This window comes from Chenopodium quinoa, unplaced genomic scaffold, assembly GCF_001683475.1.
Source record: "Chenopodium quinoa cultivar QQ74 unplaced genomic scaffold, ASM168347v1, whole genome shotgun sequence".
NCBI lineage: Eukaryota > Viridiplantae > Streptophyta > Magnoliopsida > Caryophyllales > Amaranthaceae > Chenopodium > Chenopodium quinoa.
The window spans coordinates 1171227-1310950 of record NW_018745684.1 but is presented as its reverse complement, the minus strand read 5'-3'; the positions used below and the strand labels follow the sequence as shown (position 1 = coordinate 1310950).

Genomic DNA, 139724 nt, shown 5'->3' with positions numbered 1-139724 from the left:
ACTCAGAGAAAAGAAGAACACACACTCTATTTTTAGCTTATTTGATTTTACATTTTTACTTTTACCAAGAGGTTGTGTAATCCAAATTTGCAATATCGGTAAAAAGCTGGAATAGTATGGTTAACTGGCAAAAGTGCAATTACATCTATCCCTCTTTTATAACATTACAACCCAATAAATATATAGGCAACAAATGAGTAGAGCAATAACAACAAGGAGAAGAAGGGGCCTTTTGGCTTTAGGCATCATCGATTCGCATCAAAAAGGCTGGCAAAAAATATTTTCTCTTGCTTGAAAGTTGAAACGAATGGCATCATTGTTCATCAGGGTGAAGCTGGATGCATATATTCAAATTCTCAACATTAGATGACAAAGAATGATATAAAAAGGACTGTTTTCAAAAAGCATAGGCGGAGAATTTAAAATTACGTATATTATGTACAGTATAATGTTATTTTATGTTTTCCCCCATCTATAATGACAACTACTCTTTCCGCCTCATTATTTTTCATGTTTCTCTAATTATCTTTTGGTAGTTGACATAAAGATTTAGTACTCCGATCCGTATAATGGATGGAGAGAGAGAACAAGTAAGAGAAAGCGAAGATTTGAATCGTTGAGTTAGAATAAGTAAAGTGAGCTTATACTCAAGAAAAGTAAATGATAAAATTCGTTATCAATATTAGTTGCACTTATATACAATATGTATAGAAAATCATTTGATTTGAATTTCCAAATAAAAAGGCGATAATATACATACTGTATTTGAAAAGAAAACATTTTTAAAAAAAAAAAAAATTAAAGACTACAAATAGATGATGAAAATTAGTCAAAATAGGTAGGAAAATGATTTTATTTTTTTTAAAAAAAAAAACAAAACTTAGGTTTTGCATCCATGCATAACAGATACTTCATTATTGACATGGACATATGGTCACATGGATATAACAAATGAATAAACTCCTACAGTATAGGATGGAGCAATTAACTTTAAGTGATCATGAATAAAACATGGAAATCTATGAATATGACCTACTTTTTATTCTTTTCTTCATCTTTTTTTTTTGAATTTTTTTTTTTATTTCTTATTTTTTGTCTAGGAGAGTATGTACTTCTTATTGCACCATTATAGGCTTGCTCGAACAAAGCTTCTACAAATTGTTGTAAAAAATGTACTCGTATAAGTATGGAGCATGCATGTAACTAATAACTAATAAGTTATAATAAAAATAGCTATATTTATTAAATTCTTTTTTTTTTTTTTTTTTTTTTTTTTTTTTTTTTTTTGGTTTGAAAATATATAGCCTATTATTTCTCTTAAGGAACGCAAACTATGTTTAATTTGTACGTGGACAATGAGTAAGAGAGAATTAATGTGTATATCTTTATTCCATATGATGGGGTATATATACATACAATATAATTAGGGTTTGCTTGGATAATAATAAATCCTAGATCTAGAATATTCAGGATGATACAAGAAGGATAATGGGCATCCACCCAATATTTCATAAGACTTCCCCTTGGATGTCCATTATTGAAGATTGTGCCTCGTTAAAACCTTAATAGAAAAAACCCTATGGGATAAAAACCTAATTAAGGAAAAAGAGTACAACATTCTTTGTACGTAATATGCTCAAGTTGCTGCTTCATTAAAAAGCTTACCAGGAAAAACCCAATGTGGGACAAAACCATGGTCAAGGGAAAAAGAGTATAGCGCGTATTTTCTCCCCCTTATGAATACATAACTTGAGATCTTCTAGTGTCGCATCAATGAATCCAATATGGTTGGATATCTTCTCATATGTAGTAAAATATCATTCATTGAACTTCGATCCTCCTAAATTGAATTTGCACCTTCAAGTCTCCAAGTCTTCACGTGAACATGTGAAGTGTCTTCATTTCATCATACATGTGTTTATCTCTAATATCATTAATTTCAAATCCCTGTTTAATAGTTGATTTAAAAGTTAAACTTGTGCGGTTACGCCTTCTTCTGGAGGTCGTGAATAATAGAAACTGATGATTATTATTAATAAAACATTCCTTAATAACTATATGGCAACATATGATATTATTAATGTTGCTCTTCAATCTCGTATGAATTAATAATATTACACGTAATTATATTCATTGATCATGGTTCTTCTAGACCATAATAAAACAGTTCACGTATAAGTATCCTGTTGATATTCTTTAGAATTTTCATAATTGACATGATAGCTCTCTTGCAAATACAAATAGTAAATCTCACTAACTGTCATATGCTCAAACTTTAGGTTGAGATGTCAATGATGTAGTCATATAGACTTTTCAAGAGTTTGATATATAATAATTGCAATATTCAATATATAAACTTTGTAGGGCTGGATATTTAAAAACATCAGATATAAGTTATTCAGGACTAACATGCCATTAAATCGGTTTCATCAATAATTTCATCACAATTATAAGCTCATCGGAATATAAATATCTCTTTCTAATTATCTATTAAAGTTGTAAATATGTCTTACTATACTTGAATGAACATTCAAATACACCACAATTATTGTATAGAAACTAATGCACGCAATATGAGATATAAACATATTAAAAAAAATATACAATGAGTAATGCATCTGACAACTTCTGACATATGCAATGAATAATCCATTAACCTATGAATCACATATGCATATGAACATACATAGGACTCAAAATAATGCAAGACACTGTACAGTGTGGATTTAAACATCCATATTTCGTTGGACTTTTGGTCCATGATAAACTTCTAATTATTATCATTATGTCGACATTAAAATGGACATATATATTTCAGACCCCTTATTCACTAGTCCATTCTATAATGCATATGCATATAATTTATCGGTTCCACGATATACCGGTATTATAAAATTCAGCAAGATTCAATTTCACATGCTAATTTACTATGATATCTGAATACATCTCCAATTAGTACCATTATAACCTTTTTCATATCATAGGCCATCTATTATAATTCTCAGATATCTATATATACCACTTCTATCTGCGGTATTTCATACATTATGGTATTAATATCAACTGCACTATTTTGCCATATATCACATATATTGGAACCGATCTTACAATCTACACTTCAGGTGTAGTGATTCAAAGAAAAATTGGCAATATCTTAATGTATGCACATAATATCATTATCATTATGAGCAAAATGTATCTCTCTATGCTTCTGGTTGGGTCATAACGGTATATAAATCAAATTATAAATGTGTAACATATCATGATATAAAAGTCGGCATGTAACTTTACAAAGTATCATTATAGGGATCAACTAATTATAAATTTATAATTTTGCTAACTTACTCCAATTCTACTCCCCCCGACTTGGTAAAATATCTCAAATATTGGGGCAATTCTTCACCAACTTAGAATATAATTTCATGTGCAACAAATTTCATCTCGTAAGATAATCATATTCAACAAATTTCATATCGCAAGAAAATAATCATTTTCAACAATTTTCACCTCTTTTGGAGAATAATGTAATTTCTATCTCTTCTGGAGATCAATCTTAATAGGGAGTCATGATTTGTGCAGTTGTCTATTTTCTTATTCTGTTTCTTATGTGCTGACATAAAATAACCCCAATCAAGAGATTAATTTACTATTAATTCATTTGTATGAAAAGCCACTGATCTTCTAATTCTCAAATACTTTAATAATGAATTTTTGGTTACTCAAAATCTCTACACATACAAGTTGTTTTAGTGAAGTTATGGCCACTTATTACTTGTTCACATGCAAAAGCATATAATAATCTCTTGAAATTTCTTCAAATTAAACTATTAAATCATAATCTAAATATAGTTCAATCTCAACGTTGTGTCTTGCCATTCAATTCATTTCATAATATCTAGTATGAGAGAGCGTTAGCACATTATTTTTTCATATCAAGTGAAAGTTAAAGTTTTCATGACGGGTAATTAATTATTAAACTCGGATGGCCTAATTTAATTATCACATCCAATCTCTTCTCTAAATTTGAACTGTGGTCAGTTTTTCAACTACTAGTGATCACTTTATTAAACTTACTTTATGCATGGCCATGAATATGATGTGATATTTGAACACCAACATGTATTTCTTTATACCATTGGCAAGACAATCAACTAATATTTTATCCAATAATTAATCATACTCTGCTGGAATTTTGACTATAATTTGTTGATAATTTAGAGTGTCGGAGTGGAGCGTTCGCTCTACTGAATCGCGCTCGCGCCAGATTGGCGCGACCCGCGACAAAACCGCGCATAAACTGCGACAAGTTTCTGGAAAATCTGGAAAAGTTTGGAGGCGCGCCCGCGTCATGGTATGGCGCGACCCGCGCCCAAACCGCGCTAACTTTATGGAAAAATCGAGTTCTTGGGCAAAGAAGGAGGCGCGCCCGCGCGGGCAGGTGGCGCGCCCGCGCCCCATGGTGGCGCGCCCGCGCTGCTGTGGTGGCGCGCCCGCGCTTCTTGCCGTTTTGCGGTTTTATACGACGGTTGATTCTATTTTAAATGGAATGAGTTTCTTTTTCGAAACAATACAGAACATTATTCTCTCATCTTCTCCCCAAGAATTCTCCATTTTTCTCTCAAAAAACTTGCAATCTTTTGTGAGAAATCTTCTTGATTTTAGTCTTTCTTGTGAATTATTCATCATCAATTTGTTTCTTAGTGCAAAGAACAATTGGGCTGACTTTTGTATCTCAAAGAGTATTTCCGGATCAAACCCAAGCACCATTGTGGGGGAAATTATACTCTTTAGGAATGTATTCATACGCCTAAGTCAGTGTGTCAAGGATTGAGACTCAAGTGGTCACCGGTTTTCTCATGTTCATGTTGGATGTAATAGCTTAGAGTAGAGGCAAGTAAAATATCTTTCACAACTAATGTTTTCATTGTGTTTTTCTGTATTACTTTGATAAATTGGTGTTTGGTTGTAATACATTGAATTGTATTTGGATTTTTGTATAATTCATTATCAATTATACATAGTTAGGTTTTGTTCCCACAATTGTTATAGTAGTTCTTGTTTTAGAATTACTTGAAAACCTAAAAATCTAAAGAGTATAAACTTAGAAGTAATCAAGCATGTCTAGTGTGAAAGAATTGACCACTAACTTTTTCAAACTCAAGAAGTTTGACGGTGTGGAGTTTCGGAGATGGAAGAAGAAGATGTACTTTCTTCTTACATCTTTGAAAGTAGCCTATGTTATTAGTACTCCAAGGCCTAGTGAACATGAGAAAGAATCCTTGGAAAATGTTCGGGAAATGTCAAAATGGGACAACGATGACTTTATTTGTCGTGGTCATATTTTGAATGGTATGGAAGATGATCTTTTTGATGTGTATCAAAATGTGGAGTCGGCTAAGGAGCTTTGGGAGTCCTTAGAAGGCAAATATATGGCTGAAGATGCATCAAGTAAGAAGTTTTTAGTAAGTAACTTTAATAATTTTAAGTTTGTTGATGGTCGGTCCATAATGGACCAATTTCATGAATTACAACGAATCTATGGGAACTTGAAACAACATGGTATTTCTATGGATGAATTGTTTGTTGTTTCAAGTATAATTGACAAGTTGTCTGCTAGTTGGAAAAGTGTTAAGCATGAGCTTAAACACAAGAAAGAGGACATGTCTTTGTCCGAGTTGGCCACCCATCTTCAAGTTGAAGAAGGGATAAGAGCCATGGAAAGTGCTAAGGATGGGAATCCTAGCTCATCTACCATTAATTTGGTAGAGGAAGGAAAAACTGGTGCTTCCACTAGTGGAAAGAGGAAGAATAATACCTCTTTCAAGGGAAAGTCCAAGAAGCAAGAAAACAATAACAAGTTTGCTTGTTGGGAATGCGGTAAAGTTGGTCACCGCAAGAAGGACTGTTTTTCTTACAAGAAAAGGATGGAGAAAGCCAAGGAGGGCCATTCTAGCACTAGCTAGGAACAACCCACCAAAGGTAATCCAATTCATGAGGTTGAATTTAATTCCGGTTTGGATTTAAATGCAACGGATCCTAACATTTTTATGGTGCATGATGATGACTCATGGTGGATTGATTCGGGGGCTTCAAGGCATGTATGCAAGATGAGGCATTGGTTCAAAACCTTTCACAAGGTTGGTGATGAAGAAGATCTCTTTATGGGGAACAATTCAACCATCAATTTTGACCCAGAGTTCGATATACTATTCAAAAACTTTTGTATATTCTTTCTCATGACACTGTGTTTATAAAATCACATTAGTATTGTGAAACTAGCAGAATTTCTAAGTCACATATGTATCTTCATATTATTTTTGAGGGTTTTTAAACCTTCATAACTTTAAAGAACTTCGGGTTCACATGTATGAGTATTTCATGTTCAACTTATTCATCATTCCTATAATCCAACTTAATGTAGGCATATAATATCATGTATAATTGAAATCAATCACACATCACTCAATAATTTCAACGTTGAAAGTGGCAGTATGTTTCATAATAGGTTCCACTTATAAGGTTACTGACAATATGACCATATATGGTACATACCAAGTTAATGTCAAATATAATGCATGTACATGAGATAATTCAAAGTACTAAAAGAACAATATTTGAAACTTCTAGTCCCAGAAATGGAGAGAGATATGTAATTATAGAGTATTAGGTTGCAAGTTACTAGTATGACACTATATGTTTGGATCGATCATTCCGTAAAAATCTTATATATCGCATGTAATAGTCATTAATTATTGTCATCACAAACTATTGTTCATCAATCAAATCCTTTCCCATCTAATTAACAAAATAAAAGAATTTCAACATTACATGTGGAAAAATAAGATAAATTGTGATTAACATAATTTGAGGTCAACTAGAAAAACAAAGAGTGTTGACATCTAGTCAAACATCATAGGCTTGTGAAAGGGAATCAGAATCATATATATTTAGTTGTAATGCATATACATTATTAAAGTTAGAATAATACAAACATGTAATTGTTGAACCCACAAATCACGATTTAAGCAAGTATATAGTATTATTTTAGTGACCATGCATAAATTAAGTTGATATTCATATAACATGTATATATAATTCACAAAAGTAATATGAAGTATGTTAATATTTGATACAAATTAATATGAAGTATGTTATGCAAATTAATAAGAGATAATTCTCTATAGTCTGTTATTGTTTCTTTGCATTTGATGCAGTATATATACAATGTCATCAAGTAAAACATTGGCCGCAAGACAAATAAGGACAACTAGGAAAATCAAACATTATAATTTCTAAGACGGAACTAGGGTCAATAAGATTTCTTTCAAAAACAATTGGTTCTTTACATTGCATGCTTACTAGTAGACTAGAGAGAAAGATCAACTATATGACACTTCAAGATCAGCATTAACTAACTCTCAAGGATAAGGATTAAAACACATTAACAAGATAAAGATTATGTCTTGAGTGTTAACATGCAACACAAGTACAAAGTACAATATATAACAATATAAACATAATAAACCAATAAAAGACAAACTAAACATATAATTAGCCCATAGGTGTATAGGATCATGGAAAGTCATGATAAATTTGATAATTTGATTTAACAAGTATAGTTGAATGCATTAAGTCGCGGCTGAACATAAAACATAGTAGAAAAAGTATAATAGATATATACATTGATAAAATAACTTAAAATTAATTAACATAAGTATATATAACTTATATGTAATCTAAAGATTAAAACACCCATCATCCAATAGTAATACTTATATCATGGTTTATCGTATTAAGGAAAGAAGATCATAAATCAAACAGAGTAATCATTAGATTAAAAAGCAATAAATTCAATAACATGCTCTAACGCTATACAAAATCGATCATTCGCCATATAAACAATTACGCAAAACATCATGTAATCAATAAATAGTAACAATAACATAATAGAGGAATAAAAAAATATCATTATAAAGTTTGTATAATTAAAGGGCCTATAAATTAACATGAAACAATTTATTACTGCATGTAAATCATAAAATAAGGCCAGATCTTTCTAAAACTCTTTAGAATATCAATTACGATAATTGCAAAATGAATTTCATACAAAATATGTACTAAAAATTCCCAATTCACTTTACTGAACTTTGCACTCAAAAAGTCGAAAACCCTCCAAGAGCGAAATAATTCAAAATATGAGTTACGACACATTAAAATTATGCTTTTAGCTATCTTTCAACCATTAATAATCTTCTTAAGTTTATTAAATCAACCAAAAAAAAAAAAAAACCGACAGATTATACTTTGCTAATAAATTAATAATAGCGCCATGGTATTATACCAATACAAAAGCAAATTTCAAATTAACACAGAATATTAGGTGAATAACAAACCATTGGGAGGAAAAACGTACCTTTTTTCGATCAAATTGACAAGATTATCAAGGTACAATCATGATCTTTAATATAATGTTCGGGTAGAGCCGTGGTGCTGATAACATGTTGTGAAATAGGGAGAAACATGAGAGATTGGGAGAGAATTAATGAATATAATTAGGGTTTGCTTGGATAACAATAAACCCTAGATCTAGAATATTTTGGATGATACAAGCACCCAATATTTCATAACAAGCTATACTTATTAATTTTTTTTTTTTTGGGTTGAAAATATATAGCCTATTATTTCTCTTAAGGAACGCAAACTATGTTTAATTTGTATGTGGACGATGAGGTAATATGTTTAAATTAAACCATTTTAAATGTAGGCTTGTTAGGCATAGCCTCTTAGTTTAATGGTTATATATATATGCTTATATCTTCTGTCACATGTTAGGATTCATTCATTTATATTCAAAAAGCAAAATTATAATTTGATGAAAAATTTACATTTTAGATAATTTATACTACCTCCGTTAAATATTAGTTGCAACTTTGAAATATTTTATATATCACAAATAATACCCTAAAATTGCAACTAATATTTGACGGAGGTAGTATTCCCCTTGTTTTGATAGGGCCCGGAAGAGAATGGCAATAGGTAGATAAAATATATGCTATGATTGCACATTTACACATTACCTTTATTCAAGGTAGTGAGATCTTAAAAAGCCTCATTTCTGAATAATATTGTATAGTAATGATAGCACAATCCCCACTGAAATCTTTGAAGTGGAGGGTGTAAAGGAAACTTGCTCTATTGATTTCAAATATATTAATTTCATTAATAATCAAAATTAGCGCAAGGTCAATATAAAGTGAAAACAGGAAGTATATGTACTTCGTATTATACTCCATAGTATGAGTATAGAGACAAGCAACTTTAATTTGATTTATATTATACAGTATTTCAGCCGTTATGAAGAAAGTTCTTCTCACCTTTACACCTCCCTCCCAAAGTGGCTTTATGGGAGTACAGTTTGAAAGAGATGTTGCTCAATAAAAATTGGCACTATTCCGGTCTTCCCTAAACATGGCAGTATGTAATATGTATGGCACTAGGCATATATAGTACGGATTATATATGGCACATGCCCGCTCGACTAGGCATGTTATGATAAATCTTCATTGTGTTAAGCACAAACCCATAATAGAGTGGCCACATACAACTGATAGATTATTCATTGCTTGACCTTTGTTTTTGGTTGGAAAATCATGACACGTCTTGACATGATATTCACTACGAAATAAATCGAAATTTCATTTACACATATGATGGGCACATACATGGGTGTGCCTGAATTACTCTTAGGCTCTTAGCCAACCCTTAACATGTTGGCTCAACACAAGGTACAATCATTACTGAATATTTATAATTAAGCCGGTTATATTTCTAAAACATTTAAAAACACAATTAAATTAATCTACACATGTAGAACGTTTTTTTTTTTTTTTTATTGAAGTATCTTATATGAAAAACAGTTGCAGTCCGTACATGATAACCCATATATATCAATTAGCAATATAGCATAGTAGCATGGTGGGTCAGAAGTGAATTTCACGAACCAACATTGCCTGCCACTACGCCATCCTTACAGCAAGCAATATTGGGATCTTCCTCTTAATCTGTCTCTTTGATGGGGCCATTTTCATCCTAATTATGAAATCTTTGTGTATCTAATTGAACACTTTAATAGTCATAAAACTTCGTGAAATCCAGTTTGTATTGCTAAGTGGGACATAATTACATAAATTGTTTTTATTTTATTTCCATGACAAATTAAGGTCCTGTTCTTTTAAGGTTTTGGCAGAGCAGGTGTCAACAGAGGAGAACAGCTAATTTATACTCAGCTGAGCAGGACCACAACAGCTCAAAAGAGCATGGCCTTATATAATTTGCAAGTACGGAGTATTCTATTTTTTTTATGAAACAATTAATTATAATATTATCTATAATTTAAACTCTCACACATCTTTTGTGTAACCCTAACAATTTTGATTTGTAACAAATTCTAATATTAAACACAACGCTACAATTATTAGGGATCCTTTCAATGTTTGACTAATGTTGTCACTTAAAAGATAATATCGATTTACATACCCTTGTTGATCAATGAACAAAGAGAGTAGAATGGGCCTGATATCGTCATTATTCCAGTACTTGAATCAATTACTTAAATCAATTGGAGATAGGAATTTTATCAACAAAAGGGGTTATGTGGTAATATTTGATCAATTTGAAGTCATTTTCAATTACATTAGGTGATATTTTTTCTTTTACTCACCACATTTATCAACATTGTTGACGAAAATATGAGGATAATAATCAAACATAAGAATGTTATCATCAGTTCATCACTTTGATAAGTACAATTTGTTATTCTAATATCTTACACGTACATTGTAGTTGGTAAAGCTTATGTCTTCTGGAGTACCAACTCCGTAACATACATTGGAGAATTACAGTGCAACTAGCCCAAAGTAGAAGCCAAAAAAAGCCCATGTTTTTTCATTAATCGATTTACCAAGGCCCATATTGATTATTATCCAATGCAGAGCCCAAATATATCTGATTGGACTGGATTTATCAGCTAAAATTCTAAGTAAATAAACGATCCTTGCTTAAGATAACTCAAGCGATTTGTAGGCTTGTAGAGACCTGAATCTTTAACTTTGAAGAGTATCAAGATTTAAGCAATTTTAAGTTTCTAATTTTCTACTTCGTATATAGTTACCGGACGTATTACAAGCAAGTATTATGTGAGTCTAGTTAATGTGACTTTAAGATCGTCTCATACATGAGCTTGTTGCCATTGTAAATTTGTAAACCAATTTACTACAAACAAGCAAATAAATATTCCATATTTACCAAATACTGTTATACAATCAATTTTAGCTTTTTATTTATTCACGTAGCGAGACCCATACCTAAATGATGCACTAAAGAGCAAATTTCGGTCATTTTCAAACAATAAACATTTCATAAAGATTTATTGCCAATTAGTTTATTAGTAATAACCTACGGAGCACTTAATAATTCTTGCAGTTGGGGTGTCTAGTGATACAACTTTACCTCCCATAACAAGTTTTAAAAAATGCCAACTAGAAAGAAAAAAAAAAATAGAAGGACCCCATTCACAAAATGTTGGAAGCATTACCATTGAAGAATGACCAATCAAAAACCTTAAAAACACTCATTCAACTCCAAGTCAACAAACACAAATCAACCATTAACAACGTCAAAACTCCAGAAACTTAACAAACTGAACAAACACCCAAAACCCAGAAAAATGAAATCAGAGACAATAACACTGGTGTTAGTAAACTTAGCAGGAATAATGGAAAGAGCAGATGAATCATTACTACCAGGAGTTTACAAAGAAGTTGGAGCAGCACTTCATACAGACCCAACTGGGCTGGGCTCACTAACCCTGTTCAGATCCATAGTTCAAACCTCATGTTATCCACTTGCTGGTTGTTGTGCGACAGCGGAAGCAAAGGTCGAAAACAAACAAGAAAACAATAAAGAAATTCAATGCAAACAATAAGAACAACACCAAGAATTTACGTGGTTCACTATCGATGTGATAGCTACGTCCACGGGCACCGAGATCGAATGATTTCACTATAAACTGCAAAGATTACAAAGATGATTCTTGTATTTCTCAAGAACGGCTCTCACTCTGTCTCTTTTAACCCTAATATTGATATTAGGGAGGTTTTATATTAATCCCTAATTAAAAGATACTTGGGCAAAAAGATAATAAAATAAGATAACCTAAAACCGCAAAATCCGCGTTCCGTATTTTTCCTTCTCCGCCCGGTCAGACCGGGCAAGGTCTGCCCGATCGGGCGCGAGAAGAAAACTCCATACGAATGCTTCAACGTATCCAACCCCCACCGCCCGGTCAGACCGGGCAAGGTCTGCCCGATCGGGCGAAGGCTCGCCCGGTCGGGCGAAGGCTCGCCCGGTCGGGCGAAGGCTCGCCCGGTCGGGCGCGAGAGCAGCTTCTTCAACGAATTTGCCAGGCACCTCTTCTTCTTCCGCCCGGTCAGACCGGGCAATGTCCGCCCGATCGGGCGGACAAAGCTACGAAGTACGAGTCACCTAATATACTTATCAACAATCTCCACCTTGACGAGAACTCGTAGTCAGCAAACGACCCCATCAAGACATAGTGAAAAAACATCTCAAGCCAAACCCGATGCAGGACTCATGCATAAGCCATACATCCCGATAAGTCTTCAACCAAGACCCATCACATACTCGTCTCCAAGTATAACAACTCATAATGCTCCACCTGCATCACAAGCCCCGGGCAAGCTCCACCTTAAGGCCAACACACCTACACCAGGAGCTCCCCAACTTCGCCCCTCAGGGCCTACTACATCACGTAGTAATCAATATTTAGCAAGTCTAAGCAATGTTTAAACTTGCTAAACGGAACAGGCTTAGTGAAGAAATCAGCCGGGTTGTCAGCAGTCCCAATCTTCTTCACCTTAATCCTCTTGTCAGTACGCAAGAAATGATACCTGACATCAATGTGCTTCGTCCGATCATGGTGTACTTGATCTTTAGCTAAGCAAATCGCACTTAGACTATCACAATACACTGTAGCAAAATCCTGTGCAATACCCAGTTCACCTACTAGGCCTTTGAGCCAAATAGACTCCTTAGCTGCAGAAGTTAAAGCCATATACTCAGCTTCAGTAGTTGACAACGTAACTGATGACTGCAATGTAGACTTCCAACTAACCACAGAACCACCCAAAGTGAACACATAACCAGTCACAGACCTCCTGGTATCCACATCAGCTGCATAATCAGAATCACTGTACCCAGTGACCAAGCATTCCCTACCATTCCCGTACACAAGACCAATATCAGTTGTCCCTCTCAGGTAGCGAAAAATCCTTTTCACCCCTTGCCAGTGTTCCCTCCCAGGTCGAGCCATAAACCTGCTTACAACACTAACAGCATGCGCAATATCCGGCCTAGTACAGACCATAGCATACATCAAACAACCAACCGCGTTTGCATATGGAACTCTAGACATATAAGACAACTCCTCCTCTGATTGAGGTGACATAGACAAAGACAACTTACAACTAACAGTAGTTGGCGTACTTATAGGCTTCGATTTTTCCATCCCAAAACGAGACAGAATCTTTTCAATGTAGCTTTTCTGAGTCAAGAAAAGCTTACCTCTAGCCCGATCCCTGTAGATCTCCATACCCAAAATCTTCCTAGCTGCACCCAAGTCTTTCATGTCAAACTCCGAGTTAAGCATCTCCTTTAATCTAGCAATATCAGATTTATTCTTTGTGGCAACCAACATGTCATCAACATATAACAAAAGATAAATCATGGAACCATTATCCAGCTTACTATGATACACACAGCAATCATATGAATTCCTGTCAAAACCTTGTGAAACCATAAAAGAATCAAACCTTTTGTACCACTGTCGGGGGGATTGCTTAAGTCCATACAATGACTTTAGCAATCTGCAGGCATAGTGTTCCTTTCCAGGAACTTCGAATCCTTCGGGCTGCTTCATCAGAATCTCCTCCTCCAAATCGCCATGAAGGAAGGCCGTTTTAACATCCAACTGCTCCAGCTCAAGATCAAAATGTGCTACAATTGACAATAACACACGGATAGAAGTATGTCGAACCACAGGTGAGAATATCTCAACAAAGTCAACCCCTTCTACCTGACTGAACCCCTTAGCAACTAGCCTAGCCTTAAAACGTATTTGCTCAGTTTCCGACAACCCTTCTTTCTTCTTGTAAATCCATTTACAACCCACAAGCTTCCTCCCTTCCGGTACCTTTACCAGTTCCCACACTCTGTTCTTGTAAAGGGACTGCATCTCTTCACCCATTGCGGCAAGCCATTGCGCAGACTCACTACAACTAATTGCTTGTTTATATGTGGCAGGTTCAAATGACTCTACATCATCAGCTACACTCAATGCATAACCTGTCATCGCATCAACACAGCAATTTCTTCCCTCCATCTCTTCAATCAATCTAACAGGCTTCTTGATAACTCGTTTAGGCATCTCAAGAATGGTGTCAGGTTGACTAGATGACCCCTGATTAGATTGCTCCACCTCATCCCCAGAGTTAGAATGAGTAGGAGTAATCTCAGGTTCAGGAGTACCCGGCACTGGAACATCAGCATCATCATCAATATATTGTACCCGAGGTAAATCAGCAATGGTAGACTGATGTACCTCAAGTACCCCATCTGTCTGTAATAAATTGTCTCCTTCCCTTCTCAAATCTGAAATCTCTGCATTTTTAATTGAATACATGGTGTTTTCATCGAAAGTAACATCCCTACTAAGAATGACCCGACCCTCCGAAGGTGAAAAAATTCTAAACCCCTTCACACCATCCCCGTACCCAACAAAACACCCCTTCTTGGCTCGTGGATCCAGCTTACCCTCAATAACATGATAATAAGCAACACAACCAAAAATCTTCAAATTCGAAAAATTAGGCAACTTACCACTCCAGATCTCAAACGGAATTTTGGAATCAATTCCAGAATGAGGACCCCTATTAATGACATAACAAGCTGTTAACACAGCTTCACTCCAGTACCTCCTCCCAAGCCCTGCATTAGAGAGCATGCATCGAACTCTCTCTAGCAGTGTCTGATTAACCCGTTCTGCTACAACCGTTCTGCTGTGGTGTCTTCCTGACAGTATGATGCCGACCTATACCCTCATCTGCACAGAACTGATTAAACTCGTCTTTGCAAAACTCTAGCCCATTGTCCGTTCGTAGCTTCTTGATCTTCCTTCCTTGTCGATTTTCCACCAAAGCTTTCCATTGCTTGAAAACTTTGAAGGCCTCATCCTTTGACTTAAGCAACCTAAGCCATGTGTATCGGGACTTGTCATCAACAAATGACACAAAATAGTGGTAACCTCCCATACCTTCAACTCTAGATGGACCCCAGCAATCTGAATGGATGTAATCGAGCACTGCATCAGTAATGTGAGCACCCTTGCTGAACTTTGACCTGTGTTTCTTACCAAACACACAATGCTCACAAAATTCAAGGTTGGCAACCTTGACCCCGGATAGAAGACCCCTCTTGGACAATAGCTGCATCCCCTTCTCCCCCATATGACCAAGCCTCATGTGCCAAATCTTAGTCATCTCCTGGTGAGATACAGATGCGCAAACCGCAGAACTAGGCAGTGTAACACCCTCAAAAACATAGAGGGTGTTCCTTTTGATACCCTTAAGTACCAACTCAGAACCTCTGAAAATACACAACTCCCCATCTGAAAACACACCATTGTACCCCAATTCATCCAGGGTACCCAATGAAATCAGATTCTTTCCTAAAGCAGGAACATGCCGTACATTAGTCAAAGTTAACCTCCGCCCATCAACAGTCCTCAACCTCATGGAACCAATACCTGTGACCTTACATGGAGCATTGTTACCGACTATAACCATACCCCCATTGCGAGGTTCATATGTATCAAACCAATCTCGACGTGGACACATATGGAACGAACACCCCGAATCTAGAACCCAGTTATCAGATAAATCATCAGACCTAGCAGAACTGACTAATGCTAAATCTTCCTCTGAATTATAGCTCTCATTCGGTTTCTCTTCAACTACAGCAGCCTGGGACTTGTTTTTCCTCACCGGACAATTATTCCTAAAGTGACCCGGTTCTTTACAGTAATAACATGTTTTAGTAGTAGTTTTACTAGATCCATCCTTGCCGTTTCCAGCACCCGACCCAGCATTGTTCCCCTTGTTAAACCCCTTATTCTTTTTAGACTTTCCGGACTTAACAAACAACCCACTACCATTATCCCCATTATCACTCGTAGCTTTCATTCTGAGTTCCCTAGTATGAAGTGCTGCCTTCACTTCTTCTAAGGTTATAGAATCCTTACCAACAACAAAAGACTCTACAAAATTCTCAAAGCTAGACGGTAGAGATACAAGTAAAATCAACGCAGCATCCTCATCATCAATTTTAACATCTAAATTACGTAAATCAAGCAAAATAGAGTTAAGTTTTTCTAGATGTTCCCGTAAGGAAGTACCTGACTGCATCCGGAGGCTAAACAACCGCTGTTTCAGTAATAATTTGTTGGTCAACGACTTAGTCATATACAATGACTCCAGCTTCAGCCACAATCCAGCCGCCGTTTCCTGATCAGCAACCTCCGTGATGATTTGATCATCAAGACTAAGTAATATGGTAGAGTGTGCCTTCTCTTCCATAACTTCTAACTGCGAGTCAGTCGGTCCGTCTCCTGACTCCGAAGTAGTACTCTTTGGAGCCAACGGACGCCATATCTGCTGTTGTTTTAACAGAGCCTTCATCTTAATTTGCCATAGCCCGAAACTATTTTTCCCGGTAAACTTCTCAATTCTTATTGTTGAATCTCCTGCCATTGTTATCTTCAAGAAACTCTCCAAGGATTGAACCTGAGCTCTTGATACCAATTGTTGTGCGACAGCGGAAGCAAAGGTCGAAAACAAACAAGAAAACAATAAAGAAATTCAATGCAAACAATAAGAACAACACCAAGAATTTACGTGGTTCACTATCGATGTGATAGCTACGTCCACGGGCACCGAGATCGAATGATTTCACTATAAACTGCAAAGATTACAAAGATGATTCTTGTATTTCTCAAGAACGGCTCTCACTCTGTCTCTTTTAACCCTAATATTGATATTAGGGAGGTTTTATATTAATCCCTAATTAAAAGATACTTGGGCAAAAAGATAATAAAATAAGATAACCTAAAACCGCAAAATCCGCGTTCCGTATTTTTCCTTCTCCGCCCGGTCAGACCGGGCAAGGTCTGCCCGATCGGGCGCGAGAAGAAAACTCCATACGAATGCTTCAACGTATCCAACCCCCACCGCCCGGTCAGACCGGGCAAGGTCTGCCCGATCGGGCGAAGGCTCGCCCGGTCGGGCGAAGGCTCGCCCGGTCGGGCGCGAGAGCAGCTTCTTCAACGAATTTGCCAGGCACCTCTTCTTCTTCCGCCCGGTCAGACCGGGCAATGTCCGCCCGATCGGGCGGACAAAGCTACGAAGTACGAGTCACCTAATATACTTATCAACACTGGTTATCTTGCTATCCGCCACAATCGGGCCCATGTTATTGCTCTCGGCCCTTTTCTTTGGTCTGCTGCTACTTTTCTCGTCGCTTTCTCCTCCACTTTTTTCCAGGTCTCTGTTTTTTTTTTTCCATCATCCTTTGACTTTTCTAATTTTTATTATGAATGATTCATATTTGCCTACATGATTGATCTACCTTAACCTTGCATTGACTTTTTTTTAATCCAACATTTCATGTTCAGAGCCTAATTCATGAATTTCGTTCTAATTAGAGATCAATTTATTTACTACCAAGTATATAAGTAGTGCATAATGTTAGTAGTGAATAGGGCCTAATGATGAGAATATACATCTATAAGAATTGTTTTTAAGATAAATTAAGCTGTATCAATTGAGGGCATTGTACCAGTAAAGTACTGAAAATCTAATTACCTGAACTTTTGCTATTTATGGACAGCTCCCATGCATAACCCAATTCCTGGATCACTTATTATGAATCTTCTGAGTTCTGATTAATGATCAGGTGGCAGTGTCGAGGGCATTAAATGGTATTGGACTTGCTATTGTTATACCTTCAATACAGTCCCTGGTTGCAGACTCCACTGATGACAGTAATCGTGGCACGGCATTTGGGTGGTTACATCTCACAAGTGGCCTAGGCTCAATCCTTGGAAACATCTGCTCGGTCTCGATAGCCTCTACAACATTCATGGGAATCCCTGGCTGGAGGGTCGCTTTTCATTTAGTCGGAATTGTAAGTGTTATTGTTGGCATTCTAGTGCGACTGTTTGCCAGTGATCCTCGCTTTGTAGATGAGAGTGAGAAGGCTAAAGAGGAGAATACACGAATGTCTTTTTGGGTAGAGATTAAGGAGGTGTTAGAGGTAGCAAAATCAGTAGTGCGAATTCCATCCTTCCAGATATTTGTTGCTCAGGGTGTTGCTGGTTCATTTCCATGGTCAGCATTGTCATTTGTACCAATGTGGTTGGAGCTTATTGGTTTTTCCCATAAGACTACCGCGCTCCTTATGACTATATTTGCTATTGCCGGTGCTATAGGGGGGTTTTTTGGAGGTAGAATGGGGGATATCCTTTCAAGACGTTTGCCAAATTCTGGACGAATCATTCTGTCTCAGATAAGCTCTGGTTCTGCCATTCCATTAGCAGCAATACTGTTGTTAGGATTACCAGATGATCCTTCCACTGCTTTTTGGCACGGTTTAGTTTTCTGTATTATGGGACTTATCATAACTTGGAATGCAGCAGCCACAAACAAGTATGTCATTTTCCTCATTTAGGCTTTTTTTATTCCTTTCAATTGCAAAACTATCATCTGAACTTGAACTTTTTGGCTTATACAGTAACTTATTAGTCCTTTTTATGTTAGTTTTTCTTCGAACTTTCTCATTTCATTGAGTGAAAAGAATAATGCAGGTCTTTTTTCATTTTTTTCTTTGAAGTCACATTACATATTTTTTGGTAGAAAGTATACTGTACTCAAGTTTCATGCTTCATTTTTACACAAGATTATTAAGCACACAACTGATGGTTATGGTTTATCAGCCCAATCTTTGCAGAAATAGTACCTGAGAAACATCGAACAAGCATATATGCATTGGACCGCTCTTTTGAGACTACACTAGCCTCATTTCCTCCCCCCATAGTTGGTATCCTAGCTCAACATCTTTATGGATATAAGCCAGCTGCAGTAGGATCATCAGATGCTGCAGCAATTGAAACAGACAGAGAAAACGGTGCATCACTTGCTAAGGCACTTTACACAGCGATTGGAATCCCATTTCCAATTTGCTGCTTCATTTACTCCTTCCTTTATTGCACATACCCTAGAGATAGAGAGCGAGCTAAGATGCAAGCTTTGATAGAGTCAGAGATGCAGTTAATGGAAGATGGTGTTTCTCCTACAATATCAGAACAGGCCCCACTTCAATTTTCAGAATCAGATGATCTGAGTTATAAAGGTAGATATGTGACAAGGACTGGGAATACTGGATACGAGGGAGGTGAAGGTCTTGAGTTTGATGAAAATGATCAAAAGACCCTGCTTTCACCCCAAGTACCTCTGTCAGATTCTAGAAAGCCAATGTGATACTTGTAAGGTCAACTTTTTCTTATGAAAGAACTTTTACAGTTTTACTACTCGAAAATGTATATTCATATCTTTGAGATTATTCATTACTCATATTACATGCTTCTCTACTCCTATCATTTTTGCAAGGGTGTTGGAAATTTTTCATACTAGAACTTTGTTCTTAAAAGCCTTCGATTCTGTCATTCCATTAGTAGCAATACTACAGTTAGGATGCAATTCAAACTCTGATAGATTCCGAGATAATCTAAGGATGATGCTTCTTCTGTATCCTTTATCATCTAAAGGCATCAGTTAATGCTTAATTAAGACGTGATTTATCCAATGGACATGTCTTCACCTAGATCGCACTTATATTATTTAGTATTTAGTTTTCTATTTGTGATACTTTTTTTTTTTTTCTTTTTTTGTCGTTTATGTGTAGCAAAGCCTTGAAAGATGAAACTTGTCTGCCAAATGCATGTAAGATCTGTTCAAAGCTACAGCTTTTAACTTGTTAGATAGCATAATTGAGCAAATATATAAATTAAAGCTTAATCTACTCTTAAGAAATAATTAACATTAACCTCTTAGACAAGCTTTGTGGAATATTTTCACATGCTAATGTTATCTTCCAGTAAAATACTGGAGTATAGTCCACGCATGAAACAAGCATTCAGTACTTATTTTTTCAATACTAACATATTATATGCACCACTAGTTCCTTAAATTAGTGCTTAAACTTGGTCATTTTACTAGAAAACTAAGAGTGAATGCCTTCATTTGAATGCTATTTCCATTCTCGATTTATTAAATGTCAACACACGCGAATTTTCTGTGTCTAGTGACCTGTTACTCCAGCTCTGGTATAAATTATTTTAGGCTCTCACCAAAGCCTAAAAGACAGTGAAAAGCCTGGAACTTAAAGTTATTATAGTATTTTTTCAAGTCACAACCCAGATTAATCCAAAATACTGGTATTATTCCCCAAAATGGGCCAAATCACTCCCTCCAAGTCCTATGGATTCCCAAATTACCATGCGATTGGCAGACCACATGTAAGTCCAACTTGTTGCTAACAATCGAACAAGAAATTATATTACTCCCATAATAAAGGCAAAAGAAAAAGTGTAGCAAAAATGAGCCCTGAGGCAGTAACACTGCTGCTGGCGAATATAGCAGGTATACTAGAGAGAGCAGACGAGTCATTACTCCCAGGTGTATACAAAGAAGTGGGAGCTGCCCTGAATATCGATCCTACCGGTCTCGGCTCCCTCACACTCTTCAGATGCATAGTGCAGTCTTCTTGCTATCCTCTTGCTGCTTACCTTGCTACACGCCATGATAGAACCTTTGTCATTGCTCTTGGTGCTTATCTTTGGGCTGCTGCTACCTTTCTTGTTGCCTTCTCCTCCACCTTCTTCCAGGTCTACCTCTTTTTCTTTTTCTTGCAATAAATTTTCAAGTTTTGTGGTTTTCTTGCTTGCGTTGACTTTTTTCTACTGCAATGATTTCTGCACTCTGACTGATGCTGGTGGTAAGTAGTAGAAATGATGAGTTTAAAATGATGTGAAATGAATTCAAATCATAGGGAACACAATTTTAATTGTTTTTTTTTTTTAGTTTCAATAATTCAATACTATTCAAATGTGAAATTGTGAATTGTACATTAGCCTTCAGATAAACAATAGAAAAAGCAGATTGTTTCTTCAGGGCATTTAGATGATAATAAAGGAGTAATAATCAGATGATCATGAATTTGATTGACTGTTTTACCTCTTTCAATAACAATTAAGACAATTCTCTAATGCTTTCTTCCTAGTATTAGTCCTTTTTTTTCCACGGCACAGGAGCAAATCAAAGGAAACAGACTGTTTGTTGCTTTAATATGCTGCAATTTCGCCATTCATTATCATGATTAGCCCCACAAATTGATAGCAGCCTGAGAGTATTAATTAAAACTTTCTAATTAAATAGGTGGCGATATCAAGAGCACTGAATGGTATAGGACTAGCCATTGTAATACCTGCAATTCAGTCCCTCGTAGCAGACTCCACAGAAGAGAGCACCCGCGGTATGGCCTTTGGATGGTTGCAACTAACAGGAAACATAGGAGCCATCCTAGGAAGTGTTTTCTCTGTAATGATAGCCTCTACATCTTTCATGGGAATTCCAGGATGGAGGCTAGCCTTCCATTTAGTTGGGATTATAAGCGTTGCAGTTGGCATATTAGTTCAAGTTTTTGCCACTGATCCGCGCTTTGCAAATAAAACTAGAAGTGACAGTACTTCAAACATGTCCTTCTCCACAGAACTTAAGGAGGTACTGTTGGAAGCAAAATCTGTTATCCGAATTCCATCTTTTCAGATAATTGTTGCTCAGGGTGTTGCTGGAACATTTCCTTGGTCAGGGTTATTCTCATTCGCTCCCATGTGGTTAGAACTCATTGGCTTCTCCCATGAAACAACCGCGTTCCTCATAACCCTGTATGTGATTGGTAATTCTCTTGGAGGTTTATTTGGTGGGAAAATGGGAGATATCTTATCTAAAAGACTGCCAAACTGTGGGAGAATTATTCTGTCTCAGATAAGTTCCGGGTCTGCAATTCCTTTGGCAGCAATTTTGTTCTTAGGAATACAAGATGATCCTGCTAGCTCTTTTAAGTACGGTTTAGTCTTGTTCGTCATGGGACTCACCACTTCATGGAACGCTCCAGCCACAAACAAGTATGTTTCTATTAGCCATTACTTGTTTTGAGTAAAAAAATATGTAACTTTGAACATAAAACTGAGTGTTTATTGCCTACTGTCAGTCCAATTTTTGCAGAAATAGTACCTGAGAAACATCGAACGAGCATTTATGCATTAGATTGTTCCTTTGAGTCGGTACTCAACTCGTTTGCTCCACCTCTAGTTGGTGTACTAGCTCAGCATGTATACGGCTACAAGCCTGTCCCAGAAGGATCATCAGAATCTGCAGTGAAAGAAACTGACAGGGAAAATGCTACCGCGCTTGCAAAGGCTCTTAACATCAATTTCAGTATTACAATGACAGTTTGTTGTGCTATCTATTCCTTCCTTTACTGCACTTATCCTAGAGACAGAGAACGGGCAAGGACGCAGAGTTTAATAGAATCCGAAACACAATTAATCGATGGCAGTCATTCTAACAAGCTTCAATTTTCAAGACTAGAAAAGCAAGATTATAATGATGATGATAGAGTTATGGCAGCTGAATATGAAGGTGAGAAAGTTCCAAGTTTTGATGAAAATGATGAAAAGACCCTTCTAGCAACCCAGGTACATGGATGAATATCACTATATCATGCAATGCAAAGTGCAAATACTATCACTATTTATTAAGCTAACTCATTAGTGTACTATTTTTAGTAATCTGATTGATTTTCACAAGTTTGAGGCCAAGTGTAAATATTTATTATTAAGCTATTCCGTTACACAAGGGTACAATCACGACTTATTTGATAAGCAGTAATTAATAAGCCCTTGCAACATAACTATCGTAATTAATCGAGTAAATAGGCCTGGCCTCGTCATATAATAGATGCCGTGTGTAAAGACAATCATTATATCAAGAAATGGAAATGTGAAAACGGTCTTCCTCCTTTCTTTCTTGATTCATGTGGTAGCTAAGCATATCTTTGAGTAGCTCCCTTCACTTGCTGTCATCATGTCACATACTCACATGTGTTTTCATTTAATGTACTACTGATTCTTTCTGTTATTATAACATGCATTATTTGTAATGAGATACACTGAATTATTTTTTTAATTAATTAAACGAACAAATCTGTGTTAGCTTAATTTAAAAGATGATAAGAGTAAAGTTTGGATTAAAAGCATTAAAAAAATAAGGTTTAGTCATCAATGTTAATAGCAAAGATTATGGAATTGATTAACTGAAGATCAATAGAGCAGAAGATACTAGGAAAGATCTGGCTAATCACTTATTGAGTCTAATAAGTGAGTAAAAAGTCAATAGATTGGACTATTATTAGTGTTTGTCCACACTCATCAGTCAACACCGTCATTACTTGACTGTCTGCGTCTACTCTTCATTGTCGCCACCAGACGCAGCATGCAACCGTGGAGTTTAAGTGTTTAACACTTTAAATAAATTGACCTAAGTTCTAACTCCCTTGGTACTTGAGTATGGAGTATTAAGGACTAACTTTACTTTTGACTAATCTATATAATTTACTAATGTTCCTGCTACTTAGCTTGCAAATCTAAGCTCATAAAAGTATAAAACTTCATTATGTAATACGGAGTAATAAAATTAAGAACATTGACATATCAAAATATATTTCTTCAAGTTCACAACGCAACTATATCATATAGATTACTCAATAGTTAATAGACAAATAGAATACAAATTAAAAATGATGCATTTAAAACCTCGAAAGATATACAGTATATGGATATTAAAAGAACTTATTATTCGCTAAAACAAATGAAACTAAGAAATACTCCGTAACAAATGACAATATAGGTTAATAACTACTCAAAATTTAGACAAATAAAATTAATATAAGTTCAGATAAATCAAAATAAATAAAAGCGTACTTAAATTGATTTCGACTTTACAACCCTAAATTTAGGTAATTGAGGGACATTCCCCTAAAAAAAAAAAAAAAAAAAAAAGTAATTGAGTGAGGACTTTACACAAGCACTTTAGCATAAGATTAGCCCACACTCCCCATAGAAGCGCGTATCTTTAGCTTATATCCCATGTGTGACCCCATCTCTGCCACTCTCTCTGCATTAAAATCTTTGCCGTCACTCCCTTCTTTCTCTCTCCTGATTCCCTACTTAGCTTAAATCCACCCATCTTTCATCCCTCATTCCTTCCTCTTCCTCTCTTTCTCACTCAAGATCTAAACTATCACTCTTAATTTTCTAGTACACTCTACTACTATTCATCAACATTTGATCCATCATTTCCTTGCATTTTTATAATTATGGCTCCACTTCCTCATTTCTTCAAAAATGTCTTCTTCTTTTACTTACTATTTATTTCATCTTCATTTCTAGTTTTTGCCACTTCTCAAAATCTACTTCTACCTCGAAGAGCTTTGTTAGATAAAACACTACTCCAAGATGATGAAGATGAAATTCCCAAAATCAAAATCAAGAAATCTTCCACTTCTTCTTCTACTAAAAACCAAACTAAACCAATCATCAAATCTCCTCCTTCTTCTTCCTCTAAAAACCTAGTCACTAATAATTCTTCCAAAAAAAACCAAACTAAACCCATTTTAACTACAACACAAAAAACCTCGTCTTCTTCCAAAAATAAAACCTCCTCCAAAAATGTCGGTGCTCCACCTACTCTCACTAAACTCAACCTTAAGTCCACCAAACCCAAACCCAAACCCGTAGATCTACCCAAACCTAAATCATCATCAACCCAAATTACCAAAACACCCTCATCCGATCCTTCCAAAAAAACCCAAAAACAAAAAACCCAGAAACCTCCATCAATGTTAAACAACAACGATGAAGAAGACGACTACGATTTCATGGCAGAATTCCGAGATTTCACAAACAAATTCCATAAAACATTCATCCCAGATTTACACAAATTCTCAACAACTTCGAAAATCTACTTAGCAAAAGCAAACAATGAGATCACAAACAATTACATCAAACCATATGTAGGTAAACAATATCATTCTTCAGCATCAACTGCTATTTCATTCGCTTTTATCATTCTTCCATTTTTACTGGTATCTCTACTTTTTAACCGCATTACTGCGTATTTCTCCCTCCAAAAACTCATCATTTTTATCCAGATTTACCTCTCAATTTACTTCTCAATCTTATGCTTCTCTAGTTTAGTTACTGGGTTAGAGCCGTTGAGGTTTTTTTACGCTACTTCGCAGTCAACCTATGTTTGGTTGCAAGTTTTGCAGACTCTTGGATATGTTATGTATTTGTTGATGTTGATGATGTATTTGATTCTTGTGTTTTCTACTGAGTCTGGGCTGGGCCAGAAGTTCTTGGGCTTGGCCCAGACTTTTGTGGGCTTTGCTGTTGGGTTTCATTATTATATGACGGTGTTTCATCGTGCGGTGTTGCATCAACCCCCTAAGACTAGTTGGAAAGTTCATGGGATCTATGCCACGTGTTTTCTTGTTATTTGTCTCTTTGCACGTGCTGATCGCACGAAGAAAGCTTACCTTGACGAAGAGGGTGTTGAAGAAGGCAAAATTAATTAAATTTACTATTACACTTTTTTTTTTCCTTTTTACTCATAATTTATAAAGTCAAATAGTTTTTTTTGGTATTTGTTTTTTTTTTTTTTTTTTTTGGGTCTCATAAAGTGAGGGGAAAAATTCGCTTTTCTCGCTTTCTTTGTTAGAATTTTAATTTTTAATAATTTACTATATATGGTCTATTGAGTAATATTATAAATTATTGTTGTAGCTTCTTAGTATTTAAGATCTTACAATTGTACTTATAGATCATACCTTTGCCAACTGTATTGTATAGTATTTTTAATATAAATGTCATGCATAAATGATTTTACTTCAATTCCTTTTTTGGCTAGTTCGTTTGTTTTAAGTTTACAAAAATTTATGGATGTGTACTATAGTCTACATTTATTATATTTGATCCACCTACTTAATCAATGAATAAAAAGAACGAAGCCTTAAAGAAAGTATATTTTAAGTGTTGTAACTAAAAAATGTAGTCGTGATTTTATAGAGGCTTCATAAATATGAACTACTTTTTATATTCTTTATACAAGCTCTTTATAGAGTACTTGTAGCAAAATAAGAAATAGCACTTAATAACCTATCAAGTAGTTTAAAAGTGCTGCTTAGATCCATCACTTTCATCTTGTCGATTTTGGAATTTGGATACATTTGATTGATTTATTAAGAGCACCTAATTATTTGTTTTATGTGCATTTTTTTTCTTTTTTGGAACTTGTCCACAGGTGATAAGTTAGTTACAAAAATTAATAATTAATTCTGAATGTTTTTTTGTAACGCTTAACAATATTATTAGTTCCAAATGATTGTAAACAACACAATTATATTATATATATTACGGAGTATAATTGATAGCTTGTTCTCTTCACCTAATCACCTTATAAAAATAAGTTCAGATAAGTTATAATAAGTTTAATAAGGTTTAATAAGTTTTATAAGTTTCAATAAGCTAACTAAGCTCTAATAAGTTTCAATAAGTTCTAATCAAGTCTAACAATAAGGTCTAATAAGTTTCAATAAGGTCCAATAAGTTTTAATAAGTTCAATCAGGTCTAATAAGTTCAATAAGATTTAATAAGTTTATTAAGGTCTAATAAGTTCAGTTCAGTTCGGATAAGTTTATATAAGTTCAGGTCCAATAAGGTGAAGAGAACACACCCTGAATGTAGATTTTCCAAAATTTAAATTGTTGAATTTTACAAGTATAAATCAATTTTAGAAGAAAGTTGGATATAACTTTTAAAAACTTTTACTTCCTCTGTTCTACTACTATTGCATCATGAGAAGATTTATAATATTATGAAAATACAAGTATATACCGAGACAAATATCATAAGACTCTATATGACTATATTTTTCTTTATGTACAACCCACAATATGTGGTTGAAAAAAAAATCATAAAATTGTAAATGGTGCAATAATCATAGAACAGAGGAAGTATTTTTGATTGTCAAGTTAGCTAGACATAAACTTTTCAAAAAAATTTAATTAAAAAAAATAAAAAAATTCAATTAGATAATTGTTTGTTTGTTTTTTTTTTTTTTTTTTTTTTTTTGTCTTTTCAATTTTTTTTAATCAATTAGATAATTTTTGTATTTTTGTGAACAAATCAATCAGATATTATCGCATTAATTCAAGCAAAAAAAAAAAAAAAGTGTATTATAACAATATAGCCCAAAATTAATGCCCCAATTCTTCATGCTTTAAATCGTGGCTTACATACTTCAAGATTGGTCTGTGTTGAGTAACGCTTCACCGATCCGATAATACTGATCTTTTGCGCATATTCTTAGATGCACCCTTGTGCATTTAAGCTGGCCGCACCACTCATCAAATACCCGCTTTTATACACCAAACACACACATATCCTATGTATTACTAGAGTACTGATATATATTAGTTCATCTCCTTCCTATAATCTTCTTCCTATTTTATTTCTTTTTTCCAAATTCTTTACTTAATTCTTAATTTTGGTTAAAATTTTCTCTCTCCACTGTGTTTGGCATTATTTTCTTCTTTTAAGATTTTCTCTCTCCTCCATATTTTGTATTTTCGTTGATTCGTGATAGATTTAATTGGAATTTTGAAGAGATTGTTGATATAAGTTAGTTTATGTTATTGATTTGTAATTTGGTTTAATTGGTTATATTTTCTGAATTTGTGATTGGTATTGCATATATAACTTTTGGGTAATTTGCCAATTTGTAATAGGTGATGAACACAAATTGACCGTAGTACTTCTCACTTCACTTTTCTTTCCTATAATAATTTTAATCAAAATGTTCATCAAAATTTCGATCACAATTTTCATCAAATTTTTATTCTCCTTTGTTTTTCCTCTTTCGTTCTTCATTTTCTCTCTCATGTGTTTTCGTTATTTTTCTCTTTTGTTTCACTTTTTTGATTGATTTTGTTGCTTACTATGGAATTAGTTGTTATTCCTTAAGTGATCATCAATGTAGATTAGTGTTTTATTTTGTTGATTGTAATTAGGTTTTTTTTAGGTTATATTCAATTGCAATTGCAATTTCTATCAATTTGATCTATGTATGAATTTTGATTTTTTTGTGGTGATTTTAATTTGTAATGAATTTTGACAAATTTGATTGGGTTTGTGAACATGCAATTCATATGAATTGAATTTACAGCCTTTAATTATGAACATAAGAAAAATGAAGAAATAGAAAACAAAATGATTATGAAACATACGCATTATAAGTATTAAAAATATGAACATATGCACTAAAAATATGAATATATGCATTTTAGAAAATAAACATACGCATTCAAAATATGAACATATGCATTGGTTCAATTTTTGAATACATATGAACATAATTAAGCATTTTAGAAGGTGAACATATACATAAAAAAATATGAACATATATATTTCAGAAAGTGAATATATGCATTTCAGAAAGTTTATATAAGCATTTCGGAAAGTTTACAAAAGGATTCAAAATATGAACATATTCATTTAAGAACGAAAGTGAACATATGCATTTCAGAAAGTGAACATAAGCATTCAAAATATGAACATAAGCATAAACAGACAAAACAGAAAAAATGAAAACATTTTATGAACATTAAGAATATTTATCATATGAACAACAAATAATAAAATTATGAACATTTCAAAACATTTTATGAACATAAGGTATCCGTTTGATTTCACTAAATTTTTTAACAATTCCAATAAAAATTTCGAACAATAGAGTATCGAACAATATTGAAACAAAATTAATTAAGTAATATTCATATAAATTCAAACAAAATTAAGTGAAATTTACATAAAATTACCTTTTTTGGGAGAATCCGTTTGATTTTCATCTCATCTCAAATATCCATGGTTGTTTTGGAGGAGAGAGAGTGAAATGTGTTTAATTGTAAGTGAGAGGAATCAACGAGAGAAGAAATAAATTTCAGAAATTTAAGTTTGAAAGTGACGATTTTTTTTAAATAAATCATATTAAAAAAAAAATAGCTGTTAAAAGTGACGGTTTTGTATAAATGACAATTAGTTGGACTGCATTTTAAAGATATATTCTGTTTTTTGGGTGGGCTCGTTTTGATTTGGGGTTTTTTAAATGGGACGCATTTAAAATTGGGCTTGTGGGCTGGTGTTGCAGCTAAAATAGTTGCATAATGGTGCAGCTTAGACCAATTGGGTCTCTTGACGTAGTGAATCCAGTGACGTACAGTATGTGCATATGTACTAGTGCACAAACCCAATATTAATAAGCTTTGGTCGCTTTTTTTATTCTTTGGGCTTAGCCCAATTTTGCATGCTATCAAACCAATTTATGTCTTTACACAATCTTTTTTGGACCTTTTTTTCAAGGTTTAATTATACGGAATAGTGTAGTGAGAAACTAATTAATCCCCAAGCGATGTTCGGCTTTTTGAACCAATGTATGATTTTTTTTTTTTTTTTTTTTTAATATGAAGGAGTGATTTTTAATATAAATTTTATTTTGAATGCAAAAAGTAGAAAATAGAACAAACCATCTGTATTCATCAAGTTTAAGGTAGGACAACTCAAAAATTTCCTTGAATATAGGGAAGGAGAAAGAAAAAAATGAAAAAAAATAAAAAATGAAAAAAATCCCAAAATTATAGTTAGAAATCTACAAGAAAAAAGAAATAATTTGGACTAGATTATAAGAAGTTATGGAGAGAAAAAATGAGGTAAGCGATTGTTATTTTAATATAGATATATAGATAAATTAAACAATCTGCAATTTAAACTAGTTACATATGTTCTCTTTAGTAAGTATAATGACTCTCAAACCCCCTAACAAAACTCCAATCCCCACCATCACTCTTGATGTCGTCCCTTGATGTTGTCGCAAGGAAGGAGTGTCGAATCCTTATAAGTAATGACTTTTTTACATATATAATTTGGAGATGAAACCGCCTGAAAATCTTGGTTTAGTTGTGGTGGAACTGCCCAATACCGCAATTCCATCACAACAAAACTGAGATTTTTATGCGGTTTAATGCAAAAAAGTTTATGTTTTATTAAAATAAATGGTCACTCAATCTTATTTATACAAATATATAATAACAAGATTCCACTTTACAAATGATCTCTATTTGTTGTAAGATACAAAGAATAATATACAACTATATAAGTATATAATAATTTGGTCACTCAATCCTATTTATCTTTGAAAAACATAGTAATTAACAAGATACATTACATGCATCCTTATTCCTATCTCAAGCAAGTTTTTAACTTTGTATGGCTCCTGTATAATCTTTATATCTCAATTCTTAAGTACTTGGGTGTGTTAGAGTGTGACCAGCTTAAGGATCGATGCTATAAAATTATAGAGCACCTCAACAATATAAATAATGAAAAATAGTTTACTTGGTGTAGCTTTTAATGAGCATTTTATAATAACACTCCAACATGGATAAGAAAAGTTTAAGAGCTAAAAGAAAATGGGAAAGTTACGGCTGCCTGTAGAAAGGGAGCCTAATCCAATTGACCCCCCCTAAAAGTATGCATTTTAGTAGTAAAATACTTTTTAATATTTTTCTAAGTTCTTTAATTGTTTTTTTGTTTTCATGCCTTAATTTAAATTTTTGTTGCATGCCTGGATGATTTTATTTACCTAAGTTTGTCAATGTTTGTCATCATCAAAAAGGGGGAATTTGTTGAGCCTTTTGGTTTTGATGGACAAATTGACAAACTCGACTAATGAATGTTTTGAGTCTTTGGTGAATAAAGGATTCAAGCAAAGTTCGTTCCGGAGTAGGAACTTGGATGCGGAGTAGCATTCTTTAAAAAGCCTCGTGCAAATCTCACGTTCTAGTTTTAATTGTGAGCACTCAATAATATAAAGTCGGAAAGGAACTCAATGACTTATGTTAAAGACTACTGGAATAAAAGTTAGTTTTAAAAGATAATTTCTTAAAGAAAAGATAATTTGTAAAAGTTTTAATAAAGATAATTATCGAAGATAATTATCTAGTTGTTTTAATAAATAATAAATTTATCTTTTCAAATAAAATCTTTTTAAACAAACTTTTGATAATCTTTTAAATAAATATTTGATAAAGTTAGCAAGTGGTTTTTCTGTGAGAAAATCTTTTATACGGCTAATGGTTATCAAGTTGTTAGGATAGTGGTTTAATTAGATAAGGCTAGGAAACCTCTTCATGATCACAATCTGTCAAGATAACTCCACAAGTTGTTAGTGGGTTGTTGACATGTGGACGTGATTATGGTGGAGGTTAATGACTAAGCCTTCTCTATAAATACTCATGCAAACTATCTCAGAAAAACATAACTCTTAAGCATAAAAATTCCAGTAGCCATCTAATAACATAAAGAGAGTTATTTTCCTTCATATATTCTTGAGTGCAATAGGTATTTGTAATCACAGATTGTATACAAGTACTTTGGGGTTGGGATTGTGAGTTTGTAAGGTGAGGTTAAGGAAGCTTCGTTGCTGAAGTCTTCTGTGAGAGTTGGGAACAAGTTCCTAATTTGGGGAACTTGTTAACGGGTTTGAATCTTCACTTGTACAGAGTTTGATTACATAGTGGAAATTTAGAAAAGCCTATATCTTCTCTCGTCATTATTTCATTTAGTTAAATTCCGCAAAAAGTTTTTAGATTTCACCTCAAATACAATTCACCCCCCCTCTTGTATTAGCCAGTTAGACTTTCAGTTGGTATCAGAGCGGGAACTCAGAACACGCAGGCAACCCTGTTGAGTAAGTTCCTGGAAAATGGCTTACACAGAGGAAAAGGAATTCGGGAGTACATCCATTCAAAGGCCTCCATACTTCAATGGCAAATTTTATCCTTATTGGAAGGATAAGATGGAAATCTTTATCCAAGCAGAGAATTATCAGGTATGGCGGATTTTACAAGTAGGAGATTACGAAATTACGAAAACAAATGCTAATAATGAGGTAATCCCTAAACCTATGGATGAGTATGAAAAAACTGATTTTGAAAAACTTGAAATGAATGCTACTGCCAAAAAATTTTTAATTTGGGGACTTGGACCCGATGAACATACTCGTGTCAAAGGGTGCAAGTCCGCAAAGGAAATTTGGGATCTTCTGGAAGTTACACATGAAGGAACGTCAGATGTTAAACGTTCCAAAATAGACATTCTTTTGTCTCAGTATGAGCGCTTTGAAATGGGAAACAAAGAATCCATTAAAGACATGTTTACTCGATTTAAAAGTATTACTAACGAACTAACGTGTCTTGGCAAGATAATTCCTATAGATGAGCAGGTCAGAAAAGTCTTAAGAAGTCTTCCAGACAATGACAGATGGAGAGCAAAGGTTGCAGCGGTGCAGGAATCAAAAGACTTCACCAAGTTCAATCTGGAACAACTTGCGGGTTCCCTCATTACTCACGAGATCCAGTCGAACAATCGGACTCAGGAGACTGTCAAAAGTCAAGGGCTAGCATTAAGAGCTAATGAAGAATCCGAAGAGAAGTCTGACATCGATGAAGAAGAAGCTGCAATGTTGGTGAGAAGGCTGAAAAAATTCTACCGTAACAACAAGTTTTTAGACAAGAAGAAAGGATACAGTAAAAGAAATCAGGAACCCAAAGCCAAGTCTTCTTGTCACAAATGTGGAAGCACCAACCACTTCATCAAAGAGTGTCCATTATGGGAATCTGAGAAAGGCAAGGGAAAAGAAGCTGATCAAAGCAGAAATTCCAAGCCTAACTTTTCTAAAACAAATTTCAGGAAAGCAATGATTTCCACGTGGGGAGAATCAAGTTCCGAAGAAGAGGAACAGGAACACACAGACGATGAAGTAGCCAATCTCTGTCTAATGGCAAAGCATGATGATGAGGTAGTCATTCAACCTAGTTATTTGAAATCTCTCTCAAAGGATAAATTAATCTCTTTATTGTTAGAAACCTTAGATGAATATAAAGAATTATGTGCAAAACTAAGGCAAGCCGAAAAGGCAACTGGAATTTGTAGAGATCATGTTAAGTATCTGAATAGCTTAAGAAATGATGTTCAAGGCAGATTCTTTGAATTGTTAGATAAAAATATTATGCTAAAAGAATCCCTTGAAAGAGTCAAGAGTGAGAATATCATGCTGAATATTGAATTGACTCAATATAAAATGTTGTGTACTAACATTGATTCTTGCAGGTCTACTGAAGTTCCTTTAATCATGTTTAATAATGAACTAGAGCATGTTAAGAAAGAGATAAAGGAAACCAATGATAAAAATGAGAAACTAGAAAAGGACCTAGAAATTGCAAGAAAAAGTAAAAATACAGCAAGCACGGGTGTTCCCAAGTGGGTAAAGGAAGCTCAGACAAAAAGAACAGAAGGTCTAGGCTATGTTCATAAGAAGAAGTCCACTGGAAAGAAAAAGAAATATGTGAACTTACCTAGTGAGACCGTTTGTTCTTTTTGTGGTAAAAAGGAACATCGCAGTGAAGAATGTACTAAGAAAGCAAATCTGTACAATAAGAATGTGAACTATGTTTGGCAGAAGAAATCTGATTTAAATGTGTCAACACAGGAACCCATGAATGAAAGGGTTCCTGCTACTAACCCTTAATTTCTTTTGCAGGTCGCAGTGAGGGGGAACAACCAGTGGTACCTCGATAGCGGTTGTTCTAAGCACATGACAGGAGATGAATCCAGATTTCTCTCACTGACGGCCTATACAGGGGGAACAGTGACCTTTGGAGACAATAAGAAAGGCAACATTGTTGCTGTTGGCAAAGTAGGAAGGTCAAGTTCCCATGCAATTGACAATGTATTTTTAGTCAAGGGTTTGAAGCATAATCTACTCAGTATTTCTCAATTTTGTGATAAAGGAAACTCTGTAAGCTTTTCTTCTGAAAAATGCAAAATCATCAACAATAACACTGGTAAAATCGTTTTGGAAGGAACTCGTAAAGGGAACACATATACCGTGGACCTTAACAAAGTTCCAAAATACAATCTATCTTGTTTAAGTGTTATTGAGGATGATCCACTTCTATGGCATAAACGTTTTGGACATGCTAGTCTTTCATTGCTTGACAAATTAAGGTCAAAGGACTTGGTAATCGGATTACCTTCTATCAAATTCCTAAATGACAAAATTTGTGAAGCCTGCATCAAAGGAAAGCATGTTCGATCATCATTTAAATCAAAGAAAATGGTAAGCACCACAAAACCATTGGAACTCATTCATATGGATTTGTGTGGCCCCGTTAGAATTCAAAGTAGAAGTGGAAAAAGATATGTCTTAGTTCTTGTGGATGATTATTCTAGATTTACATGGGTCATATTCTTACATAGTAAAGATGAAACTTTTGATATGTTTATGACTTTCTTGAAAAAGACACAAAAATCAATAGGTAATCAACTTATTCATATGAGAACTGACCATGGTACGGAATTCGAAAATTCCAAGTTTGATGAATTTTGCAGAGAACAGGGAATAAGTCACAATTTCTCAGCGCCAAGAACACCACAACAAAATGGTGTGGTTGAGAGGAAGAACCGAACATTGGAAGACATGGCAAGAACAATGCTAATAGCAAGTGGGCTTCCAAGGAATTTTTGGGCAGAAGCCGTCAACACAGCATGCTATATCGTCAACCGAGCCATGCTCAGACCAATGTTGGACAAGACACCTTATGAATTGTTAAAAGGGAGAAAACCTAATATTGCTCATTTAAGAGCTTTTGGATGCAAGTGTTTTGTTCACAATAATGATAAAAGAAATCTTGGAAAATTTGATGAAAGGAGTGATGAAGCAGTCTTTTTAGGATATGCATCTAATAGTAAAGCTTATAGAGTTTACAATAAGAGGACTATGTGTGTAGAAGAAAGTATACATGTGATTTTTGATGAAACTAATAATTATGAATGTGTACAGGAATATGAAGATGGAGATTTCGAAATTGGTCTCACTCGTTCAACAGACCAAGATGAAGAATTAACTCCCAAAAAGCAGCCTGTTCGAATTACTGAAAATGCTGATAAGGAACCTACTGAAGTTCCAAACAATACTGAAGCCTCTGATCAAAATACAGAAGAAACAGAAAATACAGAAGGCGAAGCAAATGCAGAAGCAGAACACCATGAAGAAATGGAAGAAAGAGCAACTCAAAATAACACTTTTATACCAGCTCAATCATTCCAACCAAAGCCATGGAAACATCAAAGGTCACACCCCCTGGATAAAATTATAAGTGACCTAAGCAAGGGAACTCAGACGAGATCCCAACTGAAAAACTTTTGTGCATTCAATGCCTTCCTATCAACACTGGAACCTCGAAATCACAAAGAAGCTTTGGAAGATGCTGATTGGATTGTTGCCATGCAAGAGGAATTAAATGAATTCGAAAGAAACAAAGTGTGGCACCTTGAACCTAAACCAAAGAATCAAAAGGTTATTGGTCTCAAATGGGTATACAGGAATAAGCTAGATGAACATGGCACAATTGTAAGGAACAAGGCAAGATTGGTTGTTAAAGGCTACAATCAGCAGGAAGGTATCGATTTTGAGGAGACTTTTGCTCCTGTAGCTAGATTAGAAGCAATTCGTATTTTAATTGCATTTGCTGCATTTATGGGTTTTAAACTTTATCAAATGGACGTCAAATGTGCTTTTTTAAATGGTTTTTTAAAGGAAGACGTCTATGTTGAACAACCACCTGGATTTGAGGATCCAAACTTTCCTAACCATGTTTTTAAGCTCGATAAAGCACTGTATGGATTAAAACAAGCTCCAAGAGCATGGTATGAAAGACTTTCAAAATTCCTTTTACAAAATGATTTTAAAAGAGGAAAAGTTGACAAAACTTTGTTCTTAAAATCAAAAGGAACTCATTTATTAATTGTACAAATTTATGTTGATGATATTATTTTTGGTGCAACTAATGAATCCTTGTGCAAGTACTTTGCTGATTTAATGAGCAGTGAGTTTGAGATGAGCATGATGGGGGAACTCAACTTCTTCCTTGGGCTCCAAATTAAGCAAACTAACGAAGGAATAATGATCCATCAGCAGAAATATGTGAAGGAGTTATTAAAAAAATACAGTATGGAAAGCACAAAGATAAACCACACTCCCATGGGAACAACCACAAGGTTGGACCAAGACCCCAAGGGAACTCGTGTGGATCAAACAAAATACAGAGGTATGATTGGTTCCTTGTTATATCTAACTGCTAGCAGACCTGACATTTCGTTTAGTGTAGGTCTTTGTGCAAGATTTCAATCGGATCCAAAGGAATCGCATCTAACAGCCGTCAAAAGGATTCTACGATACTTAAAAGGGACGGAAGACTTGTGTCTGTTCTATCCAAAAAGTGACTCGTTTGACCTAAGAGGATATGCTGATGCTGACTATGCAGGAGATTTGGTAAATCGTAAAAGCACGTCAGGTATGGTCCAATTCTTAGGCTCTTGCATGGTCTCTTGGAGTTCCAAGAAACAAAACACTGTTGCTCTATCCACTGCCGAAGCAGAATATGTGGCTGCTGCTGCATGCTGCTCTCAATTGCTATGGATAAAACAACAGTTGCGTGACTATGGCATTATTTTAGAGTGCGTTCCTATTCATTGTGATAACACAAGTGCCATTTGCATTTCTAAAGATCCAGTACAACACTCTAAAGTTAAGCATATACATGTAAGGCATCACTTTTTGAAAGATAATGTTGAAAAGGGCTTAATTAAGCTAGATTTTATTTCTACTGAATTTCAAATTGCTGACATTTTAACTAAGCCTTTAAGCAGAGACAAGTTTGAAAAGATGCGTGTGGAATTGGGGATGCTACGGCTAAAGTGATTTTTGTTTGGAACCCCTAAGGTAAAATCGGATGTAACTAACGATGCTATGCTCAATCTTGTGTGCATAACGCAGCTGAAATTACCCAGGGGAAAGATTTGTGAAGTATTGAAAAGTCACGTATACATACTCTTAATATGTTAAAAATATTGAGCCATGTTGTTTCAAGTTCCCTTTTCATCATTCTTTACTCTCTGTATCATGGTCACGTAAATTATCATCATAATTTACAATCAATTTGCTCTTATTTATCTTTTTCATTTTTTATCTGTTTTTCTTCTTGTTATTTTCTTTCTTATCTTTTATTTCTATCTTATTTTTTATTCTTATCTTTTTCCTTCCTTATTTTTTCATGATCAATTTTTCTATTCCTCATAACATTCAAAAATACAAAAAGATTTTTTTTTTTTTTCACGTAAGATAAGGAGCTAACATATTCACTACTCCTTAACTTCCGTATTTTTATCTATCTTATTATTGTGATACGTTTGAAAGATGCAATTATTACATCCTATTAAACCCATACTACCCCTAAAACTACCCTACTACCTTACCATACAAACCGTCACTTTTTCTCACCCTTCCCAATTAAATTTTTTTCTTTAACACTCCACCTTCACCCATCAAATCAATTAAAATCCCCATAAACTTCCATAACCGGCCTCACTCTCTCTCCTCCCTATTCGCACTATTCATCTTCTCCTTCCTTTCAATTCATCCTCATAACCATGAAAACCAACCTAACCTCAACCCCGAAACAACCAAAAACCCGGAAGCCTTCCTCTGTTGGCGGCTCCCCTGAACCAGTCCCACTTGCCGTTGTTCACCCTCAAGCTTCGACAAAGAGAAAGGCTACAACCGTGAAAGGAGGTGACAGAAAGAGGCAAAGCTCTCAAAAGTCTCCATCTTGGAATTACACTCACAGTTATCACATCAATTATGACTGGTGTACGGCAAGTAAGTTCTCCGAATTCATCTCCTTAATTGATTATCAAGAATGGGTGCATTTGTTCCAAAATTGTTCTCACTATCCAATTTACCCTAAGCTTTTGTTTGAATTCAAAAATACTTTCAAACACAACAATGGTGTTTGCACGGCTACGGTCAAAGATACTCACATTCATTTTGATATTGCATATTTAGGGAACTTGTTTCAAGTCCCCACCTCTGGCTATAGTTCATACCTAAAACACAAGCAAATTGTGCAAATTGGGCATTATGATGAGAATAGGGTTATTAAATTTATCGGTGGAAACCCGAAAAGCAAGACTTCGCATCATAACATACTCACCCCTCTTCACAAATTATTGTTCAATTTCACATGGAGAGGCATTGTTCCTCGTTTGCAAAAACGTAGCACAGTATCCCTACTAGATGCAACCATCATCTTTTGTCTTGCTCGGAAAATAAAAATAAACTTTCCAAAGTTGATGATTGAACATTTGGCTTTCTATGCAAATAAATCTACTATTCCATATGGATCTCTCCTCACTGTGTTGTTTAAGTCTTTTGGGATTGATGTTGAAAGTGAGTCACCCACTTATATTAAACCTGAGAACATTCTCTCGGAGCAATCTTTGCTTCGCCTGAGCCTTAAACTTGAGAGTGGGACACTTACTTTCTTGACGAGAGGAAGTGAGGAGAAAAATCGTGGAAAAGGGAAAACACAGGTTGTAGAGGGAGATACAAGTGAGTCAGAAGAGGAGGAAAGTGAGTCTGAAAAAGAGGAAAATAAAGAAAAAGGAGAGGAAGAAAAAGGAGAGGAAGCAATTTCTGAGGGGGAACCTCAGGAGGCAGTTTCTGTGGAAGAAGAGGAGACTCAGAGTGAGGGGGAATCTAGCTCAGAAAGTGAGAGTCTCGACCTCCCTTATACAGGAGGACTAAGGCGGAGTAAGAGGAAAATTGTCAAACCTGCTACTTCTACTCTAAAGCCTGTGATCATTGAAGACATTAGCTCTTCTGATCACTCAGACCCTGATTTCACCCCTACACAAGTTCCTTTTGCCTCCGAGCCATCTCCTGTTCCTGCCTCTCCCACAAACCAAGCTAAACCCTCTTCCCCTCCTGTTTCACCAAAACAGACTTCTCCCTCTCCCTCCCCAGCTTTTCCTACATCACAGCCTACAGGCTTTGCTGCCTTCTCTGGAACAAATGCTTCTGTTTTTGATATTCAACAGGTGAAAGCAGAAATGGAGAAGCTGGTAAAGATGGTGTGCACAAAGCTGGAGGACATGGCAAAGCAGCTGGCTTCTCTTCAACGCCAAGTGCAGGCTGTGGCAGATGCTCAGGCAACCAGTTTTACTGGGATGGAGAACAAAGTTGATGCTGCTGAGAAGAACATACTGCACAGCACTCAGGAGATATTGGAGACGATTAACAGGGTGGCTTTTGAAGAGGTGGAGGAAGCTTCCAATGACCCCAAAACCCCAGCTGATGAACCTACTTACTCACCATAATTGCAATTTCAAACTTGTCACTTTTACTTCTTTTGTTTTTGCTTGTTCCATTCGGATTTCAGTTTGTAACTCATAACTTTTGCTACTCTTTCCTGCTTTTGATTTTCGTCTATGGGAACTTGGCTCGTATTTTTCATATGATTGTGTGTGTTTGATGATGATTTAGTACCTAACTTATTTTTGCCTTGCATTATTTGAGCTCACTATTCCCTACGTAGTCTAGTGGGAGTATAGCAAAATGTTTTTTTCAATCTTTTGATAATGCCAAAAGGGGGAAAAAGACAAACTTCATGGCGGCTAAGGTGTTTACCAAGGAACTCACACATCGAAGGTACAAACTTTTGCTAAGTTCAGTTTTTAAAGTCTTTGTTAATTTTTCTTTTGCTCAGTTTTTTTTTTTTTTAAAAAAAAAAAAAAAAAAAAAAAAAAAAAAAAATACTTTTTAATATTTTTCTAAGTTCTTTAATTGTTTTTTTGTTTTCATGCCTTAATTTAAATTTTTGTTGCATGCCTGGATGATTTTATTTACCTAAGTTTGTCAATGTTTGTCATCATCAAAAAGGGGGAATTTGTTGAGCCTTTTGGTTTTGATGGACAAATTGACAAACTCGACTAATGAATGTTTTGAGTCTTTGGTGAATAAAGGATTCAAGCAAAGTTCGTTCCGGAGTAGGAACTTGGATGCGGAGTAGCATTCTTTAAAAAGCCTCGTGCAAATCTCACGTTCTAGTTTTAATTGTGAGCACTCAATAATATAAAGTCGGAAAGGAACTCAATGACTTATGTTAAAGACTACTGGAATAAAAGTTAGTTTTAAAAGATAATTTCTTAAAGAAAAGATAATTTGTAAAAGTTTTAATAAAGATAATTATCGAAGATAATTATCTAGTTGTTTTAATAAATAATAAATTTATCTTTTCAAATAAAATCTTTTTAAACAAACTTTTGATAATCTTTTAAATAAATATTTGATAAAGTTAGCAAGTGGTTTTTCTGTGAGAAAATCTTTTATACGGCTAATGGTTATCAAGTTGTTAGGATAGTGGTTTAATTAGATAAGGCTAGGAAACCTCTTCATGATCACAATCTGTCAAGATAACTCCACAAGTTGTTAGTGGGTTGTTGACATGTGGACGTGATTATGGTGGAGGTTAATGACTAAGCCTTCTCTATAAATACTCATGCAAACTATCTCAGAAAAACATAACTCTTAAGCATAAAAATTCCAGTAGCCATCTAATAACATAAAGAGAGTTATTTTCCTTCATATATTCTTGAGTGCAATAGGTATTTGTAATCACAGATTGTATACAAGTACTTTGGGGTTGGGATTGTGAGTTTGTAAGGTGAGGTTAAGGAAGCTTCGTTGCTGAAGTCTTCTGTGAGAGTTGGGAACAAGTTCCTAATTTGGGGAACTTGTTAACGGGTTTGAATCTTCACTTGTACAGAGTTTGATTACATAGTGGAAATTTAGAAAAGCCTATATCTTCTCTCGTCATTATTTCATTTAGTTAAATTCCGCAAAAAGTTTTTAGATTTCACCTCAAATACAATTCACCCCCCCTCTTGTATTAGCCAGTTAGACTTTCAATATGGCTGAGTACTAAAGTGATGTGTTCTTCGTCATTGTAGTTATCTAAATTGTGTGTTTAATATGCCTCTAATCTAATCGTAAAGGATTTGCCGCCTTAGTTTTAACTTGCATGGTTAACCAATACCAATTTAATGACCTATAATATACTCTCTTTTTATTTAAGATTAAGATAACCTTCTTTATTTAACCGTACATTTTTACTAATATACAAAGGCAAACGATAGTAGATACTTCTTCGTAAAATATTTCTAGATTTATCTCAATATATCAACTTTTTTAGTTAAAACTAATTTATAAATATATGTATTAAAGTTTTGCATAAGTAATTATATGTCAATCAAACTGTTGTATTTATTCCAAAATTGAGTAGTATGTTTGATTGCATACAATATTCGCATATATCTGATTCTACTAAGTGTAGTATTGTTGAATTTCACCCTTTCTTCCAGCCGCCCCGTCCTTAGCTTAGCCTTGTCTGATCCAACTTGGTCTCCATTATCATGCATTTTAATAAATGGTATAGTTTGTACTTGTATATTACTAAACTATATAGTGGAGTATAATTCTTTGTTATCCCCAACGATTTTATGATATATTGTACGTTCCTATAGCAGATTGACATTCTTCATAAGAGACATAAAGCGTATATTCTTATTTCAAAAAGTTAAGTGCTTATGATTTCATATTATGTTTGTTTTGAGCTTATTGGTTAGCTAGGTGTTTTAAAAGGAAACTAACAAGTTAGTTTATGACTTGTGACTGTAGAGCATGATTTGATAAGATCGAGCAAATTTGAAGTTACTTACAGTACAAGGGAATACGGAATATATTACTAAATTTTTATATGGTGCTTTCAGATTCGTGGACTATGTACTCATAATTCATCTACACGGTGCACCCAAAAAAAAAAAAAAAAAAAAAAAAAAAAAAAATCATCTACGCAGCAAGGTGCACATATGACAAGCTAGCATTTTATTTATTAATTTTTTTTTTTTTTAACTTTATGTTAGTGAAAATAAGCTAAGGATAGATTAAGGAGAACCCTAACTAAGCTACAGCTTTACTTTTACAAGTTTTTAATCTAGTATGTGTGATTAGGCACTTGAGAGTAAGGGAATAAAAGAATCCTTACCATCAAATTAAACATGCTCACTTAACAAGATACGGACTTCATACCTCTAAGATTTGAGGTAAGACCTTACTTACTAAGTGAGCCAAGAGCCTTGTTTAGAGTGACATACAAGCCATCACTTGGGTGCATGCATATTTTTTTTATATTATGGATGTATGGTATAAGAGTAAATTCAAGTTACTCAATATGAGTAACAAAATATGTTACTCAAGGGGTACCATTGTCTTTTCATATCTATCATTCAACTTTCTCTCTCCTCACTCCTCTTCTACCTCAACCATCACAGCCACCATAACCACCACCATCTTCACAGCCACCACCATCATTACTTCATCGCCGCTGAACTCGACCCATCTACGAATTGTCGAACTCGACCCATCATCAATTGAAGGAGCTTCAATGGAGGACATGCCCCTTCCCTTTGGAGTTGACCATGCCCTTAATTTCACCCTTCATTCCTAGGGTTTTCGTTTTTTTACTGACGTGGGTGGAGATCGGGGAAGGTGGAGATGGGGAAGTTTGAGTTTTGTTCCGCCGCGGCGTTGTGGGCTTGAGAAAGGACGAAGAAGAAGAGGTCGACGGGGGAAAAGAAGATCGGAGGTCGACGACGGAAAGAAGATCGAAGTGAGAGATGGTGACTGTGATGATGGTGGTGGCTGTAAGAAGGAGGAAGAAGCAATTCTTTACAATTTTGCCATTTGAGTAACACCATTTGTTACCCAAATTGAGTAACTGGGGCTAGCTCATGGTATAATTCGAATGTTATATGATATTGAATATTTATATTTTTTTATTAATAGTTTGCATTTAAATACATATGACCTATAATAATTGACTTAATTGGATAAATTTTATATATATAAATACACTCTCCGTTCTTTTTTGTTCTATTCACTTGCATTTGTGTGATTATGAAAATTTGTTATATAATATAGATACCACATCGAATCTTTAGAATTCTTATCTATATTTGGAGGATCCCATCGATCAATCGACATTGAAATAAGATTAACAAGATTTTACGTGATAATTTTTATTTTGTATATGACTAGTAACAAATGGTCAAACTTGACTCGATCGGCTATGAAACTTTCAAAAGCTATTTCTCAATAATTTAGAATCAGCAAACCATGACTCCTTAAAATTAAAATATAAAACAAAAACTTGAACATTGACTTTAGTGATATTATTTTTTAAAAAAACCTACTAAATGGAGGATGTTAATATTTTACACGTATTATTTGAAAGTTTATGCCATGAAAAAAGTACAATTGGCCTCAATTGCCCACGCCGCCCTGTATACTCACCCATCACTAATGATATTGCTAAAAAAGTTTTCAAAATTGGCCCCTTAAGTAGTCAATAATCAATATAGAATTGAACCCAACATGTGCTTATGTTGATATTCTAATTTGGTGGAGAGGTTTGTGCTCGGCTAGACACAAAAAAGTGTGTGCTTCATTATGTAGGGACACAGTTGCATGGAAATAGATTTTTCAATTTCAAAAACCTTCTATTTCTAGCTAATAGATTTGATACTCTCATCGTTAAAAAATACATTTTTTTTTCGTGATCCAGTACAAATTTGGAGTATCAATATCATTAATTTTGAGAAATTACTTCTTGGACTCATTTTGAAGTTTATATACAAGTATAATTTTTGGTGTAAGGAGAGATATAAAAGGCGATCGATGATGTGTAGATGAGAATTAATCTCATGTTTTATGTATTTCCTTTAAGTAATGGGTGGAGTAATCTATATTCATATACATACCTATTTCAGAAGAGAATATGACTACATACAAAACCTGTAAAAATCAATTCTATATTGGGTTTTATATGTGTCATTTATTATCCTTCTATTAGTATGAGATAAGCTAATAAGTGATACCAACTCAGTGACTCACATGTGAGTTCGTTATTTTTTTATTAGTTGGTCCATTAACTGAATGGTGGATTTAACTCATCTAACACAAACCACCACCACCACTAACAAAGAAACTATCATACTCTAGCTCAACAACTCAAATAGGGAGTATGATGAAAAAGCAAACAACAAATGCAAGGGCCAATTTAAAAATTGGATCCCCTTCATGTGATGGAAGGGGTGAATTACTGTTCTAAACTATATGATTATATAATCCCTCCTAAAAATCTCCTAAATCACAAATCCACTCTATTTCAATCATATTAAAGGTGGAAGATTCAAAGAAGAATACTTTGCCACTAATTTTTTGTCAAGTGTATCTCCCTTCCACTTCAAAGTTGATTGCCTTCTCAAGTTCTCATCACTTTAAAAGCACCTTTATTCTCCCATATATATATATATACATAGTTTTGCATTATTAGCCTCAACTCAAACTAAACACGAAAACATACCAATCCTATTTCTTTTATCATTATCTTTATTTTTTTGAGTATTATTATCGTTCTACATCTTCGTATTGTCTAATGGCTTCCTCCTCCCTTACATGCGAGTTAAAGATCATTGGAGCGGAAAACATACAAGCAAAACACAAGGGTAATCTATTCATTAGATGCTACCTTTCAGTAGGAAGCAACAATAGAAAAATTCAGGTTAACACAAATGAAATAAGTTCTGCTCATCAAAAAGATGATTACATCTTTTGGGATGACACTTTTTCACTAGAGTGCAATGGTTCAGAGGATTCAATCAATAATCTCAAGGAAGCAAGTGTGTTATTCGAGCTTAGGTGGCGAAACACCAAGGCTTTTCTAGGGAAGATTGGCGGGTCTCAGCTCCTAGCAACTGCTGAGATGTTTTGGAAGAATGTCTTTGATGCGCCGAAAATGGAATTTCAGAGGTGGGCTGTTATGACTGTCAATCAGGATGGTTATAAGTTGCTTAAAACTGTTGAAGACGGAGTTAAGCCACCGGCGTTACAGATAGCAATGAAGGTAGAAGTTCCGGTGGTGAGCCTGGTGTCGATGGAAGAGATGAGGAAGATGAGAAGAAGAGAGCGTATGAATGGATGGAAAGAGTGTGGGTGTAAATCTAATGAAGGGTGTTGCTCTTATTGTGTTGATAATGAGCTGCTTTTGATTGGTGCAACTTTAGATGGCTTTTAGCTATTGTTTGCACTTTCTTATTTTTGGGTTAGATGATTAGTACATGTATAGAATTACTAGTGAATCAATTTAGATGTTGATTTGGAAACAATCAATCAATGCAATTCTGCTATTATGCTCATATATATATATCATGGCTCTGATTTGCATATACTTCTTGAGTTCTTGTACTTGTGGAAAGCTAACTAATTTATTGGTGATACCACTACTACAACTAATCAATATTCTTCAACTATAAGATTGTTTAGATTTTAGGACTGCCCATTTAACATGTACCTCAGTAAGAAGTTGTGCCATTGGGCTAGCTAGCAAGACCATGTTGGGCCACATTATGATTCCAGAAATGGAGACCAAAGCCTGTTATGGTGTAGAGTAATTAGTAGTGTAGTACTCCGTACTTCCTAGCTCTTTCACCAAGTGAGCTTTAAAAAATAAAAAAACAGAGGAAGTATAACTCTGTTGTAAATTTGTAAAAAGAACTCCGTAAAATTACTTCTATTTGTTTTTGGGAAAGGTAATTGTGAAAACCCTAAAATTCCTAACCATCACATTAATGACTTTGAACAAGTAGAGTACACTGGCTCCTTCACTCACCAAAAGCTTCTGACTGATTGACTAAGAAAATCTTTACAGAATAAAATTTGAAGTTGATTAATAAAGCAATCCATCCATAATTTAAATATTTTAAAATACAGTAGCAGCTACTTAGAGTACATTACAAATTTCAAATTCATTTGAAAAATCAAATCATAAAATCCAGGAGAGAGAATAAAACTCATATGATCTCACCTTTTTCACTCATTCAGTCCTAGCTAAAAAAAAAAACAGAGGAGAGAGAAAGTAGTAGAAGATAGGAAAAAAAAAATGGCGGAAAGAGCAACAGCTGGTAAAAAATCTCACACTTCAACAGCTGATCTCCTTACTTGGACTGAAACTCCTTCTCCTCATTCTCCTGCTCCTTCCTCTGCACCTCGTTCTCACCAGGTACGGAGTAATATTTTTAATTGTGTGTTCGGTTAAATTTGAACTTATGTTTTTCGCGATATCGTATCATACTCTCGCGTGTAAGACCTAATTTGCAATTGATTTAGGGCTTTGGTGATTAATTGATTGAATGTGTTGTTTGAATTTTGTTTTCAGCCGTCGGATGCGGTGAGTAAGGTGTTGTTTGGTGGTCAGATCAGTGAGGAGGAAGCTGAGAGTCTTGCTAAGAGGTTTACGATCTGCTTGTTTTTCTCCATATTTATTACTTTTTTTTTTTTTGCCTTTTATTTGGTACTGTATATTCTTTGCTTATATTCCTTATAATATAATATTAGATTAATCTTAAACAAAACTATAATTGAAAAATGCATTAAAATAAAGTTATTATTATTGGAGGATTATTAATTTCCTAAACTCGGATTTTAAGTTAGATGTTGCTTAGATGTAGCAATGCCTCCAAAACCCCCACCAAATTATACAAATTAATTGGATATGAAAAATGGCTTAGTTAATGTACATTTTTTATTTTAAAATATTTGGATAAATGAAGCCAACTCTCTAAAGTGTAAGGCATGTTTCTTCTGTATACCTTTTGATGGATACCCGAGTAAAAGATGTCAAAGTCGTGAAAATCAAGTTCAGATGAGGGCTAATAAGTTTTGATAAGTTAAGTTCAAGGCCGATAAGGGCTACCTTAGTATAATCTACGATTTAAGTTGTAGAACACCCTCAATGTTATTACATGGAAGCATAGAAATCCATAGATTTAAAGTTGCTTTCATTAAGAAACTTCATGACCATGGCCATTGCTGTTAGCATAGAAGTCCTTCTTCTAAAAGCCTCCTGCATGTATGATAGACCTATGCATTAGTTCATGAACCTGTGTAGCCCATGTACAACAAAACTCCTACTTTGTATATAATGGTGAAGTAGTATGAATGAATAATGATTCAAGACTCGATTACATTGCTTCCAGCTGGCTATAAATATATAATGTGTGTAAGTTACATCCCATACCATGCGTTTCTTTTCGTATACACAAAACCCTGCCGTGCATATACCTAAGTTTCCAACCGATCAAAAGATGCCCAAATACGACATTTCAAGTTTGTTGATATCTTGTCTATATCCTCCATTTCTGGTTGACTCAATATGTCTTCCAAAGAGGACTAACTGTAACGTTGATGGAGGAGCTCAAATTGCATCCAAAAGCTAGTTGATAGGTGTTCCAAAATTACCAAACCTTCCTGTAGAATTATAAATGCTATATACTCATTGGGTAGTAAGTGAAGCTAGATGATGATGCATAACTGTAATCTTGGCTGTTCATCATTTTGGCTATGCAGATCTAGCTACATGACCTACATCTTTCTTGTTTTGTTAATTAACCTTGTGTCAATCAAGACATTGTCTTCAAATTACAGAATGCCCAGCCCAAATTTTATTAGCTTATTACATGGACTATGCTGACATAGCTACATTATTCTGGTTATGTTCAATATCTTGTATGATCCAAATTCAGCGGCTTTTTTTCTTTTTCATATTTTTATAAAATAATCCTGCCCTTTTCATACTAGTGCTTGAGTCTGGACTAATTGTTACTTGTATGAGACTGATAAATAATTCTTGAGAACATATGCATCATTTGGTTCTCTGCATAACTGACCTATTCGTTTGCTACTTCAGGAAGCCTTGTTCTGGATATAAAATGAAGGAGATGACTGGAAGTGGAATATTTGCTGGGTCTGAAGATGATATTACAGCAGAATCTGGGAGTGCTAATCCCAATTCGAATAAAACTGGATTGAGAGTTTATCAGGTTTATTTTCATTAATATACTTCGTACAAAGTATATTTTTTTTGTAATGATACACCGGGTCAACTCTTGACCCTTTCTCTTGTAACTGCCAATTGCAGCAAGCTGTCAATGGAATTAGCCAGATTTCTTTTAGTGTCGACGAAAGTGTGACGCCCAAGAAGCCTACGTCTCTGCCAGAGGTAGCAAAGCAACGTGAATTGAGTGGCACTCTAGAAGCTGAGGCAGACTCAAAGATCAAAAAGGGACTGTCAGATGCCAAGTGCAAGGAACTCAGTGGAAATGACATTTTTGGCCCACCTCCGGAAAATCTTCCTCGATCATTGGCTGTTGCACGTTCATTGGAGTCAAAAGAAAAGGACATGGGTGAGCCAGCACCACGAACTGTCCGGACATCTGTTAGAGTTTCCAACGTGAGTATACTAAGTTTTTAAGAGAGTGACTCAATCTTTTCTATTTTCTGGCTGTACTAAGCCCCTTATGTTGTTCTGTTTGTGTGGTCAGCAATTCGGGATCACTTGTTTAAATATAACCTTTATTGTGCATTGTCTTGAGTTTGCTATCTGTGTTTGGAGGACAATGATTGTAGAAAGGTAGGCTTTAGAGGACCGTAACAGAGAACATTTGAATATGAAATATATATGCGTGTTAATTGAATTGCCTGATTAGTGACTACTATACTGATAAACTTGACAAAGGTTTTTCAAAGGATAAAAGTTTTGTAGCTGTAAGTCTCAAGTATTGTCATCCATTTTAGTATTTGACAAGTTTTCTTGCAAAGCTGATCATTAACATAATCTCTTTTTGTAGCCTGCTGGAGGACAGAGTAATATTATGTTTGGTGACGATCCTGCTGTCAAGTCAACAAGGAAGCTTCACAACCAGAAGTTCCAAGAGCTGACAGGTAACGACATCTTTAAGGGGGATGCTCCTGCAGAGTCAGCAGAGAAGCATCTCAGCAAGGCTAAGCTGAGAGAGATGAGTGGAAGCAATATATTTGCTGAGGGAGAGAAAGTAGAACCCCGAGATTATTTTGGTGGTGTGCGCAAGCCTCCTGGTGGAGAAAGTAGCATTAGTTTAGTTTAAGATTCTGTGTTAATCAGTAATCATGGCTATATATTGACCAACTGTTATCTGATAGGACTGGCAAGAGCTCTTCCTGCCTTTTGTGCAGCGCCCCTTGAGGGGTTTAGCTAGCTAGCTAACCAACACGGTAGTAGGTTTTGACTTTGTACCCTGAATAAATTAGCTTAAGACTTGCCATGTAATGGCATTATGTTAATTTTTAGGATTTCTGCATGTTTTGCAGTTATTTTAGCAGGACTTCATCAGATCATTTCATGTATGACTATATACGTTTACCTTGAGTGCTTGCTGTTTGAGTGCTGTATTCTGATTACTAAATGGTTGCTCACCATCTATCCCTGTGATAACCTATGCAGTTTTACAATTTGATTTTCGGTCACCAGGAAATTAGCTTTGAATATCACAAACATTTATGGTCATTTCAACAATAATAACAATGTTATGTTTCATTAGAATTTCTTGTGAGTTCCATTAAAGAATTTTATGATAAAATATAAATTATAACTTAATTAAAAAATCGGTCTATAGTAGCTTAGTACTACTATATAGACCTAGTATTATTTTGTAATGAATATAGACCTCAAAATATTACTGTTTGATTTGGGCCGATGCATAGAGGCAGGTAAGCTCAAACAGTCAAACTCAACCTTCTCTTGCCTGATGTACATTGGTCTCAGATTCTCAATTGGACTAGAAGTTTAAAACCCATATACTCAATCTTTTATTCAACCTGATTTTGGAAGTACAATAAAACAGCAAAATCCAACCATAACAGTGGCTAGTACAAAACATAAAGTCTCAACCGGAGCAATCACCATCCTCAGGTAGATGTTTAAGCATTCTCAGAACCAACCAGCTCAATCAGCATTTTCTCGTAATCTCCACGAGTGTCCTTAGCAATAGCATGATCAAGGGGAACGCTGTTTCTGCGATAATACTCTTCCTTGATGCGCTGCATGTCCACTTCAGCCCGGGTGGTGACAACTCTTGTTAGAGCTGATTCATCTGTTCCCATCTTGTTTATAGCAAGACGAAGGAGCTTCTCAAAGTATTTCTCAGGGCAGGTCAGGCACTTGACAGTTGCCCTTAGCAACTTCAAGTAATCATCCTTAGGATCCTCCTTAAGATCCTGCAGATAAAACGATCTTAGATTTAAGAACAGCAATAATAACATAATAGTAGCAACACTGTAAGACAATACTACCTTGGTAATAGCATGACCATACTCATTGTTGTAGGTGTTGAGTGTGGCACTGAGCTGTGCTGTGCTCCTTGTAGCGATGATTCTAATGAGATCGTCATCAGCATAAGCCTTGTCTGAGATCTTCTCATGAAGTATCTTAGCCTCTGATTTTGCCAGATGTGTGTTAACCTCCGGTCCTTCATATCTGAACGAGGTCAGCAGAGCAACCAGGAGCTGCAAAAGATGAATGAAATGCTTCAATTTAGCAGACCTTTACTCATAAATACATGATTGCAGCCAAAATTACCATCACTTTTTCTAATATGCTATCCAAATTTGAAGTACTTCTTCCTAGACAACTGTAGCCAAAACTTCTTGTTACAACATACAAGCATCAAATGTAGTTCATGAGATTCAAGTTTAAGAAAGACATAGTTATGGCTATGATATAAAACTTCATGAAAAATAAGTATGACATTTTGTTCAATTCCTTAAAACTGACTCAATCAAATGCAGGATATATGGATAAATAATAATCAACTGCACCTTGCGGAAGTCACCAGTGGTGTGCTGAGCCACATCTTCTTCAATCGATTTCTTGTAACGAGCATGGTAGGCTCGCCTAGCATTAAAGAGATCCTCTGAAGAACGTGTACAAGCAACTTCAATGAGAACCCAGTTGCTGGAAGTGAACTTCTTAGTAGCTTCATTAGCCAAAAATGCATCGCGCTCTGGAGGATCCAGGGTAAACAAATGTACTGCCCTCTGTATCATTCAAACAAACATTTTGCTTCATACTTTCTTCTAACATATTGTTTTACAGACCCAAGTCACGAAACTCATACAAGAGAAACTAATATCACCAACTATACACGATCTTTAGTTGACATGCAAGATAATGATGTAAACGAGATTGATCATAGGTACACCAGACCGTACCAGGCCGACTTTAAGACTTTAAACAATTTCTTCGTGATCAAAATCGAACTTTATGTCCTCTAATACAGATCAAAACAACAATGGATCATATATACATATCACCATCAATTTGTATGCAAAACCCAAATTTATTAATCATCATTGTCATATAAATCAAATAAAATAAATAAATCACCTCAAAGTCACTAGTAAGCTCTTTGTCGAGAGTTTTAAGGAGATCTTCACCGTAGGTTTCCTGGTAAAACTCACGGATCAACTTGCGTTGGTACCCATTCCTATGAGCCAATATTGTTATGATCAATTCCTCATTCGTTCCCCACCCTGCAACAATATAATATAATCATTTCACATTCCCCATCAATGAATCCATCTACATATCGTAGACGGGATTTGATGACCAAAGGCCAGGGTTCGGATATTACCACAAAAACTTTAACCAACTAAACTAATTAACAACATCGTCGAAAACAAAAATAATAATAATCAATAAAGATTAAGAAAATAGACCTGAAAAGGCTTTGTGTAGTTGTTCAACATCCTCAGCAACATCAGGGAGAGCAGCAGGAACAGAAAGGGTGGCCATTTTTGTTGAGATCTTAGTTTTATTTTTTTGGTGATTTGAATGATGAAATGTGGATCTCCTGAGATGTTGACTGTTTTTGATATGTTATATATATAGGGAAAATAAAGGGGATGAATGTAGGGATATTCAATCAATTTTTTAAGAAAAATAATTTATTACAGAAATGAATGATGCGATTGATATTAATTTTTGTACAAAATTGTAACGATCAGACACCTCCGCAATTTCGCAGGGATTGCTTTACTCGGTTTGGGTTTGTCTAATTGTCATGTTAAAGTCTTTACATTTTTATTGCACTGCTTGACGTGGTGATCACTGCTAACAGATCACACCTTTTTAGGCACCTCTTTTATTCTTTTCTTTTTTGTAAATGTATTAAATTATTAATTACTAAGTAGCAATAATATACTTTTGCTTTACTAAATAATTGTAATTTGTAAATTATGATTTTACCATGAAAAGAAAGATTTGTTTACGACTTTATTGAGTGTAATATTGCAATCTGTATTTTTTAAATGGTTTTTCATATCAACACGTAAAACATCTAACTATCGTTTTGACGGTAAGCTCGTCTTTGAATGAATAAATAAATCCCAACTTAAGAACTAAATTCCTTGTCCTTCCATGCGCTTAATATAAGGAACTATAATATGAGTACTAGATAATATTGTTTAACTATTTCATAAATCATAATGAACCAAAAATAATTGTTAATTTACCAAAAAATAAAATAAAAAAAATTGATTCGACTCCACTAGGGATCGAACCCAGAATCTCTGGTTTCGTAGACCAGCGCCTTATCCATTGGGCCATGGAGTCATATTGTAATTATAAATCCCGATTTAATTTTAGACAACTTTGTTATTCGATAACTTTAGAATGAAGCTAAATTAGCTACTGTAATACAGAAAATCTGATGAAGACTTGCCACCTAATCCTTCCTTTCGGTTGCGGTCTCAGGGTTTGGGTTTGGGCTTCTCATTTAACTAAAAATTAAAAAAAAAAATAAAGAAAGAAAAGAAATATAATAAGTCAATCTCATTTGACAATCAGATAATAGACAAATTTTCCAATTTTTGGAACAATTTATCCATTGTATTTTTCTCATCACTTTGCTGTTAGATGATCCTGTGAGATGTTTGTTTTGGGTATTTGATGATTGGTAATTTCTGGTTAAACAAATGAAATGGGAAAGCAACGATCTTTTCGTAGTAAAGCAGTAAATCTTGTCTCAGACCTCACCACTGTCCTCCTTAACCCCATTTCTGATAAAATCTCCAAGAATCCCCCTTCTCCTCCTGTATGTCTCTTTCTTTCTCTGTTTCTCTTGTTTTTTGTTGTAATTCTTGGTTTTTTATGATTTATTGAAATTTTTGTGCAATTTCATTTCATGGGTTTTATGTTATTTGAGCTTTATTTGAAGCAATTTCATGGGTTTTATTGTTTGATTTGAGTTTAATTTGATGGGTTTGATGGTACTTGAGCTGAAGTTGAAGCAATTTCTATGTACCCATTTCATAAATTCTTGTATTTTTGTTGTTTTAATGCTTTTAGGGTTTATCTTAATGTTAATTAGGATTGTGGGTTTTTGTTTAAATGTGCATTGATTTATTTTATTTTATTTTTATTTAGGAGAATAATGATGTTGACTCAGGGCAAAGTCAGCTTGAATCAATTTGTGAGGAGGGTTCTGTAACTTCAGTTGATGGACCTGATACCTCATCTTTCACTGCCTTCCTTTATTCTCTTTTAAAAGATGATTACTTTAGTGCCGAAAGAGATGACGGGCCGCAGAATAATAATATAGAACCTGTAAAAGATGAATCTGAACCTGAAATTGAAATTAAGCCTGAACATGTAAAGGCGGAACCAGAAAATGTGAGTATAGTGAGAGAGAGTGGTGGAAGGAGAGGGTTGATTTCTAAGGGGAGACAGTCTATTGGTAAAGCTATGAATTATGCTGCCAAATTAGCATGGTTCCGGAATCAAGCATCAGAGAGAATGCCCAAGTCTGAAGCTAAAACTGATGGTAAAGATGGAAGTCAGGATGGAGGAAATATAAGGCTAATGGAGAGTGTAGCTGAACTCCCAGACATGTCTGATAAGTCATTGCTTCTTTCGCAGAAAACCCGGATCATACTATATGCTTCCCTTCCATCACTTGTCAAGGGGAGGAAATGGGTGTTGCTCTACAGGTGTTGGATCAGTCCTAATGCATTTAGATTTTGGTTTCTGAAAATTTGTTTGGTTCACTGTCTAGTGTTTGATGATATGTTTTTTGACTGTTCTATTGTGTCCTGCAGCACGTGGAAGCATGGCATATCACTCTCAACCCTGTACCGGAAAAGCATGCTCTGCTCTGGCTTGAGCCTGCTGGTATCTTCTTTTCCACTTTATATTTACCTATCTCTATTGTAAGAAATACTATTAGTAAACAAGAACTGAAGAACCTTTATACCCCGTTTTTTACAATACAAGCCTAAAACTCTTCCCAATAAATCCTGTGTAAGGTGGACTTACGTTAATTTTATTGTAAAACGATCAATTTAAGGGTAACTTTAACAATTTTTATAGTAACTTTAACCCCGTTAAGGGTAACGTTTAAATTGTATAAGTTTGATTGTATTTTAATGTGTAATTTCTAATAAAATCATGCTTTGAAGGCTAATATGAGTAATCTAATACATTATAAATATTTTGTAAGGGTAAAATTTTTGTTATAAAAATGGTAACTTTTGTAGTATAAAAGGGTAACTTTAAATATTTTTAGGGTAATTTTAACCCGTCTTACAATAACTTAATGAAAGTCCGCCTTAATCAAGAATTTGTGAACTCTTCCACTCATTCCATTGCCTCGGAAAATTGATTGTGAACCAAAGATATTCATCTTACAATTTGCATTGTGAATGTTTGTGTAAAAAGGACAAAGTTCAGTCTGACTTTGTTTCAAATCTGTGCCGTGTTCTTTTTATGGAAGTAGTTTTGCTTTTGAACAGTCCTTGAATTGTAAGAATGATTCATCTAATGTGAAATATTGATTGGACAATTGAAATTTGATATGTTTCTGATGATGGTTTTCAGCCTTTTAGCTCATGAAATTGCATTCGCTATATTTGAGTAACTGTTTCTGGTGAACATTTGGACATAAACTCATCCACACAAACACTTTTTCACTAGCCTGTTGCATCTTATGTAACTTCAGGAGTGTTTCTTATCATCTTGCTCTTTGAAAACTTAGTTTTCATCATGATCTGGGGGTATTGGACAGGTGGTTGGTGATCGAGGTGGTGCAGTTTTTGGCGGCTTGGTTGAGGCGCCTCTTAAACCTTCTAAAAGCAGGAGGTATCAGGTGAGTTTGACCCGTAGACTTTCTTAAGCTCTTGGTTTTGATTTCTGCAACGCCAGCCTAATTCCTCTATGCATACTCAGGGGTCAAATAGCACATTTCTTTTTACCGATGTACCTGGCCAGCCGATTATATATCGTCCCACAGGTACCAATATTGAAGCTGTGCTGCATATTTAAAGTACTTCATTGGACTATATCAGTATGTATTTAGGAATTCAGTGCTAAGTTACCATGACAGATGGCTTATGTTTAAGTCACTTTTAGAAAAAAGTTCACTGCTATCTTGCTTTTACTTATAAACTAAAGTTAGGTTGTAGCTATTATTTGGAGCACTGTTCTTGTGCATTAAAAATCTGTCTGGTTATCAACATGTCATTTTATGCAATTTTCTTTTTAGTGGATTAAGATGAAATATTTCGTGTCTGCAGGTGTAAATCGATATTATACAGTGTGTTCTCCTGATTTCCTAGCAATGGGTGGTGGTCGTCACTTTGCACTCTACCTTGACAGTGATCTGTAAGTTACATCTCATGTTGACAAGTGACGTAAAAAAGTAATGTGGATTAGAGGACCTATCGGCCAAGGGCCTTCGAACACGAGGAAAAAAAAGTCTTGATACCAGTCAAAAGATATTATTCCATTGAATACTGAATATATAATAACTCCAATTTCTTGCTATACTTGAACAGATTAAATGGATCAAGTGCAGCGTCTGACACCTATGGGAATTCTTGCCTTGCTCTTTCCGAAGACTTTGTGGTGAAAGAAGTTGAGGTAATATTTGACTTTTCCTAGATACTCTTATTTGTTCCATTCATGTCCCTGTTATATGTTCAAGTTTCATGGTGAAGTTCGAGTTTTGGAATGAAAGTATGAAACCAAGACATTGATTGACCGCTTCTACCTTTTACAGTTATGGGGCTTTGTAAATGCTTCGAGGTACGAGGAAATTCTTGCTTTAAGTCAGAATGAGCTACCTGGTATTTGTAGATGGTGACTTGTAAACAGTTAATAATACCGGAGCAATTAAGCTTCTGGAATCACGATTTTGCCAGGTTGTAGGTGCTGTTTTAACTAACGCGTGAATGCCCAACATTGTATATATTCAACTGTATCATCTACTGTTTTACCATGACAATGGGAAGAAACCTTAAGCTACTGCTTTTGTACATAAATATAAAGTTGTATGTATAGAGTACCAGCAAAATTTCTGCTGTGGGATTACTTGATTTAGATTAGTAAGATTTTCGCCAATGTCCTTATTTCTCTTCAGGATTTCAAATGAGTTAAGCTAGCTATCTTGTAGGACTTACGTGATGTGAAGTGGGATTACTTGATTTAGATTAGTAAGATTTTCGCTAATGTCCTTATTTCTCTTCAGGATTTCAAATGAGTTAAGCTAGCTATCTTATAGGACTTACGTGATGTGAAAAAGTTGCCACGCACTTACTTTTTCCTCTAAGGCTCTGTTTACTTCACCTTAAAAAAAAATATTAAGTAAAAATAATTTCAGTTCAGTAAAAATAAATTCAGTAAAAATAATTTGAGTTCAGTAAAGATAAGTTTAGTTCAGTAAAATTTAGTAACTATAAAGAAGAAATATAATAGAAAATCAGTAAAAATAATTTCAGTTCATCAAAAATAGTTTCAGTTCAATAAAAATAATTTCAGTTCAGTAAAAATAATTTCAGTTTAGTAAAATTAAGATAAATAAACGAGGCCTAATTTAACACAAACTCTGTTGGCCTACGATTTTTATTTACGCTACTCATTTCATATCTTTATGCGACGGCTTTTCGTTTCTACCTATTTTCTCCTTCCAATAGACATTCGTTAAAGGTATGGATGCCTAGTTATCATCGTGATGGACTTCATCTACTCATCACATCCAGATTGTACAAGTATATTGCAACTGAATCCTAATAATCAAATAGTACAAATGGGGAAAGAAATTGTTCACAAAAAAATATAGAACACTACTTTCGACCGAGTGAACATATAAATTATCAACCATGGTATCATTTGAGAAGTGTGATATACTTCGTGCTTGCTTTGTCTAACTCGATAGTAATCTTGAACTTACAATGTTAAAGGTAACACTACACACGAAAGCACCTATGATCTAAACACATTCAGAAATTCTAAACAAGTGATTTAAGCTTCAATTACTTCGGCTTATTTCTAAAACTGGTAGCAGAGCAACGACATATTCCAAGGAACTGTATTCATTATTCAAGGTTACAAGCAGCTAAAAATGATATAACTAAGGGATCTGAGGAGAAAGGGATCCTAAAAGACCGATTTCAGCCAAAACAAAAGGGCCACTATAACAAAAGTACAGAACAAATTATCAAAGAAAATCATTCTCAAATCAGAATTAATCTTTTGCGCCATTTGAAGTTAATAGAAACAAGGAATGCTCCACCCTTTTTCCCGAGCAACCCAAAGTCCATGCAAAATATCCTCTGGAAACAAGGCGCCATGAGATTGCTTCTCAAGAGAAAATGCACCAGCGACCAGAGTCCTCAATTTGACAGCTTTGGCAGTCTTTGTTAATGACTCCGTCTTGATCTCTCAACGGATGACAGAAAGACTGGAATAACATTTGTTTACAGCTTCTTGCTAGTAAGCAGCTTCATGAACCCCAAGAGCAGCACGACCAGATGGATCAAGGTTTTTCGACCATGCAGCATCCCACTCCACTGCTTTAGCAGTACTGCAGGCAACACTTGGACCACCTGGAACAGTTTGTCTAGCAGCATTCTGCTCAAACAGAACCATCAAAAGACATTTAGAATGATCATATATAAATAATTATCACAGAGACCAGGGCTAAACATGGATGAGGACAACACGGGAAAACAGAAAACAGAAGTGAGGAGTCAATCAACACTAGATAGTAACTAAACTATAAACATGCCCAAATCCACAATTGAGAGAAGGCCAAAAGAGGTTAATTATCCTAACCTTTGGAAATAATTTTTCAAAAATCGCCCTGTAATAATACCCTTCTTTAGTTGTTGGAGTATTTTCAGGGTAAATAAAATTCGCATTTGCCAACATTGAATCCGTAACCTGAAAAGGTTCATTGCCAAAGGTTATTAACAAGTGAGATATTGAATAGAGTAGGCAGAGGCCCAAATCAATGAAATTGAAGGCTTTAATCACCATAATCGAGACTCATACATGTTTGCTAGCATGATCCTTCAAGCCATCAATCCAACTGTATCCCACTCCATCACTGAACTGTTCCTTTTGCCGGTACAATATGTGCTAAAGCCAAAATTGCAAGAATATAATCATCAATTTCTTTGGTGCCCATAAATCAGTATGATCACAAATTTTTCAAGAAAAGACCCCTATAAAAATCTTGGAAGTTGGAACGAATGTCCTACTGACCCATTGACTCAAAAGGTACAATAAATATAGCCAAAGTAGCAACGCACCTTGGGCAGATACGGTTTCTTTTCATCATCAAAAGCATTCCGTAAAATCCACTTCTCAATCCTCCCTTGATCACGTTTTATCTGCAAATTTTGTTAACATATATGAAAATGCATATTAAATTTCACCCTTACGAATTTTCAAAATTATATCACAATGAAACCTTTTATTCCTAATATATCCATCCAATACAAGGTTTCATTGTGCAATATATGTTAAAAAGCACATGCATTGCTCTTATGATTGGTTCATACAGGAAGATTTTTAGCCAGATAAAACAGTTACTGGGGAATTTTTTTTACTAAAGCAATATGTAAGAAGTAAGAGCATATAGTTTCAACACTCTTATCCATTTCCCCTTCCCATAATCCAGCCTCAAAAATTAGAAAGGGAAAACAACAAAATTGCAACAGGTGCATCAACAGTGAGCAATTCATTATCAATCTCAAGGAGGCTTACTTGAGCAGTAGTAAAGTATATTGGCAGCAGAAATTGACATTAGTTGATGTTTTCATAGAACAGTAAGAAATATGTATAAGAAATTTTCAGTTACCATTTTCCACTCTGGATCAATACTCATTGCAACATTAATAAATTCTTTATCCAGAAAAGGAACTCGTGCTTCAACACCCCAGGCTGATGTTGCCTTATTGGCTCTCAGGCAATCATACAGATGGAGAGCTTTAATCTGAACAATACAAACACCAGATCAAAGACATGATCAAAACAATGTAATGAACAGAAAAGATTCACAGCCAAGGAATACCTTTCTGCATGTTTCCTCATGGAGTTCCTTCTTGTTAGGTGCCTTGTGGAAATACAAGTAACCACCGAAAATTTCATCAGATCCTTCACCAGAGAGAACCATCTTTACTCCAAGGGATTTGATTTTGCGAGACATCAAAAACATAGGGGTGCTGGCTCTGATAGTTGTAACGTCATAGGTTTCTATATGATATATAACCTCTTCAAGTGCATCTATGCCTTCCTAAATTTGAGAAGGAAAACTTTAGTTGTCTAGGGTATATAGAGTGAAACTTGACTTAATCTTATATCTAAATCAGGTGAATTCGTAAGAAGAAAGTACCTGAACAGTGAAAGTAAGCTCATGATGACGAGTTTTAAGATAATCAGCAACCTCTCTTGCAGCTGTGAGATCCGGAGAACCCTGAGTAGCAAAAGATGAGTTTAGTTCCAAGATTCCAGACTGACTAAAGCAAAGATCAGCTTTATTTACACATCTGGTCTACGCACAGACACAATCATGCATATCCAAGTTTAAAATGCACTGCTACCAAATGTCACTACTTCAGTATTTTAATATCCCCATAATATAATTGGATTTAAATCAATTTATCTAAGAAAAACCTAGGTATTTAGGAACATAACGTCATAGACACTTGAAATATCCAGAAAAACAAATTTTATGAGAACCAACTATCTAGACTCCCCCATGGAAGCCAATTTCACCAGACCCAAGATGAATAGTTATGCAGTTTATGCTACATTGCTACGAGTGATTGTAACAAAGAGAAAGCTGTGTCAAAATTTTCTGAGTTGTATAATTAACGGACATAGTAATTTGACTTAAGCAAGCACTACTGAAAGAGATGAACTGTTGATATCTGAAGTACAAAGGCATACGTACCTTCAAACCAATGCAAAAGGAATGCAACTGTGAACCCCATTGGTATGCTCCTTCCATTTCTTCCAAGTGACGTGATGCTACAGCAGCAACAAGAGATGAATCCAGTCCACCCGACAGAAGTACACCAAATGGGACATCTGTCATTAATCTCTTAAGAACAGACTGTATAAAATTAAAAGAGGGGGTTAACAAATCAGAATGTAAATTTATTACAAGATCTAAGTATATCATAAACCAGACAGGAAAAAGAAATCTAACAAATACAAAAAAAAAAGGCTGTGTAGTAAAGTGAGGGACAAAGGAAAAAAGTCGAGATATTAAGTACTGCTACAAATAGAGAATAGTCAATTAACATTTTTAATATACCTTTTCAAAAGCTTCACGTAAAACTATTGGATCATATGGAGCTGAAGGTATCTTCTCTGAGAACCATGGTGGGTTGTACCACCTTCTTAACTCGCCTGCAACGCGTAAAATGAAACAGAAATAAAATCCGTTTATCCCTAATCTTTAAATTTGAATCACATCTAGCCAAGATAGTCTACGAACTAGATAATAGCATACCCTGTTTGCTTGAATATATATGTCCTGGGGGAAAAGTGATAAATCGTTCACAATCATCACTTAAGGCCTTCATCTCTGAAGCAAACCAAATGGACCCTGCAAAAAAAAAAAAAAAAAAAAAAAAAAAAAAAAAGGTTTTTATTGTAAACAAAACTCATGACTATGAAAGATAAAGTATCTGTAGCTACTGCTAAGGGAGGACAACAGAACACAAAGGTCAACACCCAAAAGACTCGTAATAGTCAATATTCTTGAGAGAAAAAGCAATCATAGAATAGCTTGCCCAAAAATGCACATGAATGACAGCTACCTCACATTCTAAGCTACTCCATTTCTTCCCTATTGGCCAAGAAGAAGCTTAATATATAAGGGAAAACGCCTAAGTACATTAGCACATCAAAAAAAAAAAAAAAAAAAAAAAATTGGAGCAAATGATCAGACCATCATGCTATATTGCAGTATCACACAATTAAAACATCATAACAAAGTGGAGGTTAAAGCTTTGAATTTAAAGACATTAAAGCAATCAGCAAAGCATCATAAGATTGCATCACCACCAAATGAAACATATACTATAATGTGGCGTACCATCAGGACCCCAACCCATGTACAGTGGAGTAATTCCAACACCATCACGAGCAGCAATGAAGCTTTTATCACGTGTATCAAGAAGTACAAAGGAGAACATCCCATCGAGCATATTCACAAACTCTTCCCCATATTCTTCATACTGCCAAAGAAGAAAAAAAATAATTAAAAGGAGCTCACGTTTAAGTAAGGATCCAATGTCCCACAACCAAGTATTCTCAAATTAAATTTGGTGAGTATTAGTATGGTAAACAAAAAGAAAGAGTACATAACATTAAGGTACTTACAAGGTGAGCAATTACTTCACAATCACTACCAGTGCGAAACTCATGCGACTTAAGCTTCAGCTCTTCTCGTAACTGTTTGTGGTTGTATATCTCTCCATTGACCTGACAATGATAAATAATCCGTGAATCATGAGGCTGAGTTTATTATGCTTAAATGTGTAATTTGCAACTAATAGTTGATAATCCATGCATCCTGATGCTGGGTTTCAGTAACTAACAACAAAGAAGATTAATATGCTTGGATGCATACTTTGCATCTAACAGTAAACAATATATACAAGCAACAACATATTACAGATTACAGATGAAGAGAATGAAACAGAAATATTGTCTCTTAGTAATAAACTTCACATTATTCCCATAAAGGCAATAATACGTGAAATAATCATCCTTGGCTCTGATATATATATATATATATATTAAAAAAAATGGAAAGTTAAATTACTGTGACAACAATGGTCTTGTCCTCGTTATAAAGTGGCTGATCTCCCGAAGTGGGATCAACAATAGCTAACCGCTGATGAGCAAGGTAACAATTCTCAAAACAGTGTATGCCACTCCAGTCAGGGCCTCTATGGCGTAACCTATCATCAACAGAAGACTAACAATCAGGCAAAGTTATACACTGAATATATTGTCCTCGTCACACAAAGAAAGATATGATGAATAGGTAACAAGTTCATGATATACTATGTACAAACACCACTCTTTCTTGACTAAACCATCGCATCTCACACAAAATAGGCATAAAACAGAACAGACATTAGTGCGAAAAAACAGATACCCAAAAGTACTATTCCCTCCCTTAGATAGCCTCATTTCTCCTAAAACTCTTGTCCCATTTAAAAAGCCTCAGTTCTCAATTTGGAGGGGGTTTGTCATCCCTAATTTCTGTTATTAATCATTTTGAATCAACAAAGCCCTCTAACCCCTGTATATTTGATCATGTGTAGTATGTAGATTTTAAGAGCTGGTTACATAAATAACTTGAGTATTTCTAGCATAGGTTGATTGATTTGAGGGGTATGGTAACAATTCCCGAGCAAAGATAATTTATTCAACTCACTTATTACCCTCTCCAACTCACCAGTGACAAATTGTGTTACTTTCGTCAGTCTCCCTTCTCTATAACTCATTTGAATCCATTCTATTCTATTGTAATAACCAACGATGTACTTGTATAAAAGTAATGGTTATCATTACCCTTTCCCTCCTTCACTGGATTCCATTCCATCCTATATCCTTTAACCATACCAAACACACCCTATAGGTGTATTTTAATCAACAAACCAGAATTATCTTATCTAAACAATCTGAAATAAGCTCAAAAGAATAAAAACAAGGCGCATACACTCTCAATTGGTCTCACGAGTGATGTTCTTGTACTTCAACGAACCTCTCTCACAATCATTTTCATTTACATGATCCATTTCACTTCTATCTCACCTCGTCAACTTCACTGCCAAACATTTCTTCCTTATCCGAGTTTCTCACAATTTGGAATAGATATATGCCAATTCAAAACAATCCAATTTCACTTATAAATCATAATTCATGAACATCTTAATTCTTAATAATCTCCAGAAACAATTTAACAAAATGTCACATACATTCAACATTATTATCACGTAAAAAATAACAAAATCATCCTTAGTGCATTACATTGCAATTAAAAACACATAAACAACCTATAAACACCAAAAAAAAAAAAAAGAAAAAATAAGTAGTCATAATTAATTAAAACTAAGTGTCTATTACTGGTAACATTAATAACAGAAAATGCCTAATTTCATATCATCAAACGAATAAATTCCCAAACACAATAAACAAATTATCCTCTAAAAAAGATGTTTAAAAAAAGCGGTGAAAAAAACAATGTAATACCTCCGAGAAAGCTCGATGATTCTAGACCTCTTTATATGAGAAGTATCGAGACATCCGAAGACGGCAAGTATGCCACACATGATGATGGCGGCTTCTTTCTCTCACTTACTTTCTCTCTCTAGCTTTCTCTCTCTTATTACTCTGCTATTTCATTTATTACCAATACTAAGTCAGAAAAAATGAAGGTAGTCTGATGCAAAAATGGTGCAGGATATATAACCGCGCCAATCGGAGCCGTTGATGATTACTGGAATCACAAAGATTCTACTTTTTTTATTTTTGGTCTAAAACTAGGGTTTTGCCTTTTTGGCAACTCTAATTTCTTAATTTTAGTGGGACCTTTTTTCGCTAAAAAAAGGCAATTGGGATGAGGAGAGGATTTAGATTCTGTCTCCACTATTGTCTTTATTTGGTGAATAGTGAGCGGCTGAGCGCCCCTTAACCTTGACCATTGCTAATGGTTATGGCTTTGTGGAGAATTTTGCCTAGCCACTCTAATTCTTCGGGGTATTTGGTAGGAGGAAATTGTAAAGTAATCTCGTCCTCAAATACTTTTATTTAGAAAGATTTGAAGTTAAATTTTTTTTTAAAAAAAAATGAGATAATAAGTCTTATCAAGTGAGTCAAGTCTTACTTGGTTTGAAAAATCTTTCTTATTTATAACCTCTTTTAGCTTCAAACTAACGTATCATAACAATGGTTATATTAATTATGGTTTTAAAAAATTATCTATCTATTTATTAATATTTGATGAGAATAAGTAAGTTAATCAAGTGGTTTTCTTTTGAGAAATCAATGGAGCTTACCAAAAAAACATATTCAAGTTGGTCATATTTTGACATAGTCTTAATAAAATCCTTGGTGATATCAATTGGTTTAAGAGATCGAGCACAAGCCTATGTTAGTTCCATCTCATTTTAGCTTTTAAATTGTTTTTTTTTTTTTTTTTGGTATTTTTTAAAGTTTCTAAAGTTTACATTTAACCATCTAAATTAAATAGTTTTGTAGGTTATTTATCGTAGATTTCCAAAAAAATTACATAACCATTAATAGAAATTTGTCATCAAAGTGAGTCAAAACAAAAACATTTTTGAGTGAACGCCCAATATATTCCAGCAACTCAATATTAGATTAGCTTTATATTGCTTGGATTGATGACTATTGACTCGATGAGAGTCTAAAAATGCATGGGTTGTCATAATAATTCAAGTTGATTTTCAAGAATGATATTCACAAATCACGAATTTACGATCCACTTAACTGTTGTATATCACATTGGGGCAATAGTAAAATCACATTAGGTCTCATCAAATAACATAGTGATCTGATTCATATCATAATGAAATTTTTTAAGATAGACCCAAAATCTATTTAGAAATGAATAATCCCCTTCTTTATTAAGGTGCGATCATATTTAATTTTGTAGCAATTCATTATTTCACTTCATCATTTGATCAGATAAAATGACGGTCTAACTCCATAAATCCATGATACTTGTAATAAAAAAGTGTAAATCGAATGACATAATTATAATTAAATCAACAACTTTTCATTAAATGTCTTAAGTTAGGCCCTATTCACTTCACCTTAAAAAAAACATTGAGTAAAAATAATTTCAATTCAGTAAAAATAATTTCAATTCAGTAAAAATAAGTTCAGTTTAGCAAAAATAATTTCAGTTCAGCAAAAATCAATAACTTTAAAGAAGAAATATAAAAGAGAATCAGTAAAAATAATTTTAGTTCAGCAAAAATAATTTCAATTCAGTAAAAATAATTTAAGTTCAGCAAATAGGGATGTCAATGGGGCGGGTCGGGGCGGATGTTGGTTTTCCCATCCCTATCCCCACCTAAAATTTTCATCCCCATCTCTATCCCCATCCCCGCCCCAACGGATACAATTTCAAAACCATCCCCGCCTCACCCCTTCTTTGGTAAGGCGGGTATGAAGTGGGGCAGGGCGGGATGGGGTGGGTATAATTTAAAATCCACCCCTGCCCCATCACCCATGGCGAGTATGGTTTTCATCCCCATCCCCATCCCCGCCCCACCACCCACCAAACCGAGACCCATCCCCGCCTTATTGGAGTGGGGATGGAGCGGGTCTCCTACTTGACCTACCCCACTGACATCCCTATCAGCAAAACTAATTTAAATTCAATAAAAATAATTTTAGTTTATTAATAATAAAATGGAGTCAACCGCACTTCCGAACAAGCGGGGCCTTGCCCTTGGAATCCTTATTAAGACCTCCAATAACTTTAGCCTAATTTGGTCGTGCTCCAAATCTATATTGCCTTTACTTTACTTTACTTTACCCACTACAACTACAACTATTGAAGGCAAAAATACGAAAGCGTACACCATCGGCACCCAATCGCATCAATTCTGAAATCCCAGGACTTGGTGCGGGTGGCCCTCAGATGGAATCCACCAAAGAAAACACCTTCAAAACGGCAACCGCTAGAGAAGAGAGAGAAAGCTCTGAGAATAAAATATGGATTTTCTCTGCTTTGCTCACTCTCCAGTATGGTTCTCAGCCTTTGATCTCCAAGCGCTTTACCGGGTTTCTCTCTCCTCCTTTATTATGATTATTATTATTATTATTATTATTATTATTATTATTATTATTATTATTATTATTATTATTATTATTATTATTATTATTATTATTATTATTATTATTATTATTATTATTATTATTATTATTATTATTTTTATTTTGAGTTTTCTTCAATTTGAAGCTGCGTAATTATTGATTTTACATACATGTTCTTTGATTTTTTGATGTTGTTTTAGTATATATTTTAATTACATACTGTCTTCTTCTTTGGATATTTTTTTTTGCAATTAATGGTAATTGGGGCTGAATTAATAACTTGGAATTTTATTTTGGTTCAAATAATTACCTAATTGTGCCACATGTTAGAACCAGTTGAATGAAGTTGGTTGAATTACAAACATATATAATTGGTTTTGGAAATAATCATATGTGGTACTCTGTCATTAGGTTTCTTGTTCATTTTTTTGATAATTTCCCTTCCTCCAATTGTATGGCCCTATTTGGTACAATGTACTATTTGATTTGTGCAATATAGTTGGTAGAAAATAATCCACATGATTTTAAATTGTGGAATATATATTAGGAAAATAACGAGGTGGACTACTAGTTCCAATTTGAAGGAGGGGGAAATTGACTAACATATAAGATCGGTGGGCCACTCTACCTATCACCAATTGGTTCAAGGATGGATCCTGTGATGTGGTCGGAATCTCCTGTGATGTGGGCTTGTACTCGGTCTAGTGAATTGTTTCAATAGCCCATTGTAGCCCTTAATATTAATCAGGGAAAAAAAAAAAAGTCTTCAGGCTAACTCATCTTGACTAAGTTTTTCACTTAGGATAATGGATGGTACCATTACTACATACTTGGCTGCTGTCTTATATTCTACTTTGTCAGTTTGATATTGGTGAATTTAGCTTATATACATGATGTTCTTAAACCAAATCTATGCGAGTTTGGTGCAAAATGTGCTTCAACTTTATCAGTCCTACAAGGGCTTCATTTTAAAGTCGAACACCCTTGTATGTTTAATAGTATAATACTGAAGTATTGTCACCATCACAGTTAGACATGTGATTGAGACATATAATGTTGGAAAAACTTTGAAGTTGGGGGTGGTTGGGTCTGGTTCTATTTGGTGTTAATTACAGAGTTGATCATAAGCCTATAGCTAAAATTATGACCTGGCATTTTGTCAAATAGCACCAAACCATGATTTTCACATTTCCTTTTGTTATTTGTATAATCATCTTAGACCATAGAAGTTTTACTAATCAAAACTCAAAAGACTCAATACTCGGCTCCTCATATTCCCAAATTCATACTTGAGATTCTATAGCTAAACGAACAAAACAATATACTCTTCCTCCAATCTTGCGTTGTGGGCTATGAGGATCCCGCAAGATTGGAGGAAGAGCACCTTGGTCCTGGTTTATAAAAACAAAGGAGACGCTCAAGATTGTCCTAATTATCGAGGGATCAAGCTTATGAGCCACACTATGAAGTTGTGGGAAAGAGTGATTGAACATAGGTTGAGGGCATGCACAAGCATTTCAGATAACCAATTTGGTTTTATGCCTGGGAGATCTACTATGGAAGCAATCCATTTGATAAGACAAATGATGGAGTTTTATCGGATAAAGAAGAAGGATCTTTATATGGTTTTTATTGATTTGGAGAATGCATATGACAAGATTCCAAAAGAGGTACTTTGGTGGGCAATGTTGAAGAAAGGTATCCTATCGGGATGTGTCAACAAATGTGAGGATATGTGGAGGGTTGACAAAAGATTTCCTTATTACACTTGGATTGCATCAAGGGTCTGCATTGAGTCTTTTTCTTTTTGCAAAGGTTCTAGATGAAGTAACTAGACCAATTCAAGATGAGGTTCCATGGTGTATGTTGTTTGCCGATGATGTCGTTTTGGTGGATGAAACTAAAGATGGGGTTAATGCCAAGTTGGAGCAATGGAGGCAAAGGTTGGAATGTAGAGAGTTTAAGCTAAGTCGGAGTAAGATTGAATATTTGGTATGTCGCTTTGATACTCGAAGGGGGACAAGTGATGGAGTGGTGAGTTTGGATGGAAAGGAATTGACCATGAGTGAATGTTTTAAGTATCTCGGGTCGATCATCCAGAAAAATGGCGACATTGATCAAGACATGGCCCACAGGATTAAGTCGGGGTGGCTTAAATGGAGAGCGGCCACGGGAGTGTTATGTGACCGAAGCATTCGCTTACAGTTGGAGGGAAAATTCTACAAGACTGCCATTAGACCAGTGTTGCTAATGTTGGGCTTCTAACAATGAGCACATTAAAAAGATGGAGGTTACAGAAATGCGCATGTTAAGGTGGATGTGCGAGAACACTCTAAGAGATAGAATCAGAAATGAGGTTATTCACAAAAAAGTAGGTACGACAGGCATTGCGGACAAACTAAGGGAAAATAGCCTGTGTTGGTTTGGGCATGTAAGACGGAGATCCGAGTGTGCACCGGTTCGAAGAGTGGAAGAGTAGGACCATGGAGGGGTTAAACGAGGGAGAGGGAGACCGATAATGACTTGGTTGGAAGGAGCTAGGAAGGATATGAAATATATGGATTTGCATGAGGATGAAGCATTGGATCGTAAGGGATGGAGGAGGAAGATTTTTGTGGATGACTAGATGCTTGATTCGCTAAAGCAATCGAGCAGCGGTAGATTACAGCCAACACAGCACAGTAAGAAAAGACAACGAGCTCAAGAGAAGGGAAAGAGAGACCTTCACGCCCCACACATGGGAAGCGCTCACTACGCTACGTATCTTTATTCATAATCAAATTTGGTTCATGTAGCCGATCCCACTTATGGGATTAACGCTTTGATTGATTGATTGATATAATATATAAGCTCCACAATTCCACTATACAGTTTACCGGTTTTAGTAATTGTCATGTATCATTGTCTATGTTTGGTTTGGTCATTTTTCCTCATATTTTTCATAAGTCCAAATCAAAATTGTAAATCGCAAAATTTGATGAACAAATCATATCCCAATTCTAAGTGATAAACTGCACCATGTCATGACTGGAGCATTTGGTGCTGTTTGGTATGCAATTTAGATTTAGCAGTTAATAAATAGTCCTAGCGAAAGCGATTTTTGTTAATTTATCATTCTCCATAAAAGTTTTTTCACTTGTGTGACCTTGTTGAAATGTTGATTTTCTTGTAGGCGAGATGTAATCGTAACCTCATCGGTTTTGGCATGTGAAGTTGCAAAGGTAATTTTATTACTGTATTTTCAGCCTACCATCATGAGACTGTATTCGTTTGTGATCCTGAATTCTTTTTACCCTTCAGGTTATATGTGCTTTCACGGTCCTCGCATTCAATGGTAGCTTGACAAAATTATGCAAAGACTGGTCTTTACTCAGGGCATTGACCTTTTCAGGACTTCCAGCTGCAATTTATGCACTGCAGAATAGTTTGCTTCAGATCTCGTACAAAAATCTTGACTCACTTACATTTTCAATGTTGAATCAGACAAAATTATTTTTCACAGCTTTCTTTGGGTATATGATATTGAGGTAAGATTTCAGTAAGTAATATTAGTGGCTATCTTATTTTCTGAATTTTCAAGTCAAAGAAGGGTACAATGGATACTTTGTGGCTTGTTATTGGAGTGGTTGTAATTTACGGTGCGGCTTAAAGGTCAAGTATTTTGGTTATATTGGACTATTGGAGACCTAGAGTGGCCTAGTTGTGTGGTTTTGTCATTTCTGGTATGCTCATAATACCCTCACTTGTGCTTTGAGTGCTTCATTCATTAAGCTTGTGGAGTCTTTTTATTTTGATTTATTTTGCTTGGGAACAAGGTTGGTTATTGGGTGTTGATGCAAGTACCTAGGGTTTGATCCGTTGACTTGGCTATTGTAAGGGAGTCTTGTTTCTTTTTGGTCAATTTTGAACTTCTTAATTTCAAATCATTTGGTTTAAGAAGAAAATCAGGCACAAGTTCTCATATACCACAAAACATTCCAACTAACTAAGACCTTGATTTTGTTGAGATTGATACAATAATTACCTCTTATTTTCAAAGCACATCAACGTGATTGATATCTAAATATATTGCAGTTCTTGTGTTGTGGACCTTTGATAATTTTGGATAGCTCAAATTCCTGACTTCAATTATTTACAGGCAAAAACAATCAATTCAACAAATTGGAGCCCTTTGCCTTTTGATCTTTGCTGCTGTACTTTTAAGCATTGGTGAAGGCACAAGCAAAGCTTCAAGAAGTCGGAATCCCGAAGAAGTGCTATTTTACGGGATTGTTCCTGTCTTGATAGCCTCTGTGCTTTCAGGTCTAGCTTCTTCTTTGTGTCAATGGGCTTCTCAGGTATCTTGAGCTTATCTTTGTCACTCAGGTAGTCAAGTATCTTGAACCTCTCTTTGATCTTGATTTACATTTTTTTAATCATTGCAGGTCAAGAAACACTCATCATACTTGATGACTATAGAGATGTCAATTTTTGGAAGCCTGTGCTTGTTGGCCAGCTTGTCTCAGTCCCCTGATGGATATGCTATGAGAAACCATGGGTTCTTTTATGGATGGACTCCTTTAACTCTGGTATTTTTTTTTTGTCCTTGGGCACTTAAACTTTTGTTAGTGCAGTATCAGTTTGCTTCTTCATTGCCGAGGGCTTACGTTCTGAAAATGTAGCAATAAGTGAAATGACTGTTGAATTCACCAATATTTCCTATTTTAAGGAAACTGGCCCTAAATTACAATTCCCATCTGTTAATAAGATGTACTTGTTTGAAGTCTGTCAAATTATTAAGTTATGTATCTGTGGCGGATCGCAAATGGTAAAATTACTCTTGAGTCTTGATGATCAATTGATGATTCTGCTCACTCTCTCTTTCTGGCCTTCTGACGGTTCTTTTCCAATCAGTATTGGAATATCTAAACACTTATTAAGTTTATTTGAGGGTGTACAATGTTGCATTGGATTTAGCCACATGTTGATGTTTAGGTGAAAAGGGCTCGCTTTTCTTATCCATCTGTTATACTTTAATCTACACCTCCCCTCGCCTGCCTGTTGCCTGCTGGCTAGGGCTTGGGCTGAGCAGAGACTTGGCCAATAGGGAACCTGTTGGCCATTATACTCTCCTTTTCTCATGGAAAGTGAGGCCATACCTGGTGTGCTGCATGGTGGCCTTGATGTCACGTGAGCTAAGAGTTCAATGGCACAGTATCATTGTGAACATAGACATTTGTGGCATGAAATTTTGCTCTTTTTATTTCTTTCAGGTCCCTGTAGTAGCAAATGCCCTTGGTGGAATTCTTGTTGGGCTCGTCACAACTTATGCTGGTGGTGTCAGGAAGGCAAGTTTGCTTAGATTGAAATCAGTATTTTGTTTTTTTTAATTATAATAATATATTCTCATTTACATGCTAAATATTATTATGTTTTTGAAATTATTGAGACACATTGAAGCAACAATTTGATGGGTAGACCTCTCTCTAGCTAAAGGCTCTTGATTACCCCCTTCCCAGTGGCTTGTTAATAGTAGAATACCTTCATGTGAACAGTTTTGAAGTTTGTTTTTAGTAAGATTTGCATGTTGAAAAGCTTAAAAACATAATGAATAAAAACGTTCTTTAGTTGATTTGTGTGTGAATCACCATTTTGATGATTTGTAGCCCACTCCCACTATTCCCAGCTCTATATTAGCTTCCTGGTTCTAAGTCAACTGGTACTTGTAGCTTAATTTGTATCAGGCTCTTCTTTGTTGGTTGGATGTTTTGGCAGTCTAGTGGCTAGTGCCACTGAAAAGATTTAACATCTCATTTCATTTATGTTATTGCAGGGCTTTGTCATTGTTTCTGCACTTCTTGTGACAGCCTTGCTGCAATTCATTTTTGATGGTATACCACCTTCACCTTACTGCCTTGTGGCTCTTCCCCTAGTGATAACAAGCATCTCAATGTATCAGAAGTACCCTTACCGCGCCAAAAAGAAGGAAGCTTAGGCCTAAATCATTCTGAGTTGGGGAGGATCATTTTTTTGTTTTTCTTTCCTCAACTGGGTATGGTGGTCTGTTCAGAATTTAATTCATCTGGCGGACATGTGGTGTTAATGCTGTAGGCGAAAAACTAATATGCAAGCACTGTTTCTCTGTTCATTAGAAATTGTATTAAAGTCTGTCAGACTTCTAAACCATTGAATGATGAATATTCATTCACTAGAATGTACAGCTGAATGTCTTTTACCTGACATTTGAATGAATTTTTGGATATCTAGGCTACATTTGGGATTCAGAACTGGAAATTGTAACTTCTCATCTTTATGACAGAATGAAGTATGTCTGTGTTTCAAGTGTTCACTTTATGTATTTTCACAATTTACTTTGTTTAATGGGAGAGCCGGAGAGGTAAAAAATTTAGGCCAAGCTTACCAATGGAGTGCCAGCCTAAAGCCTAACCAAGTAATCATTGTGAAGTTTATGCTCACTTTCTATTAGTCGTGGTATATCGTGTATTCTTTTAACCGAGCGTTTGGTATGGGGTAATTAGAAAAGGGAAAGGGAATAAATAAAGTTTATTTCTTTTGTTGTTGTTTGTAATGACATTTTTATATTTCTCTTTTCCTAAGGGCGAAAATTAACAATTAATCACAAGTTTGTCATTTAATGTTTATGAGCTGCCTCTCTAAGAAGATGAAACAAATAGAATTATATGAAACCCCAATTCAAAATTTCAATCAAATAGTTTTGAAATTTCCAATTTATAATTAATTATTGGAAATTTTGACTTTTGGTACCACAAAAAGACCTATTATTCAATTTTGCTACCTCTAACAATTTTTTTTTATTTTACTACCACTAAAAATCAGGTTTTTTTAAAACTGATACCAGTTGACGGAAACTGTTAGATTAGCCGTTTGTGGGGCCCACTTCAACCCTGCCTCTCTCTCTCCTCCTTCCCCAGCCACCAATCCCCTGCCACTCCCCCTCCACCCCACAGCCACCTGGCCCGTATCTCTTCTTCCAACCACACCAGCCCAGCCATCCCCCTTGGCGGATTCCCACCCCTTCCCCTCCCCTTTCCCCAGCCAACGCAGCAGCCATGAACAAACGCAGCAGCAGCAGCCATGAACAGACGCAGCAGCAGCCAACGTAGCAGCCAGGAACATACTTTCAGCCACCAACGTCGAAGCTTGAAAACGCCTAGCCACCGCAACCAGCCAACGCCCACTTGAATGCCGTGCAACTAGGAGCAAACGCCTTGCCACGGTGCCGCGACGAACAAGAAAACCGAGTCCAACAATTCGAACAATTTCGAATCAAAATTAGGATTTTCTAGCGGTTTGATGTTTGATTTTAATCCCAAAACAAGATTTTGGTATCAATTTTCAATCTTATTGAATTAATATGATGATTTTCATTCAAAATCAAATTGGGGAAAAAGTTTGGGTTTTTAAAATTTATGAATCAAACTCTTTGATTTCAAAACGAAAATAACAATTATTTACATGATTTTGCAATTGAAATCTAAAGAAAACAAAGCCCTCAATCAATTTCGACACAACTTGTCAAATTAGAGGTCAAAATTTTTCGATTTTCCCCTTATTCGAATCGACCCCCCCTACAATCATACAATCATCATCGTCGTCGTCCGCTGGTGGGGGAAAGGGTTTGGGGTGGGGTCGCCGGCGTTTGCCCAAGCGCCGGCCGCCAGCAGGAGGGAGGGTGGCTGACGGGAGAGGGGGCAGTTGAGGGTGGCTGGTTTTTTTTTTTTTTTAAACATTTTAATTTTTTATTTTTGAATAAACTTAATGGAATCTTAACGGAAATTTTAATTTTATTTTTCATTTTAATTTTATTCCGTTAAGTGGTAGTGAAATTTAAATTATGTGATTTTTAGTGGTAGTAAAATAAAAAAAAAAATTGTTAGAGGTAGCAAAATTGAATAACAGGTCTTTTTGTGGTACCAAAAGTCAAAATTTCATTAATTATTCCGTAAAATTTCCTTTTTTCCTTCTAAGAAAATATTTAAAAAAAAAAAATTGAAAGCATCACTGTCACTCTCCCAAATTCCCATTTTTCTGGGGTTTAAGGTGGGTTTTTGGCAGCTTCATCTGCAACTCTCTCTAAAATCAACTCTCTTCACAAAACATCGAAGAAGAAGGAGCAGCAATGGCTGGAAGATTAGGAAGACGAGTAGTACACTTCGCCAACCTCCCAATCAAGCTCCTTATGCCTTCTTCCTTCACCAACATCACCGAAATCTCTCTCAAAACCATCCCTTCTGCTTCCAAGGTATTTTCACAATTTCATCTTCGTCTTCATTTTCCTCTTAATTTCTTCCCAGTTTCATCGATTTTAATTTGATTAATTTCGAATTTGCAGATCGAAATCAAGAGGGTTTTGGAATCATTGTATGGGTTCGAAGTCGAAAAAGTTCAAACCCTAAATATGGAAGGAAAGAAGAAGCAAAGAGGTGGTATTCTTCTTGCTAAACCCGATTACAAGAAAGCGTTTGTAACCCTAAAAACCCCTTTATCAATTTCGCCTGATCTTTTCCCTATTAAGGTGATTGAGGATGATAAGAAGGAATTGAATAAACAGTCTAAGACTAGCATTGTTGAGGCTGAGGGTCAGAAGAGGTCTCATTGGCTTGAAGGCGATGGAAACCGACCCGATAAGGCCACTCCACGATACCGCCGTGGTGTTGGGGGATTTGCTCCTCCTCGCCCTTGTCGTACTGCTGGGGGTGCTCCCGAGACAGCGAAATTCCCGTGGACTAGTATGAAGAGGACCCCTGCTGCTTCTAGGTAGATGCTTTACTTTTGGTATTTTGTTACTGATTAATTATAAGCATGAGGTACTTGATGAGATAAGGTTGTTGTTTATCATGATATCATCTAATAGAGTTATTTGAGATTTTTTGCTGCTGTTTTAGTGGTAATGCTGCCATTGATGTTTTGGTTTACCAGGATTGTGACAAATTATTTTGATGTTGAAAACCTGCCATATTGTTGGTGTTCAGTAATAATGTTCTCACAGCTATGTGATTCTCTTTCTCAATGGTTGATGCTATGTATGCTATGAATTACTAATAGTATGTGCATAATTGTGACATAGTTTGTAAGTGTCGAATCCTATATAAGCGTGCTAGTTGTATATGTGAGATTATCCTCATTGGATAGAAGGTAAGAAGGTTACCACCTTATACTCTTAGGGAGTTACACACTTAAAGCTCCCTTTATCTTGCAATTTATCAACTGGTTTTGGGGTAGAAGCTCACTTGGGCATGTAGTGGGTTCACTCTCCTCTTTCTTCATGGTCTGACGGACTATCCAAACAACAACAGCAGCAACAAAGCCTTAGTCCCAAAATGATTTGGGGTTGGCTAATATGAATCATCATAAGGAACCGTCTCAAATAGAAAAATGGACTTCTATCCAAACCCATTTTCATATTTTAGAAAAATTAAATAGTAATGTGTAAATGGCAATGAATGTGTTGATTTTCATGATATTTCAAAGGAAAAACAAACCCCAATCTCGTCATTGACATGTGGTTGAGATGTTTATTGTGAAACCTATGACTGAAACTAATGTAATAGGCATGCTAGATTGTACACCATTTTTATAAATTTTTTTAATTTGTATTCAAGATATCGTTAGTGCTCCATCATCTGCTTGGCACTAAAATCTTGTGCTCAATTTCTTTATTGTCTTATTGTTTTGATTCACTTACAAGATCAGACATAAATTGTTCTTTCCCTTCTTGGAGATAAAATACTTTTGTAGTATGAACGCATGGGCTGTGAGGCTGTAATTTATGTGGAGAAGACTTTTAGGTGATTACTATGATGACGAGAACATAATTTCTCCGATGACATTTTTGATCTCCTGGCTTCACTTAGATAATTGCTCAGTGAATGGATTGTCTTCTCCCAGTATTAGGTGTGCTTCTCTCTTGGTTGGATATTTCTTGGTCTCCAATATCTTCCATGGCTTTTTCTGTAAAAAGAGATAGATTCTTTATTTTCTTCCATCGAAAAATCCAGCCTGAGTTGCTCCGTTGCTTGTTGATTTGCTTTATATATTCTTGTTGGAGCTCAGAATAGTCTCTCTGCAGTTCTGACATCCTATCTTTTACTATCTCAAGCTCAGTTCTAAGAGTTGTCATCTCTTTCTTCGTAGTCGACCAGCTTTCATCATTTTCACGAGCATTGCCATCAGTTGTTTGTTCCTTGCTTTCCATAGCCGCCCTCATCTTCACTTGCTCTGAGAACAGAACCTGTTGAATATTTGGATAGAAATTTAATTATGTTTGAGATTCTTCATGGCTATTGTCTTGAGCTTCCTACATCTTTATATAGTTTTTAATTTAAAAATATGTATAGAGCACTAGTTTATAAAGTTTTCCTCATACAATTGCCAAGGCATTGAAATTGGAAGCTGTTGCTTCTTTTCCCTCCCTTTGGAAGCTTGAGTTGAATGAGTGATGGAACTTAGAGCTTGCACTCATGTTTATCTGATTTTCATTCTATAGTGCAAGGCTTTGTTTTATGCAAAGACTTAAGTGGATCTCTCTCTTTCTCTCTCTCTCTCTCTCTCTCTCTCTCTCTCTCTCTCTCTTGCCCCTGATTTGAGAAACATCATCTTCAGACCTTTCTGGCTAATGATACTATATGGCGGAGGCTATTCATATGCTGCATAAGGGATAAGTTGTGTGTAGCTTGTTGCATATAGGTTGGATTTATATTTTGACTGTGATGTGTGAAAGATAAGACTAGCTGCTTCTAAAACTGAAGGTAGTACCTGTATAACAGTTTTCAATGGCAGTCGATCATTCTGTGCCACATGCATGCAAGCATCAAGTGACAGCTTCTGACAATTCATTATCCTGCACAGCCTTCTACGCTCTTGCTCCGTTAGTGAAGGGTGGCTCTGATCCAGTAAATTTATAAGTAGACTTTATTTATTGCTTCTCATTGAAGTTGGGATAGAAGTTGGGCTGGAATGCTTACCTTTAGATAGGTGTCAATTGATCTATATAGACCATCATGACATAGTCTAGCATTTGCTGGCAATGCTTCTGCCAGAACTTGGAACTTCGAGATAGTGAGATTGGGGTCTGTTGCAATTTCAGCTAAATAGTTGTCTAGAAGCTTACTGACTTCTAGTTCTTCAGTCCTCTGCTGCTGTTGTTGTTGCTGTTCGTGCATCAGAAAGTATTCCACTATTCGCTGCACAGTGTCTATGTTGTGTATTGTCTTTTCCTCTGGTGAACTGTGCCGAACACTGGTATGGTTAGTTTAAGGTAAATTGTTGAACCAGCAAATTACTTCTCCATATAACCTAGTTTCTGGCAATATTATGACTTGTATTGTCTTAAGTCTGTGTTATTGACGAAAATAAGATTTCTAACATCAAATCATAAACTCATAATTCAATCTGACAATAGAGTATTTTTGGCTTTTCATGTCATAATATGGTTGATTCTATCAATTATGATTTGAGCTAAGACTTGACATCTAAGAGTAATCAAGGTGCCTAAATGAAGATTAAATTTAGCTGATTTTTTTGTTAAGTGTCTAAGATATGAAGTTATTCCTCATAGATTAAAATTTTCTAATCTTGAGAGAAGGTGATTCTAAGATAAAGTATAACCTTGAACTTACTTTATCAGCTTCCCTCGATCTTTGTTATGATATCTTGGAATTAGGAGGTCTTGGACATCGGCATCTTGCAAGACTGACCCTACTCTCTTTTCAAGCTCTGAGATTAGAGCTGGTGTTGCAGAGTATATCATAGCCATATTCAGCATCCATAACAGGAACTTACAGGAAACAGCTTCTTTCTGAGGCGGCAATATACTGATGATGCTTTCTATAATCATCTTTTGCTCCTTATTTTGGCTGATGTCACCTTCTTGGTTCATCCCACTTATAATACTGAAGTGCCGATCACTTTTTGCATACCAATGCCGTCCTTTCCCTTCTACATTCCCATCCATGCTTGGCAACCATTTTTCTGCATAATGCTTGATACATGAACCTATGACATCTGGTTTAGTACCTTTGGATTTCAATGCTGCTATAATTCTGCCAAAGTGGTCAATCCGCAAGGTTGCTATGTCATCAAACCACCAAACCTCATCATCAATTAACTCATTCTTGTCTTGAAAAGCTTTCCACGAAATTGAATCACAACATCTTCTTACAATCTGGAGGTTTTCTGCCCAGGGAGATAGTTTCTCACAAGCTTTGAGAACTATAACCGAGTCTCTCCATGAAGCTAGTACTATAAATGTCAGAAAAGCTTCTGTTTTGGATATTAGATTTCCATCTTCGAATTCCTCTGTCATTTCTAGATATTCTGATGCACATCTCAAAGGGGCCACATTGTTGGGGCATAGATCTATGGGAAGGCCATAGCAGAATTTCGCTACTTCTTCAAAAGTTGCCAGTCCTCCTGGAAAGTTGTCAAGTTTGATGTTGTGCTCTAAACTTGAACTTGTGGGCTGAAATTCTACCCGACCTATGTAGCCACTCTTTGTAAGTAGTGCATACTGTATCAATAGAAAACTGTTAAGGTGAGAGATAACTTGATATCAAAACCAGAAGTGGATTTGGAGATTATGTATATCTAATGGAACCTCTGGGATTGGGAAAGTGCTGTTATTTTTCTTGATTGAAAATCTAATCTGAACATACACCATCGATTAACCTCTTCTACTCTGCTCCCCTAGCATCCCTAACCTAAGTGTCATACCAAGTCACAGGCTTTTGTGTCTTGAGGTTGTGTTAACTGTCCCTCCAGAATGATCAGATGCTTTTTTTCGTAGCTTTACTTGGTGCTGGTAAATTTGATGTTATTCATATTTAAACTTCATTATTACGTGAAGATGATTTTAGCGAAGTTGCTAATAACTTGTATATTGAATAATATCTATGCTTTTGTGCCCCTTCTATCTTAGCCTTTTGGAGCATCCACAATGGTTGTGCATAAGGACCTGCTAGCAATTTCTAAATAATTGCTAGCTACATGCTAGCCATTGTGGAGCTACAACCTCATGTAGCTAAGCCAAACTACATAGCCCTATACTATGTAGTTTCACTCCACCCAATGCTATTATATTTATTGTTTAACATATTTTATATTTTTTATGTCATCATGTTTGACATTGTAGAGGTTGTAGCTTAAATCATATAGCTTGAGAAATAATGATGTGGCAACCCTTAGCTACATGTACATGTAACTAGCCATTGTGGATGCTCAGCTTTAGAAACTGCTGTCATCATACTATCTTCACAGTTGTACCCTAAATTTTTGGAGATGCATAAAATTACTGGCTGAGATCCCCCCTCCTTTTTTCCCCAAGGATACCTAAAATGAAGAAGGTTTAAAACTCTCAGCTTTATACATTGCCAACAGTTTTTTAGGTGCACTCCCAAAGCGCAAAATGGGAATTGGAGATATTATTACAGAGCATTTAATTATGGATATAAGAAAATTTGGGGATTTAATAGCTTTTGTGAATCATTTTATTATTGTTAGTATATAAATTTTTGATTTCTCTAAACAACATTCAATATGTTTAGTTACCTTATGCATGTGAAAGGTGTTTTCCTCGATTTGAATCGATAGATCAGTCGGGATATCAGAAGTCACGAACCTGCATGTAACATAAAAAAAAGAAAAAAAGGCACTAGTTGGAGGGAGTCAATGCAATAGGAAAACAATGGTATATGGAAGAAAATTGACCCGGGGGGGGGGGGGGTGGTGTTGCTCTGTGAAATGTGAGAAAAATTGCTCTTGTAGCCATTGGAGGAATTCACCAGCTGCTACAAGTTAAGGAAACAAATAATTGTCTTTACCATGCATTGCCGTTCTTCTCAAAAGTGTAATCTACATTGTTGATTCTGGTGGGAAGTATGATTTGATCTGCGTCATTGCTGTCATTCTCCTGGCTTTTTGGTTCAGCTGCAGGTACTGGCCTCTTCATGGTTACCTTTTCACTATGAAGGTTTAAGACTATGAGGAATTTTTGCTGGTCTTATTGAACGAAATTCAGGGGTGGGACAGGACTGTAGTAAATGTATGACTGATGAGTTTGTGGTTTTTTTGATGAGAAGACAACTTGAGGGTAGTTGAATGACTTGTATCTGTCACAGATATTGGATCACGATCAGACAGTAACAGAAAACTTGAATATTCTTTGGGTTGAGGTATAGTCAGTATTAGCTTTGAGATTATATGACAATCAACTTGATACTTACAACACAGAATGCTGTTTAGAACATCTGTTGCTGCAAACCACACAATTTACAGCTCCAACAGAAGATTATGCTGTGGTTCACAAGTCACATAGAAGCTGCATTTAATAGTAGAGAATGTTGCATGGGGTTGTTGGTCGACAATAGGATAATGCTGTCTCTACTAAATTTGCTATCAAAGGTTCAAATTTCATTTTTGTCATAAACTTTGCATTTATTGATTAATATGGTCCATAGTGAGTCATTCATCGCCTGACCAGCTTTGGTTTAGGTAAGATTGATTCTTATTCTTTTGAGCTTGGTGTCTTCAGAGACGCCAGAGCAAGGTTTCTGATGTTATTGATATGGGGGCATTTCTTATGCCGCGAATGTGACTATGACTAAAAGAAGCATGGTATTGAGCGGGGTGGTGTTGCAGAAATATGGTTACAAGTAGGAGATTACTGCTGTAATCACCAAAAAAAATTCAAGTTTTGATTAATTTTACTGCGCTTAAAGTAGGTAGATGACATGAAGGGGTGTGCATGTGCAAGAACGCATATAATTAGGAGCTGCTTTTGCATTCCCTTTGTGTAGAAATCACTCGATCTGATTTTCCAGTATTAGTAAAAGCTTCCGGTTTTTTAAAGCATTGCTATTTACATATATGCTTTATCAAACTTAATTATGCAAAAAGGTCACTATAATTCACTACATGGAACTAAGTTTACTATTTTATCTCGTAGCCTTGCTTTTTGCTTGTACATATTTGGATTAGAAGTGATTACTACGTATAATTTACGAGTCCGAGTGAACCCAAAAATAAAACTCTGCCTTGATTTTGCCTGAGGTCGGAATAAGTCTGCATAAGTTTAGTAAGATCATAGCATAAAACTAATTTATGAGCTTATTTGCTGTATTTGTGTTCCTGATCTTAATTAAAGGAAAAGTAAGTACAATGCATATAGGCTTGTTTAATCCAAGGTCTAATTATATTGTCAAGTACTCTGCTGTGAAGGTGTGCGTGGCTGCATTGCTTAGGACGTTCCTTCTTAAATACTCCTAACTTGTAATTATGTTACTTCACGTCCAAGATTTTGTACCAAATGATATACATTCCTAATTGTTTCTTACAATTATTCGTAAGCTAATTTTGTTACTTTGTATTCAAGATTTTGTACTAAATGATCCATAATTTCCTAATTGTTCCAAGTTTGCTTTTGTTTGAGCTGCTTAAGCAGCTTTAAATGATAGTCATGTTAGGGAAGCTTTTTCCCAAAATAAGTCTTAACTTTCTTAACAGATCAAATGGACTAGTTAATTTAATTACAATGATCTCGCATTCTCTCATATGATCTTTAAATGATATGTTATGACCTCTATTAGCCTCAACAAAGATTTGGCATTGCTCTCAAATATTATTCTAATCTCATATTAGCTTCATTAATACTTCATATTAGGACTTTAAAAGAAAGAGGAATCACATCCAACCAAAAGCAAGGTGAAAAGACTGATCTTATACAAGCATGCATGAACTATGTTATCATACAAATCAACACATCACAATAATTATACATTGGAAATACACATTTCTACATACACTTGATGTATAATAACAGGATATGAGCATAAAGCTCTATTATCCTAAGCTTATTTATGTTAAGTTGACTTTAAAATTTTGACTTTTCTTAAAAAATAAATTGGTCAAATTCCTTTATTTTTGCTGAAATTCCTTTATTTTTGCTGAACTTATGTTAATTTTTAAGTAATACTTCATATGGATATAAAGAAAATTACTTCTATAGTTATATGAGTTGTAAAAAATCGATTCAAAACCTACTAAAAGAAATGTTAAACTATTTTAAAAAGTTGCTTACGAGTAAATACTTACAATGTTTTTTATTCGATATGAAATCTTTTTGTCTACTTTATATCTTTATCTTCATCACACAAGAGTCACGTTTAAACCCCCTAATTTTACATGCACCACCACCACGTTGCCATTGTTAAAAAGTAGATGGAAATATTTATGCTTTCTTAAAAAAATAGAAATAATGAAATATTAATCGTTCATACCCAAATTGTTATATGTAGCCAACAATTCGTTAGTGTTATACGAAGTAAAAGTTACTTGGTCAATGTTATATAGGGATTACTCGATCAATGTTATAACGATTACTCTTACTTGATTCTTTTACCAGCGGCCACATAATGTAGTCAGCCGCATATAAAACTTGTTGTTATTAGATGATAAAAGGGGTCAAAGTTGAAAAAAATGAAGTGAATGCCGTCCGTTGGCGGTTTCTTCTCGCCCGCTGTATGTATAAATTTCCCCGTTGAAACCAACCTTGATATGCACACCGCGTCCATCCCTTTTCCCCCTCTCTCTCTCTCCCTCCCTCAACCATTTTTGGCAGATTCAGATCTACCTCTCACAGACAAAGAGAGAGGAGGAGAGAGAAATTGAAATTTCAAGGATTCATCAATGTCGGTCGTCTCACCATTAGCCAAATACAAACTCGTCTTCTTAGGCGATCAATCTGTCGGAAAAACCAGCATTATTACTCGCTTTATGTACGACAAATTCGATACCACTTACCAGGTTTCTTCTCTCTCTTTTTTTTTTTTTTTTCATTTTATCGTGATCATCATAATTTAATTTTGTTGCAATTTCTATTGCATTTTGATTGAAATTTGTTGGCTTATTGTTGCATTGTAAATTGCGATTGATCATTTTATTTTACGTTGGATTTAGGTTTCGTCTTCAAAATCTATGTGATCGATATAAATTGAGATTGATGCATGCTGGAATGGTAGCTGAATTTGTTGGAATTGATGTTAGTTTGTCTAATTGTTTTCAAATGATATGATTATATGCCTAATTTTGCTGTATTTGTGCCTAACTTACCCTGTTTCACGCTAGGATTACAAATTTTTCTAGAGAATTTTCATTAATTTAGGATACAATTGCAATTTTGTTACAATATGTACCAGGAATTATAGTTTGTCAAAGATTTGTCATTCCGCAATCAAGTGCATGGTTCTGTAATTTGTTGACTGATCATAGAATCAGAGGCATGACTCCAAGTAGGGGCTTTTAAAGGTGACAATGGGGTCATTTTGTTCTGTTTTGGGTCTGGTGACTTTAGTTTCAGGTAGAATCAATCCCAACCTTAGTTTCAGGTAGAATAAATTTGGTACGAATCATCTAATTTTGGCTATGATTCAGATATCAGTCATCAAAATTGAATATTTTTTCCTCCCGTAATTATATACACTAGTAATTGGTAATTTGGTATATTGCACCATCCAGAAACTTGAAGTTTTAAAGTCAAATAAGGACGTCTTTGATAAAACCAAGATGCATGATACCGAGTTCTTTTTTTAAAAAATCTTCCGTGGGAGGCATGACTTGTACTAAACGATAGTTTGCACTTCATGGCCAACAATATAATTATAGATTGCCATGATTTTTTATGAATGATATCAATCACTGAGCCACATTGTCATAGGAGATGGGTTCAACTTCCTGTAATAAAATTTGCAGTTCCTTTTCAAATTTGTATGCTCTACTTATACAGTATATTTTTCTCATCCTAGAGTTGGACCATTTAATATATAGAATATATAGTGGAGACTTCTCAATATTTAATGGACAAGTTTAGAATTGGAAATTAGTGAGATCCTAATATCCTACAAGTATAAAGTAATACTCCAAAAGAATTTTGGCCACCCAAACTTCAGGTTACATTATCATGAAATCATGCTGGTATAGCCGTATGTGCAACTCTTATGCTTTGGTATTGTTTATTGTGTATTTGATGTATATTGAAATCTAGGACATGTATAATTTTGATATATTTTAATAATGTCAACTTAATGGCAGGCCACTATTGGGATTGACTTCTTGTCGAAAACCATGTATCTTGAAGACCGAACAGTGCGCTTGCAGCTCTGGTATGATACTGTCAAATTTCTTGTCAGTTAATGTATATTCATGTTAAAGCAGTAACAAACGAATTTCTTAAGCGCCCTGAACTCATTGATTATAATAGCAGAAAAATTTATCTCTAGATTTCCCATCTCATGACGATTTAATGATTTACCAATATAACTTGTTGTCTTGTAGACATGATTTATATGATTCTATCCCATGTTCTGAACATTTAACTGCTAATTCCAGGGATACTGCTGGACAGGAAAGATTTCGGAGTCTTATTCCCAGTTACATCAGAGATTCTTCAGTTGCTGTTATCGTCTATGATGTTTCTAGTAAGTGCTTTGTATGCTAATGACTTCAACCTTGATCATTTTTACATGTTAATGCCTTAAGGAGCCATGAAAGTTTACCTATGATGTAATTTGTCTTGACTGAAGCTCTTATATTTCTACGTTTCCTTAATGCACAAGTACATGGGTGAAACTATGTGCTAGTAATGTACAATTTCTGCTGATGCTTCCTTTTTCTTGAACCAATATTATTCTCTTTGGTTATTTGTTGATAATAAACCTGTAGCCAATTTCATCATGCAGATAGGCAATCATTTCTCAGCACTACAAAGTGGATTGATGAAGTACGGACAGAACGTGGCAGTGATGTGATTATTGTCCTTGTTGGAAATAAAACTGATTTGGTTGATAAAAGGTAGGGATTTTGTTCACTTCTGTGTATTCTCTTTGCTATGCTTTATGTTCTCTCTTTTATATGTTAATCCACCATTGATTAATTGAGAAATGTTATCACACAAAGGTTCTACTTGCCATCAGGCAGAGGGGAGAACCAGAATTCTATATTTTCCTGGGTTTCATGAATCATAGGATCTCTTTTTACCAATAACAAGATAAGGCCAGGGTTTGGTTGCATAGCATTTTAAAGTGTTTATGCTAGAATGTTTTGACATTGAAGATTTAAACAGGCAAGTCTCTATAGAGGAAGGAGATAATAAGGCTCGTGATGCAGGGGTAATTTTCCTGGAGACCAGTGCAAAAGCAGGATTCAATATAAAGGTATGTTAATTACTCAGTCATAGTCGCTTAATATTCTAGGATGTCCAGTAAAGGGGTTATTTCTTATGTAGTATTTATTTATGACTAAATTAGCAAATATGCACAACTTAAATGTAAGTGATTGGAAGAGAATAGAATTGATTCAACTATCACAAAGTTAAGTTTGTACATTCGTGTTATATTCTCGATTATAAGGTCAGAGGAAATATTCCTTTCTATTTACTTCGTATTACAGTAGAAATCTGCAGCAATGATGAACATGGAAATTTCACGTAACTAATGCATTGACTAAACATGCCACAGCCTTTATTCCGTAAGATCGCCTCATCCTTGCCAGGGATGGAAACCCTGTCATCCACCAAACAAGAGGATATGGTTGATGTGAATTTGAAACCTAACAGTAGTTCATCCCAATCAGAACAACAGGGAGGTGGTTGCGCTTGTTAATTTGTAACAGATCAAGATTTTGTGAAGTAAAAGAAGGCTGTTCATAAAAGGGAAAGAGGAGGTGAACATAAAGGGCCAAGCTCGACAAATAAGGGTCTGAGTTCGTTGCACCAGGCCCCATTTCATGTTCTATATACTTCTCAACTTGTTCTATACTTTAAAGGTACATTTTGTAAAAGGTTTGGCTTTGACTTTTCGAGGCCAGCCGTTCATTTTGCCCACTTTTTGTAAACATTATAGCTTCCTTTTTTTTCAGTGTTTCAATTACACCGATTCATTATTGGACTATGTATTTTGTTGTTTTGTTTCGAGGATTTCTTGTTATGTAGGCTGAGATTGTTAAGAAACCACTCCAGTTAGAGAAATAATACTTACATAATTTCGCTTTGAATCCATATTTTGTAGCTCCTAAAGATCTATAGGTTGTATTTCTGTGCTCTATACAGACCGTCAAACTGATTATATGTCGGAAATTCAATTCATATGATTTATGCCATCAACTTGTGGAACGTAGGAATGATGATAACGAAAGGAAACTGCAGATCTGCAGTAAACACTAAACTCGGTATATGTACACAGGAAAATTTGAGATAGTGCCCAAGCAAGAGTAGATACAATTCATACAAATGCAATAGAGCAATAATCTCCAAATAGATCTACGAACAGAAGATAATTTAAAATAAAAGAAAAATAATCTGCTGTCGCTTAGCCATGAATATAGCCTTCACTGACTTGTCTAACTCGGAGTGTTAGAAAAATCAAGACTATTGTCCCCATACTCGACCTGGGAAAAACATGGAAACCCACTTCAGTAAATCATTAGATATATGGTATTTGGTCAAGTGTAAGATAGTTTAAGGTTTTAATGGTAAACATATTTATAAATTATACTTGTATGAGATACTTTTAGTTAGATCAGATCAAATAGTAGATATTATTCCATTCTTGCAGAATATATAATTGTTCAAAAAGTGAAAAGATAGCAGATCAAGATGCTCATTTATCTATTCATATTCTTTCTTTTCCCTTTTTTTTAATCTCTTTATTTTTTTTTAATGGGAGGTGTTTGTCAATAGAACATAATGCTTTAGGCTTCATTATCATATCATATACTGTATGTTGGTGCCAGACAACCAGCAGAAACATGTGAAGTAACCGCATTCTAATTTAAGAATCTAATTAGAAGCAATGTATCAAGGGTAGAGTAAGAGCTTGGAGCTTACAGAATGGAGAACAGGAGGACAATACGTCGTGAATCAAATAGACCTGGACGTTTATACTTTCTCCATCGGTTATGAGTAGCATCGTGTGCCTTCTCCATTGGTTGCCTGTCTATCGAAAATAAGCAAGAAGAAGAGTTAGTCGAGTTTATTTAACCCCTAGACATGCTGAAGAATTCGTACACTAACGCACCAAAACCTCATAATCGTAAACTAAAATATACCAAGCTATGTAAAGGTAAACAAGTTCCTGAATAGTGGCACCTAAGCTTTATCTGCCTTTACAAAACTCATATGCTCCGTACAAGAGAAGTACATAACCCACTAAATTACAGTTTTCTATTTCTAAAGCTTATAATTGATGGGATCATCAAAACTTATTTCGAAGCAATAGCATTTAGCAATCATCAACAGAGCACAAATAGTGGGAAGAAGCTAACTGAATGACCAACAAATCTTATCTTTATGACAAAGCTAAAATGTGGGTTTTACCTTTGGCATTAAACTTGAGCAACATGAGGATGTGGTTCATTAAAGGCGGTATGGATTCTCCTCCTGTCTGTATGCTGTTCTGTCTCCTTAGCGGTTTCTGAAAAACAAGACAAAATACAGGATAGTTAGCCTTTACGAAAGGCGGAAAACAATGCCAATATATCCACACACAAATGGCTGTGAATAATTCAACTGTGGATTACTTACAGTCAATGAAATCTCAGTTTTGATACTCCCACAAGTCTCTTGGTCAATTTTCGAAACATCGTTAGCACCCTTTTCGATATCAACTGTAACTAAGCAAGAAGGAAACGAGTCTGAATTCTTATCATCAACAGGTTTGTGGCATATCACTGAAGCATCCACACATGTCTGACTATCTGATTGCAACCCACATTGTGTGTTTGCATTGCCTTGTTCATCATCACTCCGCACCAAAATTCGACAAAAATCCTGAGAATCAATCCAATAATCAATCTCACAAACTCAATATAATATTGAAATTCCGACTCTAAGTAATACTCACTCCGTCTCTAAATATTGTTCATAATGAAGAATTCTACTCCCCAATTGGATGAATTTTAACAGCTCAATTTCATCCTATCAATTACTACTTTATTAAATGAATCAATGATAAGTTTTAAGAAAAAGTAAAAAGAAAAATTGATTGCTAGTTGTCAGAAATTCAGCGTTGACAATTTTAGCAATTTGTAACTCCAACCATCCAACTCAAAAAAAGCTGTTAAACAAGTTGAAACTCAGAACACAAAAGTCACAATCATCGAGCACTCCGCCTCCATAAACGAATGAATATTCTAAAATACACTTAATTCTTTATTATTCATCCCGGAAAATGCATGCTTAATCATATTCATAAATCTAAAATATTCAATTTTTACAGGAAATTAACAGAGTAATTCTTAAAAAGGCTAAAATTCAGCTTTACATAACAAAATTCAAACATGATATGATCATAAAATTGATGTCCATTATTAGACACCCAAATGTACCATGCACAAATACCTTGATACACACCCAAATTAAGCTTTTTATTTTTCAATTGAACATCAAAAAAAATAAAAATCCAACTCCTATAATGTTGTAATAAAAATTGAACAAAATTGATAAAAATATGAAAATGGTTTGAGAAATGTGACCTGGTCGCCGGAAGCCGTTGCCATTGAAGGGAGAGGAGAGAGAAAAAGTGAAATTGAGAAAGAAAGAAGGAAATTGAGGAGAGAGAAAATGGAATGGTGAAAAAAAAATGAAGTGAACGTTACATTGGGATTCTTGCTCTGAAAAAATAGTGTTGTTAAAAATGAAGTGAAGTGCAGCTTATAATAACTCAAACAAGAGTAGCAGAAATAGCAGAAAGGCTCCTGATCACGATGTTGATGATCACGACAAACATTTTACTCTGATTCTCTCAATTTCTTTTTATAAAAAAAATAATATTATTATTTAATGTTACAGGATATCATATTTTATTTTATTAAAAATTATAAACCCTTATACGAACTTAGTAAACCCTACTTTGTTTTAGCCAGTTAAACATCATATACTCCATCTATTTCGTAATAATCGCAACACTATGACTTTTGGATTATTCATCTGCTTACTTTGACTATATATATATGATGCCATGTAAAATATTGTTGGATTAGTCTTTTAAGTATATTTCATTATATTAACTTTTTTATACATCTTAATAATAATATATACTCCATCCGTCCCTAAATATAGTTCTCGTTTGATGACTTTTTACGGTTTTCAAGGCATATCTTAAAACGTCTATATATCTGTTTTCATACGCGTAATAATTATAAAAACTTAATATTAATAAAATGTATAATGTGATGAATTTAATAAGATTCACATGAACATATAATCTCTTATAAATTAATGGAAATTTATGGTCAAAGTTTTTAAAGTTTGACCCAAATAAGTCAAATTAGATGGGACGGAGGAAGTGATTACAAATATTAATGGTCAAAGTTATGTATTAGCATGTGTGACGGTCAAAGTATTGTGATTACTATGAAAGGTAATGAGTATATCTAATCTTTATTAACTATCATGAAGTATATTATCTTATTTGCACTTATTAGAGGATTTGGTCCCGACCTACTAACCACATCAACCTACCCAGCTTGACGGCTAATGCATTATAAAACGAACAAGAGTCATCGTTGAGATGCGGGTAATCTAGTACATGAAATTGTCATTATTGATAATATGTTGCATTCAAGCTTTAATAAATCCATGTGAACGCTAAACTGGAACAGCAAATATTTGGGGTGCATTTGAATCATAGAATATGACATTAAGGTTTAGAAATGTGTAAATTAGTAGTAATAACAAGACTCACGGGTTGCCTACTGTTTTTTGTCCTCCAAGACGCACAAACCACCAACACAATTACCTGTTTATTGTCTTACTTTTAATCCGTGAGTTGTTTCTATTCGAGAATATCTTTTGTCACCTTCTTTCAGTCGTCTGATGACCAACGCCTAAATCCATTGATTCTTCTACTAGGAATCTACCGATCAAATTACCAATTGTCTGTCTTTGTCGAGGTCCAATGTTATGGAGTATTATTAATTATTAGGAACTTAAGGGTGCATGACACAGTTGGTCTAGCTTTGTTTATGCATGTTTGTTATGGTCGAGGTTATGTTTTATCATACGTTTTTAAAATGTGTCTTTATCTTACTTTTACAAAAAAAAAGTACTGACATAGTACTTCTTCTTTTGGCTCTTTAACAATTTACAATGTATATAGTTTGGGAGGAAAAGAGTTGATCCTTTATAATTTTGTACATTTAAACTCTATTTCATCTGCAAATTAATTTGTGCAGGTTATTGAAAGCTCTCAAGCTTACAAAAGTTGAATAATTTACAGTTTATACATTTTGATTATATTTCTTACATCTCAAAATTCCTCATTTACTCCAATGTAAGATAACTGATTCATGTGATTTCACATACATGTAATAGCTAGCTAGGAGCTGAGGCACAACTCTTTGTTACTTCACATCTACAAGTGATTAAAATTGTAAAATTTAATTAAAACCCGTCATGAAAGAGTCCAAATTCAATTGATATGATTAAAGACCTATAATATGATGAGTGATCAAAATGGATTTTAATACCATATGGAGTACATGTTAAAAGTATATACCTCTTCTATATATCTTTAGTTAGTGTCCTTAGTGATCATACTTTTTCTTTATTTTTATTTTCCTTTAGTGTGTCCATTTTGGTTGGCTAGTGCTTTGGTCCATTTATAAAATGCGGTGACAATGCACTAATGGTGATCGAAATTAATTACTAATAAATAAATAGTATTCCAAATATATTTTTAATACTCGTACACCGTACCCTCCTTCAATTCCTTGCCATACTGTAGATGATCTTTAAAATATTTGTAATAAAACATGTGTTATTCGGATCCATATATTGGTTGGTTGGTGGAAAATGGAGACAGTGAAAGTTCCATCCCATGCTTCAGCTCAGACCTATTTGTGCTATATACTTCTGCCACGAGTTGATGTTGCACGGTGACGTGGTCAACTTATATTACTCTGTATCAACTTTTGTATAGAATATCAAGCAAAGTTTAATCTATTGGTAATGTATGAATGTGTGTTCATAATTTCAAAGTCAATCATGAGATTAAATTTTACTAGGAGCTCATTTGGGGAGATTCTTTCATTCTTTTCCTCACTCTCAATGAGCTGAATTAGTATATGAAAAATATCATTTTGATAGGGTTCTTCTCCTTTAACTTATAAAAAGATAATATTACAATTACAAGAGTTAACAAGGCAACCTCAATCAAAAGACTATACAAGTACTTGTATGAGTTGTATATATCTATTATATGTTCCTTCTTATTCAAACCGCCAATAATACATGAGTCTATTTTATAAGAACTCTCTTTAGCATAGATTGTTATTCGTGCTATACTAACTAAAAGGATAAAATAACAAAGCTAATAAGTATTGAATTTATTCATAGTAGAGATTCCAAATCATCAACTTCTTTTACAACTATAATTTTACAACTATACATAGTTGTTGCTACTACTCATAATTAGTATTAATTAAATATTGATAAATAAACTAATACATCATAAAAATTAAAGCGAAACAACTACGTAGAAGAACCTGAGATATTATAATAATGGAGAAAAATGTGTCTATCAACTTGATAACATGTGCTCATAGTCTCACCTAGATTTTAAAAATCTGGTATAGAAGTACTACTAAACAATGTTTATTGCCTGTTGGATAGACACACACTGAGAGGTGGGAACACTATCTTAATCAGAAAAACCCCTTGCTATTTATTGCTAATTAAAAACTCAGTACACTGATTGTACATTTCTATTTTTTTTGTAAACTTATGGGCCTATGACTCCTGAATTATTACTGATTACATGTTCAAATTTTTCACGGGCTTTGTAAATTGGTAATCTTCTCGACTAGAAAGCCAGCCCAAATAAATAAATTTCATTGGTCTTAAGGCCCACAACCTACAATCCATGGACCATGGGTATAATTTGTTGCGTTACAGGCCCTTACAGCTTCCCCTAGAGTGTCAATTCGATCGTTTAGGTCGAGTTTGGTGATGTCGACTTAGATCAGGTAAGATCCATTTCAGATTTAAGTCAAGCTAAATTGTTGTGTTTATACAAGCTACTTCCTCCGTATTTTTATTACTCGTTCCACTTTCTTTTGCGGTCGTATTTTAATACAAATATTGTATTACTTGTTTCATTTCCTTTTTTTTTATAAACTTTTAACAATATTTTACTACATTCATCCCCACTTCTAGTCCCCTCACATCATATTTTAATATTTTTCATATTCTATCTCCTCTCTCCTTTCCACTTATACTCACTTTTGCTTTTTTAGATTTTTTTTTTCCATCAACCCCACTTGCATCATACTCCCTCTATTTTTTTTATAAGTTAGAGTTGGATTTGCACATTTACCGAGACACAACTTTGACCATTAATATTTTTAATTAGAGATTAGTAAAAATTATGAAAAAAAATAATTTATAAAAGTAGACGCTATGACAAATCCAACAATATATTATATGATCATATCTATACTATTATATTAAAAAGCGTTTATAAGAACGTCTATGTGTCACGTATACTCTCCTCAATACGCCGCGTCACCCACTCATTACGCCATGTGGTTTTCCCTTCCATTTGTTTTTCATTGCAATTTATGCACTTATAATAATAATAAAAAAAAAAGTTTTCCACAAGATTTGAACACCTAACCTCTAATTCTAGAACTATGTGTCATACCACCAAACTATGTGTTTTTTTTATGCAATATTTTGAATACAAAATATTAATATGTAACAAATGACAATATTAACAAAAAAATTAATTACAAGAAAATTGAGTCATAAATTACAACGTACATTAATGATCAATTCCATATAATAACCCGGCGCATCTCCGAATCCAAAAATTAGTTTATATATTATATATTGGTAAAAAAGTTAAGTCAACCTATAAATAGTGGAATTTTCCAACTCTAACTTATAAAAAAAACGGAAGAAGTATTTTATTAAAGAAATTTCTACTATTCCTCTAATAACTTGGCGCATAAAAAATGGGACAAGTAATAAGCTGCAGGAGAGTAAAATCTAAATGGAAGTATATTCAAGCCGATTTCCGATGAATTGGGTTAGTTTTTGTAAGACCCCTATATCCCCCACCACTCGCGTTCTTCGTTTTGCTTTAGCCAGGTGAAAAATCACATCAAACATTTGAAAAATATTCCGTTACATGTCATCATCAAAGTATCAAACATGTAATATGCTCTCAAATTCACACCATTTTATATTGCTTCCCACCTAAGTACCTAACTGCACTGTTGTGTCACTCACTACCCTCTTCTTCCCCAAACTTTTTCACCCAACATTTTCTCTCTCATCTTTCACTAAATTTTTATGCAATGCTTGAATTAGAACTCTATAATGAACTGGATTTCTTCAGAATCACAAATTCAGCCTTTTTCATCAAATCACCCACTTCTTTTCTCTTACACATTTCATCGAACAATTCGTCGACATTCCTTTCAAATTCTCTCTCTTCCTCTTCTTCCGCCTTGCGAATTAACCACCGGCGAAAACATGTAGTGGATTCGGAAATTCGTCGCCGTTTCTCCGATTTCTTGTCTGTCAGCTTATCGGTCAAAGATGCTGATGATGGGTTTTCTGGGGATTCGTCTCAATCATTGGGGCAAAATGGGGATCGTAATTCTGAATTTATTAGGGTTTCTGAATTACTTGAAGAAACCAAGGAGGAGGAAGTAAAGGTGAGAAGTTCTGGTGCATTCAATACCACTAAACATTTGTGGGCTGGTGCTGTTGCTGCCATGGTTTCAAGGTTTATTTCCTTCTCTTCTCTCTTTTTAATTTCTGTAATTTTTTAATGGGTTTTAATTTGCAATCATATTAGTAGTTTAGTACTAATGCACCCGATCCCATCAGAACTCCGCAATTTAGGTGTGTGGTCGAACAAGTCTGTGTATTGCACCTTTTTTCACCAAAATGTAGTTGCATGATCCGGAATGTGTAATTGTATAGTTCTATTATCTATATCTTGAATAAAAATTGAATCTTGCTGTTTCTAAGATATCAAACTTGCAATTAAAGTTAAAATCTAAATATATACGGTTAGTAAAAGCTGATAATATTAATAGATTGATGGAAGTTTTGGAATTATAATCTATTATTATCTGAGACAAAGGGAGTAGCTTTTATGAGATCAATATTGGAATTCCTTGCCATTTAAATATTATACTAGCTTTCTGTTATGGTAATGGTTTTAGTAAGTATTTGGGATTTGGGTTCTAGATGATTCTGGCAAGTCATCTTGCTCTTAGATCAAGTGTAAAGTGATTCTCTGTAAAAAAAAAAAAAAAAAAAAAAAAAAAAAAAAAAAAAAAAAAAAAAAAACCTCTTTTGGGTTATTTTCTGAACGAATGGCAACGCTGCTCTAGTTTTAAATATTTGAGATAGCTTCCGATTTTCAATTGTTTTTGCGGAAGCCATTAAAACAAAAATTGTTGCTGAAGCTCTAGTCTTGCAAAGGGGTATTAGGGTAGTAAGGTTTTGAGGAATAAGAAGTTTGGATAGTAGAGAGATTTTTGTGTTGTGAGCCTTTGAAATTTTGGAAAGTCAATGGAAGATTGCTGATATCATGGAAACTTGCTATTAGAACAATCCAGTAAGGTCATATATTGCCTAACCATAGGAAGCATATCCATTTTATGTTATTAAAGTTTGATGCTTTTAATGTTTATTCTTCATCTACCATCTGAAGGTTGAGTAAGGTTGGTGCCTTTTGTCCCAAAGCAATTTCTCATTATAAACTGGCCATAAAGGAGAAGAATTCCAAAAGGGGAAAATGGGAAGTTTAATTTTAATTTATATGATTAATATTATTTTATTTTATTTTTGGTTCTTTTATACCTGAAATGAATGACTATCAATACATATAAGGAAAAGTCAATGGAGCTATTCAAGTCATCATAGTGTTGTAATCCTTAAGTGACACTTGTTTCGTGAATGGAGTGAGTAAGCTTGTGAATAACCTCTTATTTTGTTTCAGGACCTTTGTTGCCCCTCTCGAGCGACTAAAATTGGAGTATATAGTTCGCCATGAGCAGAAGAATTTGTTTGAGCTCATCCAAACAATAGCAACTACACAAGGAATCAAAGGCTTTTGGAAAGGAAATTTTGTCAATATCCTTCGAACTGCTCCTTTTAAAGCAATTAATTTTTACGCTTATGATAGGTATAGGAATTACCTTTGCAAGTTATCTGGAAATGAGGAGGCTGCAAATTTTGAGAGATTTGTTGCTGGTGCTGCTGCTGGTATCACTGCTACCTTACTCTGCCTACCCATGGACACTGTATGTGGTAAAAACAGAAATTTCACTTGCTTTAACTACTTCATTGTCTGAAAGTTTTCTAGCATTATGTTTCTGGTTTTGCCAAAATGTTGTTATTTGACGAGACCTTCCTTAACTTGTTCTCCTCATTGCTTGAAATTTTACTCTGCTCGAAAGTAAAGAAATGTCTTTTAACCCTTAAATCATTCTGGTTCACAACTTGAATATGTCCGTGTCTGACAAAACTGCATCATCAACCATTGAATGAGGTTCCCTCTGGAAGCAATAAAGTAACATGAAAAAGGAAATCTCGTACAGTAAAGCAGCATTTCATATGATCCTTTTGATTATCAATTAGGACTGTTTGGTATCTGGATTAGAGATTTCCTGTATGATAATAGCTTATAAGTCATTCTTTCCAGGATGAAATGGGCAAGGACAAAATCCTATTATTATGTATTAAGCCCAAACTTATGGGGATTATCAGTGTCACAGATAGTGGAAAATATTACTTTTGTCTTCAGAAACTCTTATGTGCACCTAGGTGACCCAAAGCTAAATTTTGCTCATTTTAAGATTTTCACTTTTGTCTTAGACTGACTCTCTGCAAATTTTGGCAATTCCAGAACCCCCTATGCACCCAAACTGGCCATAAAGGAGAAGAATTGTTTGTAATTAAAAAATAAAGATATATACATTTTTTTTTCCCTCCTTGTTTCTTCAATTTCAAATCTTAGCATTTTCGTTAGTGTAGCTTTCAGTTTCAATGAATCTTGAAACATACTATTCGCTGGCTCTGGATTTTACTCAGCTGGCTTATTAAACCCTGCACTTCAATTACGTTACAGTTCGGATCAAAGTTTATGGGAAAAGTCCTCTGCTATGTGGGGATAAGTCTGTGTTTCAGATCAGGACTGTTCCCTGAAACATAAATCTTCATTAGATCTCCCATCACTTGTAGATTAAACGTTAATCACAAGTCCTTTTTCTTTATAAATTTTTCATTGTTTCAGATCAGGACTGTTATGGTAGCTCCAGGCGGTGAAGCTCTGGGCGGTGTCATTGGTACTTGCCGGCATATGATCCAAACTGAAGGATTCTTTTCTCTGTATAAGGGCTTAGTCCCGTCACTTGTAGCAATGGCTCCTTCTGGTGCAGTATTTTATGGTGTTTATGATATATTGAAAGCATCCTATTTGCATTCACCTGAAGGGAAGAAAAGAATAGAAAACATGAAACAGCAAGTAGGAGACCTTAATGCTCTGGATCAGCTGGAACTGGGTCCTGTTAAAACACTGCTTTATGGGGCAATTGCTGGGGCTTGTTCTGAAGCTGCTACTTATCCGTTTGAGGTTGTTAGAAGACAGCTTCAATTGCAGGTGCGGGAGAAAAAGTTGAATGCTGTGGCAACTTGTGTCAAGATAGTAGAGCAAGGAGGTGTTCCAGCCCTGTATGCTGGATTAATTCCAAGCTTATTACAGGTAACTCATTACTTGAGCTGGAAAGTAGAATGTAAAAAGAAGAATTGTGTTATTATTTGTACTCTACAATCAAGGGAGCTATCTGACTATATGCTGTAACTTTTCCAGGTTTTACCATCTGCTGCCATTAGCTACTTTGTCTACGAGTTTATGAAGGTGGTTCTCAAAGTGGATTCATAGTTCTGCCTTCTTGCAACAATAGAGCAGCAAGTTTTTCTTAGTTGCTTGGAAGTTGCAGTTATTACCTTCGACTCAGCTGATGATTATGGACTTGTAAACATGAAGAAAGCAAGTATATTTTCACCATGCTTGGTCTAAACTACCTTCTCACCGACAGTTCTTTGTCAGAGCTAACGTTGATGATTTGCTGGAGGATATGGATAACATCTTGTCATGATTATCTTCCCTTATTGCTTAGGAGTTCAGAAGTTTGGAATGATTCTAAAGTAGTTGTCCTTATAAGACAATATTGTAGCTGTTGGATATGAACCACATGCCCACATATATTTACATTTTACAAGCCAGATGTGGATGCAGCTCACTGGCGGCAAATGTCAGATGTGTTGGATGCATTGTTGTCTTCAAAGACAACTGATACAGAGCTTCACTGAAGTTTGATGGTGTACTTTGCTCACGGAAAGAAGTATATGTGAGCATTCTACAATTGGGTTATTAATTTGAAGTTTACAGTCGACTCTTCGGCTGACATTAGATGTAGAGCCTTGGTACTAATCTTGTGGGATGTCGTAGCTGGCATTATTTGATATAGCTCTTTTATCAACCCGAAGAAATGTAACTTGTCATCATCTCTTGAGAATTAAGTTTATCCTCGTATCATTGATCGTTCACTCAATTACATAATTTTCAAGTTGTAATACAGACTCTTGTGTCTAGAAATTATTGAAAAAGGTGTGTAAGAAAAATGTAGATAGGGTAAAAGGTGTGTCAAAAAAAGTTGAATAAAGTAAAAGAGATAGAGTAGAAATGTGTAAATCAGGTAATAAAAATTAAAATACATGAATTGAACATTTATATACCCGAAAATGGAAAGTAAGTCAACAATTATATACACATTTACAAAGAAATGTTATCCAAGCCAAATTTGCATTTTTTGTTACCTTGACTATTAAAGAAGTTTGGAGTCTTACTCGCCAAAATACGAGGTATATATCAGTGCAATTACAACATCAACTAACACACCAATTTCTGAAGCTACAATTACAGGAAAGCCTTACAGACAAGATCTAGTTTGAGTAATACTCAACTCATAAAAGAACAGAACAAAAAATGATTGTACTTTGAGACTCCCATCTGTACAAGTGAGAAACCACGCTTTGTGGTCTAGCTCACAAAGTCAAGTTATATAGAAATTTCTACCCTCATTGCTTCACATTATGATATACATCATAGTATCTTATACCAAGCATTATGATATATATCATAGTATCTTATACCAAGCAAAGGTGTAAAACTACATACACCTTTCATTGTTGCCATCCATATTGCTGATTTCGAATATTAGCTATTGGGTTTGGACCTCTATGTGAAAATCCTGGTGGTCCAGCTGCATAACAAGGAGTGGTCGATCGGTTAATCATATTACTTGCAGCATATGGACCAACCCGCCCGTGAGGAGGATATGGCCCTATAGAAGTACCACCAGCTTGAGCCTGGACCCCATGGGTTTGGTTGTATCCAACAGTCAGATTCATACTGGGAGGATACCTATTTGATAATCCAGCATCAACAAGAGGTTCACTATACGGGTTGCTAGGTAAGGTAGGTAAGGGTCGTTGCAACTGGTTCATGGAAAGGTTGCGCTCAGGCCGATGCTCTTGGAGGACCTGCCCACTGTGATGAATAGGAGGAAGACGAGCATGTGGTGGTGGGCAACGCAAATTCTGTCTTTTTGCAGTTTCCTCATTCAACTGCTGCTGTTGCCTCTTCCTCTTTGTTTGGAACTCATGCGATGCTTCATATTTGGGTAAGCTGCACCATCAATAACTATTCACAAAACTCATCACAGCAATAGTTCAATCACCTAATTAGAAGCCAATATAATGTTCTACATGACTTAAAAACTATGACATTCATTTGCAGTATTTTTTTTTTTTTGGATTCATTTGCAGTATACAAATACAGTTATTGAAGATAAGAAAAACAAAGTAAGACACCTCTTTGGGTCGCAAGGTAACGGCTCCATCTGGAAATATTCAGCAGCAAGTGCATCTTTGGCAGATATCCTCTGTAGACAAAAGAAACTTAATCCTCATTACAAAGCTTTAAAAGGAAAGTGGATTAATGGAAAATAGTAAATATCGCCATTCAAAAAACCAGAAAACATCAAGTAGGGCTGCAGATATAGAAGTTCCAAACAAAAAGCTCAGGAGTCTAACCCTCACTGTCATCCCAAAGACAAGACAGCACACAACAAAAAGTTTTTGAAATCTGAATATACCTTAGATGGATCAAGGATCAGCATTTTGTCCAGTAAATCAAGAGCATGTGAGTCGAAACTGTTAAAGAAGGCAAAATAAGTAATAAAGTTTAGGACACTGTAGCAAAATACATAATGGGTTAGTGTAGGTAATGGAACAATAACATCAGATATAGACTAACGTACTGTCTCAAAACCTCTCGTAAACGTCGACGCATGGGCCTTGCAGGCTTAAAGTTATTATACCAACGAATCTTGGAAACACCAGGCCAATTTACTTCATCAGGACTTCCACAAAGTTCAAAAATTTTGTGCAGTTGCTCTGGCTATACAATGGAACACAGGAAATCCATGTAAGAAATGAGATTGATAAAAGTAACATCATGAACTATATGCTAAGATAGATGATGCGCTCCACCTAAAGCATTCTGCACAGGACCAAAATTTCATTAAAGTTCATATTCTTAAAGCAAGGTCTCATTGAAGTAGATCCTATGAATCTATGATGCATAAATTTTGGTCCAAATAGATCCTACAATACATAACTTCTACAATAACATTCAAAAGTGCAATCACAATTATTCACCTCTATTATCCAACTTTTGGAAGGAGTGAATTTCTGGAACAAAGTGAGTCCTACTTTAGTTGTAGACTCATAGTTGATATGTCAATTTTATATGGTGATTTACCCCCGTCCCTTGGTCATATTTAGGAGTATTTTGGCTCAACGGAGCTACTTTTATTACTAATATGCGTTTTCTAGTGTTTTCGTAGCTTTGGTATTATTTTATAGGAAATTGCAGATTTGGAGTGATTTCCTGGACTTATATGAGCCACTACGAGCATTGGATTAGGATCGCATTCATAAGACCACATTCCGAAGCCCAAGACCGCGTTGGAGCAATCAAACCGGTGTTTAAGGGCTCAGTGAAGAAGAAGATACCGAGGCAATGGACCGAGTCTTAAAGACCCAAAGAGGAATTGCGGATTGAGCTAAGAAATAGCCCAATCGAAGAAGTCCATGATGCCCGAGAGCTCACCCGACCGGGGGGTGAGGCAGATAGGAAGGAATAATCCTCCGCCCTCACCGGGCGCGAGAAGAAGTGTCCACCAGCCAAAGGCGGGTCCGGCCGGGCGAGGGTCGTTTAGCGACGTTTAATCTTTGTTTTAGCTTAGGATTTCTAGCTTGAGTATAAGTACGCTTTGTTAAGCGAGATACTTACGTCTTTCATTAGTTAATTTCCAGATTTTTTAGTTTTTTAAGCTTTTGATTAATACTCTTGTTCTCTCAACTCTTTTGGTTTATGCAATTCATTATTTCCGTTTATTTTGGTAACGATTTCTTTCCCTTTCATTTTCAGTAATTTAATTGCTTTGATTAATTATGTTTTGTTTTATTGTCTTGTTTGGTTTAGATTTTAATATGTGTGAGTAGTTGTATTTCTAGGGTTTGTGTGGATCCATAAATAATATGAAGGGGTAATTTATTATTGTTAATTGTCAGTGATTTCCTATTGATTGGTTTAATGCTATGCAAATAGATTTGGTCAGGTTTAATTGTATGACTTACGCAATGTTGATTCGAGATTCGAGAGATGAGAATTGATGTTTAGGCTTAGTTTCAATAGGCAAGTTAATTTATAAATGGTTAAATCAAGATTCGAGAGATGCAATTTATTACCGGTGGATTAATTCTGTGATTGTAATTCGTAGTGAAAGCCCTTTATAATCTGACTAATTGATGCATTGATGATTGATGATTGATTATTGTATTTTACCCTGAAATATTATTTATTGGTGAACCTATACCCTAGGCTTTGATTTATTGATTTATCCTTAGTTTTAATTGCTTTAGTTTATTTATTCTCCTTAGTTTAATTTTCTCAAAACAACTTGGTTACTTGATAGTTTAGATTATACTAATTATTTAGGAATAGAAAGACTTGTTTCCCTATGAATTCGACCCTACTTCCCTATATGCTTTAGCTAGAGGACTTAGGTAATTCTTTTAATTTGGTGATACGACTTTAGCCTGTCAATAGTCTGATACGTGACAACAAAGTTAAGATCACTACTAGTCTTAACCAGCTAAATGAGAGATGATGTATCTTTCCAGCAAACACTCAACAAAGAGGAAAACAAGTGGTCACATTACCAAAAAAGTCTTAACCATTTTCTGGATGTCAAGCTCTAAATACAAGTAATACTGAAAAGAATGTATGCAGCAAGCCTGACCTCATTTCTTCCAGACATGATGGGTTTTCCATGCAAAAGCTCGGCAAAGATACAACCAGCAGACCATATGTCAACAGCTGGACCATAATTTGTGGCTCCAAGCAACAACTCAGGAGGTCTGTTCAAACATATCAACTAGAATCAACTAAATGAGAGGTGATTTGGGAGAAAGGCACAGTACGTGACTAATACATGAGTGTCATCGACAACTAGACCTTCTGTCCTTCAGATGGAAAGAAATACCTATAAGGTAAAGTGACTACACGATTAGTAAAATTTTCTCTGCAAAGATGAGAAGAGCATGAAAGCCCAAAATCAGCAAGCTTCAAGCTTCCATTATTATTTAGTAGAACATTAGCCCCTGCAGGAAAAAAAGAAATTTATCTAATTCAAAGTTTTGGAGAAGGGGATACTCAGACTCATATGATACCTACCTTTAATATCCCGATGCAGCACTTCATTGGCATGGCAGTAATGGAGCCCAGTGAGCAGCTGCTTCATATAACACTGAGATAAACAACATTAGGGGGTAAAAAAACAGTTTTAGTAGGCACAAGAACAATCCAAAGAGTCACATCTTTAAGAAATTATGAATATACACATACCTTAATTTGAGGAACAGTAAATCTCAGGCCAGGACGATCTGAGAGGCCTGTCAAGTCATGGTCCATGTACTCGAACACCAAGTAGACACCACCATTGTACTTGTTATTGTCTGATTAAGAGGGAAATGAAGTTCATAGGCACGACATATTACACATCCTAATGCAATCGCTCAAAAAATAACCAGAGAGATATTTTACCTGAACTCTCCTTAGTTGCAGCTAGTTGGTTATTTCCATCTGAAGAAAATTCAAAATTTTCAAAAGTACGAGTTAAACTACCATAAACAAAATACATCAAATCATTAGATACTGTTTAACTAGGTAAATTATGTTAAGCCAAAGATAATATACCTTGAGAAATCACCACCTCCTTTAATTTTACAATGTTTTCATGATGCAACCTAGTCAAAACTTTGATCTCCCTAATAGCACTAATAGGAAACTGCATTAAAAATAACATTGGAATTAGAAACAAAAAATGACTCGTACATGCCCAAAATTAGTCTTTCTGAAAACAAGTGTTAGTAAATATAGATCATCCTCCCTACATTTTAACTTACAAAACAGTGAAAGTGCTCATTACAGGAAATAGTATAAATAGATGAGAATATACCCCCTCCTTTTCATTTTCTGTTTTTATTCTCTTCAAAGCAACAATTTCCCCAGTCATGACTTCTTTGCCCATGTATACCTGTCTGCCAATCAAATCAAATGCAAATAAGATAGCTCCTCTCTATTCCACATTGTTGTCTTTACAACTCCAAGTAATTGACAGGTTAGCTGAAAATGCAGTATTACAGTACCAAAGGTCAATCATAGCCTTCTGCAGTTGAGAACAGGCCAGTTACTTGCAAGTTGCAAATTCTCAACATATGAAAAGCTTATTCCTGCCACTTGGAAGCGGAGGCTTTGCAATGCTCATGAAATACAAGAGACGTTATGGACACTCAAACACTACCTACACCTCTTGGCCAATTCAAACTAAAATATTTTGTATCAAGAAATGATGGAGGTGAGAAACAAATAATACACTAAAAGAAACAAGGATAAGAAGATCTAACAACCACTAAACTTTAAGCTCTGGGATTTGGAAATTAATAATGCCTGAGCACATATTTCAAGTATCTTTAGTCTCAAAGGAGTGTTTAATCTGGAAAGTAATCTCCTTGATCCCAGAAAAGAAAGCGATCATTTTGTTGATAAGGAAGTTAAAATAAAAGAGAGGATCTTAATACTTTTGCTTATGGATATGTCAACAGCTTGAGCAAGAATAAGATATAATGTTTGGACTAAAATTCACCACAAAATCTTAGTTATACTTGTTACTCTATTTGGATTCGAAAAGATAGGATTGTAAATGAGATATTAAAGATAATCACTCTTTTCACCCCTTGATGATCTAATTCCTTCATACTCATCTCTCCTTGTCAGTGATGAGAAATCAGAATTCTTAGAGCTAAAAGACTTCCATAATTTGAAGAATGCAGATTTCTACTTCCTCTGTTTTTTTTTTTTTATATTGCACCATTTTCCTTTTTGGGAAGTTGCATATTAATTGCACCATTTCATTATGTGGTATGTATTTTTTTCACTTTTTAGTTGTGTTCACACGCAAAATTCCCTACTTACCCTTGGTCACATGTTATAACAACCTTTATTACCCCCGTCTCCACCTTTTCTATCTCTCATTTGTTTTTTTCACATGGGCACTTTTGACATACTCCATCTTTTACACTTTTTCTTAAATCCCGTGCCCAACCCAAATGGTGCAACTTAAAAAAAAAAAAAAAAAACGGAGGAAGTATATTATAATTCCCTGCTCCTTACTTTTCAGATTGTCATATCTATAGAGCTTAAAGCACGCTAACAAAAGTAACAAGTCTGTAAAGAAAAAAGAAATCATACAAAGAAAACAGACTCGAAGCCTCGAGACAAGCCAATAAAAGGGATGCTGTGGGTGTTTGCATGCATTTTCTCTTCACTCCGATTACATTGTTAATGATACTTCAAATCACCCTTCCATTGAAAGCTAAAAAAAATATACATTGCTCCTCTCATTCATTGGCATGCAAGAACAAACTTAGAATAAAGAAACCTGTCTAAACTGGACACTTGGACAGATGGAGGCCTATTGAGAATCTCAGTGTTAAATGACATGTTGGAACCTGGAAGACAATGGCCATGCTAGTAGGGGTATAGGGCCTTCAGAACACTCTAAAAATAACATTATCCTTCTATGCACCTGTTCTGATTCACCTTCTGCTGGCCCACTGTAACTACAGGTGAGCACTAAAAAATGCTGCATTAGTCTTGAAGTTTATTTCAAACCCTTTTGCCATAACACACTTGTCGTCATTGTTCCTGTTTTTTATGTTATAGCTAGTGTTGTTACACTTCAACCTACAAGTCGATCACCATTACAGTATCCATTTTCCATCATGATATAAAACAGAAGACTATTTTTAATCAACCATTACATTAATGTTCCATAGCCAGTTAAATAGAATACAAGCTAATCAGTGCTTAAATTGTCCACTTTAGCAGTGATCTGCACTATCCCAGTCTCACTTGAGTAATCCTTCAGTCAATGTTTTTACCAACAGAATCTCAGGATCTTAATTACACCACAATCTGATACATATACCATTATACCCAACCTGAATTCTATTCCCTTAAATTTCTTCCCTTTCTTTCCAAGGTCGATTTTATCACTTTATAGGGTTTTTTTTTTTACTTCGACACAAACATGCATCAGACTAGATTACGCAAGGACAAATCAGCCAAAAAAAAAAAAAGATCTAACTTCAACAACATTATCTTATATATATACCAAATTTGACAATGCACAACATGAAAGTTTACCATTCAGGCATTCACACCCTTTTCTCATATTATTTTTGGCTCAATTGTTTAAAATTAACAGCAAAATCAAAACTTAAAAGAATGACAACTTCATCACCTCCCCCCCCCACCCAAACACACACACACACACACAAACCCAATAGCCAGCCAAGCAAAACTTGAAAAAATGACAATGAAGTGAGTTTCTTAACTCTCTTCCTCATTACTATACTGATTTTTTTATCTTTAAGAAATGAATTCTTGTTCTCACTTATAATTCTTTCAATAACTTATTCACCAAGACATTCAAACACCCAAATTCATATCACAAGACCTCAAATGATGCAGAATTGCAGAAACAAAACTAAACAATCTTTATAAAACAAATCATCAAAAACCCAATTCCACAAAAGATCTAAAATTTGATTCAAGAACATACCCAGAACCCCAAATCAATCAAAATTCATATAAAACATAAAATCAAAGAGGATATCCAGTAAATAAACAATGAAAATGGAGACAAAACAAAGAAGAGGAAATTGAAGTTACCCATAAGTTCCTTCACCAATTTGCTCCAACTTTTGGAAGCGATCAAGAGTGCGAGAAGATCCCCGCAATGGCGGAAGTTCATCGAGATTTAACTGTCCAAGTTGTGCAACAGTCATCTCTCAATTGTATTGTTTGCTCTAATTTCTCAGGTTTTTCAGAATTTTTTCACTACTTTGTCTACACTATATTTCTTTAACCCGTAACTCCTGCTGTTATAAAATAGGGATGTCTACGCTTTATGTTAGGGGGGAAAAGAAAAAGGTAAAAGAAAGGGGTCATCTTGAAACCCACGAATATTTCTTGACTAACTTTGCGGTTGAATGGATCGATCATACGATCCAATCTCATGAATCTTTTTTTTTTTCGGTGACACGCATTAATGGCATTGTAAGCTTAATTCATCTACTCCGTATCTTAATTATTAAGTACTTTATACTCGGTTAATATAGGCCTTTGCGAAAGAAGAACACGCAAAAATCGAGTAATGGTCTAATAAGAATTGCACATGTGAAAAGTTCTAAACTGATAGGACACATTTTCTTTGTCTTAAAAGAAAATAATTACTTGTAGTATTTGAATTATGTATCATGGTTAGATGTAATTGAAGGAGAAACGGACCAAATAAGTAAAGTATCTACATAAATTATCTAAGGACTTAAACTCAACCTTGTTATTAGATTAGAACTAGTATAACTACAAATTTAACTAATTTTCACTCCTTTGATATCTTTTTACTAGTCTACCAAATTGAATATTAGATTCCTTATATGAATATTTTTAGAATGTATCAACTTGTCAAAATTGTTAATAATATGAAATTAAAGTCATCAATGGTCGAGTAGTATTTGCTTTTCAATCACTTAAATTTAGAACTTGATTCAATTTAGGCCTTTTCTAAATTCTGATTAGGTTCAATTACATCATTACATGACTTGCTATTGACAATTTTGGCACTATCATATACTTTCATCTTTCATGCACCGCGCAACACTCTCCCCAAACTCGTCTAAAAAACAAGTTTTCTCTCATCACAAGTTATAAGTCTTGTCGATCATCACCTTAACAACAACTTCCTATTAACATAAAACTATAATTATGAATTAGCATAAAATCATCACATCGAAGGTACATCAAACCGTTCCGGATAACGTCTAAATTACGAGAAAATATCCAAGCCGCTAACTCGGTACTCAAAACGCAGCTCCGCGGTCTTTCATTTCTTTTTCCTAGAGGTGATCATTGGGCGAGCCGGGTTGAAGCTAAAAAAGTATGCCCAATTCTCGGGCCGGGCCAAGATTCGTGCCAAATTTTTTGTGCCCAAACCCGCCCAAAATGGTCGAACCGGGCAAAAAAAAATTAACTAAATATGCATAAAAACGCATTCCCAAACCCGCTGAAAAAAAATTTCGGGCCGGGCGAACTTTGATGACCTCTCCTTTTTCCCCTAAAAAAAAATCTTCTTTCTTTGCCTTCTTCCGCGGTGGTCACTGCATCATTTTGTTTGAATTCCATCATCTTCTCACTTCTTCCCCAAATCAAACGCCTTAAAATTTCAAAACTCTTTCTTCATTTTCGCTGATTATTACTAGGGTTTCTTATGGCTCAGACGAATCATCTGGAATTCGGCAATCAATTAGGTGAGATATCTTTCATCTCTTTTTCTCTCTTTAGCTTTTCACCCGAATCAATTAATGTAATTGTGGTTTTATTTTAATTGCAATTTTGCATTGTATAATGACGTAGAATTGTATTATATATGTCGTTTTCTGTAAATTTCTAGGAGTGATTTCTTAATTAGTTGATTGCTTGTATGATGCATGACTTTCTTAAGAGATGCAATATTTTCATTTGATTTTATTAAAAAGGGTTGCATGTGTAAATTGGCAATGAGTATTAATTTTGGAATCGATGACAAATCATGCATTGATCAATTTTTGATTGAAGTGATCAATATTTCCACTCTTATATTATTAGTATAAGATTGTTTATATCATTATCCTGTTATTATTAGTTATCTTGCTTAATGGTTACCTTTTTTTTGCATTAATAGATAGTTTATTCTTTGCTATCTTGTATTCAAGAGAAACAATCAAGATTGATAACGAGGCCGGAGTTGTTGTGTCTTTGATTTTGAGTGAATTTCAGAATTCATTCTTAAAATCTCAAGGAAATTTTTTGAGATTCTTATTGCAAACACTATGGGAAAATGGGTAATTATATTTAATTTCATAGATATGACTTCGAATTATGAAACAAAACACCAATCTATCGACAAGTCCAAGTGACCAAGTCTAACTTCAATAATTTAGCACCAAGCAAGAGCTTAGTTGAAGTAAAAAACTAAGGATCAATAATGACAATAACAAACCAAAGAAGGTTTCATAAAGATTTTTTATTTTATTTTTTATTTATTTATTTTTTTAAAAAAAAAATTTGGTTAATTTGTCACTAGTTATCGTAGAAGCAACTCGTATACTTGCAACTTCTTTTGTAGTGGAAGACATTTAAGGTATAGGAGAGAGATTGCTTAAAAAGGATACTCATAGGAGGTTATACCGTTATAGTATCCTCTCAAGAACCGAAAGCAGTGGGTGTAGCATAATTCATGAGCATATATTACAGAACTTGTATCCAAAAATAAATGTCATTTTTGTAAAAGGGCTAATATCTAGATTGCTCAGTTTTTAGTTGTTGAAGAGAAGGTGATGTTCGCATCATGAAATGTGGTGAAAAGTGTGCTTAGCAAAGGGAAAGCCCCTTTTGACTTTAAAGGGGGCTTTCTGTAACAACTAGATGTTACAGAATTTGCATAGGTGGCTTCCTTTTTTTCAACAGGAAAAGTGTTGTTCCTTGAGTTTTGTAAGAAACAAAGAAAGATAATTGCAGTATTTTTCGTCTTTATTTTTTTGAAGAAGAAAAGGATTAAAGTGTGACATATTAAATTTCTTTAGTTCAATTTTCTGTTGCCCATCTCTTCCGCCCATTGTTCCTTTGTATGCAGTGAATTTGTGGGTGTGGGTGCTTGCATGTTCATTCTCTTGCTAAAGGTGATTTCTTTAGTTTAATTTGCTGTTGGCCTGTTGCCTACCCCTTCTGGCCATTGTTTCTTTGTATGCAGTGAATTTGTGGGTGTGTACAGGCCCATGGTTCTGGCATGTGAACTCTTGAACCAACTCCTTTGCTTTTATCTTAGCCATTGTTTTGAATATTTTAGCGCTGACATTGTGTTGAAGTGTGTAGATTCTCCAATTCCTCTTATTCTCATGGTCTGATTGATCGTACCTGGTCTGTATGTTAACTTGTACTTTTTGTGGAATGCAGACATTGAACAAATTCTCTTTGATGCTCAACATCGGTGGCTGCGGACACCGGAAATTTGCGAGATTCTTCAGAATTATAAGAGATTTAATATTGCACCAGAACCTCCCAATTTGCCTCCAAGTATGACTGTTTGCTCTCATGTCCTTGTCTTATTTTTATTTGTGGTTCAGTATCTAATGAAACTTTTACATGTCATGGTAGAAGTCTATTGTTTCTGTAGCTTGCACTATCCATGATCAGAGTAAATTAAAACATCTGAGGTTTGAATTTTATGCTGTTATGTGCCCAACTGCCCCTGTATATTATGTACTTATGTTTGATTTCAAAACTTCTGTTTGTGCTGATTAAACTACAATTTTTTTTTTCTCCCTTTACCAGCTAATGTCCTAGCACTTTAATTTGCAATCAATTCTACATTAATGTGTTTCATGTGTCTGTATATTTTCATCTTTGTCATGACTACACTTCTTTGAATCTCTCTATCAAGGATATATCTGATTCTGCTGTTATAGTTTTTTTCTTCTCTTCTCTTTGTGCATTCTTAATCCACTCATTGCTTATTGATTTTAGTTGTATAATTTTGTTATTATCGTATTATCATCTAATATACTTTTCTTAGATTGAATTGCTTTTCAACTGGTGCATCAATTTTGAATTTTTATTTAGGAATGTCATTGACTCATTGCTGATACGCAATTTCTTTACAGGTGGTGCACTCTTTTTGTTTGACAAAAAAGTGCTAAGATACTTTAGGAAAGATGGTCATAGTTGGAGAAAGAAAAAAGACGGAAAGACGGTTAAAGAGGCTCACGAGAGGCTGAAGGCAAGAGGCAGATGACTAGTTACTTTTAGGTCATTCGACTCTGTGTGTTAACTTATTATGTTTCATTTTGATATTATTTTCTAAGTATGAATTTGGAGGTTGGGGGGCTAGGTTGTAGGAGCACTTTTTATTTGGCAAATTTTATGGAGTAATGGACAAACTTGTCTTCTTGATATGCTGTCATCTTATCTGCCAGAAATTCCTTAAAATTCCTTTTTTTTTTTTTTCATGTTAAATCCCGCTCTGTGGTCATTATTAATGTTGATGTGTAGGCAGGGAGTATCGATGTGTTGCACTGCTACTATGCCCATGGAGAAGACAATGAAAATTTTCAGAGAAGAAGCTATTGGATGTTAAAAGAGTGAGTATAACAAGCTCTTGAATTATTGAATTGCTAGTCATATTTGATTTCTGGCTTGCACATATGGCCATCTGGGCATCCTCGCTTTGATTTTTGTACTACCTTAATGTCCTTAACACATTTACACACTCAATAATATACATGCAAATACATAAAGGAGAAAAGTAGGAGGGTTTGGTTTTTTTGTTTTCCTCCTTCCTATTCATCTATGTTCTTCAGGCTCTTTACATGCCATCGGGTTATGTTGGCCCTGATGAAGCATTTATTTTGCCTGTCAGCTTTTACATTTGCTAATATGTGCAGAATGCATTTTGTCTATCACAAATGGTAGTCATGCTTTAAACTCTCATTTTCCTCACTCTAAGAGCTGGTTTGGCTCAAATTCTAAAGAAGAAATTAAATGGTTTTAAGGTAGAAGAATGATTCTGAAACATTGCAATTATTAACCCTAAAAACTCTTTTCATCCCTTGCTTCTTCTCCTTTCTTCCCATCATCTTCTTCTTCCCATTGTCTTCACACTCTCTTCTCTCCTTCCCTTTCATTGTTTATCTCCTTGCACCCACGTTGTTCAGCCATAATGTTGGAAGTTTTTCAGACAAGGGAATGGTGGTAGTTGTTCAGCCATAATGTGGTGGTAGTGGTGGGGTTGTGGCAGTGCTAGCAGGTTAGTCTTTTTTGAGAGTGGATGATTACAATTTGCAATATTATTACCTGATGGAAATCGAAACAGTAGGACTCCTGAGTTCCAGCTTGTTGACTAGGCAACGAGATTCTCATGCTGAGTCATTCGTAGACTTAAAATTATGTCAGGGATTCGCGGTCTCTTTGTCTTTAATGTGTGCTGCATTTAATACATTGGGTGCCGTGTTTGATGCATCTCAGTTTTCTTAACCTTCTTTTTTCTGCAGTGAGCTCTCGCACATTGTACTTGTTCACTATAGGGATGTGAAGGTTAGCCCCCAAACTTTGTTGTTATATTCGCAAGTCACTACAATAATGCTTGCATGATGCCACCATGTCAGATGTTAAATACAAGTTGAATAGATATGGATTGCACTTTTGTAAATACTCTCTATTCGAAGATACCAAAAAACACCATAATTCTTACAAAAATGAAAATCAAATAAAAGGGCTAATAAATGTGTGCAGTCACCGAGAATTTTCCTATTTCACTTAACTTTTGTATTAATGCTCCATGTAAATCTTAAATCTGGGTATCATGTTTGAAAAAGGTGTAATTTAGTGGTAGGGCTATTTGAGAGAGGTAATAGTTTCATACTTGCAACAAGTCAACAACTCTTTATTTAATTTAGAGTTTTTAAATGATAATCTGATCTTTTGTTATGTAAATAAGAGTTTCTAGTATAAATGTGTTTTGCAATGAATGTGTTATTCCTTTAAAGTTGTATTACTTGGTAGTAAAACTTTTAACATATGCAAGTTTTTGGCGTTACCATATATATTTGTTGAAGAGGGTAATTGGCTCTATATGAATGTGCATTTGGGGTTCTCTGTTCTCTATTTAAAGGAAAAATCAAAGGAAAAGCTGACATGAGAGGTTCAGTGTTTTCGCCTCTTGTTCAGTAAACCATATGCTTTTCCCAAATTTAAAAAGTTATCTTGCAAAAGGACTGCTAGATCCAGATCCACTGCATCTCGGGTGGTAGATAGATAATACGAGATTTAGTGTTTTCGCATCTTGTTCAGTAGCTGCTCTTTACTCTCTTCAAAACTCCTGTTTCTGGGTTCTGTTGTGGGAAGGAGAAGATTATTAATTAAGTCTTTTACAATCCATTGCTGACATCTGCAGTAAACCATAAGCATTTCTGTGTTGTCTGTCATTTATTAGGGCTACAGGACAACCTTTAACCGCTTTAAAGAGACTGAAAAGGATATTGCAAATACCCAAATTAAACAAATTGTATGCAATTCTGAGGCAGAAAGTACCTTAAATTCAGGCCTGCAGCAAAATTGTTGTCCAATGCTTTCTCAAAACACTGATAGCAGAACCCCAAACAGTGCTCAGGCATCAGATTATGAAGATGCTGAGTCAGGTATGCTTTCTGTCCATTACATGTTCTTTAAATCTTACACTCTGCCTAAAAAGCTTATATGAAAAATCAACTTCTGTAACATTGTCACTTACTGCTTAAATCACACTTCTTTTTTGTATTCCTCTGGTGGTGAGTATCAATCAATCAATCAAAGCCTTAATCCCATAAGCAGGGTCGGCTACATGAACCAAAAGTGATTATTCCGTGTAGTCATCGACAAAAATCTTCCTCCTCCATCCCTTACGATCCAATGCCTCATCCTCATGCAAATCCATAAACTTCATATCCTTCCTAATTCCTTCCAACCAAGTCATTTTCAGTCTCCTTCTCCCTCGTTTAACCCCTCCATGGTCCCACTCTTCCACTCTTTGTACCGGTGCACCCTCGGGTCTCTGTCTTACATGCCCAAACCAACGCAGTCGATTTTCCCTTAGTTTATCAGCAATGCCTGCCACACTCACTTTCTTGCGAATAACCTCATTTCTGATTCTATCTCTTAGAGTGTTCCCGCACATCCACCTTAGCATGTGCATTTCCGTGACCTCCATCTTTTTAATGTGCTTCTTCTTAGAAGCCCAACATTCTGGACCATAGAGCAACATTGGTCTAATGGCAGTCCTGTAGAATTTACCCTTTAACTCTGGGGGTGAGTATGTATAATAAAAAAATGTCCATTGACCTAATTTTGATATAAACTGACCAGTTTTGCAACACTTACTAGCAATTTCAAGATATCTCTCTTTGTTGGAGTCGCTGTCATTTAGTTTGATAAAAGAGACCCTGCTTGTTCATTTTCTTTCTGGAACTGCCTTGTTTGTGGTTTCTTATTGCTCAAATAGTTTCTCATTTTCTTTTGTCTGTATTTAACAAATTATAGCCAAGCCATTAAGGATATACATCATCTGAGCTGTGGCATTTGCACTGATTAACAGGGAATCAAGCAAAGTCAACCACTGTTTCTTCTCTGGAGATTGATGTAGATAGACCAGTACAAAAGCATCAGAATGAGCTATGGGGATGGGAGGATGTTTTGGAAAATCACAATGTCAGAGTGCAATTTGCATCATTAGAATCCTCCATCTTAAATGTACAATCAGATTCTGTGCACACCAACTCTAAACAAGAAAATGTGATCACAAAACTTTTCTTGACAGATCCCTGTTGTAACACCCAGGCATCAAGGGATCTTGCTCAAGGCCCAGAAGAGTGGCAGGTGATACTTCTATATGGTTATGTTATGGTTTCTTCTTGCCTCAGTTTGGCTGTCCTTTAATTAATTAGCAGCAAATGTCTGTAGTGGTCCTTTTTTTGTAAAATTTATGGCCTTTCAAAATTTAGCGCAACAACTTTACTAGCTAATCTGTTACTGCAACCTTTTATTTTGTTACCTATACTTTTTTAAATGTATTGTATTGTTACCTTCCTGAGAGTTCTGACCATTTGACTCCCATACCTCTTCTTTAGCTTTATCATTATTATTTATCCCTTTCCTTTGGGTTTCCTCATGCTGTGCTGGGAATGGGGTGAGTTTGTTGGTTTTATGTTAAACTTTGTAACCAAATAAATTACAATTAGGTGGCCAAGTGGACAGCCATGCATATGGGCGATATGTCTAAATGAGTATAAGATGATTAACAGCAAACATTATAAATGAAAAAATTCAGGGATCTCAAGCATTCCCTCAAGTGAGATAAAATCCTTTATTTATAATCAAATAGCTACCTTTAATGTTGACAGAAACCTCCTTGTAAGTATTTGCATTTTAAGAAACCACCTTGTATAAGTTAGAATAATTTTCTTTACTTTATATATCTAAGGATATGAAGGGTGGTTTATTAAGAATCTCCCTATATCAAGGTGTTTTTGTAATAAAATAAATAATTTATGTTTCCATCTCTGTATTACACAGTAGTGTATCCAAGCCCTCCCCAAATCTCACTGGCTATTTTTCTTGCGATTATCAAATAGGATGGAGAAGCTTCCACCATTAGCTGGTGCCTTCTCTATAGTTTATTATTCTCTTTAGGTCCAATTTAAAAGTAAGCAAAAAGTTTTATTATGGCATGACGTCCCCCCATTTTCTCTCCTGCAGTGTTGTTATAATTAAGGTATTTTATATGTTTTCAGTGCTTTTGGGTAGCTATCAAAGATGCAATGCACCTGTACTCAGCTTATGCACTGAAACACAATTATGCCGAAGCTACATGACTACCTTGTAATTGATACCATGTGTATGGATGAACAGGCTATGCATGCCATGGATTATCAAACTGAGCCTTCTGTTGCAGCATGCAAAGAAGATCAAGTAGATGTAGAGAGCAATCTGACTGGTGTGAAAAATTCTAGCCACTTTTCTGCTGCAAGAACTTTATTAGATAGACCTGTTAAAGATGAAACTCTAAAGAAGAGTGACAGCTTCAGCCAGTGGATGTGCAAAGAACTTGAAGATGTGGAACCAGTCAAACCATCATCTGGTGCATACTGGGATGCTGATGACAAGAGAAGTGATTGTCTGAATCTCCCACCTCAAGCTGAGTTCGACTCTTACACTGTTGGTCCCTCACTTTCACAGGACCAGCATTTTAGGATTATTGATTTTGCACCAAATTGGGGATATGCTGGCTCTGAAACTAAGGTATAGTAGCTTGAAACCTTTTATATATGCCATGATATTCGTAAGACACTTTGGTTTGTATCAGTTGATTGTTAATATCTTTCTGAAAAATTCAATAATAATTTTCATCTTGTATAGGTTTTAATTACTGGGAAATTTATGAAGACTCGACCAGATGCAGAAAATTGTCAGTGGTCATGTATGTTTGGTGAAGTGGAAGTACCAGCTGAGGTTATAGCTGATGGTGCCCTACGTTGCCATGCACCCCCTCATTGTGTGGGTAGAGTTCCATTTTATGTAACATGCTCTAATAGATTAGCATGTAGTGAAGTGAGAGAGTTTGAATACCAGGATAAGATTGTGCATGGTCTTGATGCAACCTTTTTTATTCAAATAAAATTTTGCAAATTACTCTCATTGGGTTCCAGCTATCGCCAGAATATTGTGCCTTGCAATGGGGATGGAAACTCAGATTTGGATCATGAAATCACGTCATTGCTGAAGGGAAATGACAATGAATGGTTCCATATACTGGAACTTTCTTCCAAGGAGGAGTTTTCTCTGGGTGAAGTGAAGGATAGGCTTGCTGAAAAGCTTATAAAAGAGAGGTTGTGTGAGTGGCTTCTATGTAAGAGAACTGAAGGTGGAAAAGGTCCCCGTGTTTTGGATGAGAATGGCCAGGGTGTGCTACATTTTGCAGCTGCTCTTGGATATGACTGGGCCATCTCCCTAACTGTAGCTGCTGGTGTAAGTATCAACTTCCGTGATGTGCGTGGGTGGACTGCTCTGCATTGGGCAGCATATTATGGCAGGTAACAGTGATTACATCTTTCTTCTTTATATTTTGAGTGTATGTTTTATAATCTCTGTAGTAAGCATTGTATTATTCTTTCTTTTGTTATCTTCTTTAGGATTATAGTTCTATATCATTAGTGATGGCTTTAACTTGGGATTGAGAAAATTCTTCAATTGTCAGGTATGATAGCCAAACTAGTTGAATTCGCAGGGTTTAGAAGGAAATTGGGTCCTTGTATTTTTAAAATTGAGATTAGTAGTCCTTCTCAATAACTGTGGTAGCGAAGAGTTTCCTTTTTTTTTTTTCTTTTTTTTTAGCAAGGTTGCTTGCTTACAATATCTCACCACCATTCCTACCCCCCTACCAAAGAATAGGAAACAAAATAATCTCAATCAAGATCCACAAACATAGAAGATTGCACTTTATTAATACTATTATGTGATTCTCTTACAGCTGTCATCCCTCTCCCCACCCCTTCCCCTCCTCCCCTTTGAATTTTGAAAGCTTATGTGATCACTCTGTATTGGCTTGCTAATGGAGAATAATTTTATCTCTTTCACTGTTCATTTTTATTTGAATTTTGGGTCAAGGGAGCGTACAGTTGTTTATCTCATCTCTCTGGGTGCATCCGCTGGGGCGTTAACGGATCCTTCCCCAACATATCCAATGGGCAGAACACCTGCTGACTTGGCCTCGGAAAATGGTCATAAAGGGATTTCTGGATTTCTGGCAGAATCAGCCTTGAGTGCCCATCTTGAATGTCTGACATTGAAGGATAAATTCAAACAGGACAGTACAGTAGTAGAGGTACTTGGAATGACCTCTGTATTAACTGCGACGGAACGGACTGCTACCCCGATCAGCAAGGGAGTCAATCTTGATGGACTTTCATTGAAGGACACTTTAGCAGCTGTTTGCAATGCCTCCCAAGCTGCTGCGCGAATTCATCAAGTCTTTAGATCACATTCTTTCAAGAGGAATCAGAGGAAGGAGTTTGGTAATGATAAAAAGGAAACCCCAGATGAATATGCTCTCTCAGTAATTACCTTAAACTCCCCCAAGCGTGGTCAACATGATGAGCCGGTGCATGCTGCTGCTATCAGAATACAGAATAAGTTCCGCAGTTGGAAAGGCAGAAGAGAGTTCATTACACTCAGGCAAAAGATTGTTAAAATCCAGGTGAGTGTTGTCTTTATTAATACTTGGCTTTGTAGTGTTCTGCCTAAAGTTCTCCTCAATAATTTATGCCAGTCCTGAATTAATTTTTATATTTCTATGGAAACAGGCCCATGTTAGAGGACACCAGGTAAGAAAACACTACAAAGCATTTGTATGGTCGGTTGGTATTGTGGAAAAGGTAATCCTTCGTTGGAGAAGAAAAAAAAGTGGGTTACGAGGGTTTAAATCTGAGTCATTGCCTGTGACGAAGCAACAGTCTGAGGGCAAATCTTCCGAGGATGACTACGATTTCCTCAAGGAAGGTAGGAAACAAGCTGAGGAAAGACTGCAGAAAGCTTTATCCAGGGTAAAGTCAATGGTTCGTTATCCAGAGGCAAGGGACCAATACCGCAGGCTGCTTACCACTGTCACAGAGATCAAAGAGATGAAGGTACGTAGGCACGTAGCTAGAGCATGCAAGTGTATAACCCGCCATCACTCAAGTTTTTGTGCTAAAAAAATACAGTTGGAAATTTATTTGGTATTTTTTTTCATTTTTTTTGCAGGATGGATATAGTAATGCTATTGATGGGGCATATGCTGCAACCTCAATGGGTGATGACCTGGTTGATCTTGATAGATTGCTGAATGATGGCACCACACCTTAGGAAATAGCAAGAGACATATCTAACTTAGTCGACTAAGTTGCCCCAATAATTGTATATCTGTTCACTATTAGAGTAGGATTATGTATATTGTTTAAGTACATATTAGTAAGATGTTTCCAACAATTTTTTACTTTAATTTTTTTTCAAGTTTGACCTTCAAAAGAGAAATGATACAATTATTTAGTAACAGAACGTTCCAAAGTAGGCATACCGTGTGGCACCATTTTACTTGGATTGAGAGGGTTTATTACATTACTTAATTATTTATTGCAAGATTTGCAACACCACAAAGTATCGTTTGAGCAACACACTTAATACGAAGTACTATATGAATATTGACTAATTATTATTTTTTGCATCCTTTACCCTATAAAGTTTAAGAACACCATTGAGATTAAGGGTAATGATTTTTTTGTTCCGAGGCTATAGTTACTAATGTCTAATCTATATTATTCAGTATAATAAGCATTGTCCTACAATATATGCCTTGGCAACATTAAATAGTATTTGAAAAACTCATTACTCTTATATTTTGAGATTTTTTGTCAGATGTCTTAAAAACTATGAAATGCAACGTTTCTTTTTTTGGAGACGGCTCCAATTCACCCTTACCCTGGCACAACCCAGCCAACAGCAAAAGGTCTATATCCAATGATTGTTGTTCAAATCAGCAATAAACTTGTAAAAAGCTTGAAAAATTACCATTAACTTTAGCTACATCTAGTAGCATCAGAATTTATATGCAAAGTATCTGACAAACCTATTCTTATACTCCGTATTCTTGAGCAAACAAAAGATAGTTAGATTGCTATGGAAACGTTGGCAAAAGGTCTCATACACCTTATCGTCCAAACAATTAGGGCAAACAAAAATTGTGGAAGAATTTCCCACCATCGATATACACTGCTATTTTCTTTTCACTCGACAGAGGGTCTTCAATGTTCCAACGTCAACCTGTACAAGCCCAGTAAAAGCCAACCACCTAAGCAGTATACATTTCCACAACCTAACCAATGACACCCTAATCCCAATGGTAGAAGAGTAGTAGTAGAAACAAAGGATTTGAAAAAATATCAAAAAATTGTAAACAAAAATGTTCTATTAAATGGGTAATTAAGCCTAGCTAGTGTTACTTTGACCAAGGGACTCGTAAAACAAAATGTACCCATGGTCTGTGTTACTAGAGTACTCCTGTGCTGACCCAAAGAATGTCTGGACAGCAGATTCATCAATCATTTCCACATTCTCATCGTCGAAGAATAACCAGTGATTATGACTTTTGACGAGGCTAACATAGTGTCCATGATTAGGGCCACTACCCACATGGACAATAACAGCAAACAAGGAGTATTCTCTATCTGAATCTTCCACAGTATCGCTCAGTTTTAGCTCAAGAGGGAATACCACACGGTAGGATAGTTTCTTGTACCGACTCAACTGTTCAATGTACTTGAACCTCTTCAAATGGATAACTAGGATGTGGGGTGGCCTTTTAATCTTCATCCTCTTTTGCGCTTCCTGCAAACTGCCCCATTATTTATCAAGGATTAGCTTCTAATAAAACAAATAAGAAGCTCAAAGGCACCAATTAAAATACAAAATTTCTTCATTACACAGTTCATAGAGGAAACACCATTTTAATGCACATCAAACTTCAAAGAGGAATAAAATGTGAACCCGTATTTAAATATAAATTTCAGGGTTAAATGATTGTTATTTCACATATTCGTACCTCTAACACTTCTATTTTGAAGGTGCTTTCTAAGATTCTTAATGTCAGAAGCTCCACTATTTTTTTTAATTTGATTCAATCTAATTTCCTTTAGCAACAATGTCTTCAATAATTCCATCATGAATTCTAGTTTGATATTCAGCACCAACAAAAAAAACCCCTCCCTCCCACTCCCTAACAAAAGAACAGCACTTAACCTCTAGCAAATCATAATTGATAATTGTCTTCATTCAATCTTTTGTATTCTCCTGAGAAGGTAAGCAAATGGAAGGGGGAACTATTCCAAAAGGCAAAAGCTACACTGAAGGAAAATCATACTAAATCATAAGAATTTTGAGCCAGACAAATTGGTGAGTGAGAAAAGAGGGAAAAAATGAAAGAAGAAAAAGAAGTCTCAATATCCTTTAGAAGCTGAGACCATCAGCATATAGGTTGCAAGTAAACCTGTTATTGGGCAGGTCGGAACAGGTCTGGGCAAAAGAGGTCACGTTTTATTGTGCCAAAGTAGATCAGTGGTTGATTATGGGTGGGCCACTAAACGAGCAACGACAAAAATGGACAGAGACAAAGTATATGTGAATATGAAACGATAAATGTAATATTTTTTTTTTTACGTCATCTATTTCCTATTTATTAAATTGAGCTGACATTTTGGCCATGTATTATTGACTCTGTCCAATAAAAAAAATAAAAAAAAATAAAAATTATAGACCCAAACCTTATACCCATTGGGCTACCCTATCTAATAACCAGGTCCAATTGCAATCAGAGAATATTCCCATCACTGGAGCAATAATTCAGACATTGCTCAAGAGAAGAAAAGATTTTAGCCTGTTATGATGGTTTATAGTCGCATAGTCAAAAGGGGTCTCAGCCACATGCACAAGGATGGAATAGACCTTTCCAAAAACAGATGCATATCTGAAATTATGTTATCACATCCTTCAACAGTTTTCCAAATACAAGATCTGAAAGTCAATTCAGTCACTTCATTAAAAAAATCAAAGGCAAACATATTCAAATGAAATCCAACTAATACTTGAAAGTGGCACTCAGGAAAAAAAGCAACAAGACGACAAATAATTACCTGCAACATTTGTCACAAAAAAATTTGTCCTCGGCATTCAAAGTTTCGGTCGAACTAAAATTTTTTAGACAGCTTGTAATTGAACTATTCTGCTCAATATCAAGGCTCAGGTCAAAAAAGGTTTCATCCCTTGCTGTGACAGTCTCACATCGTAAGCATCTTGTCTCGTTCGTAAGAATTCCCTGATTCAATAGGTCAGAGACGACTTTTCAGGTATATATCAAAGCTACCTTTAGGGGAAGAGGATGTATAGCAACGAAAGAAGGAAAGAAAAGCAGAAAAAAAAACAGAGTTTTGAAAGCCGTATGGAATAACTTAGAAATAATTAATGCCTATAGTTGAATGTAGTTGGTGTAATTTGCAAGTAATCTTGCAGAGACGTTTCCTCAATCTCTTTGGATATACTTTCTTATTTAATCATAAAGCTTTTATTTAAAAATGGAAAAAAAAAAACCCTAAAACCTTACTCAAAGCATGATGTAATATTGTAATGTGCACTATCTATCATTCTATCAATGTACTAGAGAAATGTACCTGAAAATTTTTGTGTACCCAGGTAACTAAAGGTTCTCTCAGAGAGGCAGAGGCCTGAGCATTTTTTGGTCCATTTGCAACTTTTTCAGATGGTAAAGTTGCTTGGTCAATTTTTGTAGCCTGAGCATCTTTCCCAGCTTCTATCACAGCTTCTTTCTCAGCTTCTGTCTGAGCTTCCTTCTCCAGTATGTCAACGAGTTCATTTAGCAAAAAGTTCAAGAATTCATGGGCATCCTATACAGATAAACAAATATCAAATGAGGGAAATTCTTTTTCATATATTACTATAGCAACAAATGAGTAGAAAGTTTATCTAGAGACACTAAAGCAAGAAAAAGGATCTCAATGACAACTGATTGTACATAGAAATGTGTGAGATTATATTAAACAGTAGATAGATTCCAAACACACTTCTACACCAAGCATTCAGCTAATTAATTGTATCTCACTCCCAATACCATCTTTCAGCTAACTCATTCAACAATCAGCATGTAATACGAGACAAATAATGATTCTGGAGCATGAAGTAATTACAGCACATATGAAAGGGAAAAAAAGGGGGGGGGGGGGGGGGGTACCTGATGCATGTAGCTGCGATAAAGCTCATTCCGCCTTTTCAACCTCTGGACAAAGCGCTTTGGAGCTATGACCCCTGTTTTCTTCTTTTGCGAACTTATCTATAATACAAAGAATTGCTGTTAACGGTTCTCAAAAGCTAAAATGAAAATCAAATACATGCACATAGCTAGCAATGGGAGGTGTTTTTTGTGTGAGAAACATGAAAGCTAGCAACTTCGACTCCTATAGAAAGACAACATCCATATGCCAGAGAATTATTATGGGCAAATTCATTAAACAGGCCAGCTTGCTTTCCAGAGAGTAAAATTAATTCTTGTATATTGTCACAACTGCCCATGGTTTGGTAAATGTTGTTGTTATACAGAAAGCAAGCGTAAGATAATAATTCAAGGAGAGCTTCATCAAAAAGTTGTGATATTAGTAGTAATGGAAAGAAGAAAAAAAAAATAATGGAAGCATATAGAAAAGGAAGTGTCATTCACTCATTTGTGAGCATTCAAAAGACTTAACTCCATTTTAGCTACAGGAAACAATCTTGAAACAAACAGAGAACATAAAACAGAAGTGTACTACAACAAAAGAAATGATGTTGTTTATAGAAAACATCCCCATCCCCGGACAAATAAGGAAGCAAAAGAGATATGTATAGTGTTTACCTGAGAAAAGAGGTCAGCCAAGCATGTCAGGCAATTCTCCTCTGCATCAACAGTTTTGCTGCTATTTGCGTAGTATTCTAACAACTGTTCTCGAAATGGAACACAAAAATAAAGCGCCTGCAAATGCCGGATAAAAAACATAAATAAACTGGCAATCATTCTAAAGCATCCCGAACCAGAGCTCAAACTAATATAGTACTTAAATCCCAAGCTAAGATCCGAAATTGTCCAATCATTAGCCTTTAACTGATTCATACGGGGCGTGTTGATTCAGTCGAAACCATCAACACTAACAAAATTTCTGCCATGGCAATTTGAATTCTAAACAGTAGGCCTTGGCATAAAGTACTAAGTAAACTAGCATAAACAAACATATTTTCCATTATCCAAGAAAACAAGGGCTGAAAGACCAAGAAGATATTTAAAAAGGGTGATTCTATCAACATCACACAAAGTGCTGGAAAAATGAACTTAACAGTCTTCATTATTCAGACAGGTACTTTCCTCTTTAAGTATACAGATTCATTGATACTGTCCCCTGACAAAAAAGGGCATATTTAATAAAGGACCCCTCAACAGAACAATAAAACAATACAAAAAACGGTATTGATTTCACCAAAATTCTATCAGGGTCACAAGACTGTTTATATGTATATGTACACTCTAGAGTCTCTCAGAATTGTAGTCTTACAGTTTGTTTAACTAGCAAAGTGGAAGAGAAAGGGAAGGGGGAGGAATGGAAGGGGAGGGAGAAGGTAAGGTTACATTTTCCCTCCAAATCTTTCCAACATTCCAACATTGGAAGGATTAGGATTTTTAAAGAGGGAAGGAAAATGAATCTTTCCATTACCCTTCCCTTCCCTCCTAACAAAAGGTATCCAAAGAATGGCAGATGAATCCCTTCTTTTCTCATCTCTTCCTTTCCCTCCAATTCTCTCAATCCAACCAATGTGTTAGAGATGTAACTGATAAGTGAGACAACTGATCATGGATAAGTTGATCTTCTCGTCTTTGTCATAAATGTAGCATATCATTGACATGTGAAACATGTGTGATCTTAGATGTCTTGACTTAGGCGTTAATGGCTACATATTAAATTCAGTTTTGTTCCAGCATTATAATATCAAACTGATATAGAATTACAATGTGCTTCAAATGTATGTAGTATGCACATCATCTAAAGATTTTCACTCGTTATTTTCCTACTTTTATGTGTTTTTTGTCTTGGACATGTGTGAAGTCATATTGTGATATAACACAACCTACCTATAACACCTAAGTGTTTTATATCCACCTAAGAGAACTCACTTACATCTTGAATTCTACTCCCTGCACCATATTCTCTACCGATAACAAGTAGAATTTAACTAAGTACCGAAGTCATTTAAATCTGTTTGAAATTAGTTGTAACATTGATAATGTAATAACCGTAGTTTATACTAGTTATGTGAGTATGTGACAACCATATTTGAACAGAGGTGGAATTGTGGAACTGTGGAAGTGGAAGTATATTTTGATTTCATAATTAATTTGACCAAATCACAATGAATCTGAGAAATTCAAATTGGCTGCTTACACAGGAGGTAACATCCCATATATTCAAAAACACTCATTAGCCCTAATCCACAATTAAGAAACAATAAAAGTCAATGAACCTAAATGTTGCATAGATCTTATCTTAGCATTAAAAACCTAATACAACCCAGCATTCTACCATCCCCTCTGTACCCTACCCTAAATCCTCGCTCATGTGCTTCTCAAACATCCTTCTTAATACCGGCGAATTCGATATTACAATCCTTTACAGCCTAAATTGAATCAACCTAACAACCTACCATCCTCAAACAAAATCCAATACGAAAGAAAATCAAATCATCCATAATCCCACAAAAATTGAGATACAATATAAGATACCCACATCCAAAATTCACAAACCCATATCAAATCTTCCATAATCCCACAAAAATTGAGATACAATACAAGATACCCACATCCAAAATTCACAAACCCATTACATAAAAACAGGAAATTTACATAATTTCAAATCAAGAAATTGAATTCAATAGATCAAAAATAAGAAAAGGAAAAAAAAAAAAAAAACCAAACCTGTAAAACACTGTTACAATAACAAGTGTTGCCAAAATTCTCGAGACCGAAATAACGCTCACCCTCAGGAAATTGTTCACCAAGAGCTTTCTCAAGCTTCGAACCCGCAGCACCCATCACATCACCTCTTCATTCAACAACAAACCTTTCTTTCTCTCTCCTCAATTCAGTGCCCTGTTTGCCTTTTCTGGGATTTTCCAGATGCCGGGAATTGGTTCAATTTTTGGAGGGGAATATGAAATTTTCTTCGAAACCCAAATCAAAAAACTGATTTTTTTTTGTTTTAGAAAAAAACAAGAATTGGTTGTTAGGTTTTTTTAAACGGAGAAGAATTTTTTAGAACTTTGATATGGGCGAATGACGATGAAAATACAATGAAGTTTGCAGATCTCATCCCGTTAATCTAAGTTTTTTTTTTTTTTTTTTTGTTCAGTTAGAGTCTTCCGATTACTCCGTATTGTTAAAAAGAAGTCCTATATTCCTATGGTCTATGGTTGTGCATAGGGATGTCAACGGGGTGGGGTGGGGCGGGGCGGGGCGGGGCATTCCCATCCCCATCCCCGCCTCACATTTTCATCCCCATCCCCATCCCCATTCCCATCGCGGGTTTAAAAATTATCCCCATCCCCGCCCCGGCGGGTCCTACTCCAAAACCTCCCCCGCCCCATCCCCGTCCCCGCTAATTCCCCGCCCCATTCCCGTCAATTTAGTATTAAAATCCTGCATATTATATAACTAAAAATTAATAGTACATAAAAGGAAAAAAAAAAACAGTAACTCCAAATTGTCCACAGTACAAATATTATAAATACTACAAGTTTACAAATATTCAAATACATAAGAAGAAATTCATTAGGCCTTGAATTATTCGGTGCAAAGTCCACTTGTTCCAGAATCGATATCACATGTTTCAAATCCTTCCTCTAATTCTCCCACTAATTTAGCATATTTATCATCCTTAAAATCTCCACAATCTGCAAATACAATGTTAATTAATTAAAATAAATAATATTATTAATTAAATAAAATGTTATATTAGCTATTTACCTTTAAAAGCAGCCCATATCCAATTTTGAGTACACATCAAAGCTTCGACAGCTTTCGGTAAAAGCCGACTACGATAAGGACTAAGAACTCGACCACTTGTGCTAAATGCGGACTCTGATGCAACAGTAGAAACAGGAATGCTCAATATATCTCGTGCTATTTGCTGAAGAATGGGATATGTGCCTCCATTTGTCTTCCACCAGTTAAGAATATCAAAATCTTGGACTAGAGGCACATTAGCAGCATCTAAATACTTATCCAATTCTGAAATTTCATGACTTGAGTCTTTATCTTGTTGCAAAAATTCTGCAAATTCTTGCATAAAGGTCTCCTCATTGGATTTGCTACTACTATCCAAATCAAAAGCTTGTTGGTTGCTACTACCTTGAGTTTTACCCATCTTAGACCCATACTCATCAACCAATCTTCGTAGAAGATCACTAATTCTACCAACCTCAATTTCAAAGTCATGCTCCTCAAAAATTTTTGCAAAATAAAAGCGAATAAGAGCCATTTTGTATCTAGGATCTAGTATTGTTGCCACTCCCATTAAACCATTCACACTAGCCCAATACTTGTTGTATTTTTGTAACATAATGTCGGCCATTTTCCTTACATAATCATGAGGAGATAAAAGCCAACCAGAAATAGCAATTCTCAAAGCACAAATTCTAGGAAAATAAAGATTGGCCGTAGGGTAATTTGTTCCTGAAAAATTAAGGGTAGTTATACTAAACACTTCCAAATGTTCACATATTTTCTCAACTTTTTCCCAATCTTCAGGAGTCGGTGGATTCTTATATAAATTATTACGAGCACTTAAAACAACAAACACTTCTTTATAACTAGTAGCAATAGAAAGCATTTCATAAGTAGAATTCCATCGGGTTTTGCAATCAAGTGCTAACTTTCTACTACACTCAGGAGCTATTTGCTTAGCCACTTGTTCAAACCTTTGTACTCTCTTATCAGAAGCAGTCCAAAACACAACACTATCCCTGATTCTTTGAACACCATTTGATACCACAACACTTAAACCATCTTGAACAATCAAATTTAATATGTGAGCACAACAACGCATATGAAAAAAATCACCTCGCAATAAAAGTGAGCCATATGGAAACACTCCTTTCAAATTTCCATCATTGCATCATTAGTTGAACAATTATCCACGGTTATAGAAGACAACCTAAGATCAAGATTCCATGATTGAATGCTTTCTTTCAAAGCATCAGCAAGAACCTCAGCAGTATGAGGGGCGGGGACATATAAAAACCTACCAAAACCAATGAAAATAACATATATTATTTGTCTATTCAATACTATTGTGGATATATGGGCTCATTATTATCATCTATCATCATAACTTATAATTCTTATAATTTTAAATTTCACACAAAAAACTATAGCAATACAAAGACAACCAAAAAAAAAAAAAAAAAATCATAAGTAACCAGAAAACGATACCTTATGATCCGACTTTGCAACTTCCATGTATTATCAATAAAATGTGAGGTGACCGCCATATAACCTTTTCTCTGGTTGTCAGCTGTCCACATGTCAGTAGTTAAGGCAATCTTACCCTTTGCTTTCCTCAACAAGGTTGCAACATTATCCTTCTCAAGCTCATATCTTTTCATAATATCTTTTCTAGTTGTGTTGCGAGACGACACTTTAAATCTTGCTATATTTTCTAAAACCAATATGCTCAACCATGCTAATTGGATACTCATGCAAAATAATCATCTCTGCCAAGTCTCTTCTTCCATCTTCTTGGTGGAATTCATAAGGAGCCAATGTCATCGTGTCATTCTTATCATTCAAGTTTTTTTTTGTACCAAACATTCTTGTTTGTCGAAGATCTTGACATACTCTCTTTGGACATATTTTTATATGATCTTTCAAATGAGTAGTTCCTGCTTTTGACCCACCAGCAAGTAGCTTAGAGCAATGGTTGCACTCAGCTTTTATCACATCACCAACTCTCTTTCTCTTAAAGTCAGACCACACTGCCGAAGTATGCCTACTAGTAATTGGTAGGAGAGAAGGATCGGAATTAGTCTCCAGAGGAATATCATCATCATCTAATGCAATTGGAGTATTACTAGCTGAAGTGGGAACACTAGCATTATTCTCATTTTTTGATGTCATTCTCCCCTATAAAAATTAAATAAAGACAATTAATGCACTAGACATATTGACTGCAGTATTGAACACATTTAATATCTCAGAAACAACAATAATAATAGCAATGCACAACAGCACAGCCGCACAGGGCACATGCAGTCAGGCAGATCATGCTTCTAGCACAGCTTCTATAATTGGTGAGCCCAAACATAAAAAAAAAAATAAATAAATTAAAAACCATTTGAAGTTTTGTTCACTACTATAAGCTTCTGCTGCACCTTAGTGTTAAAGAAGTGAGAATTATTGCAAATTGCATCAATATTTTATGTCCTATATTTTGCAATGAATTGCATGGTCATGAAACTATGAAAGTATGCATTTTCTGTCATACATATTTACAATTCAGAAAATGGTAGTCCCAAGTTACATATAATGCTGATGTATGATGCAAATTTGATTATGAAATAAATAATTTTATGGTTAAAAGACATCCAGGGAGTTGACAATTTTGTTAGATTATGAAATAAGTTTCCCCACATACTTGATACTCCCTAATCCCTATATTAATAATGTCACCCCAATAGAGATTCCTGGACCTGACAACTTTAGTTAATATAGGCTTTTGCCGACTAAATTAGGTTTATGAACAAATATGATTCATAACAAAAGAACTTCATCAAACGTTCATAGCCAAAAGGTAAAACCATAAACATTATGGGAAATCAATTACTAATTTTAAATTTTTATACAACAATATGAATAAAAATACACACACACATACTAGCAGTACAATTAATAGAAACAACATGCATTTACCTTTCGAGATGTATCAGAAAAACCTGTTTTAGGAGTAATTTCAATAGGGCTAAATGGCTAATGGCAGTGATCTGTGAAAAAAAAAGGGAAACAAAGTTAATACAATTGAATTCAAGTAGATCAAACAAAAACGTAAAAATTTATCAAGTAAATTGACGAGAAATATACCGGGTTGAAGACGAAGATCCGATTGCACACGAGGTTGAAGAAGAAGAATCGAAGAGAGGGGTGTGAGTGTGTGACCATGCGTGGAAGTAAATTGAGAGGAGAGAGTGAGAGGAATTCTGAGAAATTAGGGTTTTTGTTTTTGAGAATGAGGGATTGAGGCATTTGAGGGTGGGCACTGGCAGTGGGCTACTGGGCTGGGTAAGTCAGTACAATTAGCACAATTTTTTTTTTTTTTTTATGATTTTATCGCATTAATCACTTATCTTACGCATGTATGGGTCGGGTATAAAGCGGGTATGGGGTGAGGTGGGGCGGGGAGGGGCGGGTACGGGGTGGGTCAGGCGGGGCGGGGCGGGGCGGGTGTGGGGCGGGTCTAGGCGGGGCGGGTATTACATAAAAACCATCCCCGCCCCATCACCCATGGCGGGTATGGATTTTAGACCCATCCCCGCCCCGCGACCCGCCAAAGCTAGACCCATCCCCGCCCCATCGGGGCGGGGATGGGGCGGGTCTCCTATTAGACCCGCCCCACTGACATCCCTAGTTGTGCACTCAAGCAGTGAAGCATAAACATAAATAAATAAATATTTTTCCCTTAATTTTTTGAATGGTCCTCTAGAAACAAATTTTTTTGAGAAACTCTAGAAATAGAGTTGATAATAAAGAATTGGTTTATTTCATTTTCAATCCCCGTTGTCGAGTAGTATAGTTTAATTACTCCCTCTATTTTTAAATATTTGCTCTATTTTCTTATTTGAATTTTTTTTACAATATTTAATTCATTTCTTTCAACTAATAGACCCAACATAAACATATTTTATTAATTTCACTATCTCTCTCCTCCAATTCTCTCAACTACTTTTGTTTTTTACAATTTTTTATTCTTCCACCTACCCCACTACCTCTATATTTTATTACTTTATTCAATTTCTTCTAAAACTCCGCGTATGGAGAAATAGAGCAAGTAGTACCTCCGTTTCATATTATTTGTGACGATTAGACATTTTTCCTCTCTACTTTATGTCAAATCGTTGTAAATAATACGAATATGTAGTATTTACAAAACGGATGGAGTACATGAGAGTCTCATTTTATGTTAGGTTTCAACTTAAGTACGTATTTCACTTATATTAGGTACTTCATATATATATTTTTGCAAAAAAAAAAAAATGGAATTCCGTATAAACTAAAGCATAACTTATACTCCCTCCGTCCCACAATATAATTCCTGTTTTTCTATTTTAGAGATCCAAAATGTTGTTCCTCTTTCTATTTTTGGATAATATGTAAAGATTATTATACCCTCATTTTATTAACTTTATTCATCAAACTTTCTAATTTACCCTTAATTTATCCACTTGTATCGTACTTTTTTCCACTTTCTCTCTCTAACTTTTGTCTGTAATGGTACTTTTTACTTTTTTTTTTCTCCTTAAATTATTCACTTGTCTTGTACTTTTGTCTAGTTTTTTTTTTCCACTTTTAATGTATTTCTTCCACTTCTCCTTCCATTTCTTAAATATCGTGAAAAAAACACAATAAAACTATATTATGGGACAGAGGGATTACTTATTTTTTGAAACAAGAAGAGTGGGAATATTATTGCAAATTAAGATCTACCAAAGTAGTACTTTGGGGGAACAAATCCATATAAACTAGTTCATCATTATCCTTTGTGTCCCATCTAACAATTAAGTGAGGCACGGTATTTCCACCCCTTTTCACATGGGACCCCAAATATGAGTCAATAAACGAGACAAATTACAAATATCATCTTACGAAGTTCAAAAGATAAATGGGAGAACGACCTCTATCAGAGTTTGCAAGCGTCTTGAACACATTTCTTGCATCAACCTCCAGCAAAACTTTGCCTTTGTATCATTTATAAGTAATTGATAAAAAAAAAAAAAACATAATGGTGTAATCCAATGTTGATATTCTCCTGTTATGCATACTTGTGATAACAGTGTTACACTTGTAAGTTAAGGGCATTATCATTATATCAATGCAACACGAGAGCATCATTATTTCTATACCTGATCATAGTGAGCACGCCTCGATTTTGGGCGGATTTTGGGAGAATTTTTCCGGCCTGAAATTGTACCGGGTTCGACTCGATTTAAAAATCATTTTAGGCGGGCTAAGGAATGAGATTTTATGCAATTTCAATTGATTTTTTTAGGCCCGGCCCAAAAATGGCCCGAAAAGGCCACATAGGCCAACTAGTTTGGGCGGATTTGGACACATAATTTTCGACCCGAAGATTGGCTCCGCCTGAGGAATGGGCTGATTTTTTTCGGCCTTAGCCTGGCCCGCCTAATGATCGCCTCTAGTTATCCCATAGTTGAATTATTTTTTTTGATGTTAAGAGAGCCACAAGGGCGAGTGATGAGAATCGATTCCAAAAGCACCTGAAAGTGGGAGGGGAACTCCAACTACTTGAGCTATCCCTCACTCTCTCCCTTGTTGAATGTTTAGTAAAAGTAACAAATTAGGTTATTGTGCAATTAATTTGTTAAGCAATACCTCATTCATCATCTTTCCACAATTCCACTTATTGACATCTAAAGTTCTCCTCCATCTTAAAAAAAATCTAATAATATATAAAACTTCATATATTAAATTTATTTTTGTGATAAAAGTTAGACATACATAACTAATTTGCCATATAAAATTACATACTGCATATTTCAGGAGTATATTAGTATCGAAGAAAATCACCTATAATCGTTGTACAAGCTATATGGAATAACCCTCTCCCAATTAACCATTCAAAATCCATAAATTGATTTTTACTATTTTCCCTAACCTATAATGAGAGGATTAGAAATTTTCAAATTTACACGATACTTTTTATACTTCATAGCATCCATACCACTAATTACTAAAAGACATATTGTAACTTATTGATTGAAAACTAATATCAACACATTATGTATTTTACGAGTAATTTTTGGACAAAGAAAATATTTTACTCACCCCCTACAAATATGTGACTACGTGAGCAAAGGGATTGAAAAAAAAAAAAAAAAAAAAAGTTGGGGGATAAACAAAAACCTTATCTTTGAAATTCAGTACAAGAGGAAGATTTCCCAAAATTGAAAGCAGAGCAGAGCTAAGAAGCACCCCCAAAAATGTTGGCAAGCCACTCTCTCTCCTCAACCCCTTCATCTTCTGCTCTTACAATTCCCCCAAAATGCGCACTTCTTGCAAAATCTTCATTTCATGGCCTCCGTCTTCCCTCCATTAACCCATCTTCATCCCTCCGCCTCCGAGCACAGCCACCGCCGTCGTCTACGGTGGTTATGATGGCGAAGAGAGAGGAGGAATTGAAGGAGTTAAGGGCCAAATCCAATGAAGAACTCAATGAAGAGATTCTTCAGCTTAAAGGTGAACTCTTTATGCTCCGACTTCAACGGTCTGCTCGTGAGAATTTCAAGCCCAGTGATTTTGGTCGAATGCGCAAAAGGGTAACTTTATTACTCCATTGTGTATTGTTAATTTGGTTGTTTCTTTTTATTTTTGTGATTTGGGTTAATGGGTTGTTTTTAATTTGTGTTTAAGAATGATGGGAAATTTTGAAGGTTGTTGGGTTTGATTAAGTGATGGAATGGTGTTTTTATGAGTTGATTAGGTGAATGCTGATATGTTTTGTTTGATGCTTTCTTGTTGTTCTGTTTAATTATCACATTACTAGTTCAAATTATGCTATCAACTTGACTATTATTTCTAGAAGTACATAGAAAGTTTGATACTAACATTGTGGTAATATCATAATACTGTCTTGTCTTTTATTCAATGGTTTTAAAATTAACCTGAAGTCCTGGTCTTCTTGCCCAAGCGTTTTGGAATTAACTGTAATATGCGAATTCATATTTGGAATTGCGGTATTTGTTGGTTATTTGTGATGAAAATTGATAATATTCACATTCGAGACTTATACTGGTAACTGGTAAGCATAGGCTTAAGCACTTTTCTGAATCTGAAATCCTTGTTGTATTAGTTGTTTTATCTGTTATAGAATGGTTATCAGGAAAGGAAACTTTTGCACAATCATTCTTACAGAACATAGTAGTAAAGGTCTAAGGGCTAACCAAACAAGGCGAGTGGGCGTATTGAGGACTTTAAAGCTTGTTTGGGTAATGAAAAGGGAAGGAAAAGAAGGGGAGGGAGGGGAAGAGGAGAGAAGGGAAAGGGAGGGGATGGAAGAATAATGAGTTTTCCCTCCAAATCTCTTCAATGTTGGAGAGATCAAATTCTTACAATTTAATCCCTCCATTTCTCTTCCCTCGAATTCCCTTCATCCCTCATTTGTTATCCAAACAAAAGATACTCCATCCCTCCATTTCCCTTCCCTTCTTTTCCCTCCATTTCCTTCAATCCAATCACACTTTTAGTATTTGGTCACAATTTGAGACCTAGTCCTCCATTATTGGAGCCTTCACAGTTCACAACTTCACATATTAGTTAGTTACCCAGTCTCTGACTCTATTCTTGTATCTAGTTTTCCTAATATCGTCCTGAGTGATGATTTATTGAGTACATTGCTTTGCTGTTGTTGATATGAAGCATAACTTCTGCATTTAAAAATATATCTACTGGTAAATAGTTTGTTGAACTTATATTGAGCCCTGGCCTATATGTAATGTTAATTTAATCATTTCTACAACACTAGGTTGCACGCATGCTTACCGTGAAGAGGGAACGGGAGATAGAGCAAGGAGTGGGTAAGAGGTTGTCAAGGAAGCTTGACAAGGAGTGGAAGAGAAGCATCGTTGTGAGGCCACCTCCTTCACTGAAGAAGTTACAAGAGGAAAAGGTAGCTGCAGAGGCTGAAAAATCGTAATGAGCTTCCGACCTGTTAGTAATGTATCGATACAGAGGAATGTTTCTAGTTATTCATGGTAGGAGTTTGATTTCAGAATCTCAAATCAACTTTTTATTCTGTATGAGATGATTCATGTGTAAATTTTGGTTCCCCCCTTTCCTCTGTGTGGCTATTTTTGAAAATTCAAAATATGAATTTCTGAGTTCAAATTATGAATATCAAAGTCAACTGTAGCATCTGCATACTTTTAGTTCATGTATGAATATCAATATATGCATGCCATCACTACTGTGCCCCTTTGCACCATACAGTCAACACAATCATGCGCATGTCTTTGCAAATATGGATTTCTGAGTACAGCCATATGCTTTGCCAAAAGAACAAAAAAAAAAGAAAAGGGTATGACCGTATGATTGTAAGTTTATCATACACACTACTGTGATTGTTGCATGCTATGCTTCCCATTGGAGATTACTCTTGCTGTCTTGCAACTGAGTATAACATTTTGTTGCTGATGTTGTCCCTCTTATTTTTTGTACTGCCGTCAGAAGTAGTCCAAGTAGAGAGTTCACTCTATTTTTGTCGTTCCTTTGCCTAGACCATGTACACATAACATTAAGGATTTGTGTCAAGTTCGTTTATATAAAAGCATCTGGCTATCTGTCTCATAAAGAGGCTGTGTGACTGTATGTTGGGTGTGGCCCAAATTTTCTAGGCCCATTATTTTGATGGAGTATTTGTTCATGTTCTACAAGCTTCCGGATACAGTGTTAGGATTGGTGAGTGCACAACGAAAGAAATTAAAGATATAATACTCCATCAAAATAATTGGCCTAGAAAATTTGGGCAATCACGACTAGATATAATAGCCAAGATTTAGTCTTTAGAATTACGAACTTTAGTTGGGCAATCACGACTAGATCTCTAGCCTTTGTCCATGTTTACAAAAACAAATAAATAATATGGAGTATTATTAATATCTAGTACAATTGTTATTTATATTTGACATCAAATGCTACAATATTAACATTAATTAATCAAAGAAGCCCATATAAATCTAGCCTCCAAAAACATATACGGAGTACTATTTTTTGTCTATCTATATGCTAATATGAACTTGTTTACACAAGATGCAGCCTATGATATGCCCCACAAGATGCAGCCTAAGATATGCCCCACAAGTTGCTAAGAAGTTTGCATATTTCTACAAACACCACCAATTTCCCTATCACATCAAGGACACTCACACCAAATGTGGCTTATGCTGCTACACAAAATAGCCAAGAAAAGTAAACTAAAAGAAAGACATGAGATTGTTGACGTGGAAAACCTGAAGATGAGTAGAAACCGTGGGTAGAACTGAGTTTACCAATCACTAGATGAGAATTTCGTTAGTGAAATACCAGTATGACAAGAAAATGTAACGAAGTAGAAAAAATAGTGCTTGATAGGCTCTGTTCTTTATGTCCCTCACAATCTCCCTTGGACTCTTGGCAAATAAACATTGCTTCCTTATTCCCGACTAGTCCAGTTGTATGTTAGAGAGATTCCTAGGCTAAGAGAACAAAAATACCCTTCTATAAACCTTGAATTAGTAGGGGAGGAGGTTATCTTCAGAAGTGGCTGTTACCGAGGATGCCGTTGTGATCACACGTCATTACAATGTACCAACCAAATTTACCATAATAGTGACTTATAATAAGCGAATCATTCAAGGGGGGAGATTTCTCTAATTTCCAGAACTTAAAATTATGAGATTTGATAAACAAAATGAATATGCTAAATGTAGGACTGTAATGAGATTTTCTATTAATTGTGAAATTAATGTTATTTTGCAAAATCCAAAATAAAATTGTTTGAGCTAATGCACTAATTCTATTGGTCCAAAAAGAAAAAGTACGGAGTAGTTTGTACTACCCAATGTACTCTTCTCGTCTACTCGTATTTATATTGAGTTGTCACATTGTTCCAACCTCTCATAATTAAGGATATGACAAGATGTAAGATGTTATGGCTACAAGCCTACAAATTTTCCTTCACTCAACAATAATAAGCCACTTATAATTCAAGAAACGGGACATTATGTTCCATGCATCCAAAGAGTATGATATATATACGTGACTATTGATTTCGGATGATAGGGTACAACTTTACTACCAAATCTACTCAGGGACAGAGTATGGGAACATGGTTTCAAACTTGGCGAGTTATGATCATATAATTATATTCAGTACCTAATTATCTTTGTAAAAAATATCTTGCAACTACTTCATCAAATTATTGTCTTTCATGCTAGAGCATCCAATGTTAATACCTGTAAAACTATATTATTCGTCATAATTTTCAAATCTTAGTACCTACTTCCAAAGTCTCCTATGTAGATATTTGCATAATGTGCTGGTAGCCTGGTACTGATCATTTTTGACATAATGTAATGGTTTTTCTTCCTAATTTACTTATGTTTGTTACCAATATTGTGATGCAGATCCTCAGCAACCCAGTTATGGATGAAGATTACTTGGCTATCCAGGATTCAGGTTAGTCTATATTCTTACTTTTGGATGTTACCTTGATAAGTCTGCGATTAAAGGGCCGACTAATGTGCATATACTCATGTTTTACTAATTATTATCTTAGCTTTTCTTAGAAAAACAAGTGTTACTAATTACTAATTGTATTCAGTATATTGCATGTTTTTCATGGTTCATACTTTCATACAATTAGTTCATACTTTGATTTGCCTTTACTTTTTGTTTAACTTTACCAAATTAATTTGTGGATACTTCGTAAAACATTATACTTGTAATTGATTTTCGTATATATTTTACTTTTTATGTCAAAACATACTAAATTTTGATGTAGTGTCATGTTAGTGACATGTCATTGCCAAGGTGAAAAGTATACGTGACAGAGTTTATTTCATGAATGACAACACCTTTAAAATGTACGAAGTTAAATTTAAAGTCAAACAAGTTGTATAGTATGAATAATAATTGGAATAGAGTATTGATTGATCAAGTAACAAACTAACAATCAATTCAGTTGAAAGTAAAAATGACATTGTAGTTATTTTTCAAAGGGGAGAAAAAGGGAGCAAAAACATTTTAGCAAAATTCTCAATGATAATACAAATAGCTTTTTTTTTGCATGTTTTTTAGATTGGGCTAAAGAGGCTAGTTTGGCAACAAGAAAAAAACAATACTAAGCCATTGGGCCAAGGACAAAGTACCAAGACTTGCATCTTCAAATTTTTAGCCTACTCTAATGGCCTTTCTTTATTTCATGCTGTACATACCCCGTTGCCGTATTCCGTAGGGGATATGCAAATGAATTTTACAAATTGAATTCCAAGACCTTATTCTATTCATCTTAATTTTTACTTGTCTTAGAAAAATGAGTTTATATAAGTCTAGATAATTTCGATACAAGAAAAATAAGAACTACTTTACAAATAGAATAAATTTAAATAAGGTAAGTTAGATTTGGATAATCTTGTTTAAAAAAATGAGTGAAAAATCAGATGAATAAAAACGTCCTAATTCAATCAAGGACATTGCTTAAGGGCATTTAGCTTTGTCATTAGCTAGGTTCATAGCTCAGTGCTACAGGGCTTTGAAAGACAAGTAAATGCTTCAATTGGGCCCATAACAAAATTTTCCTACTCAATTTACCATAATTAAGGGTTTCAATAACGTGTCTGATAATCCTTCAACAAAAAGTTTAGGTAGTTTGTTTTTTTTTTTTTTTTTTTTTTTTTTTTTTGAAACCTAGTTAATCTGATCTTAATCATTGATTAAGTATTATATTTTTCAAGTATACTATAGACTTAAAATTAGGTTAAGATAAAAGAGAGCACTTTAAGCAATGTTATCATATTCAAATGTCTAGTTGAAGGGTAACATGCCTTCATAATATTTGCTCATTCTAGTCTTCCTTTTCTTTTACTCCTTAATTGTTTTTCAAGGAGAGTAACTAGATTCCTTATGCAATGCAAGTTATATGCAGTTGAAAACTTTTCCTCTTAATTATATTTTTATAAATTTAGTAATTTTGTCTAAATCAAATTTAAAATAATCAAACTTATAATTTTGGTCTAGGGGCAAATTTTATGTGACTTTATATTTCGTTCATATTCAAAAGCTTTGGGATAGGGTTTTTCTTGTAAGAATGAATTCCTAAAACACTCAGCCACAACAAAGCTATATCTTATTCTCAAAGAAAGATAACTGAATGCACGAACCAAGAGTGTATCTCATGTGGTCATCCATATAACCTATTCTCAAAGAAATAACCGAGTGTATGAACCAAGAGTGTGTCTCATGTGGTCATCCAAAAAGATTCCCCTCTCCTATTCTCTTTTATCTAATTTCCAAAATAATCAGTCACTTTTCCTAAAATTACAACAACCCGTCTTGTGTGTGACTAGCCACACCGTGTGGCCACTTATAAAAGTACCAAGTAACCCCTGTAATACTGATCGAGTAATCCCTTAGCTATAACAATTACAAAGTAATCCCTTTAACATTGACTAAGTAACCAATATTACACTAACAAATTAACCCCTATGATGGTTGGCCACACGGTCACATATAAAAATTTATTGTGAAATTACAATAAGTACCAATACAATATCCTCTGATTCCTCTCCATGTAAATCGCCATTTAAAAATTAGGCATTACTTGAGTTGAGTTGGTAATTTAATGGTATTAACAATATGAATATAATGACAACATGTTTGAATAAGATGTAACAATTTATCTCATCATTTGTCTCTTGTTTTTGTTGTTTACATGATGATTAACTGTTGTCAATCTCACAATATTTTACTGTCCCTTAGCCTTAGCTGTGTGCATTGATGTCACTCCTTATGGAAATTATAGTGGACCAATAAGATTTGTAGTAGTTAATGGCTTATAAGAATGACTATAATTGTTATAATTTTTTTCCTTAAGTACAAACTTAAAAAGACATTGCTTTAACTAATTAATCCTTGTACAATTTGTTATCCCTGTTTGTTGAACATAACCGTTGAGAAAATCGTGACAAACTCATATAATAATAAGATTATTAGTATTAACATTCTTCTTATTTACTAACTTAGGAAGAAGAGTCTTTTTGAAGATTAATAAGAATATCAATTTTTTTCAGCTAATTTTAATCGAGGAATAATAATAATCTACAATACCCAATTGGGAAAGATATCTTCTGACACGTAATTATAGTTAAATTAAAAGATTTTTATTTGGTTGACCTCCCGTACAACATATAATAATGGTTTTCGATGTTATTTAGGGTTGTTGAAGTGGAGCATTATTTAACTATTTATAGTTATAAAAGCTTGATATTGTTGTTTATGTTGTTAAATATAGATGTATTCATGTCTATATACTAATTTTACGTACTCACGTGTGTAGGATTATCTTCGTGCATTACGAAATTACTCTAATCTAATTTGTCATAGGTTATGCATGCTTTCGTAGATTTTCATTTTTAATAATGCTTACTCAACCAATTTGGCAGCACAAACAGTATTATACTATGTAAAATAAAGCATCTTCCTTGATAAACAATGTACTATACATACTTTATTCCATATCCGAGCTTCATATATTATCCCTATCTTCGGTGTCTGTCATACCTTTAAAGCATTTGTATATTCAAATATGATCGATCTTATGTTTTAGGGGACTTCAAACCTTCAGCATATGTGGAGACTTGCAACATTACAAGTTGTAACCACGAGGTACAATTGTGCCACGCACTCAGCCCGGTCATATACATTGCCTATTGTCAAGTCAATTAATTTAACACAAACGTGCCATGATGCCAACCTTGTACACCTATTTTTTTTTTCCCCGTATATATATATATATATATATTGTATTGCAAGCGTTGTATATATTCTCTAGCTTAGGATTTATGTAATAATATAACTTACTAATACAGGATCGAGTACTCGCTCGTATACTCTGTTAAGGGACCGTACTCACTATTATGAATGGATTGGAGGGAGTATAATATAACAAGTCAATCTTAATTTAATGAAAGATCGATCATAAATTAAAGAAGATACCACGACTAGGGTAATGTACGTGTACATGTACGTGTATGCATCAGATCAGTGCATGAAAATACATCAAAGTCTGAAATTGGATGTGTATATACGAAGTAGTATGTAGGTAGTGTATCAGGTAGAAACCCAAATGAACAAGCAAATCAGTTGTTAAGCTGACTCTAACAATAATCACTATATCTCATGGAATTAATTTTTATTTTCATGACATCATTCATGGATAAATATTTCATTTTAATTGAATGATTATTTTATAATAATTAATTAAAAAACGACTAGCAGCTTCTAATTGTTTAGATATGATATG

At 35.1% G+C, this 139724-nt stretch overlaps 20 protein-coding genes and 1 non-coding gene across 23 annotated transcripts; 12 read left to right on the top strand and 9 right to left on the bottom strand.

The window, feature by feature from the left end:
• The first annotated feature begins 11609 nt into the window (after positions 1 to 11609).
• LOC110718111 lies at positions 11610 to 20282 on the top strand. Its single transcript, XM_021896909.1, has 4 exons — positions 11610 to 11909; positions 17530 to 17672; positions 18085 to 18836; positions 19124 to 20282. The coding sequence occupies exons 1-4, from the start codon at positions 11726 to 11728 to the stop codon at positions 19665 to 19667; spliced, it is 1623 nt and encodes a 540-aa protein (XP_021752601.1). The 5' UTR covers positions 11610 to 11725; the 3' UTR covers positions 19668 to 20282.
• A 246-nt stretch (positions 20283 to 20528) lies between these two features.
• LOC110718147 lies at positions 20529 to 23059 on the top strand. The gene is made up of 3 exons (XM_021896946.1): positions 20529 to 21073; positions 21624 to 22372; positions 22459 to 23059. The coding sequence occupies exons 1-3, from the start codon at positions 20786 to 20788 to the stop codon at positions 22955 to 22957; spliced, it is 1536 nt and encodes a 511-aa protein (XP_021752638.1). The 5' UTR covers positions 20529 to 20785; the 3' UTR covers positions 22958 to 23059.
• An 888-nt stretch (positions 23060 to 23947) lies between these two features.
• LOC110717869 lies at positions 23948 to 26219 on the top strand. Its single transcript, XM_021896652.1, has one exon. The coding sequence runs from the start codon at positions 24625 to 24627 to the stop codon at positions 25882 to 25884; it is 1260 nt and encodes a 419-aa protein (XP_021752344.1). The 5' UTR covers positions 23948 to 24624; the 3' UTR covers positions 25885 to 26219.
• An 18319-nt stretch (positions 26220 to 44538) lies between these two features.
• On the top strand, positions 44539 to 45584 carry LOC110717336. Its single transcript, XM_021895995.1, has one exon. It carries the CDS (start codon positions 44819 to 44821, stop codon positions 45455 to 45457), a length of 639 nt encoding a protein of 212 aa, XP_021751687.1. The 5' UTR covers positions 44539 to 44818; the 3' UTR covers positions 45458 to 45584.
• Positions 45585 to 46171: 587 nt separating this feature from the next.
• LOC110717335 lies at positions 46172 to 49699 on the top strand. The gene is made up of 5 exons (XM_021895994.1): positions 46172 to 46441; positions 46598 to 46671; positions 48128 to 48260; positions 48359 to 48670; positions 49068 to 49699. The coding sequence occupies exons 1-5, from the start codon at positions 46322 to 46324 to the stop codon at positions 49341 to 49343; spliced, it is 915 nt and encodes a 304-aa protein (XP_021751686.1). The 5' UTR covers positions 46172 to 46321; the 3' UTR covers positions 49344 to 49699.
• Positions 49700 to 49966: 267 nt separating this feature from the next.
• LOC110717334 (annexin D2-like) lies at positions 49967 to 52297 on the bottom strand. Its single transcript, XM_021895993.1, has 5 exons — positions 51973 to 52297; positions 51641 to 51786; positions 51073 to 51291; positions 50548 to 50760; positions 49967 to 50472 (listed from the first exon to the last, which is right to left on the bottom strand). Exons 1-5 carry the CDS (start codon positions 52046 to 52048, stop codon positions 50176 to 50178), a joined length of 951 nt encoding a protein of 316 aa, XP_021751685.1. The 5' UTR covers positions 52049 to 52297; the 3' UTR covers positions 49967 to 50175.
• A 497-nt stretch (positions 52298 to 52794) lies between these two features.
• Positions 52795 to 52867, bottom strand: TRNAR-ACG. The gene has a single exon. It is a non-coding gene; the product is annotated as a tRNA-Arg (tRNA).
• Positions 52868 to 53005: 138 nt separating this feature from the next.
• On the top strand, positions 53006 to 56704 carry LOC110717673. The gene is made up of 8 exons (XM_021896435.1): positions 53006 to 53348; positions 53681 to 54243; positions 54352 to 54424; positions 55317 to 55397; positions 55478 to 55541; positions 55825 to 55912; positions 56086 to 56170; positions 56310 to 56704. Exons 1-8 carry the CDS (start codon positions 53235 to 53237, stop codon positions 56391 to 56393), a joined length of 1152 nt encoding a protein of 383 aa, XP_021752127.1. The 5' UTR covers positions 53006 to 53234; the 3' UTR covers positions 56394 to 56704.
• A 683-nt stretch (positions 56705 to 57387) lies between these two features.
• LOC110717369 (asparagine synthetase [glutamine-hydrolyzing] 2-like) lies at positions 57388 to 64134 on the bottom strand. Its single transcript, XM_021896041.1, has 14 exons — positions 63812 to 64134; positions 62373 to 62511; positions 61928 to 62029; positions 61641 to 61782; positions 61053 to 61148; positions 60855 to 60949; positions 60489 to 60650; positions 59928 to 60008; positions 59607 to 59828; positions 59394 to 59528; positions 58843 to 58923; positions 58583 to 58669; positions 58364 to 58471; positions 57388 to 58159 (listed from the first exon to the last, which is right to left on the bottom strand). The coding sequence occupies exons 1-14, from the start codon at positions 63889 to 63891 to the stop codon at positions 58019 to 58021; spliced, it is 1671 nt and encodes a 556-aa protein (XP_021751733.1). The 5' UTR covers positions 63892 to 64134; the 3' UTR covers positions 57388 to 58018.
• A 2099-nt stretch (positions 64135 to 66233) lies between these two features.
• On the top strand, positions 66234 to 72737 carry LOC110717408 (CMP-sialic acid transporter 5-like). Its single transcript, XM_021896093.1, has 7 exons — positions 66234 to 66376; positions 69582 to 69630; positions 69710 to 69936; positions 70548 to 70746; positions 70834 to 70977; positions 71662 to 71736; positions 72222 to 72737. Exons 1-7 carry the CDS (start codon positions 66234 to 66236, stop codon positions 72381 to 72383), a joined length of 999 nt encoding a protein of 332 aa, XP_021751785.1. The 3' UTR covers positions 72384 to 72737.
• Positions 72738 to 74273: 1536 nt separating this feature from the next.
• LOC110717831 lies at positions 74274 to 75440 on the top strand. The gene is made up of 2 exons (XM_021896615.1): positions 74274 to 74672; positions 74763 to 75440. The coding sequence occupies exons 1-2, from the start codon at positions 74550 to 74552 to the stop codon at positions 75189 to 75191; spliced, it is 552 nt and encodes a 183-aa protein (XP_021752307.1). The 5' UTR covers positions 74274 to 74549; the 3' UTR covers positions 75192 to 75440.
• Positions 75441 to 75650: 210 nt separating this feature from the next.
• LOC110718142 (BTB/POZ domain-containing protein DOT3-like) lies at positions 75651 to 81452 on the bottom strand. The gene is made up of 6 exons (XM_021896940.1): positions 80248 to 81452; positions 79976 to 80045; positions 78049 to 78938; positions 77395 to 77656; positions 77186 to 77314; positions 75651 to 76661 (listed from the first exon to the last, which is right to left on the bottom strand). The coding sequence occupies exons 1-6, from the start codon at positions 80373 to 80375 to the stop codon at positions 76293 to 76295; spliced, it is 1848 nt and encodes a 615-aa protein (XP_021752632.1). The 5' UTR covers positions 80376 to 81452; the 3' UTR covers positions 75651 to 76292.
• A 1431-nt stretch (positions 81453 to 82883) lies between these two features.
• LOC110717811 (ras-related protein RABH1e) lies at positions 82884 to 86483 on the top strand. Its single transcript, XM_021896591.1, has 6 exons — positions 82884 to 83227; positions 84512 to 84582; positions 84809 to 84897; positions 85159 to 85270; positions 85542 to 85632; positions 85936 to 86483. The coding sequence occupies exons 1-6, from the start codon at positions 83111 to 83113 to the stop codon at positions 86077 to 86079; spliced, it is 624 nt and encodes a 207-aa protein (XP_021752283.1). The 5' UTR covers positions 82884 to 83110; the 3' UTR covers positions 86080 to 86483.
• Positions 86484 to 86596: 113 nt separating this feature from the next.
• LOC110717812 lies at positions 86597 to 89190 on the bottom strand. The gene is made up of 5 exons (XM_021896592.1): positions 88949 to 89190; positions 87999 to 88244; positions 87792 to 87888; positions 87303 to 87411; positions 86597 to 86863 (listed from the first exon to the last, which is right to left on the bottom strand). The coding sequence occupies exons 1-5, from the start codon at positions 88970 to 88972 to the stop codon at positions 86785 to 86787; spliced, it is 555 nt and encodes a 184-aa protein (XP_021752284.1). The 5' UTR covers positions 88973 to 89190; the 3' UTR covers positions 86597 to 86784.
• A 4297-nt stretch (positions 89191 to 93487) lies between these two features.
• On the top strand, positions 93488 to 98265 carry LOC110718244 (probable mitochondrial adenine nucleotide transporter BTL3). The gene is made up of 4 exons (XM_021897080.1): positions 93488 to 94209; positions 95437 to 95740; positions 96733 to 97200; positions 97309 to 98265. Exons 1-4 carry the CDS (start codon positions 93776 to 93778, stop codon positions 97378 to 97380), a joined length of 1278 nt encoding a protein of 425 aa, XP_021752772.1. The 5' UTR covers positions 93488 to 93775; the 3' UTR covers positions 97381 to 98265.
• Positions 98266 to 98287: 22 nt separating this feature from the next.
• LOC110718243 (cyclin-dependent kinase C-1-like) lies at positions 98288 to 106234 on the bottom strand. Its single transcript, XM_021897079.1, has 12 exons — positions 105868 to 106234; positions 103091 to 103172; positions 102829 to 102919; positions 102676 to 102714; positions 102478 to 102587; positions 102307 to 102379; positions 102116 to 102233; positions 101873 to 101990; positions 99824 to 99963; positions 99659 to 99716; positions 99375 to 99445; positions 98288 to 99189 (listed from the first exon to the last, which is right to left on the bottom strand). Exons 1-12 carry the CDS (start codon positions 105981 to 105983, stop codon positions 98685 to 98687), a joined length of 1521 nt encoding a protein of 506 aa, XP_021752771.1. The 5' UTR covers positions 105984 to 106234; the 3' UTR covers positions 98288 to 98684.
• A 900-nt stretch (positions 106235 to 107134) lies between these two features.
• Positions 107135 to 117871, top strand: LOC110718290 (calmodulin-binding transcription activator 3-like). 3 transcript variants are annotated; one of them, XM_021897127.1, is made up of 12 exons: positions 107135 to 107504; positions 109189 to 109308; positions 109896 to 110011; positions 110284 to 110372; positions 111282 to 111324; positions 112223 to 112427; positions 113360 to 113640; positions 114673 to 115062; positions 115180 to 115853; positions 116428 to 117016; positions 117123 to 117446; positions 117562 to 117871. In XM_021897127.1, exons 1-12 carry the CDS (start codon positions 107465 to 107467, stop codon positions 117661 to 117663), a joined length of 2973 nt encoding a protein of 990 aa, XP_021752819.1. In that variant the 5' UTR covers positions 107135 to 107464; the 3' UTR covers positions 117664 to 117871. The 3 variants fall into 3 exon arrangements, with proteins under 3 accessions (XP_021752819.1, XP_021752821.1, XP_021752820.1); XM_021897129.1 differs by lacking the exons at positions 107135 to 107504; positions 109189 to 109308 and having other exon boundaries at positions 109896 to 110040; positions 110288 to 110372; XM_021897128.1 differs by lacking the exons at positions 107135 to 107504; positions 109189 to 109308 and having other exon boundaries at positions 109896 to 110040.
• Positions 117872 to 118441: 570 nt separating this feature from the next.
• On the bottom strand, positions 118442 to 124855 carry LOC110717672 (ubiquitin carboxyl-terminal hydrolase 4-like). Its single transcript, XM_021896434.1, has 6 exons — positions 124358 to 124855; positions 122252 to 122368; positions 121595 to 121693; positions 121017 to 121250; positions 120483 to 120664; positions 118442 to 119188 (listed from the first exon to the last, which is right to left on the bottom strand). Exons 1-6 carry the CDS (start codon positions 124472 to 124474, stop codon positions 118783 to 118785), a joined length of 1155 nt encoding a protein of 384 aa, XP_021752126.1. The 5' UTR covers positions 124475 to 124855; the 3' UTR covers positions 118442 to 118782.
• Positions 124856 to 126535: 1680 nt separating this feature from the next.
• Positions 126536 to 127044, bottom strand: LOC110717501 (zinc finger BED domain-containing protein RICESLEEPER 2-like). The gene is made up of 2 exons (XM_021896213.1): positions 126872 to 127044; positions 126536 to 126680 (listed from the first exon to the last, which is right to left on the bottom strand). The coding sequence occupies exons 1-2, from the start codon at positions 127042 to 127044 to the stop codon at positions 126536 to 126538; spliced, it is 318 nt and encodes a 105-aa protein (XP_021751905.1).
• Positions 127045 to 127078: 34 nt separating this feature from the next.
• Positions 127079 to 127555, bottom strand: LOC110717497 (zinc finger BED domain-containing protein DAYSLEEPER-like). Its single transcript, XM_021896210.1, has one exon. It carries the CDS (start codon positions 127553 to 127555, stop codon positions 127079 to 127081), a length of 477 nt encoding a protein of 158 aa, XP_021751902.1.
• Positions 127556 to 131527: 3972 nt separating this feature from the next.
• On the top strand, positions 131528 to 133585 carry LOC110717732 (50S ribosomal protein L29, chloroplastic-like). The gene is made up of 2 exons (XM_021896493.1): positions 131528 to 131985; positions 133191 to 133585. The coding sequence occupies exons 1-2, from the start codon at positions 131650 to 131652 to the stop codon at positions 133359 to 133361; spliced, it is 507 nt and encodes a 168-aa protein (XP_021752185.1). The 5' UTR covers positions 131528 to 131649; the 3' UTR covers positions 133362 to 133585.
• The last annotated feature ends 6139 nt before the right edge of the window (positions 133586 to 139724 follow it).

Excerpts from the sequence above, each read along its gene's own strand:
- LOC110717869 (XM_021896652.1), top strand. The coding sequence starts at position 24,625 with ATGGCTCCACTTCCTCATTTCTTCAAAAATGTCTTCTTCTTTTACTTA.
- LOC110717369 (XM_021896041.1), bottom strand. The coding sequence starts at position 63,891 with ATGTGTGGCATACTTGCCGTCTTCGGATGTCTCGATACTTCTCATATA. Across the intron at positions 60,950-61,052 it reads TATATATTCAAGCAAACAGG|GCGAGTTAAGAAGGTGGTAC; the intron begins GTATGCTATTAT and ends TACGCGTTGCAG. Across the intron at positions 58,472-58,582 it reads AGGATCATGCTAGCAAACAT|GTTACGGATTCAATGTTGGC; the intron begins GTATGAGTCTCG and ends GAACCTTTTCAG.
- LOC110718111 (XM_021896909.1), top strand. The coding sequence starts at position 11,726 with ATGAAATCAGAGACAATAACACTGGTGTTAGTAAACTTAGCAGGAATA. Across the intron at positions 11,910-17,529 it reads CTCATGTTATCCACTTGCTG|CTACGAAGTACGAGTCACCT; the intron begins GTTGTTGTGCGA and ends GGGCGGACAAAG. Across the intron at positions 17,673-18,084 it reads TCTCCTCCACTTTTTTCCAG|GTGGCAGTGTCGAGGGCATT; the intron begins GTCTCTGTTTTT and ends ATTAATGATCAG.
- LOC110717732 (XM_021896493.1), top strand. The coding sequence starts at position 131,650 with ATGTTGGCAAGCCACTCTCTCTCCTCAACCCCTTCATCTTCTGCTCTT. Across the intron at positions 131,986-133,190 it reads TTGGTCGAATGCGCAAAAGG|GTTGCACGCATGCTTACCGT; the intron begins GTAACTTTATTA and ends CTACAACACTAG.
- LOC110717672 (XM_021896434.1), bottom strand. The coding sequence starts at position 124,474 with ATGGGTGCTGCGGGTTCGAAGCTTGAGAAAGCTCTTGGTGAACAATTT. Across the intron at positions 121,251-121,594 it reads ATCGCAGCTACATGCATCAG|GATGCCCATGAATTCTTGAA; the intron begins GTACCCCCCCCC and ends TTATCTGTATAG. Across the intron at positions 119,189-120,482 it reads TTTTGTGACAAATGTTGCAG|TTTGCAGGAAGCGCAAAAGA; the intron begins GTAATTATTTGT and ends ATAATGGGGCAG.
- LOC110717497 (XM_021896210.1), bottom strand. The coding sequence starts at position 127,555 with ATGACATCAAAAAATGAGAATAATGCTAGTGTTCCCACTTCAGCTAGT.
- LOC110717812 (XM_021896592.1), bottom strand. The coding sequence starts at position 88,972 with ATGGCAACGGCTTCCGGCGACCAG. Across the intron at positions 88,245-88,948 it reads CAACGGCTTCCGGCGACCAG|GATTTTTGTCGAATTTTGGT; the intron begins GTCACATTTCTC and ends ATTGATTCTCAG. Across the intron at positions 87,889-87,998 it reads AAACTGAGATTTCATTGACT|AAACCGCTAAGGAGACAGAA; the intron begins GTAAGTAATCCA and ends CTTGTTTTTCAG.
- LOC110718290 (XM_021897127.1), top strand. The coding sequence starts at position 107,465 with ATGGCTCAGACGAATCATCTGGAATTCGGCAATCAATTAG. Across the intron at positions 109,309-109,895 it reads ACCTCCCAATTTGCCTCCAA|GTGGTGCACTCTTTTTGTTT; the intron begins GTATGACTGTTT and ends ATTTCTTTACAG. Across the intron at positions 111,325-112,222 it reads TTCACTATAGGGATGTGAAG|GGCTACAGGACAACCTTTAA; the intron begins GTTAGCCCCCAA and ends GTCATTTATTAG.
- LOC110718142 (XM_021896940.1), bottom strand. The coding sequence starts at position 80,375 with ATGAAGAGGCCAGTACCTGCAGCTGAACCAAAAAGCCAGGAGAATGAC. Across the intron at positions 80,046-80,247 it reads GAGAAGAACGGCAATGCATG|GTTCGTGACTTCTGATATCC; the intron begins GTAAAGACAATT and ends TGTTACATGCAG. Across the intron at positions 77,657-78,048 it reads GATCGAGGGAAGCTGATAAA|TTCACCAGAGGAAAAGACAA; the intron begins GTAAGTTCAAGG and ends TGTTCGGCACAG.
- LOC110718147 (XM_021896946.1), top strand. The coding sequence starts at position 20,786 with ATGAGCCCTGAGGCAGTAACACTGCTGCTGGCGAATATAGCAGGTATA. Across the intron at positions 21,074-21,623 it reads TCTCCTCCACCTTCTTCCAG|GTGGCGATATCAAGAGCACT; the intron begins GTCTACCTCTTT and ends CTAATTAAATAG. Across the intron at positions 22,373-22,458 it reads AACGCTCCAGCCACAAACAA|TCCAATTTTTGCAGAAATAG; the intron begins GTATGTTTCTAT and ends GCCTACTGTCAG.
- LOC110718243 (XM_021897079.1), bottom strand. The coding sequence starts at position 105,983 with ATGACTGTTGCACAACTTGGACAGTTAAATCTCGATGAACTTCCGCCA. Across the intron at positions 102,380-102,477 it reads TTACTGTTCCTCAAATTAAG|TGTTATATGAAGCAGCTGCT; the intron begins GTATGTGTATAT and ends TGTTTATCTCAG. Across the intron at positions 99,190-99,374 it reads TTACCTTGCGACCCAAAGAG|CTTACCCAAATATGAAGCAT; the intron begins GTGTCTTACTTT and ends TTGATGGTGCAG.
- LOC110717336 (XM_021895995.1), top strand. The coding sequence starts at position 44,819 with ATGGCTTCCTCCTCCCTTACATGCGAGTTAAAGATCATTGGAGCGGAA.
- LOC110717501 (XM_021896213.1), bottom strand. The coding sequence starts at position 127,044 with ATGAAAAGATATGAGCTTGAGAAGGATAATGTTGCAACCTTGTTGAGG. Across the intron at positions 126,681-126,871 it reads TTGCAAAGTCGGATCATAAG|GTTTTTATATGTCCCCGCCC; the intron begins GTATCGTTTTCT and ends TGGTTTTGGTAG.
- LOC110717673 (XM_021896435.1), top strand. The coding sequence starts at position 53,235 with ATGGGAAAGCAACGATCTTTTCGTAGTAAAGCAGTAAATCTTGTCTCA. Across the intron at positions 54,425-55,316 it reads GCTCTGGCTTGAGCCTGCTG|GTGGTTGGTGATCGAGGTGG; the intron begins GTATCTTCTTTT and ends GGTATTGGACAG. Across the intron at positions 56,171-56,309 it reads TTGTGGTGAAAGAAGTTGAG|TTATGGGGCTTTGTAAATGC; the intron begins GTAATATTTGAC and ends TACCTTTTACAG.
- LOC110717811 (XM_021896591.1), top strand. The coding sequence starts at position 83,111 with ATGTCGGTCGTCTCACCATTAGCCAAATACAAACTCGTCTTCTTAGGC. Across the intron at positions 83,228-84,511 it reads AATTCGATACCACTTACCAG|GCCACTATTGGGATTGACTT; the intron begins GTTTCTTCTCTC and ends ACTTAATGGCAG. Across the intron at positions 84,583-84,808 it reads ACAGTGCGCTTGCAGCTCTG|GGATACTGCTGGACAGGAAA; the intron begins GTATGATACTGT and ends TGCTAATTCCAG.
- LOC110717408 (XM_021896093.1), top strand. The coding sequence starts at position 66,234 with ATGGAATCCACCAAAGAAAACACCTTCAAAACGGCAACCGCTAGAGAA. Across the intron at positions 70,747-70,833 it reads TGTGTCAATGGGCTTCTCAG|GTCAAGAAACACTCATCATA; the intron begins GTATCTTGAGCT and ends TAATCATTGCAG. Across the intron at positions 71,737-72,221 it reads ATGCTGGTGGTGTCAGGAAG|GGCTTTGTCATTGTTTCTGC; the intron begins GCAAGTTTGCTT and ends ATGTTATTGCAG.
- LOC110717334 (XM_021895993.1), bottom strand. The coding sequence starts at position 52,048 with ATGGCCACCCTTTCTGTTCCTGCTGCTCTCCCTGATGTTGCTGAGGAT. Across the intron at positions 51,787-51,972 it reads ACTACACAAAGCCTTTTCAG|GGTGGGGAACGAATGAGGAA; the intron begins GTCTATTTTCTT and ends ATATTGTTGCAG. Across the intron at positions 51,292-51,640 it reads AGCTTACTAGTGACTTTGAG|AGGGCAGTACATTTGTTTAC; the intron begins GTGATTTATTTA and ends TGAATGATACAG.
- LOC110717831 (XM_021896615.1), top strand. The coding sequence starts at position 74,550 with ATGGCTGGAAGATTAGGAAGACGAGTAGTACACTTCGCCAACCTCCCA. Across the intron at positions 74,673-74,762 it reads CCATCCCTTCTGCTTCCAAG|ATCGAAATCAAGAGGGTTTT; the intron begins GTATTTTCACAA and ends TCGAATTTGCAG.
- LOC110717335 (XM_021895994.1), top strand. The coding sequence starts at position 46,322 with ATGGCGGAAAGAGCAACAGCTGGTAAAAAATCTCACACTTCAACAGCT. Across the intron at positions 46,442-46,597 it reads CTGCACCTCGTTCTCACCAG|CCGTCGGATGCGGTGAGTAA; the intron begins GTACGGAGTAAT and ends TTTTGTTTTCAG. Across the intron at positions 48,671-49,067 it reads CATCTGTTAGAGTTTCCAAC|CCTGCTGGAGGACAGAGTAA; the intron begins GTGAGTATACTA and ends CTCTTTTTGTAG.
- LOC110718244 (XM_021897080.1), top strand. The coding sequence starts at position 93,776 with ATGCTTGAATTAGAACTCTATAATGAACTGGATTTCTTCAGAATCACA. Across the intron at positions 95,741-96,732 it reads TCTGCCTACCCATGGACACT|ATCAGGACTGTTATGGTAGC; the intron begins GTATGTGGTAAA and ends TCATTGTTTCAG. Across the intron at positions 97,201-97,308 it reads TAATTCCAAGCTTATTACAG|GTTTTACCATCTGCTGCCAT; the intron begins GTAACTCATTAC and ends TAACTTTTCCAG.